The sequence below is a fragment of the Natator depressus genome, chromosome 14, assembly GCF_965152275.1.
Source record: "Natator depressus isolate rNatDep1 chromosome 14, rNatDep2.hap1, whole genome shotgun sequence".
NCBI classification, from domain to species: Eukaryota; Metazoa; Chordata; order Testudines; family Cheloniidae; genus Natator; species Natator depressus.
The window spans coordinates 10,496,809-10,634,254 of record NC_134247.1 but is presented as its reverse complement, the minus strand read 5'-3'; the positions used below and the strand labels follow the sequence as shown (position 1 = coordinate 10,634,254).

The 137,446-nt window shown below is 43.4% G+C and overlaps 2 protein-coding genes across 8 annotated transcripts; one reads left to right on the top strand and one right to left on the bottom strand.

The window, feature by feature from the left end:
- Positions 1–32,938: 32,938 nt before the first annotated feature.
- PCTP (phosphatidylcholine transfer protein) lies at positions 32,939–116,109 on the top strand. Of its 4 annotated transcripts, none has more exons than XM_074970977.1 (6): positions 32,939–33,026; positions 107,979–108,096; positions 112,550–112,629; positions 113,390–113,561; positions 114,207–114,274; positions 114,795–116,109. In XM_074970977.1, exons 2-6 carry the CDS (start codon positions 108,054–108,056, stop codon positions 114,858–114,860), a joined length of 429 nt encoding a protein of 142 aa, XP_074827078.1. In that variant the 5' UTR covers positions 32,939–33,026; positions 107,979–108,053; the 3' UTR covers positions 114,861–116,109. The 4 variants fall into 4 exon arrangements, with proteins under 4 accessions (XP_074827078.1, XP_074827075.1, XP_074827077.1 ...); XM_074970974.1 differs by lacking the exon at positions 32,939–33,026 and adding an exon at positions 92,766–93,054; XM_074970976.1 differs by lacking the exon at positions 32,939–33,026 and adding an exon at positions 92,985–93,112.
- On the bottom strand, positions 74,285–83,027 carry TMEM100 (transmembrane protein 100). Of its 4 annotated transcripts, none has more exons than XM_074970886.1 (2): positions 82,848–83,027; positions 74,285–75,478 (listed from the first exon to the last, which is right to left on the bottom strand). In XM_074970886.1, exon 2 carries the CDS (start codon positions 75,409–75,411, stop codon positions 75,007–75,009), a length of 405 nt encoding a protein of 134 aa, XP_074826987.1. In that variant the 5' UTR covers positions 75,412–75,478; positions 82,848–83,027; the 3' UTR covers positions 74,285–75,006. The 4 variants fall into 4 exon arrangements, with proteins under 4 accessions (XP_074826987.1, XP_074826988.1, XP_074826989.1 ...); XM_074970887.1 differs by lacking the exon at positions 82,848–83,027 and adding an exon at positions 82,483–82,606; XM_074970888.1 differs by lacking the exon at positions 82,848–83,027 and adding an exon at positions 79,845–79,883.
- Positions 116,110–137,446: the final 21,337 nt, after the last annotated feature.

The window sequence follows — 137,446 nt, the reverse complement described above, 5'->3', positions numbered from 1 at the left end:
GTTGCTTAGGGCTTGATCCATCACACACTGACTTCAAGAGGAGCAAGTTCAGGGCCTAAAAAATGGTGGGCCAGTTATGCACTGCTCCTGAGCAAAGTTCGAGGTCAGTGGACGTGGGGCTGACAAGGAGCCGATGGCAGGTCCATGATTCTCTGCTGCTCCTCCAGGTGTGATCTGAAGGGGTCAGTTTTAAATTGCACGGCTGATGGAAGAATATGGTACAATGGATCCTTGGTGCTCCATGGACATCATCTTTTCCTCCCCTCCCCATGACACGCCCTGCTCCCTGTCCCCAGCACATGCCCTGCCTCCCCTGACATCATGAAGCACATGCCCTGCACAAGAGCCAATGGAGCTGGACAGCAGAGTTGGCACAGGAGGTGGATAGCACAAGCTCTGTGCTGCTACGTGTAGGGGGAGTGCTCGGGTGCACGTCTCCACCCATTTTAAGTTCAGTTCATGTTACATAAGCATGAAGTGAATTGGGCAGACCAGAGAATCCGGCCATCTCCTATTTTTTCTGTAAAACCCACTGGTGGACCAGTCTGACTCACTGAGTTAGCAACTGTTCACCAATGTGAGCAAGGGGTTGATAATCTGGCTCTCAGCACATATCAATATTTAAAGCCTTGTGGACCATTCTCCACTACACTAGAATCTTTTAAAGGCAAGTTAAAAGTTAATTGTGTTCCTTTAATTACTAAGAGTCAATAAATGAGAGGAAGCTCAAACTAAAATCCTCAGATCTGACACCACAAATTTGGGGAAATCTGGATCCAGCCCTGCAATCTGTAATTCTAGGCTTCCTCTCATAAAAAACTTGCACCCAAGAAGGAAGGAGGGGAGCTAAGAGAAGCTTTTACCATTTCATACTTCTACAGGGATGGCACAATAGGGTTTGATGGTATTTAAATCCCATCAAGAGAAGCTGTCTGCAAGCTCTTTCTTGTAGGGGAAGGAGTGATGGCTGAACAAGAGAGGGTTAAAACCTGAATCTTAATCCAAACCCTCATCTTCAGGTTTAGATAATTTGATGTTAGATAAATTGGAACCTGGATCCAAGACGCCCTTCATTTTGGATTTGGATTTACAAACTAATAGCCCATCCGACCAAGTTTTGCAAAATTGAAACCCATATCCTCTTTGGCCAAACTACCCCGGAGCAAAAATAAATGAGTCATTTCCTAAAATGCAAGAAAACATCTGAATTAAACAACCACAAATAGCGAGAAGAAACACACCAAATTCTGTGTACTCTGACGATACCCACTCTACCTCATAAAGGCTAAACAGGAGGCACTGGCCCTTTAAAACAGATTAGACAATAGCAATGTTTGGGAGGCAATTAGCCAATCAGAAATAAGGCTTTTCTTCAGTAATTCAACACATATCAATTAGCATAATCTATGTGAGGCAAAATAGGGTTTACATGGGTGTTAGGCAAAATATAATCCCAAACATTGGGAATTTCCATTTGTCTGTGACTAGCTCAGCTACAACTTTGGGGTTTGCCATGACAGCCAATGACTTAATCAAATTCAAGCTGGACAGTGACTACCATTATTGTAACCGTAATGCCTAGGAGCCCCAGTCCTGGACCAGGACCCTGTTGTGTGAGGTGCTGTACAAACACAGAACAAAAAGAAAGTCCCTGCCCCAGAGGTGTGCACCATCTAAAACAAGAGAGAACAGATGGATACAGAGAGGCTGACAAGGGAGTACAAGGAAACAGTGAGCATGATAGGCCGGGTCTCAGCCTTCAATGCTACAAAGCTGTTTAAGAGGATTAAGCTAAATCAGGAAAAGGTATCCTTATTCTGCAATAAGGTCTGTGTCCACACATGGAGTTACTCCACTTTAAATTCATACCCTCCCTTAATCCAGAACAACTTTCATGTGTAAACAAGCCCTGGCCATCAATTATGCTCTTAAAATTACAGCTGTCAGCCCATTCTAATTAAAAAGGAAATCTTCCTCCAGCCTGTCCAAAAGTCAAAGTCCATTAACATCCACTCCCTGTAAACACACAGATATTCGTCATATGGAACATATTAAGTGGAGGTTTTCAAACCTCATGTCCACCCACATACGGCTGAACTCTCTGACTTGACCTTAGAACAACGCACACTGCCCAGTGAGCCGGATGTTTTAGGAACGATGACATGCCCCAGACCCAGCCTTTTAGGTGGGTTAACATTAATTTTGTTGCCTGATGTAAGCCAACTGCCTCAAGCAGACGGCAGCAGGACGGATTAGAAATACTGGGACTTCCCTCAGTGGAACTGTGGTGGGAAATTTGGCATTGGTCAGGGAATAGAAAGGTTGAGGTCATAAGGCCGGATCCTTAGCTGGTGTAAATTGTCACCACACCTCCACTGAGGATATGCTCCATACGGCATTTGACTCTGGAGTGGCTGGAATAGTAGGAGCTGATTAGCTTGGGGGTGTCATTTGATTTTTACACAAGTGGGGCTTCATTCATTCAGGGCTTGATCCAAAGCCCATTGATGTCAATGGAAGGACTCCCATCTGACCATCATTAGGGTAAGAATATTCCTTGCGACATTCTGAAAGACAGATTTTGGGGTGGCTATTCTGTCTGCAGAACGCTATGTGTGCAGATGACCTTATGAGGAATGATACACACTCATCACGCAGCCCAGAACATATTAGAATGACTTCTGCACTATGATTTGTTCGGCCAGATGATTTATAAGGTGCAAGTAAAGGAGACTAAGAAATAAAAAAGCATGAGGCCAGCAGGGAGCATATAGAAAAGCAGGGCTTATTAATGCTCTTGTCTCGATGGGCAGAATTGATCTTGATGCAAATACTGGTATGTAGCAGTTCTTTTTTGTGTTCAAATGGGAAAACAGACTCTGTATGGGGCTCAGCTGAGGCTGACCCCATTCTCAATCAGTACGTATTAGTTGGGAACCCCATACCAAGGTCAACCCTATTACTCAAAAAGCAGATTTTCCAGGCACCTGGTGGACTGGTGCCACCCACAGGATGAAAACTGTAATTCAGATGAAGAGTCAGTACAGAATTATTTGTAATGTCCTCCATCTCATGTAAAGGTTTGGAAGTGGTGACTGCTGTATTTGTCAGCAGATGGTTGTGGTAACTTTGTGAAGGGAACATAATTCTCAACCAACTAACATCCAGATGTGGGAACCAGTGTGTGACAGAGTCCCAGAATGAAGGACTCACAATAATTATTCATGCAGGCAATATAAAATACTGCAGAATTCCTTCCTTTTATGTCAACAACTCTTCCTAGAACCTCAGTTTCACAAGCCTTTATTTCTAATGTAAATAATTTTTAGCAATTAAAATGAGAGGACACCAAGTTTGCGAGGTTATTTAGGGCCTCAAATGAGTAATGTCCCATGAAATGAGGTGTGGATGAGAATGACTTTCATCAGAAATCTGGATGGGATGACTTTCTGGTGGCATTCAAACTAGATGCACACAATGCAAATTGTTTTCCACTCTGTTAAATATACCTTTACAGGGATGCTAGCTAAATGGCAGTCTTGCTCTCTCAAGCAAGGGGAAGGAAAGAGGAGTTGGTGGTAGTGACAGCAGCAGCCTGCTGCTGTTAAGACATAGGAATCTGAAGAAATAATTCTTCCAGGGGATCCCTAAGAGCAGTTTCTGCAGTTTGTAGATGCTGGGCAGAATGTCCTCTCCAGCTTCCAGTATGCGGCTTAATTTTCAGCCATGCTGAGATGTAGAAAATGTTAGTAACTCACACACATTGGGAAAAGGTGGCTGCACAGTTTAACAGATTTGTTCATAAAGCAAACAGCCCCAAGGTCCCGATTCAGCAAAGAACTTAGGCAAATGCTTAAGATCCACTGGCTTAAAGCTAAAGTTTACCACCTGCTTTACTGAATCCAAGCTTGAATGCACATGGTAGGTCAAACAGCACTTACACACACACAGCAGTGACAATACACACTTGCACTGTAACAGTAGCTCCTGCTAAATCCTTTGTTGTTGATAGTGAGCCCATTAACGCAAATGCTTTTTATAGCAGGTTAATCCTGAATCTTAACACCAAGATGTTAATATAATTACACTCCGACTAAAAAAACAGCAAATAGCATTCAAACTCCCTGCTGATGATACAGCTAGTACTATTCACATGTGCTCCTGTAATGCCGACAGATCCCGGTTGTCAGCGGGCGGGATTGAACCTGGGATCTCTGGAGAGTAGGTACATGAGCCTCTACTGTATGAGCTAAAAGCCGCGTGGTTCTTAGCTAAGGCTGTAGAGCAGACTTATTAATTTCTCTCTAAGTGGTCTTGGTGCCAATAGATGGGACAGAACACCACACCCAGAAGCTGTGTGGGTTACACTCTGTCCTGTACCTCACTTATTCGCCAGCTTCTAGCAGTAAATCTCTTTTAGTTTAAACCTGAGAGGTGCTAAACACCTGAACTTGTTACTGATTTCATGCATCTTGATTCTGGCTCAGACAGATATGGCTAGAAAGTGCTCTTTTTAGTTCCTAACTTTTTATTAAAGATGCTTGTTCACACTACAAACTATTTTCTCACGTAAGCATTAAAAGGGAGAGCACCAAACACAAAGAGAATAGAGCAGAGTTTAGGTAACAATAATGAAAGTAACTGTTTGTTATATAGTGCTTTCAATCAGTAGACCTCAGACTTCTTTACATCGGAAGTATCATTATTTGTTACGTATTATAGATGGGGAAACTGAAGCATAATGTGATGACATGACTTGCCCAGGGTCACCCTAGTGGAAGAACCAGAAATAGAACCCTTCTGAGTCCCAATCCAGTGCCCTGTCCACTAGACCCTCCTGCCTACCCTAGAACAGGTAATAGTCAAAGCTGGGGTACATACTGGTGTATATTTTCCGTGCCAGCTAGATGATTTAGCCACACAAATCCCATTGATTCTGGCAGGAATCGTGTAGCCAAATCTCTGAGTCAGTTTTGAAAACACGACCTTTTTAGTAAAAGGTACCCAGTGTACTCCTGATTATCCAGCTAGCATGGGGAACAAGGAGTTTGCTTGGGTAATCAGGAGTTTGGACAATTGAGAGGATGGGAGTGGCAGTGGAAGAAGCCCTCTGTATCTCCTCTGTCATGGCCCTGCTCACTCTCTCTTTTGACGATGAGGCTGCAGGGGTTCCCTGTGCTCCCATTCTGCAACAGGGTGACTTCCTCCAGGGGTCTCTGCTCTATTATCCGAATCTCAGCATTATCCAAACCCCTTTCTTGTCTGATGGGATTTGGTTAATGCCCAGGTTCAGATAATAAGTTCATCCCATTTGACCCATTTTCCCTCCAGTTACTGGCTATCAATTGCTCCATTTCTCTGATTCTGGTCCACGCCATTTCTTTGGAAGAAATCTGGGTTGTTGTTGTTTTTTTTGTAACCACAGTGATGGCCTACATTTAGACAGGGCTTTTTCAGACAGTTCAGTGGTGTCAGAGAGTCGATTGTCAGGAGCAGAGATAGGCCCATGTTGAGCACTTCTGAAAATCTCAGCCTTCTTGGCTGCAATCAAAGAAGTGCTGTTTCTCACCGGAATGTACATCTCAGTTCACAACAGGAAAAGGTGTATGGACTCTAGGTGACAGCCTGGCCCCACTAAAATCAACGGAAGCTTTGCCATTGACTTTCACGAGGTCTGGATTTCACCCTATGTCTCTTCTCCAAGGCAGAAATCCTGCTTCCAGCCTGAGCCTCTTGGCTGGACCCTTGAAGACTCTGCAGGGACAAAGAGAGGATTTCTCCTCTTTCTAGCCAGGGGTAACAGCAAATCCACTCTGTGGCTGCTACTCCAGGCATCTAGTGTCTCGGAGTATGCAGCACCCTTTTGTGCTTGGGAGATAAAGACTGGGAGATCTGCATAGTTCTTCCCGCCTCCAACGAGCATTGATCTGGAGGGAGCTCCCATGGAGCAGACTGGTGCACACAGGGTGTGGAAACCTGATCACCCATTGGACCTCCCTGGCTGTGCTATAAGTTGGGGAGTTGAGTTGAACTCGTAGGGTATATCTGCTCTGCAGCTGGTTAAAGCATTTGGTGTGTGGTGTTTCTCTGCAGTCTCTCAGCTCATGCATGAGGCACAGCGGGCAGGATTTGTGTCTTATGGACCCATCTAAGTTCATCTTCCCTCTCCAGAAGAAACCAATGAAATAATCCTGCCTCGAAAGGCTGCCCTTGCAAATGTCAATCATGGCTTAATCTAAAGCAATCTAACGTGATCCCTCTTCTGGACTGGAAAAGCTAATTCAAGTGGGGCTTTCAATAAGACATCTCTATGGTGGCAAAGGTACGGACAGCAAGAAGAGCATGAGCTCCAAATACTGCAATCAGCAGACTTGCACATTTGGAATCGGTTTCGCTTTGGATCCCAGTCAGGATTTCTTGATTTATTTTTTCTGGATATTAAAATGCTTAGAGCAATAATCTGTAAAACCCAAACTGGCAAGATCACATATGAGTCTGCTGTTACACTTAAAGCTCCGTCCTGCTAACAGCACGGTCGTCACATATCACCTAAATCTAATTGCAAAAGGGAATTGTCTCAAGAGAAGGAAAGTGGAGCCAACTAACAAAATTGAATAATAATTCTGTAGGCTTTTTCTGTTTACACAATGGGGCAGGGAAAACTGACAACTCTGATTTATAGCTTGAGTTTATAGTTTTTGTTGTCTCCTAGCAGTTGTTCTCAAAGACCAGGGAGCCAAGAACACTCATGCTGGGGGGGAAAACCTGCTTGGAGTATATTAGTGAAATTAATCAGACTTAATGCAATATCTTGGAGGAAAGCACATTTATCATTTCCTCTTCAGATGTGAAATTAAAGTCCCATTTCTCTCTTGCTAGAACCTTCTTAGTTAGCTTATATAGTTTACAGTTGCAGGTTGGATAAGCATTCATCAATTCCAAGGCTTCTCTGAATCCCTTGAGTTTGCAGAATTGGGCTGGAACTCTCATGAGTAAAGGCTCTGTCTAAAGATTTTGTCCAATGCTTCCACTCTGGGTTCTGGCCAAACCACAGAAGAATGCTAAGGTTCATGAAGAAGAAGAAAAGAGAGGAAAAAGGGCTGACAGAACTTTTGCAGGCCTCTAATGAGGCTTGAGTTTGAGGTGTGGAAGACCCCAAGGCCAAGATCCTAAAAAGTATTTCGTCACCTAACTCCCATTGATTCAAATCAATTTGAAATCAGTGGGAGTTAGGTGACTAAATTGAGGCAGGGACTGTCTTTTTTGTTGTTGTTGTTATTCTGTTTGTACAGCACCTAGGGCAGTGAGTCCTAGTCCATGACTGGGACTCTTAGGCACTGTAATAATACATGTAATAAACAAATAGATACATAACTTAGATAATAAATACTGCTGAGGATCTGGGCCCAAATGACTGCTCTGGGGTTCTGCTTGGCTGCTAGATTTGTGGGTCCCAGTACTGGCTCTGGATAGAAGATCAAAGCTACCAGGTTAACTTGCTTTAACAATAGTATCCTAAGGACAAGGATTTTTCCAAAATGGCCTGCTCAGAAGAGTGGAGGCAAGGGGTTGGCACAGTATGTTCACCAATCAAAGTAAGAGCAGGTCTAGGGATGATTATGGGCTTATAGTGCCAGCCTTGCGAGTGTTCCTTTAACCACAGTACTTCCTGATGGGCTAGTTTGGTTGATAAGACTTTGGATCATCTCCAACATGGCTCCCATGGGAGGAAAATTTCCCTATTTTGAATGAGCTGCATTGGCTCATAGTCAAACACATTGATTTGAAGATGCCGGTCCTTGGATATGAGCCTGATCTTGCCACAGTCCATGGGACTTCTACCATTGATTTCAATGGGAGCAAAAATGATTGGGTCTCTGACTTGTAAAGGTGTACATGGTTTTAGTCCAGTGTATTTCATTGGGCTTCTTGGCTCTGATTCAGCAACACACTTAAGAAGCTGCTTAAGTGCTTTGCTGCATCCGCACCCTTATTTACTAGTCTACCGATCTTTTCTGAAAAGTCCATTGAAGTCAATGGGAATGTTAACACTGATTTCAGTGGATTTTGGATCAGGCCCTGTGTGTCAAGGGTTATATATGCACATGTATAATACAAAACAGGTAGGGACACTGAAGGTTACATCACTGTTGATCAGTTTTTAAACCATGCATCGATTCAGCCAGATGGTTATGTTATATTGTGTCAGTCTCTGGTATACCATAGCGACAATGTTCATCTTGCCAACACTAACGCTTTCCAGACTGCCAATCAAAACAGCGCTTAGGAGAGGGCACGTGTTTGGAAAATGAACGCTGATTCATGTACCTGGCCCTTTCTAGACACACATGCCCTCCCAAAGCATTGATTTTTTTGCTGGCAGTCTGCAAAATTGTCATGTAACCATATGGGCGAGCAGATTTTAAAAATGGATCACAGAGTAACCTAATTCTAAGGGTTTGACTTTAATCTTAAATGTCCTGGCTGCTCTGCATTTTATGCACCCACAGACAAGCACCCTGTAATTGGTACTGCATTTTCCCTGGTTAGTTCAGATAGCAGAAAAGCTGCAAGCATAGGTGCTGAAACTTGAGGGTGCTGGGGGGTGCTGCAGCACCCCCTGGCTTGAAGTGATTTTCATCATATACAGGGTTAACAGTTTGGTTCAATAGCTCCCAGCACCTCCCCCCCCCCCCATACAAATTATTCCAGCACCCCTGGCTGCAAGGAAAGTTCTAGAGACTTGATTCAGTTCAGAGCTGGTGATATACTACTGTTAACACAACAAATCATGTCCAATTACTCTGGCATTGCTCAGGAACTAGCATCCAGCTAATGGCCAGGCAGAGGTCAATCAAGTTTAATGACAGGCCTACTTGACTGGAAAACCTAAGGAAAAGCAAGATATACCGTGGCCCTCAGGACTAAGCTAAATTGTTGCAGTCTGTGTCTTTTCCTCTTCTTGCCAGGATGAAGCCTCCCGCTTTGAGGGTGGGGGGAAGAGGGTGGAGCTCCCAAAACACACATGCCCTGTCTTCACTCAATTGCGGGGCCTGTTGTATTAATTTAGATGGATGAAAGGGGCCAAAGGTATTAACATAACCCAGTCGCTGTCTAACATTAAACAGTGTTAAACAAGATTTGGGGTTTGGTATACGGAGACCTCAGTCTGCTTAGTACCACGGCAAACACAACAGTAAAAATCCTTTTAACCTTTTAGTAAAGATAAGAAGGAAAAACAGTTAAAGGATTTGAAATGTAAAGTATTAAATCAGGCTTTCATTTTAACAACCTCACGGGTTCCCTTTCTCTTTAGCTGGAGAGAGCTTTAGAAGGAAAAAAGCCCTTGTTTGACAGCCTCTTAGATGGTATCAAAGATGGTAATAACTGTCTTTGTGTGTGGGGGGGAGAAGAGAAGAGGTTAATGAGATGGGCTGGAGCTGTTGTGAAAGTCCAGTCCCATTTCATCTCAGGTTTGGGATTCAGCTGGAGATGGAAGGGGTGGCGAAGTCATCTGGGTCCCTCTGTCTGGCCCGATCTGGTCAGGACATCCCTCAGGATTAGGACGAAGCAGACTATGGGGGTGGCAGCCATGATGGTGAAGCTTGCTCCAGTAGCCTCAGCCTGTTCTTCCCTATTTTTCCCCATTAAGTCTTTCTTTAAGGCCTTTTTTGCTAATTTAGTCTCTCTGTCTAGTCCTCTTGCATCTGTTTATAACATTCATTATTGAAAGGAAATTGACCTACTTTCCAGCAGCATTTGTTATAGTAACATCTTATGAACTTTCATATAGTTCTTACACCTGAGCTTACAATTAGGGTGAACTTGTAGGCCCAGTTATCACAACAGGACCTGCATGCTGTATAAATTATAGGGTGACCAGGTGTCAGCAGTGCTGGGGAGTTGAGGCAGGCTAGTCCCTATCTGTCCTGGGGCACCGTGCTGTGCCCTGGAAGTGGCCAGCAGGTCCGGCTCCTAGGCCGGGGGTCCACAGGGCTCTGAGCACTCCCCGAGCACCAGCTCTGCACTCCTAGCTGGGGGGGAGCGGGGGGCGGTACCGGCTGGTGAGAGCAGCATGAGCCGCGGAGCCTCCTTCCCACTCCCCCCCACCTAGGAGCTGGACCTGCTGGCCACTTCCAGAGTGCATCTCAATTGATCTCTCATTTACTTTGCCTTCTCTTAGCTGTTTAATAACATGGTAGTAAGACAGAGGTATGTGCTTGGTGGAACACGGAAATATGACATTCCCTGTGTCTGATGCGAGGCTCCCATTGAAGGATGGTAGCAAGGAGCAGTGTGTGTGTGTGTGGTTCCCTAACTCTGCTGGAGATCATGCCTCTTTGATGGGGCTTTGAAATCAGGCTTATGAAGATACTTCTGATAAGCAAGCTTTGGTGCCACCCAGAGCATTCCAAATAGCAAATGTTCTCAAAGACTGTCAGAGACCAGGACATGGGTGGTCATGTCTAATGACTGGAGCTGGTAGCCAGAAATAGGAGCCCAGAGTCAGAGGCCAGTGCCAAGGGTCAGAGCTGGAGTCCAAGGTCAGGAATCAGTGCTGAGGGTAACGACTGGATTACCCGGGGTGAGGCAGGGCTGGGAAGAAGCGGGAGCAACCGTGACCAAATGCTTGGAGCAGCCACTGGACTACTGTTGCTGCTGGGCTAAAGAGCTGGTCCACTGACTCTTTCCTTCAGTCAGGCAGTGTAGCCAATCAGGCAGCCTATAACAGGCCAGCTGTGTTTGTTAGGGCCCACAGACTGGCTCTGCCACAAGGCCTGATTCCTGACACTATATTCAGAGAGTACAACCCTCCATCCCATGACAAGGGCATTTTAGCCACAGGTTGAGCAGTGGGCTGGTAGAAATCCCTGCAGTAAATAGTATCCAGCAGTAAATTCAGTTATTGCCTCAGTCTTTGGCATGAAGTACAGTACCCCACAGTGTGTGCCTGTAATAGGGGAACATGTTCTTTGAGACAGAGTGCTCAGTTCTGCAGAAGAAAGGAATATTTCACTTGGACGTGGCTCATTTGAATCATCATCAAAAGTGGATCTTTGGCTTAAGTTATCCTTTCTTCTGTGCACCAAATAAAATCATTAGTCAAGATTTTGTTACCAGCTGATCTGTCCCATTTAGCACTGAACATTCAGAAGCATCCTCATTTATTTAATGTATTTGTTCCAATTTATAGGAGTGCTGCAATGGCACCCATCCATATACTCTCGATGCCCTTGACATAATTTAAAAACACAAGTTGTGGCCATTTAAGATTACCCACCATGAACCTTCCTCTTCCTGAACTATTTCCAACCCATATAACTACCTTTATCATGCCATAATATAACAGCTTTATTTCACTTTTCATTTTTGATACAAATTGTATCACAGAACTCTTTATAAAAAGAAAAGGAGTACTTGTGGCACCTTAGAGACTAACCAAGTTAGTCTCTAAGGTGCCACAAGTACTCCTTTTCTTTTTGCGAATACAGACTAACATGGCTGTTACTCTGAGAACTCTTTATGTATTTTTATATATGTATTTGAATATCACAAAGTTAAGAAATAGTTTTTCTGTCTCCCATTTATTAACTTGTATAGGACTGCGGGGAAAAGATCTGGTTCCAAACTTTTCCATAGGGAGTTAGGGCATGTTTGCACTAGCAACGTTAAAGTGCTTCTGCGGCAGCTCTCTCGCAGCGCTGAAAAAACCCACCCTCACGAGGGGAATAGCTCCCAGCGCTGGTGCACTGTCTATGCTGTCACTTTACAGTGCTGAAACTTGCAGTGCTTGGTGGGGGTGCGTGTGTTTTTTCACACCCCTGAGCGAGAAAGTTGCAGCTCTGTAAAGTGGCAGTGTAGACAAGGCCTTAGAGAAAGCAGATGATAAACATAACAACAACTAGCTCTCATATAGCACTTTTCATCAGTAGATCTCAAACTGTTTTAAAAAGGAGGCCAGTATCCTTATCCCCATTTTATAAATGGAAAATTGGAGGCACAGAGATTAAATGACTTGCCCAAGGTCACCAAGGAGGCCAGTGGCAGAGCCAGGAATAGAATCCAGGAGTCCTGAGACCCAGGCTAGTGCTCTATCCAGTACACCACAGGCGAAGCAAAAGAAAAGGTGCTAATAATCAGCAGTGGTGAGGCTGTATGGCGTGAGAGAGCAGAGGCTGGAGGCAGATGAGTGAAAGGTGATAGGGAGGGGAACAGAGGTAGACAATGAGCCTAGTTCAGTACTGCTGAAACTGGATACAACTCCATTGACTGTAATGGGCATAAGTATCACAGTGGGAGCTGCTGAGCAGTTAGAAAATCTGGACTTTATTTAATTGCTTAAATTGGAGCCAAAGTCTTATGAAAATGTGGCACCGGTTGTGAGGGGGGAACACCTGAAGGTCTGGCCCTGAGCTCTTTTGAAAATTTAGCTCCACAGCCTTGACTCTGACCTTGTGTAATGCCAGTGTAACTCCACTGAAGTCAATGGAGGTACCCCAATGTTAGTGAGATCAGAATCAGGCTCTAAATCTTCTGCCACCATCACCCAAAAAAACCTCTCATGGACACAGGTAACTCCTAGGAAATAAAGTGAGATTAGAATGCTCTAGAGGCAACCAGGACTCCTGGGGCTTTCTTGGCTCTGCCACTGACTTGTTTTGTGATCTTGATCAAGTCACCTAGCCTCTCGGTGCTCGTAAAATGGAAATAGTGATATTCACCTACCACGCAGGATGTCACAAGGCTTAATTAACTAGAACCTGATTCTGCAACCCTTATGTTGAATACTGGCTCACAAGAATGGTCCCACTGAGTTCAGTGGGAGTAAGTATTACTTGTTACAAGTAGGCTTACAAAATCAGGCTCTTAGAGTTTGTAAGGAACAATGTGTACAGATCAGCAGAGCAAGGACAACTTAAATATAAAGTTGTTAACAAAGGAACATTAAGTGAATCTCTCTGTTAATGGCCATTACCTTAGCTTCCTTTTATCTCTCTTCCCTCCCCGCAGTGAACATTGGCAACATGTTGAAACTCTTCCAGAGAGGAAACAAAAGCTTCTAACAGGTGACAGGTGTAGAAATCTCACAGGGTATGTCTACACTGCAATTAAACACCAGCTGCTGGCCCTCCTCAGCTGGCTTAGGCTCACGGGGCTTGAGCTATAAAATTGTGGTGTAAACATTTGGGCTGGAGTCCATGCTCTGAGACCCTCCTCCACTGCAGGATCCCAGAGCTCAGGCTCCAGCCTGAGTGTCTACACCACACTTTTACAGCCTGAGCCCATGAGCCTGAGTCAGCAGACCCAGGCCAGACGTGAGTGTTTAACTGCAGTGTAAACATACCTACAGCAGCCTCTCCATGTAGCGACAGCAGAGGGCTAATTCTAAGGTCATGCCTCTGGTTTTTCTAATTGCAAACACAGTAGCAGCTTTGTTGAATATTTGTACTGAAATACAAGAAAAAAAAATGTTTCCAAACTAGGCTGATTATATATGGGACTTTTATGGTCCCCACTATCATAGCACCTCAGTCTTTTAATGCATTTATCTTCTCAACACCCCTGCAAGGTAGGGCAGTGCTATTATCCTTATTTTACAGATGAGGAACTGAAGCACAGAGCTTCTGAGAGTCTTGCCCAAGGTCACACAGGAGTACCCACCAATCCATTTCTGCCAAGGCCTAGGCTAGTGCTCTAATCACGGGACCACCCTTTCTTATTTAGCTGGTTCCAGTGGATTGCATAGGTATAATGGAAGACAGGCTTGGCACTTTGGGTGGGATCCACAAAAGTACTTAGGTGCCTAATTCCCAGTTTTGGCTCCACTGAGACCCACAAAATGCCTGCTGATCCCTGTAGGCCCCTAAACTCACTCAGTGCCTAAGTTTTTAAAAGTAAAAGATTCCCCCACCCAGCAAGTTGGAGACTCTAGGTCCAGTCCCCCTGCTCCAATCATTCTTTATCCAGAGTGCAACAGCTTCAACAGGAGAGGCTGACGGAGTCCCACCGCAGAATATCCCAGAGCTAAGTGGTTAGCGTATTCTCCTCAGAGATGGGAAACCCTTGTTCCAATGCTTTCTCCCCCCGGTAGAGAGGAGGCAGTTGAACCTGGGTTTCCTACATCCCAGGCAAGTGCTCTAACCACGCAGCTAAAAGTTATAAGGTGGGCCCCACCACCTCCTTGTTGGGCTGTTTTGTGTGGCACGAGGCAGGCACCTAACTCATTCCTGCAAGAAATGCTTTAGGCACCTAAACTGTCTGACTCCAGATGGCCAGTTCCCATTCATGGGTCGCTAAGCAGAGCTAGGCACCTCCCTGCAGCCTGGACTTAGGGGCTTACCTCTGACACAGGGCAGGGCTTATGACACATCCTTGTCACCAGCATTTCCCATTGACTAGCTTAGGTGGCTCCCCACCCAGTGTGCTGGCTTTTGTGGATCACATTCTGAGGCACCTCTCTCTCTCTCCCCATTCACCCAAACCTCTAGCTCAGCTTTTGTGAATCGCCATGTTGTTCCTGTGATTTTTCTAGGAGCCATGACACTTAGCGTTGCAAGACCTAAGTCCCTTCGTCGATCCCACCCGCTGTCTCTAGTTTAGTTAACATTTCTGCTGAGCCACGAGCCAGAATAGACTCCGGCTCACTCTCCCACAGCTGTGACTGATTTGCAGGGCTAACAGGAGTTAAAAGCAATAGTGATTTATTTGGATCACGAACATAGGGAGATCTTACTCTGAATCCACCCAGGGAGCAGCACTGAGGGGACAGAAGGTGCCAAATGCAGCCACTTTTCAGAGTTAGGGTGATCTTTAAACAAATGTTCTCCTTTTCTTTTCTGTATTACTGAGTAAGGCATTACAATTTGCCATTGTGGCAAGGAGGATGAGATCTGCTTCATTCTCAACTCGGAATATTCGCCTTGGGAGGGTTTAAGCTTTTAAACCTAAAAACGAATTCCTGCTGTTTTGCTTCCTTTCTTTGCAGCATGTGTTCCACAGCTGGGACAGACATTGGAGTGATTACAAAAGCTGGGGAGGAAATTAGTGGTACTACAGTACTTTCTGCATAACCTTTGTCTGTTTGTCTTGATGATTTTTTGGATCAGCAGCCTCCTTCTCAAACACATTGTACTTCACTAAGCCTTTCCCCTGCTCCAAGAAATTGCTAGGAAAAACCAATTTCCCTGCTCCTTATTACAAGTAGTAAATATTTATATTATGGGCACATCCAAAGACCTCAAGTGGAACAAGGCCCCATTCTGCTGGGTGCTTTATAAACAGAGATACATCCCTGCCTGGAGGACTTAGAGTTTAAAGACTCAAACAGAAAAAGGCTAGGGGATTGGGATACAACATACACACAAATTAATATGGTGAAGAACTGGCACAGTTTTTAGTTACATGTATTAGATTACACTCCCCACCCAAAGCTGGGAACAGAACCCAGGCGTCCTGCCTTCCAGCCCTTCCTTTGATGTTTTCCCAGGCTCACAGACCCCTCAGCACTGGAGGGGGGGCAGTTCCTGACCTCCCCCTGCTTCCTGTCCCTCCTAGTCGCCCCCCGCAAAAAAATTCACACACCCATAGCCAAGGGTGAAGTCACCCACAGTCAACCCTGCACGTGCAGTTCTTGTGCTGCTGACATCTGTGGCACCTACTCATATTTATCTGTTTTAAAGATTCTGCCTTCAGTTACTGTCAAGCTTTTGAATAAGTCAGAATGAAGAGAGTGATAAAAACCCAAAGGCATCCCACTAGCTATATTTAGAATACAATATCCTCCCGCAGGCAGAGTTTATATTCCCCAGAGATTTCATAGTGTCCATCATGGACTTCGCTATTGGTATAAATTTTATGAGAGGTGCTCAGATACTGTGGTGATGAGCCAAAATATAAAATCTTAAAGTAGATGAAAATCCCTGTATCCATTTCACAATTAACCATATAAAATAAATGAGCTCAGCATTTTCTCCAGCTTAAATACTTTTTATTTAGGGATAACTAGAAGACGCCCTTTATGCAGAATAAGCAGCATTGTGCTTAATTTGTATTGTTCAATTGCTTTGTGCTCTTCAGATGAAAGACATTATGTGAAAAAATGTTATCATCACTATTAATAACTTACTTCAAGATCTGTGAATGTTAGTACAAAAAGCCCGTACTTCTTGAAATACAACAAACCTTCAGAAGTTATTATTATATATATATATAACCCTTGAGAAACTTGGAGTATTTTTAAGGAAGAGCAGGACATACTGTATATTGCAATGGATGACAGTGTGATTGTATGCTGTAAATATCTTTTGTGTATTCCTAGGCATTATTTGTGACATTCATCCTTGTTCAGAGGGGCCAGCACAAAGGCTGTGGTACCACTTAGTCTGACTTAAACTGGGCTTGTGTGTGGCTTAAATGGTGAATATAATGGTCTCTGACACTCTGACCCTTTCTAGAGTGTCCATCACTACACAAACATGCTTCTACACTCTGGAATAATTTAATAATAAAGCGTTTGTAAATTCTAATCTGGAAAAATTTTCTATGGTCATAAAAATCAACTAATACATCCATTTTGCCAGCACCACTGAAGTCAAAGGGGTTGCACCAAGGTGTGAATTTACCCCAATGTCTTTACATTATACTACAAGTGAATGTTCTTGAACAATCAAAATGGTGACTACCCCAGAATCATGTTTGATGCCATGTGCACATAAGAAACATCTGGATGGACATATTATTATTAATGATAAAGAGTTTTTCCAACACTGTAAATTAATGCTGCACTTCACAAACAAAGAGTAACATTTTCCGTGCCCCAGAGAACTTACATTAAAAGGCTAGATTCTGAGAGAGAGAAAAGGTGCACAGTGGACTCAGAGAAGAGAGGGAATGAGGAGGGGGAAAGGTAAGAAGAGCTGGTTAGAAAATATCTCATTTTTACCTTTGACTTTTCATTGAAACTGGAAACCAAAGATTTTCTGGTTCTGGCCAGAAACTTTTGTTTTCAGTTTTTTGATGAAAAGTTGAAATTTTCCTGTGAGACATCTCCTGAAAATTTTCATTTAGCCAACACCCTACTTTTGCATTGTGAAAGTTTTGACAGATAATTTTCAACCAGCTCTGGTAAGAAGAGAGGTTGTGTTTTCAGGTGGTGGCAGGACAACCAAGGGGAAACGTCACAGAGGGAGCTAGCAGTGTGAGACTGGGTGGAGCAGGAGACATGGGAATCTCTGGCATAGAGCTGGTACTTGAACCCACAGGAGGAGCTAAAGTCACCAACAGAGAAAGTCTATAGAAAAGAGAAGACTGAGAGTGGTATCTTGAGGGGGACAGCGGAGGATGAGACAAAGGAGGAGCTGAATGAAGGGAAACTGAAATTAACAATTCAGTCAACATTAAGCTAAAATATAAATGTATGCATTGGGCAGTGAGGTCTCAGCTAATGAGGGTGAAAACTGCTTAAGCAGAGTTAAAGCAAATGAACCAGAGGAAACTAGAAATATATGGGATAAAAGACAGTGTGAGAGACAAATAAGCCATCAGCGCCAGGAAAGCTGACTGATATGGGAGATCTCCAACTTCAGGATGCTGTGTGTCCATGTTTGCTCTTTTCTCTCTCTTCTTGGACCAATCTTTATAAAGTGGAGGGACTACGAGCCGGATCCAAAGCCTGTTGAAATCAGAGGCAAAGCTCTATAGACGGACTGATGTTGATATCAGGGCTCCCAGATCTCTATGCTTACAGAAGTGCTACAATAACATGGTTTGTTTTCTGTCAGGGTCTTTAAACTTTTTCTTCCAGCTCCCAGAATTCTGCAAACAGATGCTTAATTAAGACAAATAATTATGATTTGTACCTTCCCCCCTCCATATAAGGCTACTTCATTTGATCACTGCTTACTGACATTTTTCACTGTATCTTCTTATAATTATAGATACAATAAAGTTTAAAAAGAATGTAACTCTAGCTAGTGATAAGCTTTGGTGGGAGCTCCCTTCTCTGCTAGGTTGTTCCAGACTCTTGCAGCCTTTAGGGAGGCAGGAATTCTGCCAGGAATGACAACAATTGATATATCTGCCCCAATGCCTTTATTAGCATGTGGCTAATGGCTTAACTGTGGTGCAGGCTAGTGGAACTATGCACTCAGGTTGTTCCCTGGGTCTGTTCCCCAGCCCCAAGCTCAAACTCTCAGCCTGCTGCATCCCAGCAAAGGGTAAATGCCATTTCCTGCAGCCCATGCCATCTCTTCTACAAAATTCCAAACCTATCCTCCTGTGTCAGAGGAGAGCTGGCCGCAGGAAGTAGAGGCGGGATTTCCTGTCCATTTTCTAGCCAACCGCGGCCCTGAGGAATGGAGAGGCCAGCCTCTCCGCTCTGCTCATCCCCAGCCAGCCAAAGCTCCAGAGGCTGGACCAGCCTTCCCAGCACTGCTGCTGATTTGTAGTGTCAGGACTCCACGAAGTTGACTATGAAGCTTGATAGGTCATAATTCTATGGGCTATTCCCTACAGTCCAATCCTTCTGCCACTGAATTCTGTGGGAGCTTTGACACTGACTTTGATTACAGCAGTTCCAGGCCTGTAGCTAGTTTGTTGCTGACCGTGCTAAGGGACAAGTGCCGCTAAGGGATTTCTACAAAGCTTCACTAGCCCTGGAGTGGAGTGTTCTACACATACAGTGCTCAAAGCGTCATTGCCCTCACTGGAGCCAGGACCTATTTAGCAGTGCTGAAAGTGACTTAGTTGGGGCGAATTACATGCCATTTCCCCAAGGAGCACTATATCAGTTTTGGAGCTCTTGGTGGGATAGGACTTAAACAGCGCATTAAGTAGCATTTCTGCTGGGTTTTGTACCAAATTTAGAACTACTACAGCTTTTCAGCACTGGCTCCCTCACTGTGATGATGCTGGAGCCGCCACTTGGGAAGTGGCATTTTGCTTTGGGTCTCTTCCATGGTGCTGCTTAACGGTACGTTTAACTTTCTGGTGATGTCTCAGAAAATCATGCCACTGGGACCCATTATCCTGTCCCGCTGGCTGTTACTTACCATTACTAGGAGCAATTCTAAAAGTGGTCAAAAGCAATTTTCAATTAATTTTACAACCTTGCTGCTTCTTTCTCATTTACAACATAAGAGCGATCAAAGGATGGGCAAAGCATTTATATACGCAATGATCCAGTTATCTCATTGGTAGACACTACCCCACCTTTGATCCCAGCTTATCCACAGGAGAACCAGATTGCCTCATAAAAGAGCATATCCCCTTCCATTACTGCTGAAATAAACTAGTATGTCAGGCTCTTGCATTGCAGAATTGTTCTTGACAGAGGAATCTGAATCCTTGGGCGGGAAACAAAGTTTTTTTCTCTGTCTTTGAATTCTGCATGTAAAATAATGCCTGGTTTTATTGTACCTTATCTTCCTTCTTTGTGTGTTTGTGAGTCTAACAGGACCGATAAGGTGAAATAACTCAAACCTGTAATACTACAGAAATAACTCCGATCAGTGCATGAGAGGAAATAGTTTGTCCTGCTATGTTTACCAAAGGATAATAATGCAACTTATGGAGAAATTGACTGTCCGTCTGTGATGTTATTTGAAGGCAGAATTTTCAGTGTGCAGATGCCTCTTGGCACAAGTAAATAAAAAAACAAAAACCACCCCCCACCCCAAAACTGTGCACTTATTTGCATGTGCCTTTGCTGCAGTTGAGTGATTACATTTGCATGTAGGTTTACTACAACGAGCAGCGTAAATAAGTACTTGTACATTTAAATATCCATTACCATGCACATGTGAAGCAATTTCCCTTTGCAATCATGGCAAAAGAAACACTGAAAAAGTAGATTTCAATGTATAAAACTAGGAAACATGTTTAGAGGGGCCAAGAACTTTGGCTTTTCCATCCCCTTTCATCCCTACAAATAAATCACTGCTTTTGCAAAGCAGTTTTGGTTCTTTTCACTTTGACTAGCCATTCCCTTCAGAACATAAAGAGCAAACTGGCACATAATCTCAGACAGGATATCCTCTGGGGAAAAGACTCCATGCTACATACAAACAACAGATTTCTGATTTTTGAATCATAGGCAGCTTTTTAAAGGATATATGGTATGCCCATTCTTTATCTCTCTGTCCCTCTCATATTTTGTATATGTCTATTATCCACATAACAGCCATCAGCATAGTATCAGGTCCAGGGCATCATTTGCTTCCTGTAGGATGTGAGTAATTCCCATCCACTTTTGAGGTGCTCCAGTTTTGAATGCCTGAATGATCCATTTAAAATAATTTGGGGTGAAATTCACTACTTTGCTATGAGCCAGCCCAAGGCCCATGCATGACTCTGCACCGGGGCATATTTCACGTTTGATCTTGTATTCAAAAAATCAAGTAAGAGAGGAACAATGTACTGATATTTGCAGGTGTGATGTAGCCATGTTGGTCCCAGGATATTAGAGAGTCAAGAAGGGTGAGATAATATGTTTTATTGGATCAACTTGTGTTGGTGAAAGAGACAATCTTTGGAGCTTACACCAAGCGAGCTTAACTCTCTCACCAACATTAGTTGGTCCAGTAAAAGAGATTACCTCAGTCACCTGGTCTCTAACCTACTGATATGTGATTCTCTTATACAAAGGTGCAGATGATCATGTTTTGCTAAAACACAAAAGTATTACTAGGAAATAAAAAGTTATTGAAAGGGGTGGGTCACTATTTCAGTCAACAAATCTAGGACCTTAGAATCTTCTTCACTCCTGCTCTGTTTGGCTTGGTTCCTGTCCTTAGACCAACAGATTTTTTCCCCCTGTGAAATACGTCTGGATTTGGAAACATACTTCCCCAAAGCTCCATAGTGGGTGTTCAGACTCAGATTTCAAGAGGGGGTCCATGTAAAAACAAAGATAGTCTCTATATGACACAATATATTGTTAAAACTCAAAGAGGTTATATCATCTGTTTCACCTTCTGCCTTTTTATTTTTGGCACTTCCGCTTGGACTTGTTTATTGCGTGCAGGTTTGACCCTTCACACATTGAACTCAATAGCAAAACTCCTCTCGAGTTCATTGGGAGCAGGATTCGGCCCTTGATGTCAAAATGCACGTTGTTCATATGCTGAATTCAGACCAATAGTTTTGTTGTCTTACTCTTTTCCCAGAGAGATTAAAGAACCAGTGAGTCCTTCTAGAGTTGCTGTCATAGGTCTTGTGCCAGAATTACTTACTGCTTCTTTGGTGTCAAGATGCTTGCAGATGTGCAGTGATATCATACTGAAATTCTTCCAAAAGTACTAAAGAGGCCTCTTGAAGAATTTTTGGATCACCTGAAGCACCAGGTGGTGTAGCAATTTGTTCAAAGTAATGACCATAAAATCCTAGGAGATTCCAGCCACCCATGCAGTATATATTGGACATGAAACAACACATGTTAAAGACTGTTCATATTCTGCTCTCAGTTATGCTAGTATAAAACTGGTGTAACTCAGTTGACTTCAGTGGAGATGCCAGTATAAATTAGGAATAATGTCACTGATTGTAGTGGTGTTACTATATATTTACCCCAATGTCATGAAAAGTAGGATTTGGCTTGCTCTCTGGATTCATACTGCTCTAATGCAGGGCGGATCTGAAGCTTGGGCTCATTAGCACTCTTCATCTATAAAGTAAGAGAAAAATGATTGAAAATCTAGTCCTCACTGGGTAAACATTTCCCAAACATGTTTTGAACTATGGTGCTGGAAGCTGTTTGACCTTGTCTACACTTACAGTTTGGCATGCAGTTGCTGGCTCCCAGAGTCCACAGGTCCATAGGAGGAGAGCAGTGCAAATCCCTGGGCCCAAAGGGAGTGACTTTATTTCAAGTTTACTTGAATTTAATAAAGTAGAACCCCACCAGAGTAATTTTGGACTGTATGGAGTTGTTGAGGGCCCTGAGAAAAGGGAAACTGAGGCAGAGAGTGCCTGCCGCACCACACTAAGTCAGCATGGGGCACTATAGAGCAGACATACTTTGTGACACAGATCAACTGTGGTCAGACATCTATTCTTACCAATGGGCAACTTTTGTAGTGTAGAAAAGGCTTAAGTTTGTCTGACAAGGCACAGGAGAGAGATTCCTTTAGGAAGCCTTCTCAGTGTTAAAACAAAGTGTCAAAATGCAGTACATGTGTCCAATGGAAATCAAGGGGAATTTTGCCATTGACTTCCATGGACCCAGAACTTGGCCTGGAGTTAGCAAGCAAGTCTAGGATGGTAATAATTCACTCAGCAGCACGAGATGATGAATTTAAAGAATTATAGTGATTTTTCTTGGACATGATTTACTCACATTTTATCTTTCTGGTAAGTTCATTAGAAGTGATTTGTTGACCTACCCATTTGAGCGAAGCCTGTTTACCCTGCATTTTGGAAAGAAAATCATTAGTAGAAATCCATGCTACTGTGAGTCGGTTCCATGCAAACCCAGATGTCTTTTCTCTGGCAAATGTTGTGTTATCTTTGGTGTGCCCTTCCCTACAATGAAAACAGAGCCACTCACAGGCTTTACTAGCATGAAGATAAATGATATTTAGTCCAATAGAAGAGAAACAGGAATAGGAAAATGATACCATTTGTCTCACAGCCAAAGTAACACCAGTGTATGAGCAAGAAAAGAGGTGGTACTGTTCGCTACTTGATAAAGCAGAAGACTAAGGGCTGGGAAGGATGGTCTAGTGGTTAAAATGCTAACCAGGGCTGCGGGAGACCTGGGTTCAACGCTATGTCACAGACTCTGTGTGACCATGGATAAATCACTAATGCCGTGTCTATGCTATGCAGCTTTGTCAACATAAGGCAGCTGATGTTGCCCTTAACTAATGAGGTGTATGCACGGCAATGCTTATCCTGCTGCTTTAACTTGCTGGCTAGGCCAGTATAATGAAACCCCCATAATGAGAGGCTTAGAGCGACACCGGGTCGGTATAAACATTGCATTGCTTACATTGACCTAAGAGGCCTCCAGGAGGTAACCTGTTGTGACCACTCTGGTCATCGTTTTGAACTCCGCTGCCCTGCAGCCGGGTATTCAGGTGAAAGCCCCTGTCCCTGTTAAAGCCCTGGGAAGTTTTGAACTTTCTCTTTCTGTTTGCTCGGTGTGGAGCACTCACATAGCAACTGCCCAGCTGAGCATGCCAGCTCCATGCAGCAAACACACTCCTGCCTGGAGTACAAGGGAGGGAGTGGATCTCCTGGGTCTGTGGGGAGAGGAGGCTTTGCTGGCACAGTACGGCTCCAGCCACAGGAACTTGCTTGGGGAATGGAGGGCAAGGGCTATGATAGGGACATGCAGGAGTCCCGTGTAAAACTCAGAGAGCTGCAGCAGGCATAGCAGAATGCAATGGCCGCGGACATGCTGCCCCTACAAGGAGAGGCCTTGGGTCAGAGAGGTGGTGAATAGCCCCTCCGCCCTTGAGCTCCTCTGATAGCCTTGTGTTCATAACACACAGCACAGTGCTGAAGAGCAGTGCAGGATCCATGCTTTCTGACAAACCAAGCTGAAAGGTTATATCATGTGGGGTCCTGCGGGGATCCATCCTAGGTCTGGTTCTATTCAGTATCTTCATAAATTATTTGGATAAGGGCATACGGAATACACATATAAAGCTTGCAGACAATACCAAGCTGGGAGGAGTTGAAAGCACTTTGGTGGACAGGATTAGAATTCAAAATGACCTTGACAAACGGGAGAAATGCTCTGAAATAAATAGGATGAAATTCAATAAAGATAAATGCAAAGTTCTACACTTAGGAAGGAATAATCAATTACACAAATACAAAATGGGAAATGACTGCCTAGGAAGGAGTACTGAGGAAAGGATCTGGGGGTTATAATGGATCACAAAATAAATATGAGGCAACAATGTAACTATGTTGCAAAAAAAGCAAACAACATTCTGGGATGTATTAGTAGGTGTATTGTAAGCAAGACACGAAATGTAATTCTATCGCTATATTCAGCACTGATAAGGCCTCAGCTAGAACCCTGCCTCAGTGCAGGGGACTAGACTAGACGATCTATCAAGGTCCCTTCCAGTCCTACACTTCTGTGATTCTGTTCCTGGGTTCTGTTCCTAGCTCCATCTACAATTTGTTTAGTGTCAGGTTTTTGACACCCTTGCTCATGATGAGGAGTACTTTACTCTGCACTTAGGCCCACTGGCTTCAGTGGAACTACTCAGAGAAAGATAGTTGTCAATGAGCCATTTTCCAAGCTGGTGTAAACCTCAGCTGAGGACCTGGCTTAGAGAGAGTCCGAGTGTTTGGCCCTGACGCTTTGTGACGCTGGGTCTTCCTTGAAGTCAATGGAGCTATGATAGTTTACACCAGCTGAGGATGTGCCCTGGTGCGCCTCAATTTACCTACCTTTGCAATGGGCTAATATACCCACTTTGTCTAAGTATATTAATGAATTGGAAAGCATTTTGAGATCCTTAGATGAAAGAAACTATAGAAATGAAAAGTCCAAGGAGGCCCAGCAGAAGGCAATTTACAAATAATACATCACAGGTGGAATTCTGTAAGTGTAGCATTTATCTTTCTGGGAAGTGTGTTGGAGTTGCAATTTTCATGAAAAACTATATCAAAAACCCTCAAATGCGATCACAGCACATTGAGAACTAATTGCATTTCACGTTGATAGGAATGTCTCACCTCAGGTCCCAAGAGGAAATGACCACGTCAATGTGCAGTTACTCTAGTGGGTACATTTATTTCATTTTTCCTCTGGCAGCCACTGCAGGATTTGCAAACATTTAATGATTCCAAGAGCAAGCGCATTATAATCACAGAGCAAAGGGAAAGCACTTTTCCTGCCAATGAGGCATTTTATTGTCAAAATCCTATTGTTGTAGTCACACTCACCACCCTTCAAAGCGGTTAATGGATAAATCAGATTTTTGTGTGTGGCATGTCTGTAGGTGGAGTCTACTCCCATCCTTATCTAAGCAGCTGATCTTTCCCACCAAAAACCTGGTGCCAGGGTGTCCCATAACTCACTAACTGCTGGAAGCCCACTTCAGAACAAACAAATTGAATTACCAGGAGGATATTTACAATTGCTGACCAACCCAATTTCCTTGGTAAGCCTCACAAGACAATGCACTTCAAGCATTGGCCTCCAATTGTACTGTCACAAATTGATCCAAGCCCAAGAATGGGAAAATACTGTGTTTAGCTTTGTGATATGCAAGCAAAACAAGGGAGAACAGTTTCTCGAGCGTTCTTTTGCTTTGTGTTTGTTTGTTTTTGTAATGATATCATTGGTAGATGTGAGCTCAGAGCTTCTCCTCCTTAAACATCCTGCCCAGTCTGTGGACAACAACTTATGCAGCATGCTTTGAGAGCTGGCAATAGACTGTGATTTCCCAACTATTCAGAAAGATGGGGGCACGGTTCTTTGAGCATATCCTGTATATCACGTAGTGTGCTGGGTGGAATTCATGATCTCTAGGCTGAAACTTTAATTCCTATATAGATCTCATTAAAATATAGTTCCTCCTGTGTTTGGAAAACAAGCTCCAGTTCCATTGTGTGCTAGCTTTGTGATACAAGAATGTAAAGGGACCTTCACCTCTTTTTGGAAGTGTACCGCTACACTTGCTCCAGAGATGGGCCTGGCTCCTGTGGGATGCTGAGCAATGCTGATCACCTGTGGGAGCTGCAGGCAAGGCACACTGATCTCATGAACATCCCTGTGTGTGTCAGTTCCAATTCCAAACGTGCATGAGGAGTTAGGTTTTATGATGAACAAGGGTACAATTCTCCTCTGGGTCCAGGATATGAAAAGGAGGCCAGGATGTGAAAGGCAACTGTACAGATAGCAAAATAAGGCTTTGCTCAATGGTACTGATTTGGACACATTATTAATAGAGGTCCCTTCGAAAATTCCAGCCATAACAGTGAAGTGGAAATCTCATTTTCATCGTCTTTCTCTATGGGCAAATAGAGCACAGGTGATAACAGTTCAGTGGACTCCATGCAAATCTCATTCAATTTGCCCTTGAACAACTGTTGTTATTCAGGGGGCTAACAATGGACATGAAACAGCATTTGGAAAATGTTAAGCAATATACTGTATAGCAGTATACACCCAACACCTGCTTTAGTAACTGCTCTTGCTCCCACGGGGAGAATTTTCCATTGACTTCAGTGGTACAGAATCAGGACCTTAGCTCTCAGGGTTGCTATAGCCAATTGTGTGTATTGCATCAATGGGGCTGATTCACTTCATAAAAACCACCTGGAGAGTTAAGGTTTTTGAGTCAAAATCAGCCATTACTGCTGGTTTTGAAACCAAAATTCTGAATCAGAATAATCCTTCATCACGGATTTTGTTAGGAAAATGCTACTGATAATAAAAGACCACTCATTAAACAGGGTGACAAATCTATCCCTGCCAAACAGTCTCCCACACTGAAATGAAGGATGATGGAGGTTTTATATAGATACTCAGGGCCTGAGTCTCATTTACATTTAAAGTAACTCTACTCTACTCTGGCAGCACAGCGAGGCCTTGAGGTAGGAGTGAGTTATGTTTCCACTCACTTTAAGGCACCTTTACGCCACCAGAGTGATCTCAAGTGATCTTACTGTCAATGAGAATCAGACCCTCAATTTCACTCTTGAAATTGTTGGTGTTGAATGCAAGTTTTAGTTATAGGCTGGAGCTATTGTTTTATTTAGACTATTCAAAGACTGCACATCATTACTCCTGGGGGCATTCTGCGCCACTGCACATGCGCAGAACTTATGTCCCCTGCAGATTTCTTTGCTTCCCTGCAGAAAAATGACTTTCTGATGGGGAATCAAAGGCAGCCACAAGAGTGGTCACACAACCCTTCCCAGCAGTATGTTTCAGGGGCCCAGGGCAGCCAGCAAAGAGGTAAATCACTGTTGGGCAGCAGACAGGACTGGGGAAGACCCGGCTGGTGGCTCCTACCCTGCGCCAGATTCAGCTGATAGTCCCAGCTGGGCTGGGGAGGAGGGGACTTCCTCTTCTCCTGCACAGCATCCAGGGCCGGGTCAGACCCACCCCCAGATTTCTCCCCTAGCTGCAGGAAACTCTGCAAAGTCCCTAACCCCCCCCCCCACTTCCAGCACCCATTGCTCCTCAGCTGAAGTGGGAGGGATCTCTGTACAGGGAGCTGCTCCCCCATTTGCCCAACCCCCCGTGCATCCAGACCCCCTCATACTTAGATCTTCCTGCTGAGCCTCACCTCCCCCACACTCAGAACCCCCCACCCCCATCAAGCCCCACTCCCCCTGCACCTGGACCACCCCGCTGAGCCACCTGCACCCGGATCCTCACCCCACCAAGCCCCAACCAGCTGCACCTGGATTGCCACCCCACTGAGCCCCAGTGCCCCAGCATCTGGACCCCGCATTGAGCCCCCACACCCAACACCCCTGACAAGCTCTACCCCACACATACACTCAGACCCCCCCTGCTGAGCCCCAATCACCTTCCCCTGGACCCCCCTGCAGAGTCCATTACTGTTACACCCAGAACCCCACAACAAGCCCCCACGCATCCAGATCCCCCCTGCACCTGGATCCCCCACTGAGCCACCCACACCCAAACTGCCCCACACAGAACCCCTCAAGCCACACCTGGATCCTTCCACACTTGGATTCTGCCTTGCTAAGCCTGCCTAACCTCACCTGGTGCACCTGGCACAGACGGGCAAGGCACCCACCCGACCCTAAAAGTCCCTCCCCCAGCCTTACAGGAGGAACCACTGGACCTGGGATCCACCTGAATATGGGGAACAACTAAGTCAGTGGTTCCCAAACTTGTTCCGCTGCTTGTGCAGGGAAAGCCCTTGGCGGGCTGGGCCAGTTTGTTTACCTGCCGCGTCCGCAGGTTCGGCCTATCGCGGCTCCCAGTGGCTGCGGTTCGCTGCTCCAGGCCAATGGGAGCTGCTGAAAGCAGCGGCCAGTATGTCCCTCTGCCCGTGCCACTTCCAGAAGTTCCCATTGGCCTGGAGCAGCGAACCGCGGCCACTGGGAACCGCGATCGGCTGAACCTGCAGATGCGGCAGGTAAACAAACCTGCCCAGCCCGCCAGGGGCTTTCCCTGCACAAGCGGTGGAACAAGTTTGGGAACCACTGAACTAAGGAATAACAGGGATAGGAGTGGAGGTCACAGGTTCAAAACCAGGGATCCAGAGGGGCGGGGACAGATGGGCAAGGCCCTGGGGTATTTCTGGGGCAGGCCCAGTCCTTGTACTGTGTCAGAGTTGGGTGCAGCCTCACCGCTAAGTCCATGTCTCGGGGGAACTGCAAAGCGATCTCCCATCTCTGTGCAGTCAGTGGCCTGTGATCTCCAATGCCATGCTGGCACATTTATTTGACAAATAAAATTTGCAGAATTTTACAGAATTCTAAAATATTGTGTGCAGAATTTTTATTTTTTTGGCGCAGAATTTTTTATTTTTTGGTGCAGAATGTCCTCAGCCATGTCCTTACACGTTATGGACATATTTATCACTTCTGTCACACAGGGGTGCCCAGATTCTGCACAGTGAAGCTGGTGTAAATTAAAATCAGTTACTCCAGACTTACACTGGTGTAACACAGTAGAATTTGACCCATTGTGGTCTCATTTTCATTTCAGTAGTGTTCCTAGGAAAATTCTGCTGTTCTTTACACCAGTATAAATCTGGAGTGACTGCACTGAAAAAAGTTACTTAAGTTTACATCAGTGTAAAGGAGACCTGAATTTGGCTCTGCATCTTAAGTGATAATAACTCACCCTGTATTCACTGCCAATACAATAATGACTTCCAGCAGTACAAATCTCTCTCCAAAACCTTTATAAACCTTCCCTCATAGGTTATACAGGGATCAAGGTCTTAATGTGGAAAATTTGTAAAACAGACAAGCTGTGCAAGATGTGAGTTTTGTGTAGCACAGATTTTCTTAACATTGTACTCATTTGTTTGCTTGAAAGCCTCCATGATTCATTTAATAGATTAAGAAAAATCTGCTAAAAGAGAGGCAGACGGCCAGATTCTGATCTCAGTCAGGTGCCAATTCAGCAAAGCACTTAGATCCAGATTTTTAAGTGTAAATCCACAATAACTTCACTCATTTCAATGAAGTTACCTATGACTTTCAGAGGAGTTATTCCACCAAGGTGAAATCAAATTCTGGCCTCAAAAGAGAGAGTAAATTATCCATTTAATGAGATCTGGCTGGATTCTGTAGGAATCGTATACTCTACTTTTTCCTCGCTCTCGTAATTAACTGCAGGCAACCCAGACTAATAACTAAGACATATGACAGACACATTGTGTGTATTTATACTGGTTCATGTTGTAATCTCCTTCAGGGTATGACCCATCCTACATCACTCAACAGACCTACTCTATCACAATCTGGCCTGTTTCCTTGTGCAATTATAACGTATACAGTGCTTTTCAAATTACTGTTACTGCACATTTGGAAAATCAGAGGAGAGAAACTGGCTACATGAAATCAGTCTTGCAGGCTCTGTGCAGATGTACCATTGCTTAGGGGTTCCTGCAAACATTTATTGGCATGGAGTACAGACAGACAATTGTTCCCCGTCGCCAATAACGGCATCTTCAGAGCATGCCTGGAAGTTATGAGCATTCGCGTCTGCTTCACTTGCCATGCCTGGTGAATTACACATATCTCAAAACCTGAGTAATTCATCATTTTGACCATTGCAAAAGATCACACAAAGAGATTAGAGCGGAAGTAAAATCGGATTAAATTGTGGGTGGAAATCTGATTGTAAAGGAATAACAAAACATCCTCTAACATTATTTCAGCTTTCGTAATGCCTTAAAACAGCTTGTACATATGGTCCTCTGAGGCGGAGGCTGTTAAGGTCAATTTACATCTGCTTAGAATTGTTTAAAAATCACGGGGAAGATTCTGACCTTATTTCTAAGACCAGATCCTCAGATGGTATAAACTGGCATAGCTACATTGCCAGTGTAAATCTAGAGTAACTCCCCAACTTCAACAGTTACTCCAGATTCACACCGGTGTAAGCAAGGGCAGAATCATGCAACCTATTAGTACATTAGGGAGGCAGAATGAAGCAGTGGACTGGGAGTCAGGATGGAGACTGAGATTCTCTCCTCGTTCCGCCACTGACCTGCTGTGTGACTTGTGGCAAGTCACTCCAGCCTCTGTGCCTCTGTGTCCTCTTTGGCTTTGCCTGCCTTGTCTATTTAGACTGTAAGCTGTTTGAGGCAGGGACTAGGGGTATGTACATGTAAAATGGGGCTCCTCATATTGGCCAGGACTTCTAGAAGCTGGCATAAGGTAAGTAAAATCTTGAAGTAATTTTTTTTCTTTCATTAGTTCAAGAGGGTTGTGTGTGTGTGTCTTGAAACCAAGAAAATCAATGAACCATTGGAATTCACGATAGAGTGGCCCCACTTTCTGACACCAATGGTAGTTAAACATTTTCAATTTCCAGTTACTTGGATTACTGTCGCTGTTGAGGAAGGAAGGCCCAGGAGTGGGACGAGGAAGGAGAAATACCTGTTGTTGAGTTTAACAAATTACAAACATTGGGCCAGATCCTCTACTAGTATCAAAGAAGCTAGCCTGATTTACACCAGCTGAGGATCTGGCCCAAGAAGTAAAGACCAAAATGCATGGCCCTTAATCGAGAAAAAAAAAATCTCCACTGACTTCAGTTAAGGACCTTGGAAACTGGCCCTAACTACTCGGATACTGATTGTTTCCTAGATCAGTGGTTCTCAAAGCCGGTCCGCTGCTTGTGCAGAGAAAGCCCGCAGCAGGCCGGGCCGGTTTGTTTACCTGCCGCGTCCGCAGGTTCGGCCGATCGCGGCTCCCACTGGCCGCGGTTTGCCCCTCCAGGCCAATGAGGGCTGCGGGAAGCGGTGCGGGCCGAGGGATGTGCTGGCCACCTCACCTCCCAATTTCTTAAATGGAAAATGAGGGAACTCAGCACTTTGCAGGCTCTATGGTGCTAGACCCAAAACAGAGCTCCTTCCATCCTCTCCAAGGACAGGATTGGGCCCCAAATAAGCACAGAGGGGTGCAGAGATTTTTGAAAAGGAGATCACCTCAGAGATTTTGATTCATGATTTTATAACATCAGGCTTGGTTATGAACATTTTTCTCTCTTCTGGATTTCCTGCTAAAATGGTGTATAGGCTGCTCCTATAAAATGCCGCTGAAAGGCTTTCTGCTAACTTAGTAAGCCCCTGACCTAGACGGAACACCCCAGGGGGTGAGAAGATAGGTCAGCCTGTCTGAGAAAGGGTATCCAACTCTTCTGGTGTCACCAGAAATAACTCCTTCAGCAAGTCAGGTAGGAGCATGGAGTATTTGAGGGTAACTCCTGACAAGGATTCAGGTGACACACCCAACTGGGAGCTACCTGGGGGCAGCTGAGCCTAATCAGGTGATGCAAAGAGAAGCTGGGTTAGCCCTAGAGGAGCCAGAGTATTGGGATCTTGCTGACTAGGCTCCAGGGTGGGAGCTTTGTTTGTGTATTTGATTTAGCTATAGAGATGGAATGTAACTGGCAGAGACTTTTGTCAAGTTTGTGTTATTCAGGTAAAACAAAGCTTCTGAAGCAAGCCCCTGTAACAGGCTTTTGTCTTTACCCTGAAGCTTCTTATGATCTCTCTCTAGACTCCTCCCTGGCCTTGCCATGCTACTTTTCTGCCAACAAAGGTATTTTCTGTTTGTTTGTTTAACATGAACATGTGTGTGAGAAGATATAGACTGAGAGCACCATTCATTTCATAAGGGGCTTTGAACAGCTGTTGTGTTATGTCTGACCCACCCAGTGCCTTAGAACTATGGGGACCTGAAGTTTGGGACACTGATGAAAGAGATGAGTAGGGGCCAGCTAGAGGGGGGTGATGACATCAAAGATACTAGAGAGCAGGAAACAATAGCAGTGAGCTTGGAATGCGACCTGTGGTCTACTGCCTTAGACTCTGGGATGGAAGCAAAGGGCTGAATTGTGGAGATGTCGACGGAAGACATAACAGGGTTTGGTCTTACTAATATCTCAGAAGCTGCTGTCTCCCTTGTGGCTGCTAATCCCTAGCTTGACCCTTCACCAGACCATGGAGTTGAAGATCCTGGAGTGTCAGACTAGGAAGAGATTCTTGTTATATATAAACAGATGGAATCTATCACACACTAGCCACCTCCATCTCTGCTGTGGCCTGCTGTGTGCCCGGTTATATGCTGTCATAAATACGTGTGTGTGTCTGGGAGTTGCTCTATTCCTCTGTTTTCTCTTCCGCCAGAGGTGGCTTCTATGGTGGGAATGCAAAGAATGCTTGAAAATACCAAGAATGTTGCGCTAGAAATTGATCAGCTGGTGCATGAAAGGGTTTTAGGCTCTTGACATTTTGCCAAAACCAGATTTCCAGGTGAGATGAATTAGCAAATTTTCTCTCACAGTTTTACTTTCACCCAGCCTCACTCTGAAGTGCATGAACTCAACGTGCTTTTTGGCTACTCTTCTCTCTTCCTTATTATTTGTAACCATTGTAAAGGACTCTGTCCCAGATCCTCATAGCTATTTAAATCCCTAACTCCCATTGAGGATCTGGGCCCTAGTCCCTGATCCTTCATACATCTAAGCATGTTGTCAGAGGGTGAACTGCCTCTTTAAGAATCAGCCTGAAGCCAGGGCATTCTGGGACTTGTGGTTCCCAGGCAGCAAAGGAACTAGGCACAGCGAGATAAGCTAGGAGAGTTCTCACGGGGGTTAGTAGAAGCAAACTTGGTGCAGAACGGTTAGCAACTTGAAGAGGGTCTTAGTGTCTCCTCAAGCAGAGATGCTGGAAATGGCTTAGAGGAATGCTTAAAAGACTGGAAAGAACTCCCAGCAAGAGGTGGTGTTTTCATCTCAAAAGATGGAGACTGGGGAGACCTGTAGCAGTGTGTAGATTGCAACCAGAAGGCATTGGAGGAAATCCAATGATAAATATTTGTGAGTCCCTGTGGTAAGGGGAAGAAGTTTTCTGGACTTCTGTTAGACTACTTGGAACTCCTGGAAGAACAGAGGAGCTCTGTTCTTTAGCTGATGGGTGAAGCTACTACCCATTGAAAGGAAACTCTGCAGCAACTATCTATCATGCTTGACCAGATAAGTTACCATGCACGTAACTCTCTTCATATAAGTGAAATTACTGAGATTGCTGCATATGAGTGATGTTTATGGATGTACTTAAGTGTTTGCAATACTGGGCAGCATCTTGTATTTAGGTCTTTTTTTTTTTCTTTCTAAACAGCTAAAATTCTAGAAATGGAGTAACTATACTACTCTGGGGAGTTAAATCAGAGTCTAAATCCCACTGAGGATAATTCTAAGAGTTCTCTGATGTCCATATCTCTTTAAACCAAACACAGATTTATTACCTTTGATTTCTTCGCAAATGAAGCTCCAGTCTCCAAACTCTCAAAGGATTTTTTAAAAAGTTAACTATATTGAAGAAGAGGGGTGTGGGGAAGAATGTGCTAGCTATGTAGTTTCGCTCTGTGTCTTTAAGCTATTTATTCTTAATTCTGCTTCTCATTATGCTCCTCTTGAGCTTTAGATGGAAAGGAAGAAGTTATTAAAAGTCCTCTGAAGGCTCTCTTGGTTGGATGAGTCTAAACTGAAATTCCTGGAGGATTCCTGAGGAATCTGGAGTTGAATCTCATATCTGGGACTTGTCTATATTTGACCAAATCAATCAGTGTATCCTCTTCAAGATCCCTCTAAAAATGACTGGACGCTAAGTGAATACTAGAGGGTGTTCTGAATTTTCATGTGAACATGCTTTGGGTTCAAGATCCTTTTTATATATTTCAGCTGATTGGTAGAAACTTCAAAAGTGTTAGCACCAAGCTGCTTGGTCAGGAGTTAGTGGCCTTCTGCAATGCCCGCTGAAGTCAGTAGGACTTAATGTGCTGGGAGAAACTACTAATAGAGATGAAAGATTAAGCTAAAACTCCTTGTACGGATTACAAAGTCCCTGCATAACAATGCAGCTTTACAAGATTAAGTCAACAGAGACAATAGTTTATTAGAAGGAAGTTTAAACCCTATATTCCCACATGGATGTGCTGTACATAAAGAGAAAGTATTCCTCTTAAGACTTGATTCAACTTCTACTGAATTTAAAGACACACATAAACATACATACACCTATATATAATTTTTTTAATCGCTTGACAGCCCTAATTTATATAATGATTAATCGCACTTAATCACACTGTTAATAGAATACTATTTATTTAAATATTTTTGGATGTTTTCTACATTTTCAAATATATTGATTTCAGTTACAACACAGAATACAATGTGTACAGTGCTCACTTTATATTTATTTTTGATTACAAGTATTTGCACTGTAAAAACGCAAAAGAAATAGTATTTTTCAATTCACCTAATACAAGTACTGTAGTGCAATCTCTTTATCATGAAAGTTGAACTTACAAATGTAGAATTATGTACAAAAAACCTGTTTGTCATCAAAAATAAATCTAAAATTTTAGAGCCTGCAAGTCCACTCAGTCCTACTTGTTCAGCCAATCGCTCAGACAAACAAGTTTCGTTACATTTGCAGGAGATAATGCTGCCGCCTTCTTATTTACAATGTCACCTGAAAGTGAAAACAGGCATTCTTATGGCACTGTTGTAGCCGGCGTTGTAAGCTATTTATGTGCCAGATGCGCTAAAGATTCATATGTCCCTTCATGCTTCAACCACCATCAGAGCCGCCCTAGGGTATGGTGAATCAGGGCAATCGCACTGGGCCCCACACTTTGGCTGGCCCGGGGTGTTAGCGGGGGGCCTGGCGCTGGCAGTGGGGGTCAGGCCCACACTCAGCGGTGGGAAGTAGAAGCAGCGACCCCAGCCCACCCTGCTGGCTTCCAGCATCGCTCGGGGGGTTGAAGCCAGAAAGAGGCGGAGCAGGGGTGGGAAGAGGCGGGGCGGGGGTTTGGGGGAAGGGGTGGAGTGGGGTGGGGCCTGGGGTGGATGGGGGCACGTCCTGGACCCTGCACCCCCCCCCAGGGATGGCCCTGACCACCACCTAAGTGACACAGTTCGGATCCAGATGACTCTGAACACCAAGATTTGAGGGTGTTTGGGTCTGAATGTCTGGGGTCAGGAACATTTTTAAAAGAAACTAGACCCAATAGGGCTGTATCAGAATTTACCTCCGTAATCAAAAGTGTGCTGTGTAATGCTGCTGATTGCCTTTAACAGCACAGCTTCAGCCAAGAAACTCTCCTAGAATTGGAAAACCTCTTATTCAAACACCACACTATAAATTCCAGCTGCCTAAAATGGTGTCATTCTTATTCAGGTCAGTACTTCTGACTTCTTATGCTTGTGAAATTCCCAGGACAACTAAAGTCTGTAGCAACTCCAAAGATTGCAGTTTTCCATATTGTTTCTATTTGATGTGATGTTCATTTTTTGAGGCAGTATTTTCTTCAGTGTCCTTCAATCAATATCTAATAAAAGGAGAAAGGAAAGGAATCTAGTTGTGGATGTGTATTTTCTCTTTCTGAATACTTATTCGGTTGTTCTCCTTTAACATCTTCTGCTGACTCTTGCACCCTAAGAGCTGAATGGAGTTAAAGTCCCATTTTTGTAACCCTTGCACTAAGTAGCACGAACCTGAAGTGAACCGGCTTAATCATACATCGGACTGGTACAAAATAAAATATATACTGGTGAAGAAGCTGGACTTCAAAGTCAGTTGTATATGCCATTTAAATACAATAACCCTTCGACTAGCTTCTTGGAAAACCAGTGTTATACATGCAACTACATTTGAGAATGGCAACAAGTGCTGATTTTCAACCACTGAACTATCTATGATGTAACACGGGTAATAGCTTTTACACTAAACTTAAATGACTGCATGGCAAGTTACATTACTAGAAAGTCTTGTAACATTCCAGAGTCCTGGGGCTGAAGAAGTGGCACTCATAAATGAGTTAACTTGAGAAAGACAGCTTTAAGAAGCTGTTACCCTTAGGGAAAAACCCTGGAGAGGTTAATATGGATAGAATCAATAGGAGTTAATTTGTGTACCATAGGAATTATTCTAGAAGATCAAAGAAGGTAATAAAGAATTACATCTCTTCTATAGACTTTCTAAATCATCCTGTAGGACTTAATAGAGAATCATATAAACTCTATTGAATTATAGAGGCTGGCTTAAAAGTTGTATAGACAGGCTATTTCTTTCATTTCTCTAGGACTTTCCCATAAGGGAACAATTACATGTTAATGATCCATTGACATCTGGTTGGTGACTCTCCAAAGTGGAATACTGTGGCAGCTCACAATTTTCTCTCTGCCATCTGCAGTTCACTTACTCTGATCCAGCAAAGCATCTAACCATGTGCATAATTTTAAACACAAATTGACTTACTGAAGTTGGTACAGTTATTAGCATTCTTCAGACTACATATGGGCTTACACAGCTTGTATATGAGGGTCTTAATTCCCTTAAATCATCTCCTTTCTTAGCTCTTAATTACTCCTACTCTGAGCCTAATACAAACTCACCACACTTATTTGCTTTTAAAAATGAAGGCGTATATTGGTCATTTGAATGCCTATTCCCTCTTGAACATGTTAGGATTTAAAAAATACAAAGCAGTAGAGACGTCTGAAAAATGTATGCCTGTGTGTGGGGGAGGGGGTTAATGAATATGATATACAAGACATGCTCTGACTGCTGCTAAAAATTATTTCCTAAGTTAAAATTTTAGTAAACTGACTTAGAGAACCACAACAATGTAGCCCAATGTTTCCTGTAAATACCTCAGCTCTCTTAAAAGGAACTGTGTTTATTTTTCATTGACCTTTTCCACAGGAACTGTGCCAGCGCAAATTTAGAGAAGCTGGATTTTTTTCTCTTTTCTTTGGAAATGCTTCAGAGGTAAACATGTTGTTTTTTGAAATGGCTGTAGAAACCGCATCTTACATGTACACAAGAACAATATGCTGGTATCAACAGTGAAATAGCTTGCGGTTAGCTTATGGGAAAGAAGTGCCTTCTGCCTAGGTTTGAGCCATCTGAGTACACAAGGCCTCAGCATTCATCAGTGGAAATACCTTTGTGCAACAGAGTAGCATGCGCTCAAATGAGTAACATCTTAGTCCAAAAGCTCTCTTCCTTGTGGCAGGGAGCACTAAGTTACCGACTGATGGTTTCCTGCCCCAGCGTACAATGCGATACGTGGACTGAACTCGTGTCTTTATTAGAAATATTTCTCCACCTGGACACTTTTTTTCACATCCACAGTTGTTATAATGCAAGAGTCTTCCTGACAGATCTGACATCCCAGCCCAAAGGCTATGCTGAAAACCATTCTGCTGTTGTAATGAACGCAGCTGTCATGGAGTTTACTGCGCAAACACAAATTACTATGAGCAGCACTATTGGTACCATAGGCCCCCTTGCTACTGGCTGACTAATACTGTATTCAGGTTACATATGTGCTTACACAGCTTGTGAATGAGGGTCTTAAATCCTCTACGTGTAGAAAGGAAAGATGGTCTCGCAGTTAAGGCACTTGACTTGGACTCAAGAAATCAAAGTTCAGTTCCAAACTCTACCACAGGCTCTATATGTGGAGGGAGGAAGGGGAGAGGGCAAAATTGGTTTATTCTCTGTTGCTAAGTTCCTCATGTGAAAAATGAGGGGTTAATATTTTAAAGCCTTACATGAGTTTTGAGTATACATTCATTAATGTTTGTAAGGTGGTCAGCTCTTACTGTGATATGGGACACACGAATACTTAAGGATAAAACCAATGCCATCCAACAAATATCTCATAAAGGCACAATGGATGAAACATAAGGCTATACCTGTGTTCAGTAAATGGTCTAAAATGAGTGAGCCAATTTGGTGGTTCTTAAAATCTTAAAGGGCTGGTTCAGATTCCTCAAAGCGTTAACACACACGTTCTCTGGGAGCATTTTTCCATGGAACCTGGGGATGTTGTAACACTGCAAATCCAAAATTAGCAGGGGTAAGTGGAGGAATCATTTATCATCTTCTGGCTTCCTGAACCATCTTTTTAAAATGTCATAGATACATTGACACTTCTGCTGATGATTTTAAATAGTAACCACTGTCCAGCATCAACTGCTTTCTGAGCAGGCCAATATGTAGTTTCGGTCTGACTTCTTCTATATCAGATGACTCATCAGCATGCCTGAGAAACTCCCTGAGACTACAGACTCCAGTAGCAACCCCACAACAAACAGTTGTCCAGGGCTTTTGATAGTATATGGGGTTTAGGACGTAATCCTCTGGTTGCTCAGAGAATTACTGCTAAACTTGATGAGATGATAGTTCTTGTTGGCCAGCTTTTATAGGTGTCCTGTGACTAAACCACTGGATTAGGTCTTGAGTGATCTAGGTTGAATTCCCAACTTTACCACAACTTCCTGTGTGACCTCAGGTAAGTCACTCAAATCGGTTTGTCCAATTTTGCCATCAGTAACATGTGGACAGCACTATTTCCTTTGTCTGGCTCGTCTGTTTAGATCCTAAGTTCTTCAGGGCAGGGATGGTCTCTTACTAGGCATATGTATTGTGCCCAACAATAGGACTTGCTATTGTAACTCAGTAATTTAGCTGAGGCCTCTAACTGCTATTCAATCTATCCCTTTTAGATACTTACAAGGGACCCCAACTACCATAGCAACTGTTTCATAATCTTTTAAAGGTCGTATCCTCACAACACGCCTGTGAGATTTCAAAGTACTACTTACTTATTTTATGGATAGGAAACTGAGTCACAGGGAGTCTAACAGAACCGAGACTTGAACCCTGGTCTCCTGTGTTGCAGACAAGTGCCCTTACCACCGGGCAATTCTTCTCCTCTATTGGAATTCTCAATACACTATGGGCTGGCTCAGGGGTGGCCAACCTGAGTCTGAGAAGGAGCCAGAATTTACCAATGGACATTGCCAAAGAGCCTCAGTAATACGTCAGCAGCCCCCCATGCGCTTCCCCCGCCCCACTCTCAGTGCCCCCCAGCCACCGGCAGCCACTCCGATCAGCTCTTCCCCCTTCCTCCCCGCACCTCCCAATCAGTTGTTTTGTGGCATGCAGGAAGCTTGGGGGAGGGGGAAGAGTGAGGGCACGGCAGGCCCAGGGGAGGGGGCGGGAAGGGGTGGAGTGGGGGCAGGGCCTGTGGCAGAGCCAGGGGTTCAGCAGTGAGCCCCCCCCCCGGCACATGAGAAAGTTGGCGACTGTAGCTCCAGCCCTGGAGTCGGTGCCTGTACAAGGAGCCGCATATTAACTTCTGAAGAGCCGCATGTGGCTCCGGAGCCACAGGTTGGCCACCCCTGGAGTGGCTCAATATACCCTTATGGCTTTGGGCTCTTACATTGGGCTAAAGTTCTGTTTGATGGAGAAAGGAAACTAGCTACAAAAGGCTGCCTTAAAATAACATGAAGGTTCTGACTCTAATTGGGAGGGGAAGGAAATTCCGAGTTCAGGCTGTCACACTTGGGCCTGCGTTCCCGGTTGTGCTATGGTGTTCTGGTAAGAAATATGAAACGCTGATCCAATACCCTTATGATTCCTAGGCACAGAAGGGTCAGTTAAGAAGAGTGGCAGAATGCACTCTGAATGGCTTTAATTCAGTCAGTTCGAGACTGGCTCTTCAGATGATTGTCTTGATACTTAATAGGTAATGCTTAGCCCGCTCCTAATTTCTTTAGCATGGCCAATATTTCATTGGAATCATCTGTCAATTCTGTATTTTCAAATCCAGGATACAAAGTTCCTAACGTGAACTTGGCAAATACTCTCTCACCCACGCTATCAAGTGCAGGAGCTTTGGTTGCAAAAGCCCTATATGAGTTCCAGTTCTCCCTCCTAAATGCTAATTGCAAAACTTATGACTCTGCCTTTACCCAGCTCTGGGGAAGACACTGCTAAACAAACATCTAGACAAAGAGAAACTGCAGAACTTCCCGTTACATCACTTAACCATTCTGTGACCCTCTTGCAGCTGCATCACGCACCTTAATATTTCTGTAAAAGCAATCCAAGACCCTGAACCTGCGAACCTTTACACTCGAGTAGTCTGTGCTCATATGTAGTTTCACTGGCTTTAGTGGAGCTATAGGCTTGAGTAAGACAACTGTGGAGTAAGGGTTTGTAGGATCAGGTCCCAAATTCTTTAAATTATCAGGATCATTTTAGTGCACTGATAAAATATTTTTTTCCAGCTGTTAGAATATCAGACATTTCTGAGCACTAGTAGGAAAAAGAATTGTAATTGAGTGAGTCATTCATTAGGACAGTGACGTTCTACTAGATGAGTAATTTCATATTCTGTACAAATTGGCAGCCCATCAGTTTTATATAAACCCTTCAAAGAAGCTTTTACTTCTGGCGCTCCCAGTTTATATAAACTTGATGTAAGAGGTACCCAAAACCATTTGTCAATATGAAAATGTAGCTAGTATCTTGGAATAGGAAATCAACTTCCTGTAGTAAAGACAACACTAAACCCTCATTTTCCAGTTCCGAGAACATAACACCCAGACCAAATATAGCAATCTCTTTTTTTAAATACTATAAAGAGTTTGTCTTCCATGGAGACTGTAAATAAAATAATTTTTTTTTTGAGTTGGGGAGTCAGCTGAAGTTTGATGAAAAATTTCCTCCAAAAATTCTGAAATTAAAACCGTTTCCATTTTGAAATCATTTGGCTTCTTGACAAGTGCTAAAGCTGGCCAAAACATTTTGGATTTTTCTTTAAATTGTCCAAAATGTGGAAGAAAAAAAATTAAAAACTTTGAAAACGTTTTTGCAGGAACAGATCCTTGGCTTGTAATTTGAATAGGTACATAAGGGAGGGGTGAAAGGTCAGGGAGATACCAATTTAGATATAGTCAGGATAAGTAGGAAGTATAAATCCCGTCCAGATCTCTGTGTTAGCCTTGAGCACCCATTCAAAGTACCAACAAAAATGTTTGGTTCTAATAAAGATGGGTTAGAATTGTACTGAATATGGGCACAACCCTGCAACAGTTATTCCCTTACTACTTAACAACAGTAGGACTGTCTTGCCTGCCACTGCACTTTTGAGTGATCTGTTAGGTCAGAAGGGTGCTCTATAAAGATGCATTCTCATACAGGCTGCAGTCTCATATAATTTGCTATTGAACGCTGTCTTTGCAGCCAATACCCTGAGTTACGAAGTGAGTCTACATTGCTGAGAACAATGTTACAACGACTAATATTATTAACTTCTAACTAGTATATACATGTGTTTATAAACAGGAGTGGCTGCTCCTTATTATCCATAGTACTAGAACTGCTATCAGTACTTGCTGTGGAATTAATTGATCCCCTGTATTCAACAGACACTAAGTTATGTCTTTGTATACGTTCAGATGGATTTTTGATTAGCAGCCCCTTCCTAGCACCATCTATTATACAATGTTTATCAGGACTTGCAGCTCACTTCCTCCTTTAAGAAAAATATTGAAATTTGTACAATAAACAACTTGCCCAGTAAACAAATCCATATGCACTCCTGTTTTAGGAAGTCTTCAGCCTTTCTTTCAAAGCAAACAAAACCCGATTTTACTTATTCAATAGTAGTGGTTTGGGTGGGCTGTTTTTTTTGGGTACTGCAGGAATCTTGTCTGAAGGCTTAAAAGGTCATCTACCCTGATATCTTGCAATATTGTGGGGCCTGAATGTGATGTACATGTGTGTTTGAGATCTCTCTTGGTGTATCATTTCTTTTTATCCCCCTTGAATCTAGGGGTTGCCCTCAGCAGACCTCAAAGTTTAAAACAAAGTCAGTTTAAAAAAAGCCAAACGCTACCTGCTACCAAGTGTACTCTATAGAAAACCAGCAGCCCACTGGAGCAAGTATTTCCATTTTTCGGAAACCCCTTTATAGTCTTGGTGTCCATGTGTTTCCCTTTGTAATAGATTTGCTATGGTACCTCAGCATTGTGAACTAAGTAAAAGTCTCGGTCCTGCAATAGTGTGAGGGCAAAGACTCACAGAAGTCAATGAGACACTGCACAGGCTCAGGAGTTATGTGTATCACATTGTGGACACATGTGTTTCCCTTAAACAGTGTCCTGCAGATCCTACTCACTAGCATTATTCTTAAGGTGCATATGCTTACCATCACTGTCACTTAACCATTAAAGTGATTTGTCTGGCAATTTCTCAAATAGCTCTTGTAAAATTGAATTTCGTTTATGAAAATACCAATCTTGGTTTTGTTTTATTTCTCATGTAAATTCTACTACATGGAAACTGAATGGAAAAGTTTTAATGTCAATTACGGTAAAGTTATGGATTTTGGTAATGTCACTGCAACTAGCAATATGGGAAAATGTCTATTTTTAATTGGGGTTGAATTTGTACTTCTGCGCAAGGGATAAGACCAGTGTCCCAGTTAAGTAGTGTATCTCCTTGTGCTGACCCTCTGCAAAAGGGTGCATTAGAAAAAGCCTTCCTGTAACCGAGGCAAATTTCCTAGGAGCTACTCAGCACCTGGCCAGGTCAGGTCCAAAGTTATAAACCTACAATCTCTCTCCCCCATTATATGTGCCATTTAAGCCTGTATACAGTGTGGAAACAAAGAACCAGCTGCATGTGTCTTGTCATAGCAAGCAGTTGCCAAAATATTTTTTTGGCTTTGGCAAGAAGAGAGGAAATCTAATTATTTCTTAGCTTTCAGTCTTCAGTACCTCAAGGCTTTTGGAGCTTAATGCACATACACTATAGGCCAGATCCTCAGCTGGTGTAAACTGGTGTACGTCTCTTTGGCTACAATGGACTTGGGCCAGTTTACACCAGCTCAGGATCTGGATCCGAGTTTTTTAGCATCAGAATGAACTTGGAATCTGCCTTCACGAAGCTATTACATGGGCAGAGATGCATAATACTTTGGATGAAAGATGACTTCTAAAGTAGCATCTTTCTGTTGGATTTGGGCATCATATGGGCTATTTAACCTTGTGCAGAAAGAGACTCATTGGTAATGGATTTTCAGCAAACCATCAAATACACTTTTTTCCCCCTTTCCTGGGTGCAGATAATTGCAGGCATAGGCACTGACTTCCTGAGTTCCCAGGGGGTGGGGTGCTTGAACCCCACTCTGCCCCAGGCCCTGCCCCATTCCACCCCCTCTCCTCAACTCTTTCTGCTCCGCTCCTTTCCCTCCCCCCAGCACCTCCTGTATCCCACTGAACAGCTGATTACCACCAGGCAGGAGGCGCTGGCAAAATGGGGGAGGAGCTGATTGGCGAGGCTTTTTTTTTTTCCCCATGGGTGCTCCAACCCTAGAACACCCACAGAGTCAGCGCCTATGATTGCATGTGAATTTTATAGACTCTAGATGTTTAACTATGTGGCTTGTAGTTGCATTCAGGGAGCTAGATGTCTCTGAGCTACACAGTGAACTTGCAATTATTTATACTTCTTTGGCACTGGATGAGAAGTTTACAGGTAAACCTCAGAAGTGACATTGTCTTCTGTATTACCCACAAAGAGAAAACACCCAAATCAGTGCTTGGTACTCTACCAGAGAAGCTTTTTTCAAAATAGGTCTTCAGACATAGCAACGACCCCGGGAACATAAGAGAAGAATTTGTAACGAGCTTTGAAATTTTTCAACAAAAAACATTATAGATGTGGAAGTGTTAAGTGAGTAATAAAATGATTATGATTAAGCACCTCGAGGTTGTTAATGTCCTCTACATGAAAGGAGAGAGAATTTCCTTTCTTCTTTTCTTGATAGAACAAATTAAAAACAAAGCCAGCTGTTTGGTCTAAAATGACTTTAGTTTAAATCTTTCTTGCTCAATAATCTTTTCATTATATGCTTCCTGCTGGGATAATTTTGAGCCAACCCATGCTACTAACCATGCAGTACAGTCTCTTAGCAGTAAGTATGTGCTCAGTCAGTTCAGAATCCACTCTTTTCCCCAGCCTTGAATCATTAAAATTTCTTTGTCTGTCTAACAAAGCAGAGCAGAGATTTTTCTTTTTAAAGCAAGAAACAAAGCCCTCTTCATGAGAGGCTAATCGTGTGCTGGACACTTATGTAACATTCTGCAGGGGAGTCACGAATAGGACAAACAGAGAGAAGCCCACAGTGAGAAGCATACGGATCTGTATGTGTAACAGGCTCTGCCTGTTGTCCTGAACTGGGTTACACTTCTAACATAGGCCCTTCCAGTCCTACATTTCTGTGATTCTATAAGCTTTCAAACTGCAATAAGTCTCCTCCACCTATGGGCCTGGTCCAAAGCCCATTGAGGTCAATGGGGAAATGCCCAATGACCTGAATGAGCTTTGGATCAAGCTCTATATAGGGTGTGTGGAGAGGGGGGGAGGAATATGAAACAGATCAATCAAGAGGCCCAAGTAACAAATCTTGGATCTAGATGAGCATCTGACCCTCCAAAGTTCGGGAGGGAGATCAGGTAGTTCTACGCCTGATGGTCCAGTGTGGGTAACAAGAATTGTGACAAGCGAGTCCAGCTAGAATAACAGGCTCGCTGGCTCATGTTATTTCAGGGAGAAGCTTTTTCAGTTGAATGGGGTTACTGATCTGTGGCTATGCAGAATGCAAAAATGAATTGGCAGGATCATTTTAACTCTAGTTATTGAACTACTTTTGTATTTTGTTCATATTAATGTCAAAGAATTCTGTTCTGTGTCAAGGATGATGACTAAATGCTCAGAACTCCTGGATCTTTAATGTGGCTGCCACTATTTTTCATTACAAAAGATTCACTTGCAAAAAATGACAAATTTCACCCTGGATACTCTTTTGAATAACCACAGTCTCAAAGCCCTGGTCTATGGCAATCTGTATTTATTGATGTATGTATGGGACATCATCATTTTCTTTGTTCTGCATTCCCCCCCCTCCCCCCACAGGACCACTAGAATGGTGTAACTGGTCATATACAGTTCTCCTTGGATACTATAATCGCATCTAAAGTTGAGCTGGGTGAATAATGGAAAATACATTCCATTTATATTCATTCTGCTTTGAAACTCACTTGCTTTCTCTTTTACAGCCATTTTGTGTGTGCATGTTTGGTTTGGCTTTTCACAAACATTCTAGTGAATTGCTAAATGAGTGAGAAACCAGAAAATGTTAAGCAAATACTCATGAAAAACACCCTTTGAGTTCACAAAGATAAGTCTTCAAACCAGATGCCATGGGCCAGGTCAGAATGGAAGGATTTTATATTTGCTCTGCACTTGCTGCATATTGGTGTAAATGAATACATAAAGTGCAGGGCAAACCTGAACCTGGCCTGATGAGTCATGCTTATCCACTCTGGAAAAAGAACTGCACCACGAGATATGAATGAGCTACAGCCACCAAAGCCCAGATCTACAAAGCTGTTTAGGCTCCTAACTTCCATCGGGGCCCAAATGACTCCGCAAAATTTCAATTAAAAATTCCAACCTGTTCAGATAATTAGCATAATCCATTGGAAAAAATGTTTTAAATGATTCGCTGACCTCTAATCTAAACACAGAGTACTCCAGATAACTTTTAATTTATATTAGATATAACAATTGTTCGTGATGGGTTATACATCTGCATTCTGTAATTCCCCAAACTGCCTTTCACATGACTTGTCTCTGAATTACTTGGTATTTTCAAGTGTAATTACTAAGGGTCACATTTTTAACTTTTGACTTCAATGGGAGTTAGGCACCTACATGGTTTTAAAAATCTAGCCCTTAACAAACTTATTTAACTGTGTATCTATATGTTACTTTATAAATACATGGTAAATATTTTGGTTATATGGTGTTTGGCCTTTTAGAATAAAGTAATTCAAAGAATGATAATGTAATTCCAAGGAATTTGTTGATGCAGATGAGCATGGACATGTTATCTTAAGCTCTGAGTGGGGCAGAAGTATCTTAGAAAACTCCATCTCTGACTATGTTGCTGGAGGACTCTTTCTGTGTAAAAGTGGTCTCTCATTATCTGAAGGCAGTTAATAGATTACATGTAGAGAAGTCACCTGTGCCCAGATCTTGCAATAAATTGTTCTGCCACAACTTCCCCCTATGCATTTGTCGTAGTATGTTGTTATATTAAAGAAACTTCAGATGCTATTGAAGCAAACAATATGAATGGTGCTAATTTTCTGGCCTTCCACCCCGCCCCAGAGAGCTCTAATTCAGATTCCTCAGCTGATTGCTGATAGGTCCTTTGTTTCAAGACATGTAGTGGAAATGTTTTACAGTGCATCAGAAAACACTTTTTGTGTCACAAAACACAAATTATTAGTGTATAATTAGAACAGTGGCTCATCAGTGGCTGGGTCATGTGCTGAGAATGGAAAAAAGAACGCTTACCAAATACTGCCCTTGAATGGAAGCCAGAAAACTCAAGAAGAAAGAGAGGAAGACTGCGAATTACATGGAAATGAAGAGTTCTGAATGACATGAAGCACCTCAACATGAAATGGGAAGATTTGGAGAAAAGGGCAGTTGACAGACAAGGATGGCAAATGTGAGTAGCCCAATGGTGCAGCAAAGCAAAGGATGGACTAAGGTCCAAGGAAGGTCACAAGAATGAGTTCAATCACTTCAGATGTAAATTTTCTTTGAAATTGGTTATAATCTCAATTTCCCATATTTTAGAGGGTTTTTTCCAAATATTACTCAACACGAATAGATTTGCCTGTTTGCACTAGTTCAGTTGGTTGTCCCTTAAGAATGCATTAAAATGAATTAATCTTCTAAAAGGTTGGTCCTCGCTTCGAATAGGCCTGTACTATAGCGTGGGGGGACAGGAGTTTAATTGTTTCACTAAGAACACTGGACGTGACCAGGGCTGGCTCCAGCTTTTTTGCCACCCCAAGCGGCGAAGAAAAAAAAGAAAAACCCGATTGAGCTGCCGCCAAAGTGCCACCGAAGAGGAAGAGAGGGAATGAAGGACCCACTGCCGAATTGCTGCCGAAGACCCAGACGTGCCGCCCCAATAACGCACAAAGTGCCGCCCCTTTCTATTGGCCGCCCCTGGAGCCGGCCCTGGATGTGACTCTGATGTATAGTTCTTAGAGACCCCAATAGAAAGCACAGTTAAATCCTCAAGCAGGTTTTGTTTTATTACTTCCAGGGAGAAGAAGTGTTCCTAGTCACATTATGTGCAAGAAATATGATGTAAAGTGTAATTCTTTGAAGCTGTTGCACCTCAGCGTGTCTAAGCATATCAGGAACCTGTGATCACCCAAGGCCCCACAACATCATATCCTCACTGTGCTTCCAAACATAAAAGGGACCAGGATGCCAGCAAAACAATGTGCTGACCAATCGACTAACTCCAGACTAGTTGCAAAATTGTGATGGGACTGAAGCTACCTTTGGGGGAAAGTTTGCTTTAGCAACAGAATACATACAGTGCATCAAAACAGCCCGAGAACCTCAAGTCCTTTGTATCGCAAATAGATCTAAATCAACTCTTCTGCAAAGCATCAGACAATGGCCAACTGCAAATGATCATGTTCACAGCTCGAACAGCATGCACACAGTGGGTTTTCATAAACTGATCAGCGCTTTAAACAGGAAAGGCCAAATCTGCTGTGTTATTGCCATGTAACATTATTGCCGGCAGTGGCATGTGCTCTCAATTACACTCATGCAACAAAGTTGTTTGTTTTGTTTGTTTAAATGCTTTTGGACCCAACCAAGTTGATGAAATCAGGGAAATTCCTATTGGTCCCCAGGAAAATGACTGAGTTACTTATGTTAAAGAAGGCGCGGTACGTTTTCATTCCTAAAGCTGTCACTTTCTCCCACTCGATTGGACGCGTTTGGCACCGTTGCTGAAGTGCTGCCATGCCTGAGGTCTGCTGACCTAACTGACTAGACCACAGAGGACTTTTCCCACACACGCAGTCTAACAGGCTGACTGTGTTTGGATTCCTTGGGGGTTTATATACAGTACAGCAGACCTCACAGCGAGCTGAATGTGGTTCTGCCTCTCCGAGATCAACCGGTGGTGGTGGTGGCGGCAGCTGACCTCTTGTAACACAAGAGTCTAAATAAAATCCTCCTGCTCACTCATTTAACGTAGTAATGAACATGTTCCATTTTCAAAATGTGTGCTGCTCAACAGTACAAGACTGACTTATATTTAGGTGGACTAATGATAGTGGGATTCCACTGTGTAACTGAAATGAGACACTCTGGAAAAAATTATCCCAGCTGCTAAGTTCCCATGACTTTTGGTACGCTTTCATACACTGTAAGAGACCATTATAATAATCTAGTCTGACCCCTGCATAACAGAGGCCATAAAATCTTACCCAGTAATTTCTGCATCGTGGCAGTGACCTTATGGCTGAGCTAGAGCATATCTCTTAGGCTTCATCTTGTTTATAAGACTTCCAGCGATAGAAAACGCATCAAATCCAATGCCTTTAAGGGCAAAACATCCATTGACTGAAGTACTCCTCTGTGGGGATTCTGCTTTTAGCGGAGTGTGACGGGGCGCACTCACCCCGCATTGGCCTGGCAAGGGTTAACCCTACATTGTGGGCTGAGGAAGCCATGCCCCCTCAACCCTACTGGGCATGCTCTAAATGCACCAGTATAAAAGGGAGCAGCTCAGCTCAGTTGGGGCTGATCGCCAGAGAGGAAGGACGCACGCTGCTGGCTCCAGCCAAGGATCAGGCAAAGCCACAGGCCAGGGGAGCCGGAGACACCACAACCCAGGCAGATGCCAGGCCACCCACAGAGTCCGGAGTCACCAGGGACAGCACAGCATGGGGAACCTAGAAGCAGCTGAGATGCTCAGACCACAGCAGCGAGAAAGACAGTAGGAAGCAGCTCAGGGGAAACAGATAGTGGCCTGGTTAGTGAACCAGAACATTGAGTCAGCGCGTTTCAGTCAGATTCCCCCCGCCCCAGCGCTGACTCAGGGGCACGCGCTTCTGCCATACCTGGGCTGGGGCCCGGTGGAGAGGGAGGGCCCGGGCCGCCACTACCCCCCTTTCTGGGCATGGCGGCCCCCTTCCCCGAATGAGGCCACTTGGCTTCAAGGCCTTACTGCCCTGGGAACTGGGACGAATCCAGTGGCTGTGGCCACTGGGCCATACTGCCCTCGAACTGGGACGAATCCAGTGGCTGTGGCCACTGGGCCATACTGCCCTCGAACTGGGACAAATCCAGTGGCTGTGGCCACTGGGCCCTACTGGCCTGCGAACTGGGATGGTTCTAATTGACTTCGGCCACGAGGCCCTACTGCCCTGCTAAGAAGAGCCAACCTATTGACTCTGGGCCCTGTGCTGCGCTTCCCTGCTAACAGGGGCAGATACAATGCAAGGCCTGGAGACCAAAGTCAGCCCAGTGAACTGGGGTGAATCCATTGACCCTGGCCGCCAGGTCTTACTGCCCTGCCAAGAGGGGGGATCCACTGACTCTGGCCATTCGGCCATACATTAGTCCCGCAAAGCGAGGCTAATACATTGACTTTGGCCATTAGGCCTCATTACCACACTAACAGAGGCGATTATATTGACTCTGGTTATGGAGACATAGACTCAGGTGGCATACACTCTGTGCCTACACGCTCAGGGAGACAGGTCCCGCCAACCCTGTCACGCTGAGCTAAACTAAAATTGAAATTAAAAATACAAATTTTTGACCCGGTCTAGCTTTTAGATATATCAAGTAAAGCTATGTACAAGCAAAATAAATAGTACAACTACAAAGCAGAAAAAGTTGTCTCTAAAGTTCAATAGTTCTTCACGATGTGATTACTATTACATATGCAGTTAAATCATCAAAATCTGCCAAAGAGATGTTCTCACACACCATAGTCAGATGAAGATCATAGCCCTTCGAGAACAGCTGTGTTTTCTGGAAATGACTTCATATTTCTGTGTGTTGTCTACCACACTGAATCTAACACTTTCAACAGCAAATAAAGCTCTTCCTTTCATCCCTGTATTCCATTTCCTCAATGTAGTAAAGGTGGTAGATAATTGTTAACTATGCAGTGAAATATTTTGGCTGTCTTTCCCTAAAACATTCTTTGCAATGGTTCAGTAGCTGCAAATGTCATGCAAGCCTGTGAAGTTTCCCCCCCGGATTAGAACAGAGGCTATGCACACTGGGTCTAATTTGCCTCCAATTTTCACCAGTTGCGCTCTGGTGCAAGTCCTTTGATTTCAACAGCGCTATTCCTTCACACTAACAACTGTGGACATGTCTACACTGCACACTAAGTCTGGGCACTGGGTCAAGTTGGAGCCTAAGCCCTGCAGTAATCCAGACACAAATCAGTCTGACTTGGGTCACCAAGCCTCAGGACCCAGGTCCTAGGACCTTGCTAAGGGGAAAGGTCAGAGCCTGAGTTCAACTGGGACTCATGTCCAATCCCTGTCATTTTGAAATGTGGATGCAGTTCATGACACAGACATGAGTCAGAAGGTCTGCATAGTGCAATATGGATGCATTAGCATGGCTGGGAGACTCAGGTCCCACAATTGTAAGCCCATGTTTACATTGCAGTGTGGACGTTCAAGTGCGGGCTTGGAAACTCTGAGTTCCCAAGCCAGGGTCCCACAGACCTGCGTTTACAAGGCTGAATTTATACCAATTGTGCTTATGACAAAGTGAAAAGGAGAAAATATGGCCTTCTCCACATGACTATGCAGGCTCCACAGGCAAGAGAACAGCTGCTGAGCAGAAGGAAGATTTGGGGATCTCAAAGAGAGGTCCATAACCCTCCACATTACAGAGTCTAGTTTGTGGTTCTGTGGCAGTCGTGTGTGTGTGGGCATGCACTTCTGTGACAGGAAGGAGAAGGGCAGAAATTTTACCCTCAGGCTAGGAATTGGCAGCGGGGCTTGGGAAATGGGGTTAGTTGGTTGGAGGAGGGTGCAGGCAGTGCAAAGCATGTGGAAAACTGTCCTGAGCAGAAGTTAGGGATTCCCCTTGAGCTGGGGACACTCTAAGGTGTGGTTAGGGTATGTGCCCACTTCCATCAATCCTGGACCAACAAAGTGGTTCCTAGGGAACTATTCCAGTTGATGTAATTGCTCCAAGTTACACCAGGGGCTGAACTGGCTCCGAAGAGCAAGGATGCAGAAAGTGCAGTTGGGCTAGACCTGAGCCTTTGGTCCTTCATGCACATTTACCATCACTGACCCGAGTGGAGAATAGGTTACACGTCTATACCACGGATGGAGAGGGACTCAGCTGTGCCATTCATCAGAGAGAATGTCTATAGGATAGTAACTGTTTCAAAGTTGGTCCTTCCCTGCTCTCTATTAGTATTACCTTGAAATTAATGAAGTGTACAGTGCATTCAGCAGCACTAGCTATGTGGATTCATGTATACCACCCGCCATTGTGGCACAGACCAACTGTGTTCTATCTGGAAAGCTGAGGCATCATCAACTTGCTGAAGCCAGGACAAATGCTACGTTTAATTATACCTGTTCTTTCCCCCTCACCTTAACAGGAGTCAATGAGATTAGCCCCGCTACTTTTACTTCTTGCCAGGTAGCGACAGCTTTAGTATTATTCTGTCTTCCCCTGTCATTAGCTAAGTAGCCCCTCAACAGCTGACATAGCCACTACTTACACAAATGGAATTTGCTAGCTGGGTAGAATCCTCAGGCTTTCACAGCTGTGCACCATCTATGATCTCTACTGACAAGATCACATGGATGTCCTTTCTGCAGGTGTCCATCACAGTTCTAGCATACACTTAAGCAGCCCGTTCAGTCTGACAGATGGAAGTGAACGCGGAATTCCAACGACAAAACATTTCGTCAGTGCGGCTGCGAGAAAAGATATACATGAGCTGACATTTTGTGTGTACTACAACCTGAAAGAGTCTAAGAAGAAACAGACTGTGATAAAGTGGCAGGAATGAAACGTTCCTTTGCTGAATTACCCTAAATCCAGGACCTAGAAATCAGAAGAGATGCAGAGTAATTACTGCTGACTCAAGCTGGCAGGCTGATCATGCTAGCTCCGAACAGAAGCTAATTGGGGCTGAGCATTGCTCTGGGACAAAGGAGAGCCTACAGGGTAATCTTAGGACCAATCGTGCTTTGGAAAAAAAGCCTAAATGTGTGGTTTATGTTCTGTTGCTTGAGTTATTAATAAAGCCACACCTCAAGAAGGAAAAAGTGGGGTTGATTCCCCTTTTACTTCCATCAGTGCCTAGGTGCTGGAACTTGGGGTGCGGGGGGTGCTGCAGCACCCCCTGACTTGAAGTGGTTTCCATTATATGCAGGGTTTACAGTTTGGGTCAATGACACTCCCACTGTAAAAATTGTTCCAGCACCCCTGCATCAGTGTAACTCAGCACCCCTGGACCAACAAAGTGACTTAGTGTGCAGTATAGACATGTCCACAGTTGTTAGTGTGAAGCACTCCCTGAAGTCAAGGGCAGAACTTAGCTTTAGGCTCCCTGCATCATTCTTATCATGCCTTGTTTGATGATCTGCTCCTTTTCCACCTCCTAATTGCAAATAGGAACTGCAAATGACTTCTCTGTTCTTTCTGCTAGCTTATGTGGGAGAAATTAATATGAATAAATGTTGCTTTAAATGAGGCTGTCTCCTGAGCATACTGCTGCCTCATACTTGGCATTCTGTCTCCTCAGATGGCCATTAACCTGGAAGGCTGCTGGATCCCTGTGAAAGCCAAATGGATTTGTGGTGAATGGAGATTTTAGAAGAGTTGAAGGAATGTTGTACTGAATACTCAGTAGCTTATATGCAGGATTTACCCAGGGCTGCTAATAATCATCTACACTGGGTTTTAAACCAATGGATTATTTAGGATTATTTAGTCTGCAGAAGAGAAGAATGAGGGGGGATTTGATAGCTTAACTACTTGAAAGGGGGTTCCAAAGAAGATGGATCTAGATTGTTCTCAGTGGTACCAGATGACAGAACAAAGAGTAACGGTCTTAAGTTGCAGTGGTGGAGGTTTAGGTTGGATATTAGGAAAAACTTTTTCACTAGGAGGGTGATGAAGCACTGGGATGGGTTACCTAGGAAGATGGTGGAATCTCCTTCCTTAGAGGTTTGTTAAGGTCAGGCTTGACAAAGCCCTGGCTGGGATGATTTAGTTGGGGATTGGTCCTGCTTTGAGCAGGGGGTTGGACTAGATGACCTCTTGAGGTCCTTCCAACCCTGATATTCTAAGATTCTGAGATCTGTCTTTAGTCCAGTTCAGTGCATGCTGGTCTTTATTCTGTCCCCCAGCCTTTCTAGGAGGACCAATGACCATGAGTTCTCTGCCTGAGTATACTGAAGGATAATTAGTTCTGTGTGATATTCACCTCTACCTGGGAGCAATAGAAGTACATTCAACTTTTTTTTTTACCCAGTCACACTGGAACGTTAGGACCTTGAAGAGCTCTCAGCTGTTTTAACTCAATTGATTTCTCTCCCCCCTTTCCCCCCACCTCAGACTATTAGATCCAATGGACCCTATGGAGCATATTTTTCAAGGCATTTTCAAGGTAAACTATCAACAGGAGATAGGTGCCTAGTGAGATTTTTCAAAGGTATCTATGTGCCTATCTGCATCTTTAGGCACCTATGCTTAACAAATCCGGCCCTTTCTGACTTAGGAGCCCAAAGCTCATCAACTTTCAGTGTGTTTGTGCTCCTAACATTTGCCTTGTGATACCAAAGCATGTACCAATTCTCTACACTGAGAATAATGTCTGAGACTAGTGAGAATGATGCCCTAGTTAATTATTAAACAACAAATGAATCTGTCCCACATACAATATCAGAGACATGCAGAAAGGACATTACAGAGAACATCTTGTATATGTTCTATCTACTTTAAATACTAAGGACAGCAATGGGAAGGAAAGTCCCCACAGAGTAGGAAACACAAGCAGGATGGATAATAGAAAAGATCTACTGATCCTGCCACCCTATACTATCGTGATTAGTCTTAAAGAAATAATTTGCATAAGACTACTGAAGGGTTCGCAGAATGGAGACCCTAGATATTTGTAAGATACTTCATCCCAGTGTGATGTAGTGACCTGATCTCTTGGTAGTGCTGGCCTCCTACTGAAGTCAATAGTTGTGTCCAGACAAAACCTCTGAAAAAGCAGGCTATAAGCACCTCAGTAGAATAAATCACTGTTAAAGGGTGTACTTCCCCAAATATCCAAACTAATCATTGGAAGGTTTGCATTCACAGATGCTATTACAAAGTGGAAATAAAGCTCATGCATCATTTAAATGCTGAGTACGTTAGAAATAGAAAATAAAATATTTATGCTCAAGAGCACAAAGAGTGCAAGTCTTGACATTGTTTCAGATGAGCAAACTCACTTTATTGCTTTAGTTTGCTAAACAGTTGAAAAGTCAGTTGTCCACTGTAATCACTGTAGATGCCCTTCAGCTTGCATCCATAACAACAATATGGGGAGGATGCAGAAGTCCAAGCTCAGACTGTCCTATCAGAGACTGGTGTTCCATTTGGGAGCCTCATATCTAGTTTTAGTGGCCAAGGGTCAGGTCTTGAATTGAAAAATATACATGTGAAATGCTCCTGGCCAAGAAGCAAGGTAAACAAGGAAGTGGTCAGGAATTGGGGCTGGCTGGGTATATTTTAGTTATCTAAGGTATTAACTAACCCAAAGGGCTTATTTTTCCTGTTTTAAATAAACAGATACAGTAAAATAAAGGTCAGCAGGGGAGTTGATTACATTCACATTTCTCTGATATGATTGCTGTACAAGATCTAGTCCTCTCCAAAACATTTTAAGGATATGTTTTACCTCCAGATACTTCTGCATCAATCCATGATCCTGGCTACACAAGTCTCAGAGAGAGATGTGCATTGTAGACACGAGATTTACAGTGCAAGCTGGAGAGTAGAATTGTGTACTATTTATGTGTATTTAAATAATGCAACGTGGAGGTCTAATCCTACAATGTGATGAAAAGGTACTGCAGAGTTACCTATTGACATCAAAGCTGATTGCCTCGTACTGTACAATACTCCAGTGCATTTCTAGTGATCATGGAATGGAAATTCCCTGTTATGAAAAGATCTTATTGATTAGTTGTCTTCTGTACCAGGGAACATGCGAACTGGAAAATAATCTAAAATTAAATGGAACAACTGCTCATTGAACATGGGACAAAATTGATTATTGCTTGGACTTAGTAACAAGGAATATTTAATCATACTCAAGTCTTCAGATGAAAGATTCTTGAAGAGACTTCTAATAATGGAATAAAAAAATCAATCTGACTTCCACAGCTATGGGAAGGCTGGGACGCCAAGCATGAAATCTTTCTTTTAAAATCCAAACTGAATGCTCCCTCCTCCCTTTTATCATAAAACCCACATGTTGCAAAATCTTTTTGGGTGGCTTATTCTGGTCCAGGAATTTCAAAACACATATGGAGACTCTCCAAATCTTCCTTGAAGGGCAGGAGATGAGAGTGCACTCTCATTAGCTTGGAAACTATATTTGAATCCTATGCCAATTCCTCTTGTAGCCTATAGGGAATAATACGTTATGGTTCACCCTTGAATTAGAAGGTTTAACTGAAAAATATCTGATCTGTAATTTAGAACATATCTCAAATGTATAACTAAAACTATTTTCTCTTCTCTGCATGACTGGTTGTGGTATCCTATCCCTAAATGATGAAGGTATGAACATCAGGACAAGTTTTATTTGGGTGTAATATGCACTTGCTTAAACCTCGATCCAGCAAAGCACTTGCTTAACTTTAAGCATCTGAGTATTGTTGGCTGACTCTGAGATTAAAGCAACATGATTTCTCAAAGTTCAATTCCAATAATATCTTTTATCGGAACCAAATGCATTCCACAGTTTCCAGACCAAATACATAGACAAGGGAATAAGGGGGTTTGGTGTCAAATTTAATTCTGGTTGTATAAATATTAAAATAAGGTATCACTGTGATACACCAGAGTGGCCCTCTGATATCTGTATAACAAAATAAACTTCTTACGGGAGACTGCTGGATGCATGATAGATATTTTTTATTTTTTTTAAATTATGGGTTCAGTTAACAAAATCTCCATGTTGTGCTGATATATTAGCAATTATCACAGAGGAAGTTTGTCTGGGATCAGGCCCAGCTAACCCAAAACTGGGTTTGTAAACAGTCTGGAAGTTGATTTTCCTATTGGTGATAGAAAGATTGACATTTAACAGCAGGCTTTCCTTCAGCAATGACAAGTGTGATTGTTCTGCAGTTTCACCAAGCGTGTGGTGCGATTAGATTGTGGTTTTACAGGAGGCTGGATTTTTCGATTGATAGGTGGCCAAAACCCAAAGGATTTTCTGCATGGGAACAATCTGTATGGACTGTATTTTTTTAGTGTCTGTATCAAAGGAGCTTCCTATTTTTATATACACTTTGGACCTGATCCAAGTCAAGGGGAAGACTCCTATTTATTTCAGTGGACACTGGATCAGGCACTTGAGTGAATATACGTAAGATCTGTATTGCTAAATAATTTTTCAACTGGTATGTGAGAAACAATTCCTCTACTTTGATAAGGAAATTTGAAAGACTGTTAAAAAATTTCCTTTCCTCAGAGCCATAGAGCAGCCATGAACATCAGATGTCTCTTATAATGATAAAAACCGTTGGTGTCCACAGGGGAAAATATAGTAGATGAAACCGTGGCTCCATGGACGTCAATGGGAGTTTTGCAGTTAACGTTAGTGGGGCCAGGATTTCCCCCAGTGAGCCTTGTGTGTGATAGAAAGACCAGCCACACCACTTTACATCATACATAATGTAAAGAACAATTCATCTAAGGCATGTTTCCAGACTTCGAGAGTTAAGATGCACAACACATTTAGTTTATTGAAGAAAAGGTTGAGGTGACACGATCATGGAGTGTGAGCACCTATCAAGAGAGAAGATTATCCTTCATTTAGGAGAAAAGGGCGTTTAAAAAAAGCCAAGAGTTGGAAGCAAAAGTTAGAAATATGCAGACTGGAAATAAGATGCAAGCGTCTAACAAATCCTGTTTTTAATTATGTAAATGTACCCAGAAGCTTGAGCAATAGACACGTTTGGCAAATACATTAAAATGTTCTATCATCTTGTTATGAAATTGTTATGCGGGGGTGGGGGGTTGGGGGGAGCCAGCATGTGAAATGGCTGCCTATGTATGTTTTATACCTTAAATAAATACAAATGAGGATGAAGGGAAAATACTAAAGTGGAAAAAGATCTGGGAAAAAAGGCACTTTCCAGTGTTCACAAATGCAGGTGACTTGTAGAGGAGACAGATACAGGGAGTGAGCTCCATTCATATACTAAAGAGCAAAAGCTCTGCATTGGAAATGTGATCCAATGTTTTGTCCCTACCTTAACCCCCATTTCCAGCATCTTCGAATGTTCTTCAGACAGAATTTTAACTAGAAAAAAACACACTCTGGACGAATGCACAATTTTTATTTATTTATTTATTTATTTTAGCAGACTTTAAAATCCCTTTAAATATTCTCCACAGTGGAAATGGTTAATGACTTAAAACATTCCTTCTTCATTAGAAGTCTTGATGGTTTCTCTCCAGTTCATGGCCATCGGCTATCAGCTGCCACCTACATTATTATCCTCTTGTAACCCCACTCATTCTAGCATCCCTTAACGAATGCTTGCCAGTACTTTAAGTTACCCCACCCCAAGTGCTTCTCCCGAAGACAGTTGTCAGATGGCCATGACTCCTGAGTTGTGATACAGTTCACGTGGCCAAGGAATGTGACTTGCAGGTCTCTGAACTGAAAGTTCCGAGTTTTGACTTCATGGTACTTAATCCCTTCCATATCAAACTTTGCTTCAATGGCATCCTTTATTTTGAGGTCCCCATGCTACGTTAGCCTGAGGGACATAATAGGGTTGCATCTGGGAGCTCGCCTTTAAAATGAACCAAAATTCCGCTTAATTAAAAACATTTATTGTATCCTCTTTATTTACACTTTCGGATGTTGACTTTTTAAAGTCATTCTTCTTCATTAACAGTTGACAAGAGCCTTGGTTTTATGCCTGACTTAAAATCACACTATACTAGATCACTGGACACATGATCTCTTCCTGACGATCAGTTAGATATAAATGAGGATGGCTGCTACTTGTAGGTTTGCAATACTCATCCTCCACTAAATACTTCTAAGGCAAAGAAAATAATATTTTAAATGACAGGTTTCAGAGTAGCAGCCCTGTTAGTCTATATCCGCAAAAAGAACAGGAGTACCTGTGGCACCTTAGAGACTCACAAATTTATTAGAGCATAAGCTTTCGTGGGCTACAGCCCACTTCATCGGATGCAAAGAATGGAACATATAGTAAGAAGATATATATACACATACAGATAAGTTGGAAGTTGCCCTACAAACTGTAAGAGGCTAATTAGTTAAGATGAGCTATTATCAGCAGGAGAAAAAAAACTTTTGTAGTGATAATCAAGATGGCCCATTTAGACAGTTGACAAGAAGGTGTGAGGATACTTAACTTTAGGGAACTAGATTCAATATGTGTAATGACCCAGCCACTCCCAGTCTCTATTCAAACCCAAGTTAATGGTATCTAGTTTGCATATTAATTCAAGCTCAGCAGTTTCTTGTTGGAATCTGTTTTTGAAGCTTTTCTGTTGCAGAATTGCCACCCTTAAGTCTTTTACTGAGTGGCCAGAGAGGTTGAAGTGTTCTCCTACCGGTTTTTGAATGTTATGATTCCTGATGTCAGATTTGTGTCCAGTTATTCTTTTGCATAGAGACTGTCTGGTTTGGCCAGTGTACATGGCAGGGGGGCATTGCTGGCACACGATGGCATATATCACATTGGTAGATAAATTTTAAAAGGTTTGTCTCTTTTACGCTAAATGCCTGGTTGTTAAGTTGATGTAGCATGACTGCACCTAAAGACTCCAGCAGAGAGTTGTGCATGGTACTGTACATACCTATATTGGAAGAGACTCTCCCTGCCCTGAAGAGTTTGCACAAGACAGACAAAGGGTGGGAGAATGTTATTCCCATTTGCATATGGGCAACTGAGGCAGAGAGAGAAGGGGAATCTATGGCAGAGCCAGGAACTGAACATAAATATCCAGAGTCCCCCTCATCTAGTGTCTTGACCATAAAACCATGCTCGTGTTACCAGTGTTCCAGCCGGAGAGACAGCGAAGTACCTGGGATGAGAGGAATGTGACGAGTGTCTTGGTAAGCAATATGGCCTTTCAAATTGCTCATACTGCCAGGTCCTTAGGTTTAGAATTGTGATTGAATTATGTCTAGAAACAATTAGCACTACCCAATCAATTAAAACAGGCATGATGGAGTGAGATGGGAGTAATTAATTGTACACAGAGAGGAGATTGGGGCACATCGAGCTTTGGAAGTCGATTAATCTGAATTACTTGGTCTCTCCTTTGTTCTGATAAAAACTGGCTACACTTTAAAAAGGCGAGGCGTGGGCTGGCTGGGGCTGCTGCTGACTGTATCAAATACAACAATTTCACGGTTGCCTTCTCCCCTCCCCCCAATCTGTTTTATTGTGTCAATTTGCTGCCTCTCACCATGTGTTTTAAATTGTAAGCTCTCTGGAACAGTTCTATTATGATATATGTACAGTGTGTACATGGGGGTCTGATTGGGGCCTCTAGCTGCTACCAAAATACTAATAAATAGGTCCAAAAATGCGTGGTTTTTATTCCTTTCCAAATGACAGCTAAATAGAAGAAAGAGCTCTGTCAAATTAACCGGCAAAACTGCTGCTGGTTATATTTGCAGCATTCTAGTGTTAAACTAGGTGCATGAACCACACCTGGAGACAATACCACGATCCAGCCAAGGACCTGACACAGCCATACTTACAAATCTATATGCCAGATGTCCATGTTGTTACGTTTACGGTTACTGGAGTTCTTTTGTACTCCTTGCCCGATGGCCTGCGATGTGTGTCTCTCTGAAAGGCAGCTGCAGAGGCTCTGCAAGCTTGTAACACCGGTAAAAGAAAACAGACCAAAAGGAAAAAGTACAAAAGATTTGATTCAGCCACAGGAAACTGAAACTGCCAACACTCTACTTCAGCGAAATGAGTGACATAGTCAGAATCAGGGTTTTAGCAAAGTGTCAACAGTGTGTGCATAGATATTGATCAGAGTGGGTCATTTCTTGGGTCAGGTTATTGTCTTTCCCGCCAGGGCAAATTGACTAGGTGAATAGATGCAAAGGAATAACAGTGAGAGCTGTCACCTGTCCTGTGGGAAATTCTGAGATTTTGAAATGTTGCTTCAGCCCAAACTGGGACAAAAGGTTAAAATTTCATATGTTTTTGCAAAACTAAATATTCTTAATTTTTATGGTTTTGACACAAAACGTGACATTAACGTAAAACTCAGAACGATAACACTGAAACATTTCAACTGTCTCTAAATTTCCCATGCTGTTTTTTTTTTGACCAAATCGATTATGTTTTTACAAAACATCTAGATTTTAATCAAATCACCATTTTCCAATGGAACCTTGGTCAGTCAGAAAACATGTCAACCAGTTCTAATAATGACACTCCGAAAGCTCCTTTCCCCCAAGGATATCCAAGCACGTTAGGAGTGTTTAACTAATACCCTCAACCTCCTGTCTGAGGGCAGGAAATAGTAGCCACTTTATAGTACAATTGGGAAAATTGAGTGTGTCTGTTTGTTTGTCTTCAGAAGTGCACCCTCATTTTTGTGCGCTCCGCTTTTTGGGTGCCCAGTTCAATGCCTAAAATTTGGCATCCAAAATTAATGGAGACTTTTTTTTGAAAGTGTAAGACTGGCTTGGCAACATTGCACAGGGAGTCAACGCATGGGGCGGCGGGGCACGCAGGGTCACGTGCCCACCAGATTTGCTGCTTTGCTTGTACTGAGCATGGTCTCACAGACTGGGTGGTCAAAGTTGTGTGAACATAGGTGTGTCTGGATACCATGTGTGGGTGTTTAAGACATTCTAGTGAAACCGGTGGGCGGCCGAAAAAATTCTGTTCTGGACCCCAAAATTAATGACTTCTGATTCAAAGGGGTTCAGCTCATTGCAATGCAGGCTCAGTAGGGATTCTTCAACAGAAAAGCAAAGAGTTAGCAAGGGAATTTTATTTTTATTTTTTATTTAGGCCAGTGAACTGCAAGACTAGATGGAAAGCTGATCCCTCTGAGTCACTGTTTAGTGGCTTGTGCGCCCAGTTCCTATTGGAGAGCTGTCCCCCGCATAAAAGCAACCACCACAATTGGCAGTAGCAAATATGCCCTGTGATTTAGCCAGGCCACACAAGAAGTCTAGCACAGCTATGCATAGAAACCAGATCTCCTGACTCAGTCATGTGCTTTATTCAAAAGTAAAACCAAGCCTCTTCTCTATCCATGGATCAGGGACATCTTGAACCGCAGGGCTGCAGGCCTCTCCAAGCTATCTGCCAACATGTTTCAGGACTTGTCTATAGTACGCTAAGCCATACTCCAGGACTGTCACTGTGCTATAGCAGCGTCCACACAGCAAGTTAGTGCGCCGTAATCTGGTGACCTGTAGAGTCACACCCTGGCTCGCTGCATGCTAACTCGCCATGCAGACAAGCCCTCAATCCTGACCGGCACGTTTTATTCACGGGTTAAGAAGATAAGTCTCTGTGCCCATTCATTTTCTGCTGAGACTGAACTATGTCTCATCCCATGGATGAAAATTTCAGGTCAGGACTGAGGCCTTCATCTACCCTTGATGGCAGTAGGAAAGAGGAGAGCTTCCACCAGGAATGTGTTATTCCATAAGGCTTTAACATGGAAGATGTTCCTCTGACTGGAACTTTTAAGTTTCCCCCCCTTGCTTTAACCATTACACAACACTCTGTCCTAGTCAGTACATCTTTGCTGTCCATGCCACAAAGAGGTTTGAAAGAAGAACTGCAAAAATTTAGTGTGTTGTATGTTTTTGTTTGTTTGTTTTTTAAAAAAAATGTTGTAAACACCCCAAATCATTTGCTGAATTTTAAAATCTGTAAACATGTATTAAAACAAGTAGCTGGGGAAAAATCTGTCCTTCCTTCCTTCCTTCCTTCCTTCTTCTTCTTTTTTTTTCCTGTTAAGTCCTGAGCTCAGGGCTCTGTGCATCTCCTCAGCAGTTCTTCACTTTACAACCACTTGACAATTGAAGTGGATTTTTGAGTGTCCTGGGATATTCCCCTCTATTCCTGTCCAGGATGTTAGAACAACCAAAAAAAGAGGCTGACCGCAAAGATCCTATCTGACACTTTACTCAACTCTCGGAGTGGTAGCCATGTTAGTCTGTATCAGCAAAAACAAGGAGGAGTCTTTGTGGCACCTTAGAGACTAACACATGTATTTGGGCATAAGCTTTCGTGGGCTAAAACCCACTTCGTCAGATGCATGGAGTGGAAAATACAGTAAGCAGAATATATATTCTAGCACATGAAAAGATGGGAGTTGCCTTACCACGTGGGGGGGGGGGGGTGTCAGTGCTAACGAGCCAATTCCACCAATTCCACCTTAATTGAATAGGCTCGTTAGCACTGACCTCCCCCCACTTGGTAAGGCAACTCCCATCTTTTCATGTGCTGTGTATTTATACCTGCCTCTGTATTTTCCACTCCATGCATCTGATGAAGTGGATTATATCCCACAAAAGTTTATGCCCAAATAAATTTGTTAGTCTCTAAGGTGCCACAAGGACTCCTCCTTGTTTTTACTCAACTCTGTGCACACTGGGCCAGGACTTTAGTCAGCACTGTGTGAATAGCTCCTAGAGTGCCAGAGAGCTTTCAGTTTATGTATCTCACAATCCTTGATTTAAGAGGCTTCTGGTAATCAGGGGATGATAGCTATGGTGTGATCAGCTATTGCTATCAAAGACTGAGCCCTGGACTCAAGTGCTGGCAAATAGAGGGGGAAGTTAATTTTCTAGGATTTTATTTTAAAAGAAAAATCAAGATATTTATCTTCTAAAACTTTGGAGCTGATCTAACAAACAACTGAAATGTTACCAATGATGTGTCTAACCTTACAGTCATTGCAGAGGTTAAACACTCACTGCCTCTAACAGTTTTGCCTGCATAAGGTTGAAGGGTAGGGGGTGATTTGACTGTCTATTTCTAGCATGGATTTTATTAACCCTTTTGCATGTGGTAATCTAGCTGCACCAGTTTCGTTTCCGGATCAGGAAGCAATCGATCCAATTGTTGGAATTTCTTACGAAAACTGTCTATTTATAGTTAAATGGCTATGACAGCAGGATGTCTATTTACAAACTTATTTCAATGATGACTGAAATGATGACTGAAAGGCCTTTCTGCTTGCGTGATGGATACAGATAAGAGATATTTAACTTAGCAGAAAAACTAAGCTTACTTTTCTTTTTAAAGGGCCAGATTCCCATCTGATGTAAATTGGCATAGTTTCACTGACGCCAATGGAACAACGTCAGTTTACACCAACGAGGGATCTGGCCCCAAGTATTCTAAAACAACAGGCTCTTCTCTTGAGCGAAGTAATTGGAAATTGTCAGAGATCTTTGCTCTGCCATTACCTGGGGAGCAGCACTTGCATAACCCTAACGGCAAGATACAGAGCTTGTCAGTTTCAGCTTGTATGGGTTTTTGGGTTAACTTTTTCTCAATCCATTTTGCTTTAGGTTTCAGGTTCATTACATCCAGTTTGATGGAACAGACAAGTTTGCTTAAGCGTTGTGAGTTGTAGAGATGGGTAAGCTACTTTCCTGGTTAGAGGCAGCTTATTACATTGGAGCACTGAGAAGTAACAGTGAGGTACCTTGCTATGACAGCCCAGATGCCGCCTCCCACAGAGAAAGTCAGAGGAATGGACTGGATGGGCATAGAAACTCAGTGAGGCATAAGTCCTGGAGATCCCTACACACTACCTGCACAAGAGGAATATGGAATGGAGGGGCCACGTCTGATCCCTTCTACTCATTTTCCCAGGTCTGCATGGACCAGTCTTGCCTCTGTACTGCTGCAATGGCACCTTTATCCCTCTGGGGCCCCTCCTAGTTGTGTGTGGCCTGGGTTCCCAGTGGGAGTTAAGCCCTACTAATTCCTTGCCAGACTGTCACGGGAAATCTGATGGGTTTGCAGGAGAAGGCACTGCAGATCAGGCCCAGCGCCTGCCTGCCTCTTTCTGCCCTCAACCTTGGTGCCAAAAGGCCATGGAGACCCAAACACAGCAGGGGGAACCTCTTGGTTGCTAGACAGCACTTCACTGTGGGCATGGAGGAGAGTCCTTCATGGAAGGTGAATCTCCACTGCATCAGAACTTCAGCTCTTCTGTAGCGTCTCCCTCTAGTCACGTGACCTTCTCTCATCTCACGATTTAAAGCGATACTAACAATATTTTTAAACTAGCAGACAGTTGCCTTTCCCTCCTTTCTTGGGAGACTGCACTTTTCTGGGGCTATTATGAACCTTGTTTTAAACGAGAAGTAAATCTAGTTGGTTGCACAAGGGATGGGGCGGGCTTGCAAAGATTGGTTCAGCTCAGAAGACCTACAATGTGACCAGCAGTCATAGGTTTTGTTATGAAACTAAGAAACGTAATCTCAGAAATGCCATGCCTGTCAGGAGACGGTAAAACAGTTTTGCTTTGCTCTTCAAGGAATGTTGTGGAGCGGGGGGCGAGGGGGGTTCATAAAAGTTGAGCATGAAATTCTCCTGGGTTAGTTCCAGGTGGTTTGGCAGCTTTGAGATGAGAGGCTGGCACTATTCTAGCAGCACAGGAAAAGCTATGACCACTGGATTCCTTTGGGCAGAAATCTCATTGAAAGTGAACAGGAATTTTGCCAGAGGAGGGACTGTGGGATCAGCCAGGCTAAAAGAGGGAGGATGATTGCTGGCTTACAAACAAAGAGTTTCCTTTCAGCTGCAATCCCAGCATGCCATTCCAGCGCGTCTTCTGGCTCCCGTCCACCGGCCCCGGAAATGAGGGTTCTTTTTTCTGTAGCACTCTTGTACGTTTCAGTTATTCGACTCCATGCATCGGGCTCCATGACTCCCTGCATCTGAAGAAGTGGGGGTTTTTTTACCCACGAAAGCTTATGCCCAAATAAATCTGTTAGTCTTTAAGGTGCCAGCGGACTCCACGTTGTTTCAATTATTAGTTACCCGGCTCAGCTATTTGCTCCTCTGTGCAATCAGGGAAGCATGTTGTTTTTATTCAGCGTCTGAGGGCTCAAGAATTTCAAAAGTGACTTGTGACTTTGGGATGTCAGAATGAGATGCCTTTAAAGTGGCCTGATCCTCACAGGGCTGGTGCTCAGAAGACCCTTCAGGCTCCTTCAAGGTATCTGAAGTCAGACACCCGCCAACCGTGGCACCTCAAATCGGAGGCCAGTTTGGACCGTTTGGCTGTGTGCTCCAGCTTTACGGTCTTAAGGCTTGGGGATGCCATGATGGAGAGTTGTCACAGAAGAACCTAGATTGTGCCCTGCTCTACACGGGGACAGAGCATGAAGAGAATTCCTGCTGCCTTGTGAAAGGGCTCTATCTAAACCTGTTGGGGCACTTGGGCGCTGTTCTCTGTTAGCACCCTGGCCTCATGGATGCTGGCTTGCCAGTGAGGCATGGCAACGCTGGCCAAGCATGGAAGAATGCACACTGCAGTGCACACGCTGAAAGGACCGGAGAGCGGCCACTGCCGCAGGCTGTCTCCAGTAGCAATTCCTTCCTTGGCCTCTCCTGTAGCATTTCCTGAACCACTCTCCAGCAACAGCTGCAGCTTAAAAGCCACAATCTGGTCCTAAATCTCTCTTTCAGGATGGCTTTCATTTCTCCCAGGAAACTGTTAAAGCTACCAATGACACCTGCTGCCCTGGTACAGTTTCAGTTACCAGATTGATGACGAACAGCTATAAAATAGAGAATAATGGGTCTGAAAACAGTCTCTGGCTGTAAGAGTTTTTTTGTTTTGTTCTGTTTGCTTTTTTTGTTTGTTTGTTTTTTCAACATGTTTGATATATTTCTTCATCTGCTGGAAAACTGGATCTTAATGATGGAAATTGTTAGCTGCAGTTTTTAGGTTTGTCTATGAGAATTTCAGCTCATTCAGACACTGATGGACCAGAAATTAGTATTTTTGTTCTTGTTTTAACTAGCCGTTGTATAACTCCCTGCCTTTGAGAGGGCAGGCAAAAGAACAAAGAGCTGCATTACAGTAATAGCCAGAGACAATGCACCACTGTCTCTTCCCATACAGTGCGGTTTCTGCAGCCCAGCCGGCTGGATGTTATTTTAATAGCTGTGCATCCCACCCATACATTTCTGTGGGCCCAGAAGCCGATCCGCTGTGACGCCTTGCAAGCTCAAAACTTATTCATGTTCAGGAATGGGAGGGTCAGGGCCACTGACACACACCGGTATCCTGCTGCCTATTATTTCCTGCCAGTGCTGGCGTCGCACCAAGCACTAACATGACAGGTGGATGGAGTTCACAAGGAAATAATGTCATGGGCCAGTTTTCCAGGAAAGCTGTTAACTCAATTCACAAACCTGGGACCTTAGACTGAAGGGTAGCATGGCTGGGCCGAGCACTGGTGGCCTTTAAATAAATAAATAAAGTCTGTTAATTGTTTTACTGTATAAAGTGGCTCTGACTCTCGGAGATTAAATTGCAGTTTAGCTATGGCCATGTGTCTATTTCACTAGAACCTGGGACATTCTTTGTGAGTTTCAAAGAGCCCTATGCTTGATTGTAATGAATTCACCTAGCCAGGGTGGTTATTACATGATGGTAGCACATTAAACACATTATGATGGGATGACTTTAGTGATTGGGGTGGGGGGCTGTTGGGAAATGGATCAGGCGGAGGAGGGGAGCAGGTCTTAACCTGGTGTAAATGGTGAAGCCTTGTTAACTTCTTTGGAGCTGAGCTGATTTACACCAGCTGGCGATCTGGCCCAATGTATCTTACAAACAAGACTTTATCTTCCATAAACTGTTAAATGTATTTCCTCCAGCTGGGCAATCTACACACACTTTAAAAGCTACGGTATCTTTCCATATTCTTACATATAGTGTAGATATTTTATATAAAATCAGAGTATCAATATAGTCTCTACAGAGCCATATTTTTAAGGTGGTTTTACACAGTTTTGGGCTTTTACTGCACAAAGCACTTGGGCGTGAACTGAATTGACAGAAGAAAGGTGCTTTGTGAAACAGAAATGCAAATCTCCCCATAAGAAATATTTCGATGCATTGGCTAGCACACAAGGATTTCAATTTCCCTCACATAAGAGAGGTGATCGGTCCTCACTTGCGTTAATAGTGACATTAATTATCTCAATAAGAGCCTAAAATTCAAATCGATGCTGCAGTTTAAGCAGCAATTTCTGCCCTGTCTGTGTATTCTTGTCTATAAAGGCTGGTCTACACACACGTTTACTGTCAGTTAGGGATGTGTATGCAGTGGTTGTGTAGCTGAGTTGGTCCTAAGATATTAGAGAGACGAGGTGGGCGAAGTAATATGTTTTATTGGACCAACTTCTGTTGGTGAGAGAGACAAGCTTTCACGCTTACACAAAATTCTTCAGGTCTGGGAAATGTATTCTTGTCACAGCTAAATACAAGGTGGAAAAAATTGTTGAGCATAAGTATTTAACACATCTTTCAAAAGACAATTCAAGGTGATGTAGCCAGTTAACACCTCTCCATTCAGAGGGGGGAAAGGAAAGGAAAAAAAAAGTGGGGTGTTTAGTGAGTTATAGATTGTTGTAATAAACCAAAAATCTAGGGTCTTCATTAAGACCACGATTTTTAGTGTCTGGCAAAGTTATGAACTTAAGCTCCCAGGCTTGTCTTTTGAAAGTTTTGTGCAGGTTTCCTTTGAGGATGAGGACTGATAGGTCAGATACAGAGTGGTCACTTTGTGAAAAGTGTTCACCCACCGGTGATATAGTGTTTTTGTCTTTTATCATTTTCCTGTGTGAGTTGATTTGAGAGTGTAGTGATTGTCTCATTTGTCTCATTCCACATAGTTGTTGTTAGGGCATTTAGTGCAGCTAGTGAGGTATGCCACATGTTGTGATAGGCATGTGTAGGACCCAGGGATCTTGAAATGTGAGTTGTGGTGAGTGTTGATCATCATAGCAGTGAAGATATGCCTATACATTTTGCATCTGTTGATCTGGTAGTGTCTTGTGCTGCTTTGAGTTGGTGTGTCCTGGTCTGTGGGGAGCTTGTGTCTGATGATGAGATTGGAGAAGTTGAGGGGTTATTTAAAGGCCAGAAGAGGGGCGCAAGAAAGATATCTTTCAGGATGTGATGTCCATCAAGCATGGGCTGTAATTGTTTAATTATACGCTGTAGGGGTTCCAGTATCAGATAGTAGGTGACAACTAGGGGTGTGTCGCTGGAGGGGAGTTTTAGTTCCATATTGAAACAGGTTCTCTTGGAGTATTTGGGTGGCCCATTCTATGTTGTGATCTACTTTTCTGGTGGAGTGTCCTTGTTTGGTGAAGGTGGTTTTGTGTGTTAAAGTGTATGTCCTGGACTTTCTCATCAGAGCATATTCTATGGCATAGGTGCCGACTTCCACTGTTCCCGGTGGGTGTTTGACCCCACCCTGGCCCCGCCCCTACACCACCCTCACCCCGTTGTCATTCCACCTCCTTCTCCCAAGTCCCTGGCCCTGCCGTGCCTCTTCTCCGCCTCCTCACCGCTCCTCCCCTGTCCCTCCTGGAAAGTCCTAAGCACCGTGGGTACTCCAGCCCCGGAGCACCCACGGAGTCGGTGCCTATGCTTATCTGACTGCTTGGCTGTAGATAACATTTATTGGTATGTTTGGGGTAGTCACTAGATCTGTGAAGGGAGGGGTGGTGATCCATAGATTTCTTGTATATAGTCCTCTGTAAGGTTACATTGCTGAAGCTGACTGTGGTGTCCAGGAAGTTGATGCTACTGTGGGAAAGTTCTATAGAGAGTGGAACAGATGGCGGTGGTTGCTGAAGTTGTGGTGGAAATCTATGAGGTAGTTTAGATCACCTGTCCAGAGGATGAAAATATCATTGATGTATCTCAGGTACATCATTCATTTCATGGTGCATTTGTCCACATTCAGGGCTGTGATTGATTAATTAATTCATTAATTAATTAATTTTTGCCAATATAGTTTTACCTGTAAAGCCCTAGCATGGATGCCATTAAACTGGAATAACGTGATCTTATACCAGTGTCGTTTATTTCAGTTCCCAAACCAGAATAAGCTATAGTATTATAAACACTTGTATTCCAGGGTAATGGCATCCAAATAGGGGGTTGTGCTGCTTTATTTATGGCAACGCGGTTAAAGTGGCAACTTTTAGATAAGTCCAAAGATAACTCCAGGCTATAACAGGCGTTGTGTACAATAGCAACACAGGGTGTAGTTACAGACACAATTTCCTGTACTTAGATTTTTAAATTATTATTTAAGATCCCCACGTTTGCTCTGGTGCACCAGAGCAATTCCCAATTAGATAATTTTCTATCCGTGTGAAGGCAATTTTTTTTTTCTTGTGTGATGCTGCCAGAGCTTTCAGGAAGGGAGAGACAAGCAGTGGAGACAATAAAATTTGCATGGACTCCCACACAACCTCACCCAAAACTGAAGTATCATTTGTTGCATTCAACGTCTTTTCATACAAGAAGGGAAGGCATTTTAACTGGAAACTAATGTTGATCTCCGAGGGGGCTGCATCCTGAGTTGTGGATTTCTAATGAAAAATGCCAAGTGGAATTCAGTGGAAATTGTTGAGTTTCAAATGGTTTTGATGCAAAACCATGGGGACTGCATGGCTTTGGCATGACACCATACATCAAATTCTCATTAGCTCAAAGGGCTCATGGGCCTCAGAAAAATTTCTGTCAAACATAGGCAGAGTTTTGTGTGTGCAGCTGCCTCGTTTGGGGGGTTCACTTAGTGTAGCTCTGGTTTCATCACAGAAGTTCAGATCTACTTGAATGTGGTATCCCCATTTTCTGGTATAGTGAAAGTAATAACAACAACACTGTGGCCTTCTAGCCCTTGCCACGGAGGGCCCTTACGGCCCTTTGAACAGCATCAGTTATTTGAGTATGGCAACTTGTGGCAGGTAGGTATTATCTCCATTTTACAGACGGGGAGCAAGCACAGAGGGAGACTGAGGACAAGCTTTTCAAAAGTAGTCACATGCTTGTGTGCCTTTATCTCTGGGCGTGCAACGTGTGTTACCGACACGCCTCAAACTGCCCCAAAACTGAGGCACCCAAAACGAACAGCCACTTTTTGGCAAAGGGTGGGCTAATCTTTAGGCCAATGGCACACAGTGTGTTAGTGATAAAACAGGGAACAGAACCTAGAACTTCCAGGCAAAGGAAGGAATCCTCTGACCAATCCCCTGATAAACTCTGTCTCACTTCTGAATGAGACCAGAATAAGGGGCTTGTTTTTCCAGGGTATTATCATTTTGCTTGCCTAAAGTAAGGAGAAATAGGGAAGAAACCTTTCCCTGTAATCATGTTACAGAGCATTAGATACACTTCCTCTCACCGGTGGAAGTGCAGATGCACCTTCTCAGACTGCCTGGGTGATGACTGAGTTCTGCAGATGGAGCTGCAGTGGTCCCACACTCAGGTACCTCTTCCGGCCTCAGTGTTTCTCTTCTGAGACACTCCTTTGGTATGAGAACCTATGCTGTACGTGCACTGGTGAACGTCAGAGGGCTTGGTCCTTGTACGCTGAAGGTTTGAAATGCGGTCCACCATTGTCTCCCAGAAGGCTAAGGTCTTACTGCCCCTCTTAGTAGCAATGCAGACACTGGCACAAGCAGCCTGCTCCCGCCCTGCAGGTGCAGATCTCCCATTGACAGCAGTGGGAATTACTCACACAGGAGAGAATAGAATAGGCACTAGAGATTTGCCAGGCTGATCACAAAGGAAAATTCTGCCTCTGTATAAATGCCTACGGTCAATATGTGCCCTCACTTACCCCCATCCAGCCCCCTTCATTTAACCACCATTGAATTTGGCCTTTTATGGATCCTAGCCTAGTTTGCATTTCTAATTTGCTTTCATCCCGTGTGTGTCACATGCAAGCTCGCTTGTTGATACTTTAGTGTCTCCAAGGGAGAATCTATACCTTGAAAGGCCTCTGCTGCCGAGGGTGAGCAGCATGGGTCTCTTCTCCCACCAGTTCTATACCTGCGTGTCGCCAGATCTCAGTGCAGAAGCTGCCGAGTTACCCTAATGACACTGAAATCACTCTTGGACTTTCCATCTTGACCCAGACTCCAGCTGAAGCCATTCCCTTCACTGCGGTCCATAAAATCCCACTTTCAAAAAAGGGGCAGAAAAATTTATTTTCTTTCCCATGACACCCACTTGACAGGCCTGTTAGAGTCGTGTTTGACCAGCCCACCCCAGCTGCGCTGATGTCAATCACTTTTCTCATTTTTAACCAGGAAAGACACTTCTTGAATGCACCTGTTCAATTATTTAGCATGCTATGGGTTTCCTGTTAATTGTCAGTCATGCAAAGGCTTTATATTGTAAGGGGACTCCCTAATATTTTTTAATGACCTTAAGCAAAGTGATTGACATTGGACACCAGTGTCAGATGTTCTGGTGACGCAACATGTTCTCCCAGTAGCAGGAAAGCTTCCTGCCGTGATTAAGTTGGTGCTATGAAAGTGCTAAAATGCACTGTCAGCTTTCCTCTGATGCAAGCAGTTTTATTATCGTGTCAAGTAACCACGGAGTGTAGCAACGCAAATACTGACTCCAAACATCCCCTCCCACATGTACAGCCTGCTCTATTTAAAACACAGCGTGCGCTTCACCAGTCCCCAGATAAGTTAGGGAGTTTAGAAGCATAAGCCCTGCTGGGGAGGAGGGGAAGAAAGCTATCCAGGCATGGTCACTCCCAGGCCAGAGAGAGCCTGGGGAGGGATTCCCCTTACCGCACCTGTTCAACAGGTGTGGTCAGTGATCCCATCTATGAAGCCATCCTGGCATTCAGGGAGATGGGGCTATGTGGGAAGGAATGGGATCAGGCCAGGCCCTGGTACAGATGCATTTGAGGGGGAAAGGCCCACCTACAAACTCTCTCCCCTTTAGCATGTAGATGGAGGTGCTAGTTGAGTGACATCCCAATGACTTTAATGGGATTTTAGCATGTGTTTCAATATTTTGTTAAATTGGGGCCTCTGAGGGAAGCAGAATTTAGCCCATTATGTTGATTACGGTGACCGGGGCTAGGTGAGAAGGGGGGGGGTCACCGTGGCCACCAATGGCTAGGGGTGCCATACTGCTTGGCTGCTGTGAGGCAGGGAGAGGGGCACTGAAAATATTTTCCACTCTTGCCTTCAAAACACCTACGGCCATCCCCTAACCCGGCTGTTTCCCCTTCCCAATGTTTGCAGTGTCTGCCTTTGCCTTGAACAACAGTCCAGTCCTAGCTGACTTCTGGTTGTCCTTTTAAAGCCCATTTCAGCCACTTGGGTCTCACAAAAAGAAATGAAAATTCTGCCCATTGAACTGTAAGTGCCAGATACTGCAACCTGTCTTTCAGGCAAACAGAAGTGCCACTAGCTTCAAGAGAAGGTGTGGATCAGGGCTCTCGCGTTGGTCCTAGATGGAAAGTCACCTGCATTTATCTTTCATGCTATCACTTGAGAATGTTTTGTTTTGCTTTCCTTCCCGACCAACCCACCCAATTAACCAATGGAGCAAGACAGCCTTGGTAGATAAAGCATTTCAGAGCAGAGAGCTGTGACAATGGGACAACTGCACCAGACAACGTCTATTGTCTCTGTTCCACCCAGTTTTGAACAGAAAATGATTTTGTGTAACCTGAGCCTGTAGTTGATGGCAGATCTTGCCAGTTATCGGTGATTAAGTTGCCAGTGTTTGCCTGTCATGAATAATGACCAAAAAATTGTTTGCAAGGCTACAGCCTGTAAAAATATTCTATTAACTCAGAAGGGAATAGGGTGCCAAATAAAAACTGACTGCAGAGTCTTTACTTACTGCTGTAAAAACAGTATGGTCTTCAGTTACAATCCTGTTTTGCTTCAGTCTTTTCAGCAATGCAAGCTGTTTTGTAAAGCAGTAGATAGAAGTGCAATCTCCCTTCTTTCAAAGGCCTTGGATCTCTTGATGAACATTTAAGGTTAGAGGGCTGACCAAAGGGACTGTAAAAATGGCACCTTCTTAGTCCACAAATCTGCTTGCTATGTGTAGTCAGTCAAATCTTTGTTTTTCCTCATTTTTGAAAGCATTTAAACTCATGCTTAAGTCCAACCCTATTCAGTACAGTATTTAAATGCAATACTGGATAGGGGTGCTTTTCTAAATCAGGGCCCTACCCTAATTCTACTAGATGTTGTACGTACAATTGTAAAATATAGAGACCTCTTTTTTCCTCTACATCCACACGCATCTGGAGAAATTCAAGATAATGTAAAATGGTATTCTGTTTAAATTCTGAGCCCCGTTGCATAGTATTAGGGACTGTGCCTTTAAGGACTGAGCTTCCCAGACAGTCTGGGCAGGATTGAGTGAAGCTCCTGTAATGGACAGCCAGTTGGAACCACACACTGAATAAAGCAGAGCACTTGCAAGCACCTTAAGCACTGAGTGACCACAGAATATCACACATCGTATGTGCTTGCTACTGTGAGTAGATCCAATGACACCAATGGATCTACTTGTGGTGATGAGCACTACACCGGGTATTGAGTATCTGCAGGATTGGGCCCTACGTATCTAAACAGTGATAATTATGAGGCTGATCCTGTATATATTTATGTACATGAGTAACTTGTGAGTAACCTCATCCACTTCACAGTCTGAATGCTATTGCTGACATGCATAAGTCTTCGTAGGACTGAGCCTTATAATTTTGATGTAGCTCCATCTTTACTGAAGACGTAAATAAGGAAAACACATCAAATCAAACATAGGCTTTGTAAGTATAGATGAGACAGGACAGTCTGTGTTCAAAATTATTAACACAGCTATTGGTCTACAAAGGGATGTGAAAAGAAGATCATAAAGCACGGGGATCGAAGCTGAAAGGACAAGCAGTCCTGATAACAATGAAAAATGCCAGACTTTCTAAAGCTCTAGCAGCACTGAATGTTTATTATTTTAAATGAAATGTACACTTTTCATCTTTTTTTATATCAAACTCATCAAAAGTGCTAAATCCAACCACTTTAATTTACAAAAAAACTCACTTTTTTTAAGCTATACTCATACCTCGTTATTTATGTTGGACAAATATAATTACAAATAGCGACCTACCTCTATTCAATAGCAAAACAAGTTTAATGTTACTGTTTTTTGTTTGTTTGTTTTTAAAAGTACCACCGATAACTCATTGGAACAAACCAAAATGACCTGCCATCCTCACATCAGCTTATTGAGCAATCACAGTTGTTTGTCCCTAGAACAACGTAAGTCAAAGGCAATCTACCACATGGGTTTTTTTTTGTCATCTGTTCATATGCTACAACTCCTCCCTTGGACAGACCTCACAGTGAGTATTATTTTTAAGCAGGTTTCTGGCACATCAGATCAGGTTAAGTTATTTTCTTGATTGTTCACCAGGCTCCCTTTCCAATAGTATCTGAGTGTTGACTAATTCTCTTGACCGCAGTTATGACAAATTTGTTTTCTGTGAAGGAAAAAAAATAAAATCCACCTCTTTCCCCCCTCTGTCTTGGAAGAAATATCACTTTCTGTAAGTCTGTGAAATGACAGATACTAACAATTCCAAAGATGCTCCTAGAGTCTCTTAATCCAACCCATTTTCATTCCAATCCAGTCAAAAACCTCCTGCAGTCTGACTTATGAATAAATAGTCAAATTGACTTACAAGGGAGCGCTCTTCTGTTCAATGTTTTCCTGGTAGTCTCTAACCAAACAAGCTTCTCTGATTCGCCACAAGCGCTGTCTGACTCTCACGCCTTTTGGCTTTCTTGTGCCGTTGCCTGATTTTCCAGCACAAGGCGCTAGAAGCCAGCAAGAGGAGTCCAGATGACAAGAGGACCAGTCCAAACACTGAGATGATTGAGCCGTGGGAATTGAAGCTATACGCCACGGCGGTGACCACCACACCAGCTATAAGAATGACCACGCCAAAGGGGATAGTGCAACGGTAACAGGATAGCTCCGCTCCTCCAGTTGCTGCAGTCAGCTGGCACTCACTGACCAAAGGGACAGTGGCTACCACACAGTCATTGTTATTGCTCTTCTCCATCGTTACGGGTTCAGGATGCTTTGGAGCTCCCAGAATCTCTTTAATGGGCTCGTCTGTCATCTTGTGCTTCTGGACTTTTCTAGGCAAATTCTTAGGCTAGACCAGGTTCTGCTGAATATGCCTTACACTGTGGAAAGAAGATGCAAGCATTCAGCTGACAAGTCTTTAACTATTACACACATTTATGGTAGCACGGAAAGGTCCCAGTCCGGATCGGGGCCCAGCTGTGGTAGATGCTGCACAAACATAGCATCTTTGATCATGCAAAGATTTATGTCTGGGCTTAACTTTAAGCATGTGAGTATTTCCTCTTGATTGCAGTGGACTGGAGTTGATTTTAAATAGGGCTACTCCCAGGCCTGAAGTTAAGCACATGCATAAGTCTTTGAAGGAACTGAGCCACAGAGCTTGACAAACGCTTGCCCTGAAGGATCTTGGGCCAAATCTTGTTTTTAGCTATATCTGTACAATCTAAAGTCAATGAGCTGGTGCAAAATAGATACGACTTCTTAGACTTCAGTGGAATTGGACCTGCTTATGCTGTGGAATTTGGCACAGTGAGTTTGCTTGTGTGTGAGAGCAGAATTTGGCCTACTCTCTTCACCTTTTTAATATATAGGCATTGCTCATCACCACACCATCTACATTTAGGCCCGGATCCTGGAAAGACTCGGGCACCCATTTAACTCTAAGCTTCTGAGTAGTCCCACTGAGTTCAATGAGGTTAGTCACATTAATAAGGCTTGGGGCATTAAAGGAAGGCGGAAGGTCTGATGCATTTTCACCCAAAATACATGAAGCATCGAGGCAGTTTAAAATAAAAATATAAACATAAACTAGCAAACAGTAATAACAGCTTGATCCTGGGAGAGTGAGTTTTTTATTTTTATAACAATTATCTGCTCTTCCTTCTATGATTTTATTTATACATATAAATAAAACCAGGAAGCTTTTTACAATAATAAATCTGATCTTTATTAATTGTTTATAAGTTATTAGATTCCACATCCTTTTTGCTTTTCTTGCATCTTTTTTCTCAATACATAAATAGCACGTCACTGACTCTAGATCAACGGATATCACCCATCAGTAGGGAATAGGTCAAATAAGCAATACTACGTATTTATTTAGTTTCATAACAGAGTGTTGCAACTTCCATAATTGTACTTAACTTGCATTCCTCCTGAGAGCCTTCTGTGTATTGGCTCTTGGAAATCATTTTATTACAGCTTCTTTGAAAGCAAATCATTACAAGCATACAAAAGGGCCACGTTCTTCCCCCTTTACTCACACTGAGTAATAACTGAGTAGCCCCACTGAGATAAGTAAGGCTTTGCAGAATCAGGGCCTAAATGCAGACAGGAAGTCAGTAAGCAGTAATACCATCTGTCAATTTTTAATGGGAATTGGGCATCCAAATCCCCAGGCAATACTGAAAATCTCAACCTAAATATATCTACAGAACAAACGCACAGTTTTGATCAAACCTATTTTGACAATTCTAATATCTCTTTCAATTTCCAGCCTTGGGTTGGAAGCAGAGTTTGAAGCTGTCCATGTAATGAATGAATAATTCAGAGAACAAACATCTCATTTGATAGATCAAATATTTTACTTTTTGTTTTTGTTTTTTTAAATGAATGAAAGTTACTCCTTTCCTTTAGGCTCTGCCACTCACGACAAGTAGAACTGCTGGTCTAAGTAACATTAAGTGTATGTGTAAACTGGTGCATGCTCGGGGCCTTATAAATATTTTAACTCATCTGGGATTTTCAAAAGAAAATAAGGGAATTAGGTGCCCAAATCCCATTGAATTTCAATGGCATTTGAGCACCTAACTGCTATAGGCTCAGTTGAAAATCCCAGGCTGTGGGCTCTCTGGAGCAGGAACTGCATTTGTTTTTCATCTGCATGGGACCTAGCACAACAAGGCTCTCATCTCATCCTTGCTCAGGGTTCCTAGTCACTATGGCCATGCAGTAATGTGCAAGGTGCCTAGCACTGTGGAATCAGTGCTAGGAAATACCAATGGGCGGCTGGTTTATTTTAAACTATTCCAACTCCTCCGTCATCCAGACTCTCTCAACACTCTGGCCCCCAAATCCCTGCTTATTTTGTATATTTGACAGCTCACATTTCTCACCCACTGAGGCTGGGTCTGTCCCCTATTGGCATCGAACAATACGCTGTCTCTCAAGCTAAGGGTTATTTAGAGAAAGGGGTTACTGTTGAACGTTTCTAAAAAAAACTGCAAATGCACCTGAATCGGTGAAGGCTCTTCTAGGCCATAATCTTGCAGCTTCAATATATCAGGCCTGGGATTGTCAAAGGAATTTAAGTTCCCATTGATTTTCAAACTCCCTTAGGCTTCTTTGAAAACTCCAGCCTAAAGCTGTTAAACTGTCCAATTGATCACTACAGCAGTTCTTAATGGGACACAGTCAGCTTGCCTGCAACTTAGCACACTTCAGCTGTGTCTACACTTGCAGCAAGGGGTGTGATTCCCTGCTCCCGTAGACATGCTCACACTAGCGCTCATTGAGCTAATGCGCTAAAAATAGGGTAGCCACCGTAGCATGGGCAGCAGCGAGCAGTGACACGGCCTAGCAGCTTCCCAATTACAAACCTACCTGACCCCCATGGCTACGTACGTGAGGCTGCCGCTTGCCATGGATCCTGCTACTGCGGCTACATACTATTCATGCTGCACTAGCACGTACATATCACAATCACACCCCCCAGCTTCAAGCACAGAAGTAGCCTTAGAGGACACCAGAGATTGTGATGAATCTGGAGTCAGTGTGCTCCAATTAATTAATTGTATCGCATGTATTGAGGCATTTTCAGACCATAAACACCTGGTGTACACATGCCCCTTATTTGTTTAATCAACATGTAGTTTCAGGCCCTATGCCTGTCCCTGTGTGCCCCCTGACAATTTTGTGGGTTAACAATCAGACTCGCCTGTTTCGATTACAATGTGTTTTCTTTCCTGAGACCACGTGGCAAAACTTTACACGCACACCCCCCTGCCCTGCAGTGAGCAGGGCTTGGGCTGATCCCACTTGCCATCCATGGGCCTCCACACAGTCTTTCTGACCATTCAGGTGAATCTGATTAGACAACATCTGGGACGGTCAAAGGAGGCCATCGGCATTCAGTGCGCACATCCCATTTGCTTTGAAGGGCAAGCTGAAGGAATGGAGAAACACCCACCTTTTCGTTTAATCTTGCTGTTCTGATTATCTTAGGCGTTACTAAAAATTGCAAGCAAAAAGTCCTCGGTCTGATCCGCTGTTGCTCTACCCTGTGAGCAGTGACTTACGCCAGTGTAAAGATGTGAAATGCTCCTGCATCAGAATGGTGCCAGTGTATATTCAATATGTACCCATGTAAGTCACTACAGGAGGAGCAGGGCAATGGAGAACTCGACTCGGAATGCTGTCTTTTAGCTTTGTTAGTGGGTCAAACCCTTTGTGTTATTTAGCTCCATTTCTGTCTTATTAAACTTCCCAGACATTATAAAAAGACACATTATTTACCACATCTCCCATAGTAATGATTTAGCACGTTTGGACTTGATCCATAGCCCACTGACAGCAGCAGGGAAGTTCCCATTCACTTCAAGAGGCTTTTGGATCAGGCCCATAATAAACTTGTTCATTTTCCAAAACATTCATTGTACCTCTCTTTTAAATGCCTGTTGCTGACTACCTAGCGTCCCTGTCCCTCTGCTCCCGTCCCAGTCTATTATGTACATTCCTAATAAGCACTGTATCACCCTGGTGCATAGTATCAAACTTCACAAAGTCAGGACAAATATGCAGATTAAAAATATTACGGGAAGAAGCTAATTTGCCTGCCCAGTAAGCAATCTCTGTGTCAAACAACAAAAATGAACAATATGAAACATAAAATCCTCCCTAAAAAGTACCAGAATCACCTACAGCCTAACCCTGACCCCATCCAACTCTTTGGCAAAACTCCCATTGACTTCAAAGGGGCAGGATATGTTTCTACATGAGAGCATAAGTGCACAAATATTCATTTACAAAAATATGGTAAGCCACCTTGAGTTCCTGGAACACAAATAAACTAAACTGTTCCAAATGCATGTACTAAACGTACACACTCCTGGAAAAGCAAGGACCAGATCCTCAGCCTGTGTAAACTGATGAAGATCAAGTGAAGTCAATCTTGATTGACATCACCTGGCCAACACACCCCGGGTTTATAAAGTAGGAACTTCTAGGAAGGACACACTAACAATACCAACAGGATTGGGCCATTAGTTTGCTTTTAGTGAATACACATTTTGTATTCAGTTTTTTTCCCAAGCAGCTATTTTCACTTGGGCAAAGGTGTCACAGCAGTTATTCTATAGGTAAAGTATAAAAGGGGTAGAGGAATGTTTTACTTTAGTATCCACTAATAAATGTAAGAGGAGATTTACTTAAAAGAGCTGAAAACAATATCCAGCTGTGTGCACCTACCATGTTCATCTGAAATCCATCACAGCAAATCACTTGGTAAGGGGCTGGGATGGGGGGGGGGCAGGGGAGTCGGTTTTAAAAAGCCTCCTCTGTCACTCTGAGGTAAAGTCAGGCAGCAGAAAGAGCAGCTCCAGGCTTTGGGGTGTTAGTTGTTGCTGGATGATGAATTGGACATGATATGGCTCTAGCATGGAGGTTTCCTACAAGAAAAGAGTTTGGGTAACATCAGCTCTTCAGAATAAGGCTCCTGCAAGGAAATAAGGGTCTGCTCTACACTGGCTTCTGAACAGGCTGGGGGACCTTCTACCGCCCCTGCCTCTGCTCTTTAGTGCCTATTTCCTTGGTGACAGCAGCCTCTTGCTTTTGACCCTGGTATTTTTCCTCTGACAGCGTGTCACCTTCAGCAATGAGCACTGGAACTCACAGCATCCTTGTCCATTAAAGCGTCTGGCAAAAGAGCTCGAGGGGAGCTGGAGTGGAATCTGATCTTTACTGCCCAATGTAACCCTTAACCCGATATCCATGATGAGGGGTTATCCCACTTAAAGACAGCTTAAAAGATAGAGCTCTGGATGGGACTCAGGCGATGTGGGTTCTAGACTCAGCTTTTCTGCTGGGTGACCTTGGGCATGTCACTTCACCGCTTGGTGCCTCAGTTTCCCTACATGTAAACTGTGGCTAGTGAGACTGACCTCCCTTTGTAAAGCGCTTTAAGCTCTACTGATAGTGCCCTGCTCTTATATAGGTTTATTACACTGAAAACTTCCCCTTTTATTCAGTAAACTGAATCCTGTGTCCTAGGCTGATAAATACTGTTCCATTGTATTTAATATCAGGCTGTCATTTTCTTTTCTGAATCTTTTAAATAAGATTTCTAAGGGCTCAGAACCTGGAGCAGTTCAGTGGGACAGTTTTGAGAGTGGCAGAATGAGGGAAACTGTTATCGAGGGCAGTAACAGCTGTGAGATCACCAGGCAGCTGGGTTACCTCCCAAAACGGCAAAGATTTCTGTTATGAGGCTTATTCACCATTGCTTTTCTATAGGCATGGGAAGGTGGTAAAGTGTTAGGATCATTTTAACTCTGCAGCAGGGCCTTTGAGGATGGCAATAAATACATGGAATGATAAAACTGAAGTTGTTTTTAAATATCCCATAAATGCAAGTGTGCATTTACACAGATAACTTCTGTTATTCTCCAGATCCTTAAGATATTACACCCACGAATATCTAAAATACACTTAGCTTATGTCAGTGATCAGCTAAGAAGATCTCCTTTCTTATCCTTTTGAATAAGTTGTTGTGCCTGATGCCTAACAAAGTTACCAGCTGAACTTTAGACACTCCCCTTCCCCCCATGAAACCTTTAACTAGGTATAGCATAGTCCTGTGCTGCAGGAGAAAGAAAGGAATATTCTGAATTAACTACCAACTGTGTACTTGAAGGTATTTAAAAAAAAGTTTTTGCCATCCACTGTATTCATTTTATAAGGAAGTCTATTCAAAAACCTCTAACTAAGATGTTTGTGCTAAACAAACCACGGTGCCTGCGGCATGCTTAGAAATAGATATGCTGTTCTGTGAGTGATTTGCATTTACCCTTGAATATGTTGCAGTGAAATAGCAGTGCCCCTCAGCAAACCTGAATCCACACAGCAAACTTATCCCCCATCAAAGTAGAAAAGTTGAGATGTGAAATCTATAAATCAAGTCCCATGTTCAAACTATGAAAGTTTCCAATGTGATGCTCTCTCGGGAGATCAGCTCCATGCCAAATACCATTGGAGAAGTGCAAATAGACGGAATGGGCCAGCTGCCACAGCCTTTGCACCTTTTTGCTTTTTATGCAATAGTGGAGGAAGGTGATTAAGACTTTTTGCATAGATGTTCTGGGCCTGATTGTTGTCCTGCACCTTCTGTAGTTCTTTGTAGTCACTTTGTGCTTACTCACAGGAGTAAGCCTGGAGGATCAGGACAAAAAAGGTAGCAGAGGTACATGTAATATACATGCAGGCTGCATCCGAGTGTGGACAGGGGTGCTGATAATTGGTTGCTACACAAAATTCCTGTATGCAAGAATTACAAAAAGTTTATTGTAGTTTTTCATTTCTCAGCCATAATCTTAGGGGGCTAGGGGTGGGGGAAGAATCTGCACTGTATGCGATTTATCATTTGAAAATTTTTCAAGAAGGAGACCTTACAATATACCATGCACCCCTATGGTCCTGTAAACTAATAACCGTCCTGTCTATAGTCAAATATAAGAGAGGGGGCATGACCAGGCACAAAACGGTTGTCATACACTCCCCTATGAGAGAAAAGAAGCAACTCTCTCCAAGTACAAGAGTGTTGGTATCAGGAATTCATACACCACCTTAAAGTTAAGAAGAAGAATGATATGCGCTACACATTGTACCTTTATGGGGGAAAGTCCTCCTGAATGTAACAAGGATTAAACCAACAGACACTGAACAGGGTTCTGTAGAAGTTACTCTAAATCTAAACAACTCCAGGGTTTATTAGCGAACGAAATCCTTTTCTTGGGGTCACTCCCCCCACCCCTGGCTTGACCAACCCGATAGAAGGTTACACCGGGTAGACAAGTCCTCGGTGAACCGCAGCAGACTGGATCAAACCCACCTCTCCCAAGTGGAGCGCGGTCGGTTACATTCGGGCGGACCTTCCTAGCGGGCACGCCGCGGGTTTGTTCCAGCTGCGCTCCCAACAGTTGTGCCCAAGGAGAGAATTCCTGGACCTGCAGGACAGTGACCGCTCACCTGTACCGGCGCAGCAGAGACCTGCATCCCTCGTGACTCCCTTTACACCCAGAAAATCCCCCTCTACAGCGCCGCAGCTCTGGGCCCCATTCAACAAAGCGCACATGCTCCCGCTCCTCCAGAAACGCGCCTGAGCCAGCCGCCGGCTGGTGCACAAAACCCCGGCTCAGTACCCAGCGGGCGTGAACTTTGGGCGGTCGGAGCCCAGAGCCTGGGCGCGCCGCTTACCTTCGCCTCGGCCGGAGTGGAACTGGGGCAGCCAGCCCCTCGCACCGCGCACACAGCGGAGGGGGGGGCGCACATCGCCGCGCAAGGGAGTGTAAGCAAAGTGCGGAGCCAGGCTGGAAGACCATTAAGGGACCGGGGGAAATTCGGCGGAAGGGAGCGTGGCTGGGAAGGGCTGAGCCGCTTTGGAGCAGGCGGGCGGGCGGGCCGGAGGTTTGGAAAGCTGCTTGGCTGGTTTCTCCTCTGGGGTCCGTCTCTCCGCTGGGCAGGAGGGGAGCAGGCTCGGCCGTCCAGCCCCCAGCCTGGGCAAACGTGCCCCTGCGGAGATCCCAGCCTGGCCCGTGGGTGCTCGGGTAACAGAAATAACAACAACAATACTCCCTCCCCATCCACCCACCCGCTCCAGCACGGAACCCCCCTTTCAGGTCCTCTGAAATGCACTCAGAGACCATGGTGATGGGCGCCCTATATGAACCTAGATCCAGCAAGTCTGGGGAAACAGGTGCATTTTATAGCAGCTCCGGATATCTGACAAACCCAAATCAAAACACACACACACACACCCTCTCTCTTGCATGAAGTTTAGTTGAAAAGTGGTGTAAGGCTCTGATCCAAGTGGCAGGACTGCTGAGGCAGTGCTGAGCCCTATAGACTTCAATGGGGCACGGAGGGAGGGTGTTTGGGGGGTGGGGGTCTGCTCAAGTGGAGTTCGTTGCAGGATCAGTGTCTTATGGTTGTTTAAAAGCTCTGCCGGAGCACAGTGCGCTTTGAAATCCAGAGGGGCTCCCAACTGGCTTCTACTTGCTCAAAAATAAGGTTGGAAGGAATGCAGCTTGCATCAGGTTTAGAACTATGTTCTTAGTGCAATAAAGTCTGAAGGTGTTTATCAATCTTATTTAAAAAACTTTTAAAGGGAATTTCTAGGCTTCAATCTATCAGTCAATATAATATCAAGAATTTAGTTATTTTTAATCTTGTGGCTTCCTTTGTTTCCTTAGATATAAGCGGGAAATTTTGCCTTAAATGTTGGGGGAAGGGTCTGTTTGATTTTTGTGGTTAAGTTTAGCCACAGCTTACATTTAAAAGGCACTGTTTAATCAATGCTTGATAGACCAGCAATGCACCGGATGTATTTAATCAGTCTCTGTCGCTGAGAATGTACATGTACTTTTGACTCCCCTTTCTGGGGTGAAATCCTGAGCCCAGTGAAGTCAATGGAAATCTTGCCATTAATGTTCCTGGGGCCAGGATTTCACCCTCTTCCTGTTGTGTTAACTTCTTTCTGGTGATGGAGATGCAATCCCTTAAATTATCCCACCATGGGTTGTGTCTCTTTCAGTCAAAATCAGGCCAGAGGTGTTCTGGAGAATTGCCACCAATTTATACAAGAAGTCTGTTATTTTCACCTTTTGTCCAGCACTCCTTTCTGATTCTTATGTTTGCAGCACCTTTCACCCATCCCAAAAGACAGGCCAGCTCCCTCAGAATGGAATCTAATGTGGAATCTAATGTAAGTGGAGCTTAGTGTATGAGACTTGGGGTGTATTTCACCCCAATGTTTTAGGCCAATGCTTTAATAGCCTTGTATGACTATATCACAAAGCAATTTTAGCTCTGCCTAACCTTTTCACTGGTAGAATGCCTGATGACATGACTTCAGGACAGTCACTGGAGTCCTTGACAGACCTCAGGACCACTGTCCTCTTCTCCAGTTCTCAGGTATTTCATCCCATCACTCATCTCACCCGAGCTGTCTCTCTTTAGCAGGGCTGTCTGGTGTGAGCAAGATTTCCCCTGTAGCTTCTCCTCCCACCTACAGGGGACTACTTGGGTTGAGCAGGCAACCAAGGCTGCTTCCTCTTCCTCCATCCCCTTCTCCCAGCTTACTATCACAGTGAGTTAGAGGTGGGGGAGAAGAAGACAGTAGACACTGTTTGCCCCACACACTTTCTCTCATCACCCCCTTTGCTCATCATAGGGAGGGCTGATGGGAGTTCCATACGCTTATGAGGTAAAGAGAATTAAGACCTGCAGAGGGAACAACAGTAGATGGAGATGAACGGGGAAACAGGATCTAGGATGCAGAGATTTGGGGAAGGAGACAGAGCAGAGAGAGAAATGCAGGGCTGGCAGAGAACTGCAGTGGGCGAGGACCAGTGAAGTAGGGGAAAGAAAGACCAGGTGTCAGGCAGAGAAAGCGAGACAATGGCAGAGAATAAAAAGTGACAGGAGAGACTGGGACAGAGATAAAGAGGAGGAATTGCTGTAGGTAAATATAAAGGAAAGGTGGTTTTGTGGTTAATATAAAGGAGTTGGTGCCAGAACTCCTGGTTTCTATTCCTGGCTCTACTAGAGATTCACTAGACAACTTTGGGTGAGTTACTTCACCTTTTTGTGCCTCAGTTTCCCTACCAGTGAGATACTTACCAACCTCACTGATCCTTGGATGGAAGGTATTAAGTAAATACCTGGTGCAGGCATTCCTATATTATTATTAGACAAGGGGAGACCAGCTGAATCAGAAAAACCTAGTCGCAGCTATGAACAGGTCACTGGAGGAAGGAGTTCGGCTCCCATTCTGGTAGCCAGGGGTACTGCAAAGCCACACTGACAACAGACTGAATTGTTCATGGACAACTCCTCTCCACACTTTTCCAGAAGATGACTTCAGCCTAGGCTGTCTCTGCAGCGGCTGACAGGAAACTAGAGGGGATTAGAAATGAAATGGCTGGGAAATGACAAGCCCCTGTCTGGCCTACCTTTGCACTCACGCAGCTGCTTTGGGGAGGTGCAGCCCACTGTTGCTGGAACAACAGGCGAGGAAACATCATGCATGAGTGTTTGAAGTCCTCCCAGTGTAAACTCTCATGGGCTTTTAAAAAAGCAGAGGGTGGTACCCCTAAATTGAGCAGCACTGTTGCTCCACTTATTAAATGACACACTTGCAATGCTTTGTGGCTGCCTTTGAGATTCTGACCGCATATTAACAGCCTCCCAGGCTCTACATCACAGCAAAGCAGAAAGTGATTCATTGGTCTAGCAAAGTATGACCATGATGGGTTCCATATTCAATTACCTCTTCTTCCCTTTTCCCTACCCTCTACTGCTTTTTTCCTTTTGTGTGTCTCCACCCTCCTCTGCCCCAGTTGATTTTGCTTTCTGGAACTTTTGGAGAATGATCTGTGATTTTAATGTATTTAAATATGTTTTAAGTTGTCCTTATGCTGTTGTGGAATGTGAGTGCTGTGGGATGGAAAAGTAGCGATTAATAAAGTCCATTAATACTATGGGCTGGATCCTCACGGGGGGACAAATCAGCACAGCTCCACTGACGTTAAAGCCGCTACATCAGTTTGCACCAGCTGAGAATCTGGCCTTGTTCATTAATATCTGCACCTATTTTATATGTCATCGCACCAACAGTGAAATTGATGAGCTGCTAATTATAAAAGGATGCACCCTGGGATGACAGCAATATGTTAAGGGCTTTTCTTCATCTCCCTTAGATGAGTTATTCCATTGACTTCAATATACACAAGGGCTTTGCAGGACTGGGGCATTCATTTCTGCCTTTTTTGACTTTCACTTGCTCCTCTTGATGCGCTGGGAAGCACATGACCCTTCATCTGTAACTGCACGTGATCATTCTTATGTCCAGCTACTTTTATAATGACACACACTTGCATTGGAAGAGCTGCATTCCTTGTGTGTACAGTTTTAATTAGCAAGGGCTGCATGAGGGCGACCAGAAGCTAAATCCAAAACCTGATAGAAGTAGGTTGCAGAACGTTCTGACTCTTTCACTTCCATTGCTGCTCTCCAGTTGGTGGTGTTAATTGAGCACAAGTATTATGACAGACAAGCAGATTACATGATTTCAGTGCATTTTTGATGCTGCTGTAAATTATTTTATTGCACTACAGCACAGCCTAGAGGTTTCAGGTGAGATTAGGGCCTCACCGTGCCATTGCTGTAAAAAAACAAACCAAAAAAGCCACATAGCAAGAGACAGTGCCCGCCCTGAAGAGTTTACAAGACCAGGGCCGGCTCTACAGTTTTTGCCGCCTCAAGCAGTGAAAAAAAACTGCCACCATGGATGGCAAAAGGAAGAAGCTGCCGCCGGATTGCCGCCCCGACCGGAGGAACTGCCGCCCCATGCACCTGCTTGGAACGCTGGTGCCTGGAGCCGGCCCTGTACAAGACAGCCAAAAGTAGGAAGGGAACAGAGGCACAAGGAGGTGAAGTGCGTTGCCCAAGGTCACACAGCAGGTCAGTGACAGTCTGGGACTAGAACCCATGTACCTTAGCTCCCAGGCTGCTGCCCTGTCCAATATGAATAATAAGATTGGTCCCACTAGTTAACACTAAATAACAAAAATGTGCAAGCGATGTTATACTCACGCTTCTTCAGGACATAATCCAATCACTAATTACCTGGATTAAGGAAGAAACTTCCCCGCCAGACATTATATTACAAAATTGCCCATAATAGAGGCTTTACATTTTTCTCTGAAGCATCTGGCCACTGTCAGAGACTAAATGGATAAACTCTGGCTGTTCCTATGTTCCTAGAGGCTGGCAGAAGCTCTGCTGTAGAAACCCTGTGTGCTAAGTAACAGCATTTTGGTGGTGTGTGAGAGCAGCAGCAAGGGCTATTGATACATAGATTCATAGATTTAAGGCCAGAAGGGATGATTATATCATTTAGTCTGACCTCTTGTATAACTCAAGCCACAGAATTTCATCCGATTACTCCTGTGTTGATCTCAGTAACTTCTGTTTGGCTAAAGGTATCTAGTCTTGATTTGTAGAATCCAGCGCTTCCCTGGTAGTTCGTCCTAATGGTTAGTCAACCCACACTGTTAAAAATATGTGCCTTATTTCTAATTTGAATATGTCTGGCTTTAACTTCCTCCCATTGGTTCCCATTATGGCTTTCTCCTGTAGTTCCACTGGTGAACACAACCCCAGACAGGATCTGTCAGAACGAACAGGCACACTTTTTGTAGTTCAAAAGGAGACTTTTCCTGTACTTAATATGTGTTTTCTATGTAAACAGTCAAATACTCAACACAAGGAAAGCCTTTTAGAGCAGAAAGAATCATTTTAGCAGAACACAGGACTTCACACATGTTTGTTCAGAACCCGATCACATGCTATAGGAAATGTTTAGAAATCTTTCTCCATCCATTTCAAAGTCTTTGATGGTTATAGGATGTGGAGCGGGAAAGAGAAGCATCTGCCAAACCAAATCAAGATCTAAATCGGCTTGTTTATCTTTTGGCTGGATGGCTTTGGACAAGAGAGAATACTTTTAACCCTTTCTTTCCTTGCCCTAACTTTTTAAGTGACCCTCCTCTCCACCAAGCGGCTTGCGCCTAATAGGCTCCTGTTTATTTACCCAATAAGGGAAGCACACAGGAAGTGGACATTATTTTCTTTAGAGTCTTTGAAAAAGCACGTCACAGATTAGCACCCACAGTGAAAGAGAGAAACCCTACACACACAGTTCAGCCAACTAAAGCCTCCAGGAGAGACAGAAATACTTAGTACTTAGAGGCAGCAGCTAGTCAGTTACAGCTAGCGTGCAGGCCCTGATTCTGCACTGAGCTCTGTGCAGGAGGATTCTCTATCTCTGTGTTTAACCCCATTGAAGCTAGATACTTGCATATGGATTTAGGATGATATTCACTCCTGTGTAGTCTTATGCATCACTTAAGTTCCACTTAAAACCTATTTTGAGGGCTTAAATGGTACATACGCTTTCTGCTGGCTCTCTGCAAAGAAGTGAAATTCACACTCAGGTGCCTAAATGTAGGTGACCTCTCTATGTGAAATGGAGATGGCCTCAATCCAATAGGCATCTGCATCACATCTGGCACTACTCGCTTCTCTTGATGACAATCCCAGCAGAGAAGCCAGTGACTGAATGGGCCGTGGGGACCAAATGACCCATTCTCTCTTAGAAGTGGAACCTTGGGAGCAGGGTGTAGTCAGTGTGGGGAAGGTTGCACTACAGACTTTTCTGCAGGACTTTGGTCTTTATGGTAATTTGCAAGAAGTCATAAAAGAGTCCACAAAGCTATTTTCTATAAAAGTCCTGAAAAAACACCCCCAAAGTCCCAACCACCCCCAAACTCTTGGACATGGGAATCTCATGTGTTTCAGTGGATGGCAATGTCCTCAATCACCCTGCTTATGGATCTAGAAATGGCTCTGCTTTTCACTGCACAGCAAACCCCATTTTATCTTTACAAACATTTGCTTATTATTATAAATGATTAAATTGCTACATATGGGAACACACTTCCATCAATAATTATTTTACCCAAGGGAATCATGCACTTAAATAATGATGAAAGTTTTCACTAATTTTAATACCTTTCCTTTGAGGAGCTCATCAAAGTGTCTTAACAATTAATTAACTGCATTAATTGAAAGAGCAATTACCAAAGTAGGGTAAACTGTGGGCAGCAAATTCATTTGGTGGGACTTACCACTGCAAACAAGGTGTATCCTTTGCCTAACATGGGGACAGATTCTCAACTTGTTTAACAAGTATAGCTCAGCTGAAATCAATGGAGTTGTGACATTTTACACCAGCTGAGGATCTGGCCCATTAGTTGGGTACTGATTCACCATTGAAATCAAAGGAGCATAAGTCCCAAGTCAATGGGATCTGTGTTCCTAAATCAGTTAGGCACTATTGAAACCCCATCCACAACTCACATAATAGTGACCCACTGTTTTTAATTAGTTAGTTCTTTGCAGATGGATTTGTTTCTTGTTGTAACATTAAGAAAATAAACTCCTCTCTGAACAGCACCTAGCACGGTAGGGCCTGATCCATGACTGGGGCTCCTAGGCACTGGTGCAATACAAATAATAAATAATTTTATAGAAGTGAACGGAACTTGACCCAGTAGAGTATATCAGCTCCTCTCAGAAGTCCTTGCACCCGTAATCACCACCCCACATGGCCACAGATGAAAACTGAAAGTTTATTTAAAAGTTTTGCATGCTGGAATAACCTTGTAAGACAGACATCCTTTTTTGTCTGAGGGTGCTGGAGAGGTGGCAGTGTACAACAGCCACTTCAGTGTTATCCAGACAATATAATGAAGAACACACAAGCCCAGATCTACAAAGGTATTTAGCCTCCAAACGTCCATTGATTTCAATGGACGTTAGGAGTCTAACTATCTTCATGGATCTGAGCTTTACTGTAAAGTAGCAGGCAACATTAAGCAGTCCCCATATTAATTATTTACACTGCCAAGGCTTTTTAAGATAGGAGATCATGTAATCCATCAAGGTCATTTAGAGACTTTTGTTCTTGCTACATGTTAAAAACCTTCATCCTCTGACTTACACGTGCAAATTTTTTCTTCTTTTTAATATTAGGTGAAATTCTCCTCTGTACAGAGGCCCAGCACAAGGCCATCATGCACCACTTCAGTCTCACCTAAGCCCTGTTCTGAGAGTGTAAGTGGAACTTAAAAGTGATGTATAAGTCATGTTGTGATGGCCCTCTGCACAGGGGTGATTTTCACCCATTGATTTTTTTTGCGGGGGGAGGTATTTATATTTATTGATCATAAAAGCAGTGCAGTATTTATAGAATTTAACCAAGCATATTGTGAAAGAACCAATAATTCCTTATCACATGAACATCACCACATCATAGTCCACTCAATGGGTCAGATCCTCAGCTGATGTCAATCAGTGTAGTTACACTGATGTCAGATGAGCTGTGCAGATTTATATCAGCTGAGGATTTTAGAGTTTAGCAACAAAGACATATTAACTTCCAAACATTATTGCCAAGCTATGGCTCGCCAAGTGAAGCGACTGATGACCCACAGAGCATAAAAACTACATGGCATTTCACAAAGAATACAAACCAGTAAAATATAGAAACTTTAGTCTGTTTAGTCTGTTTCCCTAAGGATATGCAAGCAGCTGATCCATGCATGGATGCAATTGAATCTGTATGGCATACCAACATTAGTAATCTCATTTGAGAAAGAAGGTACAGGTCCACACCTAGTGTCAAAATCACATGTTGGAGGAGGGACATAAGATACCAGTCTGCCATCAGCCACAAGGCTCTCTCTAGAGCTCTTACAAACTTATTGCTCAGGGATCGCACCCAGCCGAGATGTCCAACACAATGGCAGACAGAAAGCCTCACAGCCTGATTATGGAGCAATTAGCTAGAACTGGGAGGGATATCTGACATCACTGGACTCTGTCAAAGAAGCCAGCAATCAGGCAGGGAAACTAGAGAGAAATAACATTTGCTAAGCTTGCGTTTAGTTACCCATCCATGGGATGGTGATGATAATGGTGTTGTGAGACTGATTCTTTGCCCACCACTAGTAGCTCAGGGATGCTTGAATCTTTCTTAACCAAGGGACACTGTGTGCAAGCAGGGGAATCTAGGCGGAGCTGTGTGAACAGAACAATATTTCATATAGCAGTACGGTCTACGGAGACTATTCTACATGCACTGCCCCACTTTGCTCTACTGGCTGCTGTGGCTGTCTGTGTGAGGCTGCCATAGCAACACATCAATTGTATTTATACTGGTTTTCATCCCGAGAGACCCCAAAGCACTTTACAAACTGGGGGTCAAATTCAGAGGAGACTCTGTGCTGGTGTCACATACAGCCCCCTCTGCCCCACTCGGTATGTAAGCTACATAAACTTTTACCTAGGGCCGCACCAAATTCACGGCCAAGAAAAACGCGTCATGGACCGTGAAATCTGGTCTCCCACTGGGAAATCTGGTCTTTTGTGTGTTTTATTGTATACTGTATGGATTTCACAGGGGAGAGCAGCATTTCTCAAATTGGGGGTCCTGAACCAAAAGGGAGTTGCAGGGGGTCACAAGGTTATTTTAGGGGGGCCACAGTATTGCAACCCTTACTTCTGCGCTGCCTTCAGAGCTGGGTGGCCGGAGAGCTGTGGCTGTTGGCCAGGTGCCCAGCTCTGAAGGCAGCACCCTACCAGCAGCAGCATAGACGTCTGTGTGGAAATACCAATCCATGCCACCCTTACTTCTGCTTGTGGCGGCTCTGCCTTCAGAGCTGGGCTCCTGGCCAGCAGCCCCTGCTCTCCAGTTGCCCAGCTCTGAAGGCAGCGCCGCTGACAGCAGCAGTGCAGAATTAAGGGGAGCAGTACCGCAACCCCCCCCACAATAACTTAGCAACCCCCCAAAACTCCTTTTTGGGTCAAAATGCTTGTAATTACAACACTGTGAAATTTCAGATTTAAATAGCGGAAATCATGAAATTTACTATTTTTTAAATCCTGTGACCGTGCAATTGACCAAAATGGCCTGTGAATTTGGTAGGGTTCTACTTATACCCCTTGGATTTCTACACCTTAGCTCTGCCTTGACACCATTTACACTTATTCCTAGAAATTGCACCAAAGACAGAATGCAATAGGTGTTTAACAGACAAAGCAATGCTACAGTGTCCCTGCTATACATGTGGAGAGAGACAGTTCCCATACAAATGGCCCATGAGGGAGACTGCGCCCATATATGTGGGGTGGCAGTATTATACGTGGGGTGGGGAGGGCGTGACCCTATACACAAACTGGGGAGGGGGCAGGACCTATATGGCAGGGAGGAAGAGCATGCCCCACAATACATTGGATGGGGGAAGAGATAATATCCCCTATATATATGTGAGTGAGTGCCTCCCTATATATGTTGAGGGAAGTGGTCCCTCTACACATGGGCAGGGAATGTCCCATATGTATGTTGGAGGAAGTGCCCGGAAGGAGGGGTTGTTCCCCTATATCCCTTACAAGGGCAGGGAATGCCCCCTCTCTGCCGGCCTAGAGGCACAGGGCAGGCGGCGAGTCTCACGCACGGCGGGAAAAGGCCCCGCTGCACAAGGGGGGAATCCCTCCCCACCCCGCCGCAGGCCGGGGCTCGGCACTTCCCCCTCCCGGAACGAGCCGAGCGCCGGGTGCCCGCGATTGGCCGCCTGTGGCCCGGCCGGGGATATCACATGGCGCGCCGGGCCCGGCCCCGCAGAGCCGGGGGATGGAGGCGCAGCCGGGCTTCTCCGAGGAGCAGTTCCAGGCCGCCTGCCGGGAGCTGAGCCAGCCAGCGCCGGCGCTGGCCCCAGGGGGAGCCTGGCAGCTCCTGGTGGAGACTATGGGCATCAGTATCTACCGGCTCTACGACGAGGTACCCTGGAGAGGGGTCACCTGGCCGGCGGCCCCTGTAGGATTGAGGGGTCCCTTATGTACGCGGGGGCGGGGCATTATTCCGTGTGGTATCCTCGGGGGGAGGGGCAGAGGCAGGGCCCCTCTTTTGGGGGCATTCACTGGAGACCTGGGGAGGTGGGGGCACCCCTTGTATCCTGGAGGAAGGGGGGCATACGTGATATCAGTGGGGAAGTGCTCCCTGTGTACGGGGAGCAAAGGGCAAAAGTCCATAAAGGAGAGTATTCGCACTGTGCCTGGGGAACTGGGCATGCTCTGTACAGGTGGTTAGTTGCCTATATATGTGGGGCAAGGTGGAATGTCCTGTGTAGTGGGCATTCTCATTACATGAGGGAAAGGGGGAAGGACTCCATTATTTGGGGGAGGGGAGCATTTTATTTATATATAATAAAACTTGGGCATTTCCTTTATATGGGGAACATTCACAATACATAGGCTATACCCAGTTCCCGTATCTATGCTGGATAGGGGCATTCCCTATATAAATGGAGAAGGCATCTATATATCAGGTGATGGCTCCCCCATATTCAGGGGAGGAGGGGGGAAGTGCTCATCCTTTATCTATGGGTGCATATCTATAGCTACAGCAGCTGAATACTGGGTATCCCCTACATCTAGGGAGAAACAGCCCCCCTATATATCGATGGGAGGCAGAAATGATTGTCATCAGTATAACTGAATGGAAGTAGGACTGATTGCTAGCTGGAGACAGTTTACCACCTAGAAACTTTTATGTGGGGTTGCTCTCCTTAGAAGAGTATCCATGTTCTTGAGTGGAAGAGGCTTGTGTATTTAGCTAGATATTAAAAAGTGGGGACATGTTCTGCTGATTAGATAGACAAGCAGAACTGCTCCCCTGCACCAGGCACCTCTCTGTCATCTGTTTGAGCTCTAACACCCCTAGCTCAGTGTCTCCTGAGTCACAGAAAGCAGCTTTCAGGCTAATGCCATTAACTGCTGATGGGGAAAGCTGTTGCAGCTGCAAACACTGCCTGTTTCTCTAAAAGCTGCGGCAGGGCCTGCAGATTACTGAGAGTTTAAGGTTTAGTCACACTTGGTAATTTGGAAACTCCTGATGGAGGGCTCTGCTTGGTGAGAGAAAGCCTTTTAGTCTGAAGGAAGTAGTTTACTGATTTCAGTGGAAAATACCCGTCTCCCCCTTCTTCCTCCCTCCAATAAAAATCTATCTCAGGGGAGAATGACAGTGGATCCCTTAAGGAGGAAGGCTAGGGAACTTATTACTCCACCTTCAAATACCATCTGTTCCTAATCTTAGAATCTTCAATAACTTTCCAGGTACATGTCCTGTCTCCATCTCCTTCTCTTTTTAGCTGATGATGTAGTTCACTGCTGGCCACATCATCAAGATCCTGGCCCCAAATCAAGCAGAGCTTCAGAAAATATTGTAATAAATCCCCTATCAGCATTAAAATCTTCACTTCTTGGTTTTGAGGGAAGATTATGGCTGAGATGTCCAAAACTGCCTGAGTTGGTTTTGATACAGTTCAATGGTTTTAAATGTTTTAAATATTCAAGGCTAGAATCTATCTTTAAAATTAGCTTGCAGTTGAATATAGATATTTTCTATCAGTGGCAGCTGATGCTTTATTGTTACTTGGTAACTAATCCATTTTCCTGACTTATTCAAACATTTAGGTATAAATATGGTTCCAAAATGTCTTCATTTTTGTAGTTTTAGTTACTCTTCTTATCGCATACTTAACAGGTCAGTGCTATTGTTGCATTGGAATTAAATGATATGATACCATGTAGGGTGAAGCTTTACAGAATCTAGTATTGTCATAAAATTGTTCATCAACTTTTTTTTAAAAAGTCTGTGGAAGCAGTTTTGTTTCCTGCTGTCTCTGCAATCTGAATATTGCAATATTTTGGTAGTGCACAAGAATGGGAAAGAGAACTTGGCTTGAAACTGACCAAAATGAAGCCGACTAGCCTGTTTTCTCTTTCAGAGCTCAATAAAATAAAAAAAGCAAATGGCATAAATAATCAAAAGTAAATGACACTTTAAAAGTTAAATTCATTTTAATAATCTATGGTATCTTTACCTGAATTAGAGATAGCTTTTACATATGATTTTCTAGCTTCAGTGGCCTCTTAATTGTAACTTATATCATTCAGCATACCCTAAGAGCTATTGAAAATGCAGAATTAATCAAATTGTATGTCACTTTCCAGCTAGATCAAATGTGGACTAATTCTCAAAACAAATTTTCTTGAACTATGAAAGGTAGACTTAGCTAAACTGAATTAGGAAATATATTTCCATTAGCAGTTACACTTACTCATCATCAGATTTAAAACAGTCCAGATTTGGTTAGATCCAAATAGCTTGCTAGGAGTGGATAAGATGAATTGAAATGGAAGGACTAGAAATATGGTTACTTTCACAATGGTAACACGGAGACTGATTACTGACTATCTACCCATGTATAATGTTTATACTTTCTCAGTGAGCTGCTTTGTAGCATGATTCCCTGAACACTGCTGGCAGTGAAGGCCTCTTCCCCATTTCTCCCCTTTCCTGGCTCCTATGGCTATGAAACTTGGTATATTTTGTTATTAAATTGGGCTTTAAAAAACCCACTAGTCTAAGAGTGGCAGCCTGGTGGTCATATCAGGCTGGGTCAGTTTGAGGTTCCAGCAGGCCTTCTTCCTAAATTGTCTGGGCTGACCTGCTGAGGACCAGCATTAATTTTCTCTGTAAAGAGCCATCATCCGCACTCTTGCAATCTCCACTTCAGGATTGGGTTGAAAGCCCTTTAGAGGATCACTTTGGTCTCCGCTCACAGCCACTCCAGTCTTCTCATGTTTCTCACTGCTTATTGTAGAAAGGTGCTGAAGAATGTTGCTGATAAAGCTGTTTCAACTGCTCTGTGCTTCTGCCCTTGGAGCTCTGGTGTTATCAGCACTAGCAGAGAGCGTAGCCTGCTAATTCAGCGGACCTTGATGTTACTCATAAAGAACGACCACTGGCACGGTTCAGTGACAAAGGCACTTGGCCAGCTTTATTGCCCTCAAGGTACAGTGCTAGTGTCCCACAGGAGCTATAGGTACACTAACATATGAGTGCCCAGTGGCAAGGAGCAGCTCAGTCAGCAGCGGGAGTTTCTGCTGTCCCCTTGGCCACACAAAGGGTTAAGGTGAGGTACCGGAACATTTATAGACTGAGACAAACAACTGGGATAAACAATTTATGTACCATGTTACATGTTTCACGATTTTATTTATATATATATATATAAATTTTTTTCCTCCCCTTGCTCCTGATATTTCAGACAAAACATCCCTATTCATTATTCTGTCAAACCATCTTCTCTTGTACTAGATTGGGGTGTATTTGTACTAGCCTTCTGGAATGAATTTACATAAATATCTAGTGCCTAGTATGCTAACAACAACTTTGCCAAGTTAACGTACCACAAAGTGAATGTGTAAGATCTGTTTAATACGCAGCCTGACTTTGGTTCATAGCCTCTGGTTCAGGCCTCAAATCTTGCACCAGGCCCAGTGCTCCAGGCTCTCTTTCTCTCCTACACTTGTGGCAGGCACTTATTTATTTGGGAATAAATATATTCCACAACAGATGGTACTAGAGAGCAACTCCTGGCCACAGCTATAAAGGGTTCCAGGCAATGAGGTCTAGTATTGGAGGAAATCTCTCTGTGTTTGGCATACACAACATCCTTAGCCAGGCTTCAGGGTTGGGTATAGTATTAGAGTCAACAACAGCTGGAGTCAGTGGAAGCCTCCCTGATTTGTTCATGAGTCCCTTGGTCCTTCTCCCTTTCAAACTCCCGCTGGGCTTTCTCTCACTTGGGGATGGCTGCCGGTTCCCTGCAACATTAAATATCTTCTGCTGGTCTGTCTTTTTCCATGAACAGACCTCTCTGATGTGCAAATTCAACTCATCCTTCCTGCCTCTGCACCTGAGTGGAGGCTGCCAAGCACAGCACAGTGGGGAAGAACCTGGGAAACCGCTTATGGAGACCTCCTGCTAACAGCCTGTCATGCAAGTTGACCTTGAGTCCCCTGCAGTGTGCTGAGTATCAAAAGCCACCATTCACGGTCCCTTCTTAGGAATGATGCGATGGAACTTTTGATTGGTTCTTTTTCTTTTATCTTTTTCTCTTCTTCCCCCCCCCCCCCCCCCACCATGTGAGTGCTGCAAAAACTTCACTTGAGCTGCAGGAAGAAGTGATGAGTGTGCTATGGTAGCAAAGTTGGCAGTTTGGTGGGGGGGAGGGAGGAAACCGAGCCTGATCAGCTGGGACAGTGTGGGAATATCCAATGACCATGTGATCAGTAGCTGGGCAGGATGCTTTTGAAGCACTCCGCTAGATGGTGGAGATCTTTGCACTACCTGTTAGTAAAGCCTGAGGAAGGGGCAGTGATGGGGCTCCCATGTTGTGAGCATCCTTAGGAAGGAGAGCCGAGGACTTCTGAAATAGTTAATGTGCCTCTTGGTTCTGGCAGGTTTTCAGCAGGGGGAGCTGCGCACGTTCTGTCTCCCGCCGGAAGTTGTGATTGATCAACCTCTTGCCCTCCCAGAGAGAGAGGTGGATAGTTGGTCAGATCCCATTGTAGAATCTCATTGATTTCAATGCAGCATGGCAGAGCTTCCAGAATCTGCCTTTTGGATCTCATTGCATGATCAGGGCCTAAGAAATTGATCAGTTCCTTAGTTCACCAGTCTACGAAATGGGGATCATATTTGTACCACTGGTGTCCCCAAATTAATTTGTTTTGGAGGCATGGCAGATGAAAGATCGTTTAGGGTTAGACAAACAAAATATTCCAGTTATAGGTTCAAACATAGTGTCCTCCGCATTGGAACATCCTGCTCAGCTACACATAAATATACATGTTTTCCCCTAAATTCTGAAAGGTATCTCTAAGGAATAGTGAGATCAAAACGTGGAAGTCTTATAATTACTTTTTAAGAAGCAAAAAATACATATTAAGGGATTAAACGTGGGTTCAGGAAACACCACCTCTTGACTCTGGTGGTTTAGGTGCCCTGTTTCTTGGGATGTTCTTTCCTAAAAGGAAAACATAAAGGAGAAAGCAAACAAATAGGTCATCCAGGTCCCTGTGAAAGGGGAAGGGTGGCTGGGGAAAGTCTGATTCATTCCCATTACAAGAAATAGAATTGTCACTTCAGGGTAATCTGTTTTTCTTCTGTCACTGTGTGGTAATGTATTCCCCTATTTATAGTATGGGAGTGGTAACCTGTAGTACTGAAATGAAAGCATGATAGTGTGTGGAATACACACAGTAAATAGCTAGCTAATGAGGTTTGTCAGGTACTTGAAAGAAGTATAAAATAGGCAATGTTTTTGGTGGAATCTATGGGAAGGGTACAAGTGTGCGGAACCGCATTGTCTGAGTAACTGGGTACCGCACAGTAGCTGCCAGTAAAGTTGGTAATAAAATATTAGTTGTTTTTGAGGAGAAACTTTAAATTTGCTCTTGAAATTTTGTTTGTTTCATCCTCCTCCCCCTGAAAACGTCTGTCTTTCTCTTTCTCTCTCCTCACACTTTCCCTTCCCCCTCCCTGATAATTGCCAATTGAAAAAGGGGAAGGAGAGAGGGTGGGAGAACCCCCAAAAGCTTGGTTTTTGTTGAAAAAAAGGGAAAATTCTTAAGTTTTTAGAAAAAATGTCATTTCCCATTTTATACGACTTTATATATCTTTTTTAATAGGAAAAATATACCGCTTCGAATTGCCAGTAAAATCAATTATAGTGCAATGGTGCAGTATTTCCGCATAGTCTGATAACTGTGGGTGAATAATATCTCTTAACCGGGTGGTATAAGTTACTAAAAATGGACGCTTTCAAACAAATTCAATAGAACTCCTGCTGACTATTGTCTAACTTGACCCTCACCAGTAGACTATTTTTAAGTCCTGACTCAACAGGCTGTACCCTGTGCTATGCTATGAAGCTTGCTAAACTTCCCCCTGGTGAACCCTGGATGGAACTAGGCCTGCATTCAATCTACTATCTCACTAGGCATGCGCTCCTGCAGAAACATCAAGAGCACTGGGCCTTTGTTGACTTACTTCTGGAGAAATCATATGAGACTAAAAAATATTTTCCTTTGAAAAATATTTTGAAGATGGAAATTCTTAAATATTGAAAATGGGGTCTCTGGTATATCTTTGATCAGCAGGACCCCCACCTTGACTTTAAAGGTCTGATCTAAAGTAGTTTGATTTCTCTTGTACCTCAGTTCCCCATCTGCAAAATAGGGAACTTTTATTATCCCCACCTTGTCGGGCTGTTTATGAGGATAAATTCGTGTGTGGGCATGAGAGAGAGAATCATTCAGTGAAATTCTACAGACTGTGTCATGCAGAAGATCAGACTATTCTAATGGTCTCATCTGACCCTAAAATGTATGAAGGGGAAAAAAAAAGTACTTGGGAATTCTTTCATAATCTTGTATTTCATACTGACATTTGTTGCAGTTGCAAGAATGACCCTCAAATATTAAACTGAAATTGAGGTGTGAATCGGGGGGTTATTGGGGAGGGATGACTAGGATTCTCCATGTTCATCCAGAAATGGATAAACTCTGAGGGTGGGTGGAAATATAGGATGTACTTAAAGGAATTCAGGGTGCACATCAACAAAACAATCATGATCGTCACACAGATCTTTTGCACCTGCAAATTCTCTCCTTTTGGATTTTATTGTAGGATTGTGCTGAGTGCCTAATCCTTTTATGAAAAGGATGATTGGTCAAAATCCATTTCCACTCTGCAGATGAAAGTTTGTAACGTTTTCTGGCAGATGTGGCATCAGTTTAGTTCTTTAACTAGCTCTTGCTAATGGCTGCAGTTCTGTGAAGATGCCTGATCTCGCTAACTGTAGACAAAATAATAGAACTTGTACCCAGGTATAGTGTTGCAGTGTGGATAGAATGTCTAATAGGTTACATTAGAAGAAGCAGAACTGGGAATACAATGTAAACTATCCAAACTACTGAGGATTGCATAACTGGGGGAAACAGGCTCAGCAGGCATTAAGTCTGTGCTGGGCTAAGACTGGGCCAAATTTGGCTGTTACCCTGGATTTCAGCTGATCACCTCCAATGATTCCAATGAACTAAAGCTGAAACTGAATTGGCGTACCTGAGGGAGCAGGCTTCAAAGCCTGCTGAGTTGGTTTCCTTGAATGTAGACGTCTTGGTATTCTGCTCTAGTACATTAAATCTCTGCTGTCCTACTGGCCGGATGGGAAGCTGGCTGGCCCTGCCTGTTCAGGGGCAGCACGGTTTAAGTAGTTGGCAGTTAATCCTGGGAGAAGGGACAAGTGCAGCCACAATTATCTAAATGTAGCTTCTCTGAATCTCTGGGGAGACGTGACAAGAGTTTGGATAGGTGAGGTTGGATTGTATACAAAGGTCATGTTTTGAAAAAGGGTAATAAAGATGCTAAGTTTAGTCTGGTTGTACAGTGTACCATCTCTAAATGTTTAGCTGGCACGTGACTCGGAAATCTTGAGAATTTCTGTCTTCAGGCTCTGTTAGCCTTGAACTCATTTTAAATTCCTGTCTCTCAGCATGTCTCTTGCTACAGTAGATGTGTATGCATAGAGTGATCCTCCATTCCCCTTGCAAAGCCTGATCTAATAGTTTAAACCTTGGTAAGCAACTTGAGAAAATCCAATAATTTGGCAAGTACCCTTGATTATTGTAGTGTAGAGCCGTGTGAATGTTTGTTGCTTGCTTGCTGGCGGTTGCAAAAAGTTTTAAAAAAAAAAGAGAGAATTTTTAGACTTTTTGATTCACTGAAAATTCAGAATTTTGTTTTGTGCTGAATGAAATGTTTTGTTTGGACACTGCTTTTATTTATTTATTTTTAAAGTTAGAAAATGAAATAAAGAGCTTGAATCATAGAATGGAGGAGGTGGTGGTGGGGTCATCCCCACTTACACTCAGTGACTGAGTGGTTAGAACTCTCACCTGGGATGTGGGAGATCTATGTTTGAACCCAGGTGCCCCTCCCTCCCAGGCAAGTGCTGCTGTGGCTATCTGGCCTAAACATTTGCCCCAATTGTAGCTCATATGTAAAACAAGATGTGCAAGTTCATAACAGGTCACACTAACCTATAACATTTTGCCTGCTTGAAATCTTATCTTGGAAAATAGGTCAAGTTGTTTGTCAATAATGAATTTTATGAACAAGTGCAAGAGAACCAGACACACAAACTGGGTTAGTCCAAACAAAAAGGGCCTCCTGATAAGGTTCAAGAACTGTTGAAATCGTGCTTAGTAAAAATGGAAGACGTGGAGTCAGAAGTGAATGAAACAAAATTGGTGTGATGGCTATTAGGTGGACAAAATAATGAGGGGATTAACTCTGCTGCACACGTTTCCCTTTTTGGGGTTTAAAAAGAGACTTTGGGGGAAAAAAATCATCACCATCTTCCCAGGGTGTCTTCCACTCACCTCATCTTCCCTGAGCCTGAGACAGCAGGAGCAGACCAGATCAAAATATTTTTTCTGAGAGGGAGGCCATTGAGCCTTGTTCTTGTTCAAGGAGCTTTCTCACTTGAGTTCTTAAAATCACCATGCCATCCTGTCCTTACCCATCAGGGGGATACGTAACAGCCAGCATAGCAGAGGCGTACAAGATGCTGTTCCGTTTCTCCCCCCCCCCCCCCCAATCTCTCTCTTGGCTTTTCATCAAATCATAAAATCACCTGCCCTGCATCTGCACAGCGAGATGAGATGACCACAGCCCTGCCCTGTCTAAGGAGAAAAGACTCAAGCAGGTGACATCCCTGACTGGAATGTGAACCAGGATCCGAGCAACAGGTGCTGTGGTTGACCTAACAGCCAAAGCATCCATTTGTGACTGACCAGCTGTCCAGCGTTCCAAAAACATCAACAAAAGCCATATTTCCCTCACTTTTTCTATCCCATCTCTCCTCCATATTCAGCCTGCCTGTCCATTAGAAACAGGCAAAATGAGTACCCTTTACCCATCTGGACTGAGGATAAAATTAACCCTTCACATCAAAAAGTTTGTTTTGAAAATAAGACTGATCTCCAAAGGGAGAGAGACTTTAAAGCAGAGGTGAGCAAACTATGGCCCACGGGACCATCCTGCCTGGCCCCTGAGCTCCTGGCCAGGGAGGCTGGCCACCAACCCCTCCCCTGCTGTCTCCCCTCTCCCGCAGTTGCGTTGCCAAGCAGGCAGCGCTCTGGGCTGCGTGCTCCTGCAGGGAAGAGCAGCAGCATGTGTAGCTCTGGCCAGGCAGCGTGGCTCCCAGACATGCTGCTCTGAGCAGCATGGTAAGGGGGCCGGGGGGGTTGGATAAGGGGCAGGGGATCCCGGGGGGCAGTCAGGGGACAGGGAGTAGGGGGCAGTTGGATGGGGTGGAGGTTCGGGGGGAGGGGAGGCTAGATGGGGGTGGGGTCCTGGGGGGTGGTGGTTAGGGGACAAGGAGCAGGAGGGGTTGGATGGGTCGGGGGTTCTGAGGGGGGCAGTCGGGGTGGGAAGTGGGAGGGGGTCGGATGGGGCAGGGGCCAGGCTGTTAGGGAAGGCTGTGCCTCCCCAATCTGGCCCTCCATGCAGTTTCGCACCCCGATGTGGCCCTCAGGCCAAAAAGTTTGCCCACCCCTGCTTTCAAGGCTTTAAATTTGTTTTGCATAATCACTCAATTCCAGTTTCAGTAAAAATGCTTGTTTTTAATTTCTTGTGTTTGATCAATAAACTTTCAACTTGAGAAAGAACGTGTTTGCCGAGGAGCGAAATAAAACCAAGGCCTCTGTAGAAGAAAACCCCTGAACCTAAGTATCACTGTTTTTTAATGTTGGACAGTGAAAGCGCGTATAAACACCTTGAAATCAACACAACCTCACCCTAGTCCAGAGGCTATGGGATATTCTGTGGTGGGACTCTGTCTGCCCTGCGGAAGCTGTTCCATGGGGGGAGAGCAGGGGAGAGAGCGAACACAGCTTTCTAGCCCTCAGGCAGGCCACTGAACCTGGGCTTCCCATGTTCCAGGTGAGTGCCCTAACTGCTGGACTACTAGACATAAGGGGAGGGCAGTGTTTTGTGAATGGTGCCTAACTTCCCTTGTGCATCTAGCCTGAAATATCAAAACATTTTACGCTGGTAATATCCGAATGATTCATTTCAACACATCTGCAGTTTTTTTCATTTTGACTGAAGCGGTCAGTCGAAATCCACATTAATTCACAAAATGTTTTGGTTGACCTGGATCTGGATCTGCATCTTTGGTGGGAGGAACAATATCGAATCAATTGGTCTCTCCGCTTTCTGCCCTTACATAGCAGCATTTTGAACCTTCATACGGCATCTTAACCAGTGATGCTATATTTTTGGGAAGCCCAGATTGTCCTCTTTCACAATGAATGCAGTTGAAGGCTTTGATGAAATCTCTGATGTTTAAGGCTAATCTTCTCTGGTAAGCAAGCTCTTTCTCAGTCAAGCTAGTAATGCAATGGGGGTACAGCTACTCTGCTACTAAAGGCACATTGGCTACTCTGTGCTGCTTGAATGTTATTTTGCAGTGTAGTCGCTCTCAAGCTCCTTCACGCTTGCTAATTGACCCAGATCCTTGTCTGGGGGTTGTTTTCGTAACTATGACATTTTTTTACATGGACATGTAGTTAGTCTGACTCTCAACCATAGACCCACAGCTCCTTATTTGTTATATGCAGATCAGGCCATGCTATGTATCGGGTTTTCTCATCAGCCACCCAAGGGGCACATCTGGTAGTTTAGGATGGCCCAGGTGAGTGAGAGTGGCTCCATAGTGAAATAACACTCAGTCAGCACCGAGTGACTTCATTAGCATCACACAGTAGCTCTGTCCCCATTGCATTATTAGCTCAAGCATTAGCAGCACTTGAGGTTCGACCCACCTCCATAATGGGCCAGCTGGTTCCTGTTTAAAGCACCACCAAATTCAAGCTAGAGAGCTGTGTGAATGGGAGTCGGGTTGGGGCAACACTTGAGTTATACCTCAAGATAACCCACTAATGAAGACAAGCTCCGAGAGAGGGAAGAAGTGTAAAACACAGCACTGGACTTAGAATGTGTGGATGCTGCCATTGTAAGCTTAAATGAGAAGGAAGTGCCGTGTGGCTTTTGTTTTCCCAAGCAGATAAACAGTAGGGGGATAAAGGGTTCAGTGAGATAAACTTTTTGCTTCTGTCCTTTTAACTTGCTCTACTACGTCCTAGCTTAAGTTATGGATGTTGACGGCAGGATTATAGTTTTCAGCAGGCTCAGTTTGTGGCTTGTCAAGAGACATGAAGAAACTGGAAGGGATCCAGCAAAAGAATAATAAAGATGATTCTTTTCCTGCAACAGCATAGCAATGAGCTATTATACGAGAGACAAAGGGAATACAATTAATGTTTCCTAGCCCATTAGTGGGATTAGGGAAATGTGAGTGATTATCCTGCCTTGTATTATTTTTATAATGTAAATGCAGATAAACTGTTGAAATGGAAGAAAATCTTGAACCCCACACTGCATTTGACAGTGGATAGTTACCTCTCAAAACTGTAAATTTGAAAGTCTGTCCAACAAAGCAGTGCATACGCTTGTTACGGTGAAAGTTAGGGTCCGTTCTGCACTGGATAGACATGCCCATAACTCTGATCCACAGCCTCTTGACGTCAATGAGATTCTTTCGACTGTTGTCAGTTGCCTTTGCGTCACACCCTGGATGAGGAGTTGTCAGCAAGCTTTCAGCATTTTATCATTGCTAAAGGCACATTGGCGAGTCGAGATCTTTCATTGCATACCTTGGGCACAATGAGGGAAAGAGCAGTTACAGGGCATCTACTTGCTTTTGTAAGTTTGTCATAAACGTAGCATGATAGTGGAGTTTAACTGTACTACTTGTGGAATTATAGTTGTTAATTGGAGGGGCATTTACTTAACTTTTGGGATTTGTCTAGTCTAAAGTAATTTGCACTGATATAGCTACTACAGTGTAAATGCTTAACACAGACACGCTCTGCTGGTGCAACGTGCTCCAGTAGCTTACTGGGGTAAGTTAGGGTGGTACAAGCCTCATCTGGGACCAATGCTGCTCACATTGGCAGTTTGCGCTCCCTCATTGTAAATTAAACAGGTGTTGGGGGGGAGGAGGAGGGACAGAACAACCCAGTGTAGACAGAGCCTTCGTGGTGTGTGCTTTAAAATAACGGTGGCGATTATATATTCTCTCTTTATAGGTATCTCTCCCTACCACCGTTCTCCATAATGTAATATTTCATGTGATCAGGATCAGATACAGAAGATTCCATTACGAGTTCAGTAGCATTGATCACCTTTGGTAGTGTGTTTTCAGGGAATCCTAATCCTGTTAAAGTATCCCTACATTTTTATTTGCTCTTATGAGTAATAGAGGAACCAAATTAACGAGAGGGGGGAAATAGCAGAAAAATATACTGTGCTGTCGGAATGTGTCAAATGTTGGCTTCCTCTTGTGTATAAAAAGGAGTTGCCAAATTGTTGGTGACCAAATAAGGGAGGTTTGTGCTGCCATCTTAACTGGATTGGAAAAACACACGTCAGACTCTAAGGGTGTAGACTGGTTATTTTGTTGTCTCTTGTCAATGGAAATACAGGGTAAGGCTCAGGAATGTCTTTGTTATATGTGTTTAATATTTAACAACACGGACAGCTCCTGAATCCTGTGGTTTTTTTCATGACCTTTTATGAACACAATGGAACCTGTCATGTAAGAAGCCATTCTAACGTCCCAAAAGTTACATAAATCGCTCCCAAAGGGTGGGGTGGGGGTGGAGAGGAAGTTACTGGTAAAATTTAAAATTAGGGAGAGTGTTTGGAATCCTTGTAGGAAGAAAAAATATCCTCTTACCTGATACTAATCCCTTTATTTATTAAAAAAATCCTTTTAATATCCAAAGTAGGATGGATATATATAAATTAGACTCAATCATTAAAACCTCTTTCAGTGCTCCTCTTGTAAAGCTAGCTACTGTACATACCATAAAGTGAAAGACGTAACTTACTTTTACAGGATACATCTCTGAGGACCAGATGGTCCCTAAATTTGCACATTAAGCTGAATGCACCAAATTGCGTGTTAAGCTGAATACACCAAACTGGACACTCCAGTCCCAATCCTGCAGACTCTTACACATGTGACTGACATTTGCAGGTGTCAATGATCCCACTAAGTACAATGCCACTCCTTACATTTGTAAAACTACACACACGCATAGGTATTCTAGCAAGGCTGGGACTGTAAATTTATTTCAGGAAGATCTAGCTATCTATCTAAAATATGCATGGTTGGAAAAACCTGAAATAACTGACAAGGTCTACTGCAAGGTCTTCCATAGAGGGATGGGATACTTTGAAACACCATGATAATCACAAAATTACATGTCACCAGCTTCCAAACTTCCTTCTTTTTAGGCTTAAAAGCTATTTCTAAAGCTGCTGCCATTGGATAACTATAGATTCAGTGTATCATTCCTCTTAGCTGTCTGGAAGGGACTTACTTGGATATTGGCTTGGTGAAGTGTACCATTTTGCCAAAATTACCCCGAGATGGTCTCGTAAAAATGGAACTATATTAGTAATGCCTTATTACAAATGTGGTATGAATCATGCTGTATCTTTTTTTAAATATTTCCTGTTCTTTAAATATTGTGCATGTAAAAAGCTGAGTTGACGACCCTGGTGCCCAGGAATGAAGTGTTACCCTGAATGTACCCTATTCTGTGGATAACCGAAGTAAGACTACCCGAATGGGCTCTGATTCACTTTGTCCAACTCCATTAAAGTCAACGGGATTACACCGGCTGTAAGGCAGTTCAGGATTGGAACTAATGGGCCAGATTGTGATCTCCGTTACACTCTTCAGGGAATAGGCAACTCTCAGGATGAGGGTGCTGAAACTACATACCCATCCATTATTTGTCTCTTGATGTATTGGGTGTTCTAGTTCCAGTGGTGGATTTGTGGTGTGGACAGGTAGGCCCCGAACAAAGACCAACAATTCTGTTCACACAGACCATTGAGTAGCTATAATATTCCCCACCCCCCTTGGGATTGCTCGATCTTATAGTTGACACTTAAAAATATTATTCTCATTGTTTTAATTAGTACTGACGTAGTAGTAACAATAGTGTAAACACTGCTCCATATGCACAGATGGAATTTCCATATGTTATGTGAAACTTTAAAAGCATTAACACACGAAATTGTGTGCTAGGGGAATTGAGGGCTGGGATTTCAGGATGCTTGCAGAAGGAAAACGGCTAATATCCAAGACTCTCAAAATATGACTCTCTCTCCCTTACTTACTTATAGGTGTAGCCTGTATTACAACTATACATCAAAATTAGGAATAAGATTCCCACTGTGCTTAACATTTTACAGCAGTAGTGATTACTGTGGGTCATGCATTACCTTGTCATGTTTCACAACAAAAAATTCCTATTTATAGGTCAGATTGTGATACCTTGATCCTGTGCCACTGAAGTCAATGGGAACAGGATCAGTCCTATCCTTTATACTGCCATTTACCCCAAGCAGTCCCACTGAGTTCCTGGGAACTATTTGTGGAGTAAGGCACTAGTTGATGTGAGTAAGGGAACTGTGAAGTGGCTCTGTGTGAGGGAGTCTGACTGTTACGCTTCCATATACAAACATAAAAACAAGGCCATATTGCAAATAGATTGCATTGGGGATTGTTTTTAAAAGGATTTGCTTTCCCAGCTTACGTAGGTTTGCAATAAGTGCCCCACCTTGCTTCCTTCAGCTGCTTTTCATGCAATAGAATGTTTCCCTTTCCTGTGTGATGCCTTTTTTCGTCTGTTCCATTTCCACAGCAATCAGGACTTTATGAGTATAAAATCTTTGGTGGCCTTGCCGATTGTCCCCCAGAGTTGCTTGCAGATGTCTATATGGATTTAGACTACAGAAAACAATGGGATCAATATGTTAAAGGTTAGTAAATAATCAAATTACTTTTTAAAAGTTTAAAAATAAGTTTTATCTTTAACTCTCCCCCCCCCCCCGGAAGGCTTTCTAAAATTTCTCTCTTCTCTTAGGGCCACATTCCCCAAAGGACTTGAGGTCACATTTTCAGGTGCTTAGCATTTACAATTGAGGCCAGATTATCAAAAGCACTCATCACCCAACAGGCACCCAATGTTATACCAATAAGTAAAAATGTGGCATATAACACATACATTCTTGCCTAGTCATGGCCAAACTTCAAATATCAAGGGAGAGCACCCCACAGCATCAGTCCTTGCCACTCCGAAGTACTTACGTGGCCCTCATTACCACAGGATCCAAGTTCCTAACCATTGCAAGTGTCTTTATCCTTGCATCACCCAGGGAGGTGGAAGTGGTATTATTTCCATTTTACAGATGGGCAAAACTCAGGCATGAAGAGGCTAAGTGACTTGCCTGAGGAGGCAGAAGAAGTCTCAGAGTTGAACCCAGGTCTCCCAAGGAGGAGGTTGGCACCTAAACCATTACTCTGCTCTGGCGATGGGGGAACATCTTCCTTTGAAGTGCTCTTTACCTGGTGATACTGTACCCAGAAAGCCTGAATGACAGTGCTGGTGCTCACGTTCTCATCCATCTGTGTTGTCTCTTGAAGGCTGGGTCAGCACAAGCTTTGTACTATAATTTTTAATTTACAATCTTTAGAAACATTAGATGGCCTAATTGACATCAAATGCTCAGAATAGCTGTCAACTCGATGGTAGTTTTGGGGGCCTGTTTGGCAGTGGTGAGGTCAGGGTTAGCGGTCATATGCCCCACTTGTATTTGTCTTTTTTGGGGGGCGGGGGAGGAGGGATTGACAACCATCCTACCTTCCTGGGTGCTTTACAAAAATAGTGACTGTCCAACAGAAAAACCTAGAACACCTATGGTGGCCTCCCCAGAAAATAACAGTACACCTGACCACCTCCAGAACAATAACACTTCAGCCATTGTTATCCACACAACAAATTCCCATGCCATCAACACCTCTATTTCTGCAAACCCCTGGAGGGGGTGGCGGGAGGGTGGGTGGAATTTGCAGGGTGTCTGGAAGACTAACAGACCTGGACTTTAGAGGGGCAAGGACTCAAGCATATGCTTACACTGAAGTCAATAGAACTTAAGCACATGCATGAAGTATTTCCCTGAATAGGGGCCCAGAGAAGCAAGCTTGAAAGCCAAGGAAAATGCTGCCAGATGCCTTCCCTTGGTTTTAAACCGTGGGGGCTCTAGTCTGCATGGTTCTGCTGATTGCACCTTGGGCAGTATTGTGGAGAGCTCCTTAACCTATGGAAAATGAGATGTTGATCTAAGTCTGCCTGTAGCTTCGCTAGTAGAATAGGTGTGAGCTAACACACAAGAACTATTTCACTATAAAAGGCACTCACCTTTTCTACTAGCAAAGACATACCCAAAAGACGCTTCAAGTGGAACCTAATTCATGCACAGTATCGTACACGAAGACACAGCAATCTGTCGTTCTAATTTTCCGTTTAAATGACTTTATCGGATTCTGGTTTGTAAAACACTTAGCTAAGGCAAGTACAGCTGACAGTGTCTGAAGCCAACATGCTGATAGCTTTTTATAATGCCTTTTTTATTCTAAGAGAATAGAAAGGAAGCAGTTGGGAAGTTACACCCTTTAAATTCTAAAATGTAGATAATGTTGCAGGGTTGGCCTCTACACCCTCATTGACTAGGGAAATAGTCTGGCTCCCTGAACTGTATCCAGAATTTGTGTATGTTTGAAACAACGATTTGATACAAGTTTGAGAATTGCTGGCTTAATGGTATTTCATACTCCAAGGTTGGATGAGTTAACTCCCTGTTGGCAGAAGGCTTACTCTAGTACTTCTTTTTAAAATACTCTGGGTAGATAGCAGAAAACTGGAGCCATTAAATATGCCCATTGTTTCAAGGGGTGCTAATGCTGATATCAGTGAAGCTTTAAATGTTGACACTCTTAACAACTTTACTGCTCATCAAAGCATGTAAGAAAGCAAGCGCCATATTATGAAGACTTACGCAATCTGTTCTGAGTGATAGCTCATTTTTTGGCTAGGCCCATAACAACACATGGCAGAGTGGAAGGTGGTTTTGCTTTCCTGAAATGTGGACTAAGCTTTCAAAAGACGGGCATACACAGAGCATGCATTGCTACATTGGGTCTGATTTGCGGTTTCATCTACAGTGATCTCCATCTCAACATCAAAGCTTTGGACTATAAGCTGTAGATGTGCCTTTGTCTATAAAGCACCAAACACTCCTACGGCGCAGTATAATAATTCACATGTTCATGGCTCATATACAAAAATCAGCCATTCTTCACTGCAGCACTTCATTAAAATTTTGCAGTGAAACAAGGTCCATTACCAACATGTCCCTGCTTTAACAAGCTGAACTACCCGATGTTTACATTCTGTATTATAAACAAAACTGAACAGTGCTGTGGACTAAGTGAAGTACATTTTGTAATATAGCCTTGGGGTTTGGGGTTTTGTTGAAAAAAACTGAATGCTGCATTTTAGCAAGTGTGCAATTTTCAGCATAATAATGTATCTCTTGGGCTCTTCAGAATGGATTATTGAAGTTCTGTTTGGTCATTCTGTCCAATACATATTGGCATGGCACTCTCAAATTAACCCCTCTTTTGAAAAGGAGGAAGACTCACTTCTTAGCATTTTCGCTAAGAAGAATTAAATGAAAGCAATAGTTAAAAGGCAACAGATTAATACTCCAGTGACCTCTGGTGGAAAACACGATACTGTGTGGTTTGTCGTTGCCTTGCAGGAACTGCAGCATACTGTGTGCACATCTTAAATGTTAGTGAAATTGCAAGTGGGCTGGGGAATGGAAATGGGATTTTTTGTGTGTGTGGGACACCTGGTACATACGTATGCACTGGGTATAATGGTAACTCCTACTCTTTTTAGATGCACCATTTTCCCCCTCCCTCTTTCATTTTCTTTCCCACATGAAAGCCACTCTCCCCCTCCTCTGTGGCACCGTTCTTTGTTCATTTGGAAGGGTAAATGCATGGTGTTTCCTCCTGTGCTACTTTCAAAGCCATTTTGTAAACACGCCCAAGAAGCTGTGCATGAGGATGACACTACAGTCTTGCAATATCTGTATGTATCATTCAAACACTATCTTGGGTTGGGAGTGGGAGTTCCTAGGAGACAGCTGAATGGTTCCAGCATGAAAAATTATAGTGGATGCTTCCTTTGATATGAGCACACAAGTGTCTTAACCCTGTTGGTGCTAACTCACTGGTACTGTTAACATCCTTGGGCACAATCCGACCACATGCAGCTAACACTGATGGCTCTTTGTGTGTCCTTCTTCATCTTGGTTTTTTCAGGGGCATCAGCGGACATGGTTGCCTTCCTGGTCAGATAGGAAATGCCATCCTGGCTCAGACCCAGGATCCTTCTAGTCCAGTGTCCTGCCTTTGACAATGGCCAGTATTGGCTGCATCAGAAGAAAACCCTGCAGTGGACCGTTGGGGGGGGGGGGGGAATAACTTACTCCACGGAAAGCTTCCTTCTAACCTCCAATGATTTAGTTTGGCTTAAGCTCCCTCACTCTCTTTCCTGCTACTTTCTTCCCATCGGATCTCCTTAGTGAGTCATCTTGTCTCTTGAACTCTGATTCTGTTCCCAGGCACTCCCACTCGGACTGCCTCCTATTTCAGCTTCTAGTATGCAGAGCAAACATTGGTGCCTGTTGGTAACTCTGGAACAGAGTTAACTTATCACTTGCCAATGAATGACAAAAATGGAATTTTTAAAAAGGGGTAACCTTCCCCCACCACACACCCCAAATTTTGCTCATCGCTCGCTTTAATTGGGAGTCTCTCTTTTTCATACTTGCCTCATGTTCTAATTCCATGTTAGATTGGACTGGCTCTCAAGGATATAAAGTGATTACCTGTTTTGTTTCAAATGCATGTTCAACAACAGAGCTGTTCTGAACTTCTAGCTACAGGATGTGCATTAAAAGGAGCATATTCTTATGCACAGGTTTACCCAAGAGGTGGGACAGGCTTTGAATGAGTTAACTCTCTGGGTGGGAGTTTGACTCGGGCTCCTCAGAGACTATTGTTCTCTTCTTGCATCAATGAAATCAGTAGCAATGGAGATATGATTCTTCCTGCAATTTCTGGTACAATTGTTTTACTTAATTCCTGAATGGAACGGTCTACAGTAGAAACAAACTTTTCTCTTGACCTGGCTTTACTAGACCTAGCATATCGTGGTATAACTGTGCTGAGATGCAACCAGATTTTTAAATTCTTGCCACTGCTAATCTAAGTGGTGTTTTGGTATTACATATGTATAAATGTTGCAGCTGGAATTAACTCAGTGATGGCCAACACTATTTTCCCCTTTGCCAATTGTAGAGTTGTGTGAGAAGATTTATGATGAGAAGAGAATAATCTACTGGGAAGTGAAGTACCCTTTCCCTCTGTCAAATAGAGACGTATCCTTTCAAATCTTTGTCTTGGTGGCAAAGCAACTTATTCAAGAGTCCATGCAGGCAGCTCTAAGAGTTTCGCTTGTCTGTTACTGTGGGAGTTGAAGAAGAGCCAAACCTGAGACGAGAATGAAGAGTTTAAAAGCTTGATCCCGCCATCCTTATTTGCGCTTGTGCAATGTGAATCACTCACCTGGGTATCCCGTTGACTTCAATTAAATGCATGTTCGAATGCGAGAGTCTGCAGGATCAGACCCTACAATAATGCAAATGCTAAGATTCATTTAATAGACCGAGGTGAAACATAGATTGAAACAGGTCAGAGACTGCACACAACAAAAAGGCAGTGTCTGTCGTGATGGGGCTGCTGGGTGCTACTGTAATACAAGTTGATGATGATGATGATGATTGATGTGAAACTGATCATAGTTGTATAAGAACAGCCACGCTGTGTCGGACCAATGGTCCATTAGCCCAGTATCCTGTCTCCTGACAGTGGCTAGTGCCAGATGTTTGAGGGAGTGAAAAGAACAGGGCAACTTATTGAGTGATCAACCCCATGTCATCCAATCCCAGCCCCTAGCAGTCAGGGGTTTAGGGACACCCAGAGTATAGAGTTGCATATCTGACCATCTTGGCTAATAACCATTGATGGACCTATCCTCCATGGATTTATCTACTTCTTTTTTGAACCCAGTTATACTTTTTGTGTGTGTGCACGCATCTTTCTTCAACTTTCAGGCATCTTTCTTAACTTGCAATACAGTATGTGTATATTCGTGAACGTCGTGATATGGAGGTTGATGGGCAGAAGATCTGGGTTATGCTGGCTAAAAGCATGTCTCTTCCTCAGTGTCCAGAAAAACCTGGGATTATCAGAGTAAATAGTTACGTGCAAAGTTTGGTGCTTGAGAGTGATGGCAAGACTGGATCTAAAGGTAAGAAATATCACTTATTACAGCTAAGTAAAGTAGATCAAGTTTTCAAATTTTATTCTACATTTATTAAGGAAATGAAATGTAAAATCTCAGATACCATCAAAGCAGGAGAGGCTAAGGACTTAAAGATACACGCAAAGGATATGGTAAAGATGTATATCAAGAGTTTTATAATCTCTGAAAATCCATGCTGAAAGAAGCATGTCTGGGAATGTTACATTGGACTTCATGTGTTAGGTAACTCTAACTGGACTTGCACAATTAAGAATGGTTCAATCAGTCATTTCCCTCCACTAAATGGAGAACAGATGTCATTCATTTGAACTTATTGGATATCGGTTATTCTATTTTGATCACTGATAGCAAGTGGAAAGTGGGTAACCCAGTGAAGACTCCATTAATGGAAAAGTCACTTATTAATCTCTGTGGAACCAATCTTGAAGTTCTTCTAAATAGACCGAAGGATGTTTTGGGACAAAGTTGATCTTTAAGAAAAAATGTTTTATTTGGTAACAATGTGTGTATGTAACATTACTTACATAGGGCTAAATCCTGCATTCCATAGTAAGGCAAAAACTGTGATTGTAAACTGCTAATGATTTTGTTATAATAAACTCTATTCCCTTCGATGTCTGTCTCTTTAAGTTTACATGTATTACTTTGATAATCCTGGTGGCATGATTCCGTCATGGCTCATTAACTGGGCAGCCAAGGTAAGCAGGAAGCTGGGGGCAATATCTTTCTTTGTGTTGTCTAACTTGTTCCTGTGGATCCAGGATCCAAATCTGGCCTCCATAAATCAGACAAGATAAGCCAATCTTTATCTGAAGTCTTCTTCCCTCTTGGCCACTCTGTCTTGTCTTTCAGGCCTCCCTTCTGATAGCTGTCTCTTTAACTGTTCTTTCCCCCACACCTCAAGAAAGCTCACTCTTGATACTAAAACTCATCAGAGTTGTTTCTGCACCACTGTGGCCAGAAAAACTCACGTTCCAAAATACGAGCAGACAGATTTAGTAGTTTTCAAACTCCTGAAATACAATGTGATGTTCTAGGAACAAATACAGAATTTACTGCTTTGTAGTAAATTTAATCCTTTTGTTAGAAGCACTGTCTTCTGTTATCTCTTGGAATATTTGTAGTGTAAAATGGTGTCATATATAGCTTTTCTCTGCGGTGTCTTTTTTACCAGCATCATCAGAGAATAACCACTGCCTACTTTTTTTTTTTAAACAGAGTGGAGTACCTGCTTTCCTCAAAGACCTGCAGAAGGCTTGCTTTAATTATTGCAAGAAAACTTGAATTGCTGCTTCGAGTCTCTCGCTGAATTGTTTCTTGATTTGATTCCCAAAATTGGATGCTTCCAAGGACAACTATTGGGAAACATTGTTGGATAAAATCTGCCTCCTGAGATCTTCTACTCATTATAGTTAGGTTCCATTGGCATATGCCTTCAAAGTGGTCAAGCCTTTATTTTTTCATTTGCCATCTCTTGTGCACTTTAGCTAGATAGCTGGGCATCCTTGCTTCAACTGCTGATGCAATTACTACGTGCTTTTCAAATAGTTTCCTTCCTTTTTATCCCATCCTTCCTCCACCACCCCCAATTCTGTATGCTTTCTACCATAGGTCCATTAGGGGAATTTTGGCTTATGTTAAATCCTCAACAGAGTAGAGCCCGTTACTGCTTGTTGGAGAAGAATACTGTAAAATGGCAGCTTCTTAAAGTAAATTTTGATTCTTGTGATGAATCAGGTCTCTGTACACATTAGGTAACCAGTTCTGGCAGGTGTTGCCTTGCTAATAAAGTCCTTCTGCCAAAACCGGCTGCCCCTTGGAGGCACGCTCAGGTCTAATGCACTGGATACTTTCCATGATCCTAAGTATGTTTCTTTATCCCGTCTTTTCCTAAATTTTATCCTGTATTTATTGGGAGCTGAGATTCATTGATCAGAAATGCACATCCTGCTTGCTGGCCATCCAGGTGGAGGATATTTGCTATATGTGTTGATAAATAACCTGCAGCCCGCACTGGGACTCTTGCTATTACAGGGTATAATTAAGAGTTTTGCTATGATCATGTCTAAGTCCCAATACTGGCATTTTTGTATCTATCAAATCTAATAGTTTGTACCTACCATGCTTTTGCCACATCCAGTTAGTTGAGGGGAGGATGGAAGAGACCTACATGTAATAAGTAAAATTGTGATGAAATAAGACAGAATGAGTCAGTTCCTTGTTCTGCTCTAATGAAAACCAATTAGCATACTAAAAGTCTATCAAGCCCTTACCTGGAAGAGTTCTGTGAGAAACACAGCTCAGATATCAACTATAACTTGAAATCCTTTTAGGACTGTCCCAGTATCCGACATTATCCGGGGATCTCCTAACTGTCATGCTAGGGACTAATTTTAAGGTTCTGCTTCCTCATTCTTGATCCTGACATGGGGATCAATGGCTGTCTTAAGGATAGCTCATGTTTCCAAGTCTGATACAAGGAGAGAAGGCCAAGAACCAAACTTTCCAGCTGATACTATAACTTAAGAAATCCCAGTAAAAGAGGGGAAAAAAATCACATGTAGAACCTCCATGTGGGTGTGTCTGTGTGGGGAGAATATTGAGGGAAAACACTTTCACAAAGGTGATGATCTCAGGGACATAGCCCATGCTGTTAATCTAGCCAGATGCACAGCCTTCAGTGGAATGGCAGATCTTCTCCGTAACTAACGACCTATAAACATTTCTGTATATAAAAGTAATGATGTAAGTTATTTGCCTTTATACCTTATGTGCTCTGAATGGTAGTTGATGAATTAAAAACAAAACCTTGAAATTACAGATTTGTACGAGTAGCTTTTTGAAAAAAATCTTTGCTATAAAGTTTTTGCTCCTTAATCATTTCCACATGTAGCCATAGTAATGCTGGCTAATGGACATGGCAGATCATCAATTGCACTTCAGCATGAACACTGTGAGACTGTGTGACTTTTTTTTTTTTTTTGAAAGGTGAGTAAACTGATTGATCTGCTTGTTTTTTTTTAAAGTTGTAAACAGTAATCGTTGTCAGTTATGAGTTCAGATAGCTTCTCCACTAGAAGAAGCTGAAAATGCCATAATATAAAATATATTGGAACTGATTCTCAAGTGCTGTAAAGCAGCAAATTTATCCCAGCTGAGACTCTGTCCCTGGTTTTGTAAACAGTTACTCCATCAGTCTAACTGGTGCCTTTGATACATTTTTGTTTTGCAAGGCTTGAAGGCTATTCAAACACACGTGGCATCATATCATGAAGTCTACTGCTCTCTAGACTTAAGTCAGTGCAGTGATTAATTTGACCCACTGATAGGAATATTGATCCCGCTTTGACTGGGCTTTCTCTGCCCTGTGCTGATTGGCTGCTTTGCCCTAATCCTCTCCCCCAGTCTCTTCACCTCAGCTTCACTTCACACCGGCCCCTCTCACCCCCTATTTCTCCTACCCTGGCCCCTTCAGCCTCCTTCCCTTTTTTCCATTCAGCTTATCCCTGCCCAAGTGAACCTACCCAAAAATCAAACTAGCATGATGTTTTCTGCCCTCCTATTGTTCACTCGGCTTGTTCGTTCTGCCCATTTCTCTCCTACCCTGCATTTGTCTTGTCTATTTAGAGTGTAAGTTTTTCACAGCAGGGACAGTCTAAGTGTCTGTACAGTGCTGAGCACAATGGGGTCCCGTTCTTGGTTCGCGCTTAGGCCCCACCATAATAAACATGCTGTTGCATGGCTGAAATTCTGCGCTGTGCCTCTCAGAGGCAAGGCACCGGGACATGGACAAAGGTGCTGTAAACTACCTTTATGCCCTCGATGGAGTGTATGGAAGCTCTGGAGGCCACAAGTTAATGTTTTCCACCTTTTTGGTAACTATAACATAGGTAAAATGCAGCATTCTGATCTCCTTAAAACCTCATTTGCTTTGCATTCTATTACTCAAACTATCTGAGTCAGGCACGTGATTATAGGAGAGCATCAGCCTTATTTTCATTTACAGATACAATTTGCTGCATACAATGACATATACCCCAGAATTAATTTTTGCAAAAAAATATTTGCATACAGTGCTATGACTATTTAAAAAAAAATCATGAGATAAGGGCTTGAGGCAGGAATTCCTTGGTGAAATCCTGTGGCCTGGGTTCTTTTATGCAAGTCAGACTCAATGATGCGGTAATGGTCTCTTCTGGCCCTAATCACAGATTCATAGAATTTAATTCATAATGAACTGAAACTGTCCCTGATCGTCTTACAAAGGGTCAAGGAGGATCTGACCAGTTTCCTATCTATTTATCTCTGGTGGAACTTTCGTAACTGTATAAGAAATAATTCGGAGCCTTAAGAATAGATGAGAAATCCCCTCTAGTTCTTCTGGCTGTATCTCCGTGTGCTTCATGCATGCTGCAGGAGGCTTTGAGATAAACAATTTCCTCACAGCACTGGTGTAAGGAGAGAACCTAGCATTGTACGAGTTTTGCTTTCTGTTTTTACAGAATGGGGTGGGTTTTGGTGTTTTTTGTTTGTTTGTTTGTTTTTTTTTTTTTTGGTGTGGCGGGGAGGGTGTTAATTTAAAATGCTGCTGCCTTCAAAACCCTATGTGTGGTAGTCAGGGGTGTGTTTTGTTACTGTGTGCCTTACTTGTGAAGTGCACATAACATAGCACCATGGTTAAGACATTTAAAGGGTCTATGCTGTTGTGTGCATAACTTTGGAATATTCAATTTACCCTTTGAAATCAGCTCTCTGAATCGGTTAGCCTCCGATCTTGCTTCTGGATGGGGCCAATAGCTTTGTCTTCAGAGGAAGATTAAAAAAACAAACCATAATGCATCTAGCACTGAGCAATTCTGCACAATAAAGTCCTTCCCCTTGCAGACAACCATCTTTCATTGAAGCATAAGACTTGATTACCCTTATTATCCAGGCTTGACCTGTTCCCAATGGTATTTAAAGGTCATACAATTTCTGAGTCCTTTTTAAATCCACAGTATGTCTCTACCTCCGTTGTTGCTAAATTTCCCAGCTTGACTGTTCAGTTCATAAAGCACTAAACCTTTTATTCCCTTTAATTTTTATCAAGTGTCCCCTTGTTCCCACATTCTATAACAAGGTCTATGAAAGGCGGTGATACACTTCAGTATACCTTTGTCTCCCGCGAGAGCTGTGCATGTAAATAGAACAGCCCTTCGTGTCTGCAAGGTTGTTTCCTGCTGAAGCAATGTACTATGCTGCTGATTGTGTTCATCTGTTTTATAGAGTTTTTTAATTTCCACAGGCTTGTAGCTTTTCTACATTTTTCCTCTGGTTTTAAGGGAATGAAGTGAAATAAATATTTCATAAAAGAGAAGGGTCATTTGACATTTCTGTACCTATTGTAGCAAACAGTGGGTGTTTGACAGAGAAGCCTGGGTTCTAGCGTATGTGTTCTCTAACCTCCTCTGCAATTTGTTACATAATTCCCATAATGAGTCCACGCACTAAGGTTTTAAATGCACAGCGGTGGCGTGGTCTTAATAACTTGTTCAAAAGCAAGCTTGGGAAAGCCAGGAACTCCAAAGAGAAGGCTGAGCTGGATTGGTCACTCAGGTCTTCCTGTTCTGGTTAGTAAGGGGAGTACACATCTACTGGCTTCAATAAAAAAAGGAAAAAGAACTGGCTGGCTGTTGTGCCCAGTTGCTCCTAGGAATGCAGCTATGATGGCTGTGAAGCTGCTCTGCAGTGTCTGAATACTGTATGTTGAGCTGCTCATTGGGATGCTTACTGCACGAATCTATTTAATTAGCTTAATACTGGGCCTGCAAGGAAAAACACACAGGAAATGAATGGCTCAAGATAGCCACCTCTCAGCAAATACATGAGGGATGCTAATGGACAATGGCAGAGCCATTGGGTTTGAGGCCTCTGGCTTGGCTTCTTGCTTAGTATTCAGGACTGGTTTTGCCCAGGAATGTAGAATAACAAATACTATAGCAGTTTAAAAAGGAGGCCCCTCTCTTGGGAGGGAGAAAAGAGGTGGGGGAACGAGGCTGAGAGAGAGTCATCTGCTGGGGCAGCTGAAGAAGTTAGGCCTGCCCAGGTTACCATCAGGGGATGCACAGCTTTTTAGTAAGATAAGTCTACATGTTTGTCTGTTTTTTAAAACCTCCTCTCCATGCTTTGTTCCTACTGCTAAAATAACCAGTACTTTGGTTTTAAGAAGGCTGGGTGGTCACTGTCGCAGTTTCCCAAAGGGAAGAACTGCAGATATCTGAACTCAGTTGGACCTCCTGGGTGAAGATAATTGATCCACAGGGTGCAGTAGCCCAGGTCAAGGAGTGGGAGACTTGTGGCATTCCACCCCAGGAGAGGTATAGGTTGCAGGGTTGACGTCTGCGGTGGGGGGGTTTCCACTCAGATGCAAACAGGCAGAGGTGCAGCTACCCTCTAGCTGTGGCAAGAGGTATTGCATACACAAGTGGATCTGTAAATGTTGTAGGTGTAACATAGGGTATGTCTGCACGGCAGCTGAAGGTGTGACTGCTGCTCCAGTAAGCCTGCCAGAGCTTGCTTGAATATCGTTAGCACACTACTAATTAGTAGTGAAGATGGAGCGGCGCAGGTTACCAATGTGCGTGTGTACGTACCAGAGTTCCCATACTTCTTTATCTTCACTCTGATTTTTGAGCAGAAGATTGCAGCTCAGGTAGGCATACCCACCCTAGAATTAATCACCCCTCTGATTGCAGTGTAGACACACCCTTAGGTCCACATTCCTTTTTGTGTCCCTGAGGTGACAAGATGCCAATGAAGAGGAAGCAACAGGAGAATGACGAAAAAGCCTCCTTTTGGTGCTAGATCAAACTATCCACATAAGGAGTGGGAGGAGATGGCATTCCAGGCCACTGTAGTGGAAATGACCATTTCTCTGATCACATGAGTCAGGATCATACCAACATACCCCTGTAGTCTTCCCAGCAAGTATTATATTGACCTTAAGGTCATGAAATTGAATTACAATTTATATTGCATAGTACTTAAGGATTTGGTTTGTACAGTGCCTAGTACAGTAGACAGTTCCTTCTTAAAGCATCTGTCATCTAAACAGAGGGGAAATGCAGGCACAGAGAGAGGTGAAATGATTTCCCCACGGTCCCAGAGCAAGGAATAGAACGCAGGTCTACTGACTGCTACTCCAGGTCCATAGCCAGTAGACGTGTTGCAATGGTCTTCAGTGCAAGCAATGGTAGTAAGGACAGGGAAAGGGTGGGAACATTGGCTCATTGGAGCTTTCAATGTGAAAAGTACATGGGCGTGAGGGGTGTGATTCCCATTTGTTTTAATGAGTTGCACAGGGCAACTGGGAGGCCATCTTGTAAGGTGAGTGTTTAATACCTGTATTCAAAGCAGTTCAGGATCATACTGCTGCTTATGGCCAATTCCCCTGTGATGGATATTCACAGAATGCAATTCTAAATAGTCATTGCCACTCTTTAAATGGAAGTGACTCTCCCCTAAAAATCTTCATTTCCAATGTTCCTATCCCACAGCAGGAGTCTTGATCCATTTCCCTAATTTGGATATCTAGCCCAAAATATTTGATAAGCTTACACTTGAGTTGGCAGAAGACAAAGTACTGTACTAAACTATGGGGCGGGGGGGGAAGACTGTTTGTTTGTTCCTCCCTCTTTTATGTTTTCACTTGTATGTCTCATTACTACATACAGTGGAATTTAGAGCAGCCTAGAAATCCTTGTCTGTAACATCCATTTTAGCTATCTCCCAGCTCAGGGCTCTTCCTAAATCTCCATACAGCCATTTAGCAACAGCGGTGTGAAAATGTCTCTAACGAAAACTGAAATTCATCTGACTCCTTTGTTCCAGAAGTATCCCTTTAAATAGCTTGAGAGTCCTTTTGTGGAGCTCACCGTGTTCTGTGATTTTTAGGAGCTACCCAAAACCAGTCGGATCAGCAGCATGTTTGTAACTAAGCTGTGCAGGTTTGTGAGTGCCTTCATATTGCTGTGTATACCAAACAGAATTTGACGTTGAATTTATTGGTCGAGACACCAGATGAAACTGGGACGGTGGTGAGAACCTGACCTGACTTGCTCTGGGCGGATCAAAACCGGAAAACCTGTGCTCATGATTGCAAAGTGAAGCCACCAAGTTTCACTTCCAGCATGAGCCAGTCTCCACAAAACTGTCTTCAATCCATTTGAATATAAGGCTGTGTTGATTTGCCTGCTGGTAAAGCCTCGCCTTCATATTTATCTGGTGCTTTTCTTCCTCCAATTTTCTGTTATGGGGGTGGGGGGAAGCGAAGAGACAGTGTCTGAAGGTTTGATGAACTGATATCTGTTAGTGGCTCTGTGGTAGGAAGAAACTCACAGGAAGCTGGTATCTGCAGTACAGTAGCAGACGACTGTTAACTTTTCTCGTATACAGTGGGAAGCAAGATTGTGCTGGCTGAAGAGAAGATTATGCTCAGCTTAAACAGAGTAGCCCATCACTGACCCTGCAGAGTGAGAGTGAGCGCGCGCGCGCGAGCGCGTGTGTGTGTGTGTGTGTGTAATTCTAACACAGGGGAAAGTAATGGTGAGGGTGGCCAGGTGATATTAATGAAGATTGGATCAACTTGCTTGACTTCATTTGAGTGTGAAAGCTGTGGAATCCCAATGTAGAGAGAAGGAGATGGTGAAATCCCATTGCAGGAGAAAAGAGAATACTTTAGAACTTTTCAACAGTGTTTCTTAGCTAGTTTATCTTAGTCTCCTAGCTATTTTCTTTTAACTGGTGGACTCCTTGTGTAAGAATGCTATCTTGGAAGTCTCCAGATTCTCCCCCCTCCTCTCCCTCCTCGCTACTGCACAGATAACCTTACTTTCCCATTGCAGCTCCTTTTAGCTTTGTAAACAGTATAGGTTTTCCATTGCAAGCTAGAAAATGTGACTGTATGTTGCAGCAGTGAGCAAGTCCCCGGAGAAGCAGTAAAAGGGAGGACATTTCCTCACATCTATTTTTTTTTTCTTTCAGTCTGTAGCTGCCCACTAGGCAGAATAATATCAGAGGGCTATACCCCTGTCTTCCCACACTTTTCTGTTCCACTAAGCTCTAAAATAGCCAATGACCTGCTTGAGAATTGAAGTATCCACCAGATGTTTCCTGAGCAAAGACAGCTAGTGTTTCCCTTTGCACATCATCTTGTGAGAGGCAGTTCTACAATGAGCACATGTCTGACATCATTCAGTATGTTGACATTAGTCTAGTGGGAATCTTTCTCTTACCCTACCTTCCAACTCAAATACAGTGTCTTTTCAGGAAGATTATATAGATAGAACAGACTTGTAAAGAACTCAAATAGATACAGTGCAGAGGAAGAGTCCTTGCTGTAACAAAGTGTGTATAAGCCAAGCCAGTTGCTGTCAGTCTGTCAAATATTAAATAGTTTTTAATGCTTTTTTTCCCCCTCAGATACATTTTAGGGGCTTGGGAAAGTTGATCTCTGTTATCCTACACTCCCTCTATTGCTTGGTATGGAAACCAGGGATGGATGGATGGATGAGGATGAATTATTTCCCCCACCTACCCCAAAAAAAGAAAACCAGCACTAATTCTTTTCTGCAAAGCAAAACGCACATTAAGCCTTGTTAGAGGTTTGGAAAAGGTTTGGTTAACTTTAAAACTCTATTTTGATTTATGCACTTGGAGTCTGATCTGAAGCCCAGTAAAGTTAATGGAAAGTTTCTGATTAGTGAGCTTTGCAGCAGACCCGTGTCCTTTTTCAGGAATTGCACGGGCTTTCCAGTCCAACTGGAACCAGTATAAATAGCACTGGCAAGCTCCGAGGTAGCCTGGGCTCTTTTTGGTTTGAAACTCAATTTTAGCAACTTAGGAGCTTTGCATAAAGTTCTGATAAGCTTCTGAGTGTTCATCCAAACCCAACCTTTCCAGGTTTCCCTACCGTTAATGGAAATGTATAAGGTTTTGGTATTGAGCATCTGTATTGTCTACTGGACTTTTCATTTCTGATTCTGAACTAAATACTCTTGGTTTTATTCATATCAGTCTAAGTCCAGAGTGACATTTTGGTATGTTCCAAAAAGAAAGAGGACAAAACTTGCACTGGAATTCAAAAGTTTACATCATTAGAGCATAGATAACATCTATTTTTGTACTGCTGGGTCTTGGTTGCTATACATGGGCACTTTCCATGTTGGTTAGATTGACCATGTAGTCTTGACATCTGACTCTGCTTTCTCTTTGGATCGTAGAAAGCTATTCTTGGGGAAGAATGGTGGCAGGGCCAGCTTAAGGCATAGGCACTATCAGCCCATGTCTAAGGCCCCAGCTCTTGGAGTCTGGTGATTATATTAGAATTTCATTTCAGGACTTGTCTCCACTAGACAGGGTTTGCCAGTATAGCTAGATTGGCAACCCTCCTAGCAGAGACGCAAAAGAATTCTTTGGTCCCATATCGCTTACCAGTTCCCCCAGTGAAATAAGCTCCACCAGCAAAAGGACTTCTTGCTAGCATAACTGCCTCTACATTAGGGATTTTGCCGCATAGCTAGGGTGGTGTGTGTGTGATTTTTTTTTCTCCCCCCTTCCCCGCCCCTTCTACCATTTCAGGGCTTGTGTAGACAAACAGGGCATGGCCAGCTGGGGTGTAAATCTACCCTGCGCTAGTGAGCTGTGCACAAATTGTCCATATGGACCCTGCTGCTGAGCACTAAAAGTTCTCTAGTGCACGCTGACCTGCTCCCATTAGTTCCCGGGTACGCTTTGAGTAGATCAGCGTCCACATGGACGTAGTGCAAGGTAGATTTACATCCCAGCTCACCACATGCTCACTGTTCATCTAGACAAGCCCTCAGCCGCCCAGCTGGCAATACTAAAGTGCAGACTAGGTCTTACATTCGGAAAGAAATTCCTAACCGTCATAGTTGTGGGGAGAAAAGAACCCATGACTTAAGTGACATAGACCGCCTGAAAAAAGTTGCTCTGGGTGGTGTCAGTTGCACGGTTTTATCTTAATTTGGTATTAATGCTGCTTTGTGACTTGCCAGTAACACCCAAGTAGAGGACTCTGTAGCAGCAGAAGCATTGCAATAACCCTGACCCAGACGCCCGAACAGATACACCCCTGCTGATAATACTCCAAGTGGGAGACAGGGCTACAGCATAAGAATAAGAAGGGTAGGTTTCAGGGGGGCCTGTGGCATGGTGTTCCTGAGGGGCCACGACTGCCTGACTGGGGAGTGGCAGCAGCTGTGACTCTATGCTATGGTGGAGTTTAGCTTTACTGTTATCAAGGGCAGAGTCTGGCTTAATCTAATTCCCTCTGCTGCCACATTCCTCAGCCAGATCCCCTTTGCCAAAAATGCCTTTTCCCAGGATCTCTATGGCTGTGGTGCCAGGGCTCCCAGCACCTAGGGCTCCGTTATGGGCGTCTCATTTCCAGAAAGCTATTGATCAATGGAAGAAGTTCAGAGAATGACATATATTAAAAATTCAGGGAGCCAGAGTCACTGACTTAGGTTAGAGAGAGTTCTACATAGTGCAACTAGCTCTAATTTAGAAGTATCGAAGGAAGGGGCATTAATGATCCGCAAAGCAAAATTTTAAGGTCCCAGTCCTCTAGCTGCTTACTCAGAAAGAAATCTACTTGTGCAAGCAGTGCCTTTGACTCCAGTGGGATTACTCATTTGAGTAAAGTTACATGCATCATTGTTTGCAGGATCGGGCCCTTTCAGGATGAACACTAAAGAGGGAGAGAAATTATTTAGAGTGGATCAAGGGGATGTAACTTGGAGTGATAGTCAGCCTAAATTTCATCCTATCAGGAAGTCTTCCTGCCATTGGCACCTATTATGGAATGGTCTCCTAAGGAAAGTAGTGGAAGCCACGTGACCCCCCCCCCCCCCCCCCGGAAAAAAAAGAAACCAACCTGTCCCATCACCCCTAGGTTGAGAAACACTGATCTAGAGGAGTTGATATACTCCCTGGACGACCTTTGTGTACCCCCAGGGGTACATGTACCCCCGTTAAGAACCACTTCATTAGTAGATGTGCCATAGGGAATGAAGCTACGTTAGCAGAGGAATTTGCTAAAAGCACTCCTTTCTCAGGCCAAGCTCAGGGAGGGCAGTGTTAGGCTCTACAGGACTTACCAGTGTTTTCTTTTTTCCATCTAACTTCTGTGCTACCCAGCCCCTAATACACAGTGACTTATGCCCTGCACAAAGGGGGAATTTTTGTTCAAGTTGTCCAGGAAAAATTCACATGACCCTCATGTAATTTACACAAGATCAATATTTATCAGTCATGAATAGAGCTCTAAGATGCTTTATGAATAAGGCTCTCGCATTCAATACTGAAGTATTTTTTCTAGTTGTAGTCTCTGATTAAAACAAGCAGTTGCCATACACATAGATACAATGGCTTTTTGTTCACTAGTAATATGAGATAGGTGTAATTTTACTTCAGACCTAATATTCCAGGTCTTAAAAATAAACCAAATGCAATGTCATTGCATATTTATGTCACTATGGAAGCTGATGGAGAGCTAAGTTTAATAGAAATATCTGATGTTGTATTCATCACACACCACTGTTTAGTTGCTTGTGGAAAGAAGGAAAAAAATCTGTTTTCAGTAGCTACTATGTAATCAAATTTCTTGGTTTAATTTGGAAAGTTGTGACGGGAACAATAAACTGCCTGTCTGAAGGATTTTAATATGGATACAAGGGCAGCAACCACTCCATTTTCTGTGGCTGTTAGTGTGAGGTCTTTAGGAAATTGTGATTTCAGCTGGATTGACAATGGATCCATTCAGCCTTTAAAAAAATTATTTAAATGTTTATTTTTTTGATGTTTCAACATAGCCCAAACAAACACCCCCTGTATCGCAATGAAAGATAGCCAGAGAGATGATAAAGATGCAATAAGGAGAATTATGGGTATAAAAAACGCTTTCCCTTCTCCAAGTATGAACACTACCATTTTAAGGTGGTGGCGATGAACAAAATACATGGAATAGTTGAGAAGAATGTCTCATTTGTGAGTAAGTGAAAATCACTGACACAGATGAGTTGCAGTTGTTCTCTATGCACAGGGCTAACTTAAGGCCTAGCCACTACCTATGACTCACTTAAATTTTATTTTGAGGATTTCAGTTAGCCTTAAGTGGTGCATGGGGTTTATGCTAGGTCAGTTACGGGTCTGTCTCTCTCTGCCATTGCAGTATAATTCCTTAGTATGTCATCTACTTTAGCTGTAAATACCACCTTACTCCTACCCGTATCCATCCTGTATTCCATCCCCTTTGCCTCTGTGACTTCAACAGGTGCTCAGATACCTTACTGAGGAGAGTAGTGTAAGAACTTCCATAGACCCTCCCTAACACCTGGATCCAATGCCCACTGAACTGAATTAAAAGCTTCCAGTTGGCTTCAGTGGATGTTGGTTTGGGCCCTAAATGCCTGCAAGAAAAGATATAGGCTTTATAGTTTAACTGGTAGGTTAACTATCCAGGCTGTCCCCATGGAGCGGAATGAAAGCCACAGTGAGGATCCTTAAGAAAAAAACTTTACCAGCAGAAATCTTAAAATGATTGTATGTTCACCCGTGACCTGTTTGTCACTGTGGCGGTTTTGCACACTAAACAGCCATCTGCTTATGTCACCTCTGAGAATGCCACCAACGTATAGAGTGGTTGGTTTGACCTTTCAGATTTTCTAATAATAAGAAACCTAGCAGAAGCTTTCCACATGTGCGCAGCTGGAAGACTCCAGTACCATCCACAATCCTCTTTTGAGCAGCTTGAATAAGCCAAATTCCCATTTTGTGCAGCGAGAGTCAGCGCTGGGGATCTTGTGAGTATGATCCACATTAAAAGCCTACCAAGAACCGGAAAATTCTGTGACTATGTACAAATGCTGTCCGAGGCACTCCATTGTTTTCTTTAGTTTGGGATCTAGCAGAAAAGTCTTAAAAGCTTGATTTAATGAAAGCAAAATTTCAAATCTCTGCTGCACAAGCTTAATATGAATAATAACCCCTCCCCCACTATCTAGAACAATAATGTGATAACTGCTTCTGGAAAAGGATAGTGGAACAGCAGCCGCAGACAAACCAGGTTTGTGTTGCAGAGTCAAACAAGTTATTGACAACAGCTTCTACGGTTCGTTTCCTGTCACCTCTAGCAGCTGTAGATCATGTTCAGAAGGGTAAAGCTGAGGGGGAAACCACGCTTGGATGCCACCTAGGATGATAAATATGGAAACCAGAAATTCAAGCATTGCACAAAACATAACTAGTTTAACCTTCATCTTCCTGGCAAGTATTTTAAGCAGACAACACACTGATCAGTATAGCAAGGTGCCGTGACATGGTGGGTTAGTAAATTACTAGTTCAAATCCATAGTCTAATATGATGGGATTCTCTGTCAGATGGGGACAGTTATTCCTTAAAACTAGAAGTCGGGCTTTCCTGGCACCACCCTCCCAGTTTAGCCAGTAACCTCTAGTGCTGGGAGGTTAATAAATGGTTGGGTTGATTCCATATTGGAACCTTCCTTTGTGGCACAAATTAATTTCTTCGAATCGGTGCTTAGCGGCCATCACAGCACCTCACTCTCTGATGCTACTACCTCTCCCTTCCCCCTTCAATATTGTACTGTGTCAGCATTTGGTATGAGCCCAAATCGCAGCGTGTGCCTGAACTTGTGACCTTCTAGCCCAGCATGCTACTAACCTAGTCACACTTCCTGCTGTGGCGAGGAAAGTGCATAAATTATTCTAAGCATCTTCCTCTACCCACCTACTTATTTTTGGCTCAGTGAGTTCTAATGTAGTGTGTGTGTGTTTTAAAATAAATAAATAAAAATTAAAGCCTCACCTTTGTTTTTCCTTTCTCAAGGAAATAGTATAGTTTGATTTACATTAGTAAGCAATGATTGTACATTTTGAGACTGGCACTTGTGTGTGTTAGGAGAAAATGGGAAAGTTGAGAAAAAGCTGAGAATATGCTGTATTGGGAAAAAAAAAAAGACAAAATATAGCCAGTGTTAATCACTGTAAGCCAGTATAGCATTTGTGTTTCAAGGGATCTAATAAAATAACTTGCATTACCAGACTATTTCCATGAGAGCACATTTCACAAATCTTAATAGCAGAGCAGATCAAAACCAAGAAGAATATTTCGTGTATTTTCTTCCTTTTTTTCATTAAAATTTAACACATTTTGAAATGTGCATGGTTTTGACCAGCTGAATAGTTGGTCAAAAAAAGGGATCTGTTTTACTTTTTTTGTTGAAGTTTGAAATATCAACTAAAATGTCAATTGCAATTTTTGACCATTTTTGATCAGCCTACTTCATAACCACACCATAGTGTTAAGTAGAATGAGAGAGCCCTTTAACACATTTGTGTCGTCTTCTCTGTGAATTATAAACACTGGTTAATGTGTAATCATAATGCTACATTAATAATACCCAATTCTTGTAGTACTTTGCATCAGCATATCTCCAAGCACTTTACATGAGAGGGCAGTATCTCATTCCTCATTTTATAGATGGGGAAACTAAGGCACAGATGGGACATTTACTAATTAAGCCTCACAATGTACCTGTGTGGTCAGTAAGGCATATACGCATATAGTAAAGCTGGTTGAAATTCTTCATTTCAAACTTCTTCTGAAGAAAAAAAAATTTAAAATATTCCTGGATTTTTTTTAAAAGAAATGAATAAATACTAAAATTGTAAATGTGTTTTTCTTTCCCCTCCTTTCTCTTTTGCTGGTGAACAGGGGAGGGAAGAGAGAGCAGGTTGGGGGAAGGGAGCAAGGGGTGGGAGAAATAAAAACCTTAAAAATCATTTGGGAGATGATGTGGAAAAACTGGGGAAAAAAATTAAAATCACAGAAAATTTTGGAAAAAACTACAACTTTGGATCTGTTTTAATGGTTAACTTCACACGGCACTGAAATCCAGACCAGCTGGAGTGGAATGCCATGTCTGCTTAATAGCAAGCTGTGTAGTATTTTGGGGGAGAAAGTGAGGCAGGCACTGTACCTAACTAAAACTGCAGTCTGATGCCACAAACAAACCCCTGCACCTTTTCAGCAATGCAGTATCTCCAACACGACACTGAGGTATGGATTTAGTATTGATCCTTTGTAAGTGGCACCTTCTGCCTATTGACCAACATCACTGCGGTGTCTTGTTGTTCCTTGAAGACTCCCATTCACCTTGTGAGCCAGTTTGATTCTGCTTAGCTGATAGAACTGAGGAGAATCGCAGCACAGGGTGGCATAGCCCCAACTTAAAAGTCCTAAGTGAGTTTTTGATGCTCAACATACATTTTAGTGCAACATTACCATCTCTGCGTGGTAACGCCCAACGAACTTCCTCCTCCTCTCCCCCATTCCCAAAGCTGTCTCCAAATAAAATGAACCAGTCCCATGTGCTGCTTCAAGAAATGGGGATCAAAAACATCGCCCAAGAAAACACAGGGGCTTTGCATCCTGATAAGGAATACATTCGTCATAAACGTGACGTTTGCTTCAGTAAAGTTCTGTGCGGAATCAATCGCCTCCACACGGGAGAAGAGATCTTCATTGATTAGTGGACTCAAGGACTTCATCTAACTCAGCATGTTACCCTGAGACAGCCCAGGAACAAAAATCGTCGTACTAACCGGCTGGACGGTAGTTCTACATCAGCTGTCTCATTGTCTCTTTTGGAAGCCTCATTCTAGAACGACCCAGCACGCTCACGCTGGTGAGTAAACTGGCAGAGAGCACAAGAATGGAATTTTTTGAGTCTGAAATGTGGAGGGTGAAGGAAAACAGACATACATTTGCACAGACAGGCATGTATGTGCAGTGAGCCAGGGCACTGTTGCACCTGGAAAAGAGCACCAAAATAGAGCTGAAGAGTGAGGAAAGGCTCCAGGAAGCTGGGTACCAGAAGACAGTAGGCCAGGAAGGAGGATCAAAGCCTGAGGAAAGGGCTTCAGGTAGAGTAAAACAAACAAGGGCACTGCTGGGCACAGACTGCACTGTGCAGACTCTAACGTCAGCAGGGGGTTGGAAACAGAAGCAGCACAGACACAGTGGGGTTCTTTTATCTGCCAAGTCACATCAGCACTTGGTTTCCTTTTCCTGACACTTTCCTGATGTTTCGCCAGTGATTGGAAGTAAACCAGAAAAGACGGGGGTGGGAAATGATTTGGCTAAAAAAAAAAAAAAAAAAGTACATGATGGAGATTTTGATAATTCATCCCATGGGGAGGCAAAATGATAGCTCTCTGGGTGAGAGGAAGCTTGAGGTAGCCATGAAATCCAGGGGATGCCCTCTAGTTCATTAAGTGCCTCTGGCAACTTCTGAGAGGAGCATGTCAGGTACCAGAAAGGGATCTCTTCTTGGCGGGTGCACACATGAATTTTAACACCTCTTAACTAACAAGGTTGTAAATTCTATTGTAGATGCCTCCGGGGCACATCTGCAGTAGTGCCAACCCTAATCATTCAAAAATCACAAGCCAGGTGCCAAAACCCATGCAACTTAAAAAATAATAATGCAGGGTTGGTTTTATTTGTTTTCTGGCATGAGAGACTTTGGGCTTCACATTTTCAAGCTTTTCTCTGCACCCATGGGGGTTAGAAACTTCCTTTACAAACAAACAAACAAGCACAGCTGAGATTCTTATGCAATAACATGACTCCAGCGGCTGGGAGGTTTTAAGGGTACGTCTACACAGCCTGTCAGTGAGTGTCAGTGTCAACAAACTCGGGCTCACGCTGTGGTGCTGAAAATAGGTATGTAGATGTTCCAACTCAGGCTCTGAAACCCGCCCTGCCCCCTGGGGTCTTGAACAGGAATGTACTCAGGGCAACTAGCCCCTCCCACCGCTTGTGCTGTCTCAATGATGCTCATGCTAGCTTGAGGGAAGCTAGCATGGGTATGTCTCCTTGAACTGGGAATCACACCCTCAGCCTGAAGTGCAGACATATCCCTAGTACTTCATCATCCAGGGCTGGGGAGAATAATAATCTCACACCCTGATGGCTATTTATAGAGCACTGAGAGAGTGTTTTGGTGAATTACAAAACTCCGGGACCAAGATTTTCAAAAACCATTAGTGATTTTTTTTTTTGGACTATCCAAAAAGGCACAGTGTAAAGGGGCCAGCTTTTCAGAAACTGCCACGCAGCCCCCATGTTTGAAGTCCTGTGACTTTTAGCATGAGACTGATCATACTTGGTGACTTCCTAAAAGCTCTAGTTCCTAAAGTAAGGCAAAGTCATGAGAATTTCAGGGGGAGGGGGGTTAATGAAAGTTTCTACCCCTGAGGCTATGGAAAAAAGCTTGAACATATGACCTGAGTGTAACCCTATAGTTCAAAACCCAGAAGGTTTAAAAAAAGAAAAGGGGAAAAAAAAGAATCCCAAGTTGATTTAAAAAAAATCTTCGTGATTTTTAAACCTGCTCAAAATTTTTTGGGACCTGCCATGTGATTTTTGACTACTTGGAGTTGGCAACAGCGCATCTACCCTCTGGAAATCAGGCTCCCTTTTCAAGTATTTCAAGCTGGACACCCAAAATCACTAGGCACCTTTAAAAACGCTGGCCATGATTCCTGCTCTGGAGAACTCACGGTTTAACTTTCTCCAGGCTATAGCCTTTTATTCTCTTTCACAACAAACTGCCTCAGTCACCTGGCAGCTCATTTGTCAGCCGGGTTACCATAATAGTACAAAGGGCAATGTTGAAAATCTTTGCTACCCCTAAAGAACACTGTATGTGGGAACCTCATGCTGTGCCGTGTGAATGACTATCATGCAGAGTCAGATCATAAATACAGAGCTAAGAGACAAAGAAATTCCTTTCATTTCTGCTGAACAAGAGCCTGATTTTAAAATCCAGCCTCCAACGCTGCACCCCCAATTGCCTGTTGCCACAGTTAATTGCAGCTGCAGGTTACCATCTGTGTACATATTTGATTGTGGTCTCAAAAATATGGAGCAATTTTTAAAAATCAGCCTAATATGCCTATAGCAGGGAAGGGGAGTGTTTAGTGTCAGATCCTCAGTTGATGTAAATCTGCATAGCTCCCCTGAAGTTAGCTAAGGAGTTACACCAGCTGTGGATGTAATCCTGAATCTGCTCGTGAGGCTAGGAATCAGGACTATGGGGTTACTTTCCCAGCTCTGCCACTGACTAGCTATGTCACCTTAGGAAAGTCACTTTTTTTGTGTGCTTCCACTTTGTCATCTGTCAAATAAAGGCTGATGATCACACAGGAGATTGACATTTGCAAAGCATTTTGACATCCCTGGATGGAACATGTTATAGATGTGCAAAGAATTATCATGGAAAAGGGGGAGCGGAAATTCTAAGCCTTGTGATGCTTGCTTCATTCCTGGCTGAAAATATTATGTGATCCACTGAAAGAAATTATTCCTCCAGTCATGTACTACTACAAAGGTAAGTGATAAAAGGGCAAGTAAAGACAAATTTAGCAGCAGATTCAGACCATTTAACCATTTCTGCTCCTTAAAGTAAATGACCACAAGTGGCCTCGGGTGGGTTTTCTTTCCTGTCTTTTCTTTTTTGTCACGTTGCACAATGATTACATTCCAGATCCAGTTCTAACCTCCATCAGCAAAGGTGATACTGCACTATCGAAAGTCAAAGTATTATCTTTTGTCTCAAGGTATCTAACTAAATACCTTAATAATATGTTCATCACAGCAAGGGAAAGGGAGATTAGAATGTTGTTTCCTACCTCCTGGGGATTGATGGATGCTAACTGCCACATCTCAAAAAGAACAGGAGTACTTGTGGCACCTTAGAGATGAACAAATTTATTTGAGCATAAGCTTTCATGAGCTACAGCCCACTTCATCGGATGCATGCAGTGGAATTTTCCACTCAAATAAATTTGTTCTTCTCTAAGGTGCCGCAGGTACTCCTGTTCTTTTTGCCAATACAGACTAACAGGGCTGCTACTCTGAAAAACTGCCACATCTCAGCAGCTCTGTAGCCAGGATTAACATACCAGCAACACCTGTAGCCTGCTATGGGTGCTAATCACAGATGGCAATCAGCAAAGCAGTGCACTAAACGGTTCTGTGCTATTTTGCCTTCATAGGAAAAGTGGGGTTTTTTGCCAGCTGCTGAAGGCAATTCACAAAGAGCACACTATTCTGGAAATTCCAAGAAACGGAATTTGATCTGTTTGACATTTGGGGTGTTATGGTCCTAAGTGAGCCACATTAGATTTGTAAAAGCCAATTGACAATTTTGGGGAGGGGATAAAGGGAAAATGTTTAAATTCTGTTTTAGGCAAAATAAAGAGCACACAGATAGTGGCAGATTTTTAGGTTACTTATCTATTTAGATGCTAAATAAAAAGCACTTATCCAAGCCTTTAGGGCCCTGAGCCCTTGACATCAGTGGGTTTTGGGAGTCCTTCCATTGACTTCAGTCAGCTTTGGATCAGATTCTAAATGCTTTTACATATTATCTGTACCCAGGAGGTATCACTAAAAATCTACAATATGGAAAAATGTCAATTCTGTGCAAAACCAGGTTTGCTTCTCCAACTATAAATCATCTTTTTAACCAGCCCAACTTAGTCTGATGTGGGAAGGTATTATTTATCTCATATCCTATAACCTACCCTTTCAGCAAAAGCTCCTTTTGAACCAAGAAGATGGCACAATTTACCTGCTTTCTCCTTTAAATCAAGGTTTCTGTTATCTTTAGGTCTTCAGACTGACATATGGCACTGGGGCAGAGGGGATCTCTTCATGAACATTCATTTGCCCCCCTGCACTACTGTATTAGGGACTGATACTGCACTATTAGAGTTAATGGAAAGATTGACATAGTCTTAAGGGGGAGCAGAGATGGGTTCCTTAATGGGATACAGTGTGATCTAGTGAATAGAGTTCAGGAGATCTTGGTTCTGTTTCTGGCTCTGCCTGCAGGATGACCTTGGGCAAGTCTGTTCACCTCTTTGTGCCTCACTTTCCCTTTCTGTAAAATGAGGATGGTGATCTTGATACTCTTTATAAAGTGCATTGAGATCGATGGATGAGAAGCACTACAGAAGAGCTAGGCATTATTATGATTATTTATTTATTTATTTATTTATTTATTATGTATTCTCAATCACTTTGGGCTAGACGCTGATCCTTTTAGTGCTGATGAATGATACCTTGCTCCATGAAGAGTTGCACTGAAGTCGATGGAACTTTTCATGGAGAAAAGGGCCAGTCAGCAATGAGCACTGGCATCAGAATCTGCCCTTGTGAGTTCCGTTACATTAAAGAAAAATGTAGTCCCTGTTAATGCAACATAAGGAGGATTTTAAGGAAGTTCCCTGCAGTTTATTAAGTAGTGAGACTGAAATAATAGGATACCACTGAATTCTAGGAAACGAGATTGATGGCTCCAGAGTAAGAGTCTGACAACAAACTTTGCGGTTCTAAGGAGGAATGATGATGATGGAAGGGTCTATATTGTTGTTCTCACACTATATATCTCCAACCCTGCTGGATTCATGTGGGGGAGAGAGCAGGGGGGGGAGAAGGACCCTGCCCCAAAGAGCTTCCAATCTAAATAGAAAAAGCAAATACAACGGTGGGGTAGGAAGACATGGTGTGAAAGCAAAGTGACTGAGTGGTTGCGTTTGGCAAACACCTTGCAATCACGAAAACTGTTTTCGAAGAACATGTTGATTTTTGCACTGGGAACTGATTAAAGGATTATACAATGAGGCATGAGCCCAAGGGTGGGATGGAAACCTCAGTCTGGTCAACACAGAATGAGATGACCTGTCTTTTAATAATAGTAAATAACAAAAGCTAGGTCTTAGAGAGAGTTCTTTATCAATATATCTAAAAGTGCCCTCCAAAGGAGGTCAGGATCATTATCTTTTATAAAGATGGGGAAAATGAGGCCCCAAATGAAATGATTTGCCAAAGGTCAGCAGCAAAGCAAGGAATAGAATCTCGTCTCCTGGATTCCAGTCCAGTGCCCTAACAGCTAGCCGATGTTGCCTCTACAGTTTTGGGATAAAAATACCCAAACACTCCTCCTCCCGAGGCAGGAGTGGGGATGAGTGAACTGAATAAAACAATCTCCCAATATAAGAGCTGGTCAAACATTAAAACTATTGTTGTGGGGAAAAAGTTTACATTTCAAAGTAATTTTCCTTTCAAAGGATTCCTTTGGGTGGGTGGGTTTTTTCAATTTTTTCCCCAAAGTTTTTATGAAAAATATTATAGAAATTGTTACTGGAAAAATGCTTACTGAAACCTAGGTTTCTGGTGAATAAAAAAAGTATCTGGTTTTAAATTTTTTTTTCATATGTATTTCCCTCCAAAAATAGTTTTTGTCATCTTTGTTACGGTGAAAAACATTGACAATGTCAATATGTTTTTTTCCCTGCAAAAATTCTTATTTGGAAAAAGGAAAAAAAATTGCTTGTAAAATATTGAGTAGCTCTAGTGAATATTGGCCCACTCAGATATAATTGTTTGCACACAATAATCATGAAAATATTTAGTTCAGAAAATTCAGTTTCCTAACCTTGTCCCCATACTCCTCCCCTTCCCATGGAGACCAACACTCTGTCCCCTCCCTCCCCACCTCATACTGTCCTCAGGATCCTGTAGCCCACCAGCTCTTAGTCTGGGCTCGACTGCCATCTCTTTAAGGGCGTCTACACAGCAACTAGACATCCACAGCTGGCATGTGCCAGCTGACTTGGGCTTGGACTATGGGGCTGTTTTGTTGCTGTTTAAACTTCTAGGCTCAGGCTGAAGCCTGAGCTCTGGGACCTCCTGCTTCACAGGATCCAGCCTGAGCCCAAACATCTACCCAGCAATGAAACAACCCTGTAGTCCAAGCCCTGTGAGCCTGAGTCGGCTGGCACGGACCACCCGCAGGTATCTAGCTGCTATGTAGAGATACCCTAAGTCTCTTGCCCATGGGTCTTCTCCAGAACCCCCACTCCTGGGCAAGCTCATTGTTCCCTGTGGCAGTTGAGTTCTCTCCCAGGTTCCTTTCCAAGTCTAACTATCTCCAGTCCCTGGTACTGCTCTTCAGGTCCAGCAACAGGGCAGTGATGGAGAGCAGACATCCAGATCCCTGCTCAGGGGTGCAGTGTCTGTCTGCCCCAAACCAAGTCGGGGGAAAGCGAAGGCTCGTCACTCCCCTTTCTGCTGGGCTCCCTAGCAGTCTCCAGCATCCTCTCTTCTTGGGCAACCATCCCCTTTAGATCTGTGGCCAGCTTCATCTTTTTAAGCTGCCCTTCTCCAAGCACAGCATGCTCTATAGATGGATCTAATTGGTACTGCCCGAGTGCGGGGCTGCTCATTAGACTTGCTGTCAGTGGCATGGGGGCAGGTCCCATCACAGACCCCTCACCTTAGTCTGAAAGTTGTCCTGCAACCTGTAAGCATATGTCTACACTGCACATTCCTTACTGTGGCATGTAGAGTACATACAGTGCAAGCCCCCCTAGCATGAGTATAAATAGCAGTGAAGAGAGTGAGGTACAGTTTTTAGATGAGTAGAGTAAAAACACCTCTGAATCCATAGCGTATGTACCCTACATGGCTCTTGACACGCCCAAGCAATGCCTCTCCCATCTACACTGTTTTTAGCAGCGTAGTGTCCCACTCCACAGTGTAGTACAGTCCCGCAGTATAGTGTCCCCACTGCAAGGAAAGGCTCCATCACCAGGGAAAGCCTCCAGCAGCCTCCCCGCACTGCCTTTCACTGCGGTGCATAGCTACACACTGCAGTGTGGACACAGTCTGCTTTTCACTGGGGTGTGTAGCTACATATACCCTACACACCGCC

Bases quoted from the DNA above. Each gene is read 5' to 3' on its own strand.
- TMEM100 (XM_074970886.1), bottom strand. From the start codon at position 75,411: ATGACAGACGAGCCCATTAAAGAGATTCTGGGAGCTCCAAAGCATCCT.
- PCTP (XM_074970974.1), top strand. From the start codon at position 92,908: ATGGAGGCGCAGCCGGGCTTCTCCGAGGAGCAGTTCCAGGCCGCCTGC. The intron at 108,097-112,549 runs GTTAGTAAATAA...TGCCAATTGTAG, and splicing joins ATGGGATCAATATGTTAAAG to AGTTGTGTGAGAAGATTTAT. The intron at 113,562-114,206 runs GTAAGAAATATC...TGTCTCTTTAAG, and splicing joins TGGCAAGACTGGATCTAAAG to TTTACATGTATTACTTTGAT.